The sequence below is a fragment of the Diadema antillarum genome, unplaced genomic scaffold, assembly GCF_040938485.1.
Source record: "Diadema antillarum isolate AM-2024a unplaced genomic scaffold, OU_Dant_1.0 scf00000169, whole genome shotgun sequence".
Classification (NCBI taxonomy): Eukaryota; Metazoa; Echinodermata; class Echinoidea; order Diadematoida; family Diadematidae; genus Diadema; species Diadema antillarum.
Genome location: NW_027271058.1, coordinates 961364 through 1105542, shown reverse-complemented (window position 1 = coordinate 1105542; position 144179 = coordinate 961364). Strand labels below are relative to the sequence as shown.

The 144179-nt window shown below is 39.0% G+C and overlaps 2 protein-coding genes across 4 annotated transcripts; one reads left to right on the top strand and one right to left on the bottom strand.

The window, feature by feature from the left end:
* The first annotated feature begins 3284 nt into the window (after positions 1–3284).
* LOC139722657 (uncharacterized) lies at positions 3285–13805 on the top strand. Its single transcript, XM_071633949.1, has 7 exons — positions 3285–3810; positions 5306–5457; positions 7891–8039; positions 9723–9962; positions 11010–11117; positions 12588–12680; positions 13226–13805. Exons 1-7 carry the CDS (start codon positions 3285–3287, stop codon positions 13638–13640), a joined length of 1683 nt encoding a protein of 560 aa, XP_071490050.1. The 3' UTR covers positions 13641–13805.
* A 13452-nt stretch (positions 13806–27257) lies between these two features.
* Positions 27258–131311, bottom strand: LOC139722673 (1-phosphatidylinositol 4,5-bisphosphate phosphodiesterase gamma-1-like). Of its 3 annotated transcripts, none has more exons than XM_071633967.1 (33): positions 130914–131311; positions 126395–126680; positions 90727–90876; positions 77214–77307; positions 76392–76439; positions 75733–75814; positions 72606–72686; positions 69932–69966; positions 69255–69306; positions 68357–68470; positions 67114–67229; positions 65417–65502; positions 64388–64508; positions 63636–63721; positions 61212–61349; positions 60237–60301; positions 59438–59551; positions 57110–57291; positions 51073–51273; positions 45423–45545; positions 43647–43824; positions 42952–43026; positions 42456–42559; positions 41667–41818; positions 39927–40081; positions 37459–37555; positions 36550–36765; positions 35129–35277; positions 32903–33020; positions 31645–31803; positions 30530–30618; positions 29556–29758; positions 27258–28214 (listed from the first exon to the last, which is right to left on the bottom strand). In XM_071633967.1, exons 2-33 carry the CDS (start codon positions 126591–126593, stop codon positions 28145–28147), a joined length of 3852 nt encoding a protein of 1283 aa, XP_071490068.1. In that variant the 5' UTR covers positions 126594–126680; positions 130914–131311; the 3' UTR covers positions 27258–28144. The 3 variants fall into 3 exon arrangements, with proteins under 3 accessions (XP_071490068.1, XP_071490067.1, XP_071490066.1); XM_071633966.1 differs by lacking the exon at positions 57110–57291 and adding an exon at positions 56222–56403; XM_071633965.1 differs by lacking the exons at positions 51073–51273; positions 57110–57291 and adding exons at positions 50019–50222; positions 56222–56403.
* Between the last annotated feature and the right edge of the window lie 12868 nt (positions 131312–144179).

The following is a 144179-nucleotide window of genomic DNA, read 5'->3' as shown; positions in this document are numbered from 1 at the left end:
TATCAAAGTGATCAGTCGACCTTGACGTCACTATGACGTCATTATATGAAAACACATTCTCAATCATATCTCATTAATGGAATGAAGTTTTTCAATGAAATTTACGTCACATTTATTTCAAGTTATGCGCATTCTACTCATATTCTCAAAATTCACATTTTCTCTTGATATGTGCGCATACGCGCGCGTTGAAATATTTGTATGCTCAAATCGAGCTCAATTTTTTTTTGCACACGTTTCAGACCATTTGGAGCATTTTTTTAAAAATTGAAAAAATCGGACGGACGCGTACGCGCGCGCGCATATACGCACGCACAGCTCATGTGCAATTGAAATTTCCAGTTTTTTCACTTTGATCGGATGTCTGAAATGTTAAGGAATATTTATACCAAGTTTCAAATCAATGCGACTCAATATGACGTCATACGGGCCCGTCAAAGTTGAAATTCCGCGCGCGCGTCAATGGCGATATACAGTGCAACTATGCCAAAAAACTGCTAATTTTAAATTCGATTTTACACGTCAGGATGGACGGTGACCCCCCATTTTCTTTACATATTTTAAAACCTGATGAGTTGTACATGTCATTTCATGGGGTGGCAATGCTGACAAAATGATTAAAAGATAGCAAATTTCTTAATAAAGTAAAAAAAGTAAATTTTCAAAATGACGTCATCAAATTTCAAGTTCATTCGAGCGTATCTCACTAGTCCTTTGTCAATTTTCACCCAGATTTCAGTATGTTGTAGCTTATTCAATGTTCTTTCAAACATAAAATTACAAAATTTTGATTGGATAACGGTATCACCTCGTAAAAATGGATTGAAAGTAACCTAGTCAAATTTGACCAGTTTACGTGTTATCTCTATGGGAGTGCAGTTTTTCTGGAAATGAAAATTGACATGACTATCTTTATCGAGCACTAGCTCACTTACCCTTCGGTAAATTTCTCCCAGATTTTGATATAATGTAGCTGAGACTTTACGCTACCGTAAGTGTGCCCTTCATTTTTTCATACGATGTCGGGATCACGTCAAAAATTTTGGTTGAATTTCAGGCTTATCTTCGATGTATTGAGATATTTCTTTCTTTCTGCAACTTTCTTTGCAATAACTCAAGAAAAACACGCCCTATCACCCCCATATTCTGCACATGTTTAGTTCATGTCACATACATTAGTACTTCATAAAATAACAACTACTTGATCGGACACCATCTTGGGTATGTAAATTAGGGTCAAAGGTCATAAGTGTTTCATCCTGTATCTTAGTGAATACATGTCCTATCTTTCCCATATTTTGCAAACACAAAGACCATGTTATAAGGATCATTTCACAAAATAACCACTTTTTACTCAGATGCCATCTTGTCTGTGCAAATTGAGGTCAAAGGTCATATGTACTTCTTCGTTATGACGTGTTATCTCTATGGGAGGGAATTTTTTTAAATGTGAAAATTGACATGATTGTCTTTATCGAGCACTAGCTCACTTACCCTTCGGTGAATTTCTCCCAGATTTTGATATGTTGTAGCTGAGACTTTACGCTACCGTTAATATGCCCTTCGTTTTTTCATACGATGTCGGGATCCCGTCAAAAATTTTGGTTGAAATTCAGGCTTATCTTCGATGTATTGAGATATTTCTTTCTTTCTGCAACTTTCTTTGCAATAACTCAAGAAAAACATGCCCTATCACTTCTATATTTCGCACATGTTTAGTTCATGTCACGTACATTATTTCATAAAATAACAACTACTTGATCGGACACCATCTTGGGTATGCAAATTAGGGTCAAAGGTCATAAGTGTTTCATCCTGTATCTTAGTGAATACATGTCCTATCTTTCCCATATTTTGCAAACACAAAGACCATGTTACAAGGATCATTTCACAAAATAACCACTTTTTACTCAGATGCCATCTTGTCTGTCCAAATTGAGGTCAAAGGTCATATGTACTTCTTCGTTATGACGTGTTATCTCTATGGGAGGGAATTTTTTTAAATGTGAATATTGACAGGATTGTCTTTATCGAGCACTAGCTCACTTACCCTTCGGTGAATTTCTCCCAGATTTTAATATGTTGTAGCTGACACTTTGCGCTATCGTTAAATTTGATTTTGTTTTTTCATACGATGTCGGGATCACGATAAAAAACTTGGTTGAAATTAAAGCTTATCTTCTATGTATTGAGATATTTCTTTCTTTCTGCAACTTTCTTTGCAATAACTCAAGAAAAACACGCCCTATCACCCCCATATTCTGCACATGTTTAGTTCATGTCACGTACATTACTTCATAAAATAACAACTACTTGATCGGACACCATCTTGGGTATGTAAATTAGGGTCAAAGGTCATAAATGTTTCATCTTGTATCTTGGCGAATACCTGTCCTATCTTTCCCATATTTTGCACACGTATAGACGATGTCGCAAGAATCATTTCACAAAATAACCACTTTTTCCTCAGATGCCATCTTGCGAGTGTAAAGGTGGGTCAAAGGTCATATGTATTTGTTGTATCTTCGTTATCTAGTGTATACGGAATTTGGTACCAAAGATGGCAGATATGACTCCCTTTTCTAAACGAGAATTCAAACATCACACGGCCAACGTTTTTAACAACAGACGAAACCTGTATGGTCATGCCTATTGCGATCAGGACTGGAATCATTGATGAAAAAAAAAAATCGGATCACCTTAATTTGTCAGTAATGACAAATTACAATCTCTAGTTCTACCAAGTTTTGTACTTTCTATCATTGGGTGTGTAATAATAAGTCCTCACAGCAGAGTGAATGGAAGATATATCTGTCTGTTGTGAGGGTAGGACCATATACTTTGTATGACAGACCATGCAGTTAGCAAGAGGCCACCAAACAAGAGGCAGATTTATTGACAGTCTAAACCAGACCTAGTTCTGTATTCAGACCTGTTAAATTTGACTTGAATCAAGGTATTTTATAGTTCAGTGTGACATATTGTGTCCACTATACAACAATTACATGTGCTCTTCCTCAGATCAGAAGAATTGACCACTGTAGAAATCTCTATAATGTTCTAACACAACAATCTCTTTCAGTCTGGTTTGAGATCGAAACAGACTGTGAACACTAAAGTCAACAAATATTTTTTCCTTCTTCATGTCCTGGTGCACTGCATGGCATGTTGATAAAAAGTGGAGTTCTACTAAGGGAGTATCTTTTTTTTTTTTTCTTTTCAAAACCAAATGTTGCCTACAAGCGTGTTTAAACAATTCTATCTCTTGTTGTTTAATAGTAGTGATGGATGGGTCATACATTGTGATAGACTCAACCACCAGTGGCAGTGACCTGTCGTCCTCCTTGGTTTGTCTGGACAAGGATTCGGACCATCCCAACCCACCTCCTCACCCGAGCAAGAACCAGCCCAAGAAAGAGGTAACAGGAGATACCACTGTCCCTACCGAGTTGCCAACTTGTGTGAACTCTCCCATCGTTATCCTAGATTCATCATCAGAAGAAAGCTGCACCGCTCCGAGAAGTGATATTAATGAACAGAAGAGCGAAGATGCCACTTGTCAAGGGGAGGCTTCTGAAGCCAGAAACACAAAAACCTCTGAGTCAGAGTCTAGGAACACTACCAAAATGACACTGAGGAGTAGAGCACATGTTAAGGAGAGCACAGAGAAATGTAAGGATGGGAAAAATGATGTCAGCGCCCCTTCCCCAGAAAAGAAGACAGGGAACCAGCTGAAATTGTCCCTGAAGAGACCAGCCTGTGCCACCATGACACCCATCCAAGCATGCAGAAAGCGACAGAAAGTGAATGGTGATAACACATGTACTGTAGCTCATACAGCAGATGAGTTTTTACAGAAGTACATTATTAGATTTTCAGAAAAGTGTGGTTAAATCAATATGGTAGTTGGTACTCAGGACTAGGACTAGGACTAGGACTGTCATTTCAGAAAGGATATATAAGTCCAATGAATTAATCAGGATCAACATGTTTTAGATTGCTATGGCTGTGTTGTTGGATTGTTTTTGAAAGAAAGAAAATGTACAGTCCTCTGTGCCTGTATCTGTGTAATAATTTGTATGGAAAATGAAAAATTTAGTACAGTCAGTCTTTGAAGTACTTGCTGGTCTTTATTAATACAAAAAAGAGAGAAAGAATAAGTCGTTGTTCTGCCAATCACTTGGAAAAAGCCCTTGTTCTTCGCTCTTTTATTTTTCAAAGAAATTGTGTCTAATCAGGGAGGCTCACACCTCCCTGGTCTAATGAACACTTCTGTGCTTCCTCTACCTTCTCTTTAATCAGCACTTTTGATGATAATATAAAAAGTGAATGAAAAAAAAAAGCACACACAGACACACCTAAGAACAAATGGGAGCTACTTGAGTTGAGGCAAATCAAGGCAAATACATGAATAATTAAAGCCAGACAATAATATTATTACAGTAGATATTATTGTAGTTTCTCTGCCAGCAAACTGATAGGATAACATGCAAGTAGAAAACAACACCATGACAGATATTTGCAGAATGGTTTTATTATCTGTAATTGTCTCTCCCTTTGTCCTATTTGATTATATTGCTATGCATAGTTGAGTATATTCATATAGAAACAGCAGAATATAACTTTACAATTGAGTATATATGAATATAAGAACGACCCAAGTCCATGGAAGACCATTTCGAGTAAACTTTAAAAAACTTCATATCTTTTGTATTTGTCCAATAATATTCTATTTAACTGTGATGGGAAGTCAACATTGTTTATACAAATTAGAACATACATTATTATGACAATTAACATTTACATTAATTGTGGAGAGGCCATTTTGTGTGATGGACTTGGGTCGTTCTTTGATTCATATACATGATATTCTGCTATAGAGATGAGAGAAGGACGAGAGAGGGCGCTATAATATGAATGTAAGAATGACCCAAGTCCTTCATTCTTACATTAATATAAGATTTAACTCATTTATTTCAGGCACTTCCGGGGGTAATTAGTATTTAACATTTATACACAAGATGAGTCCATGCATAAGCTACAATTTCCCATGTCAAACTGAATTTGGCCAAAAATTGGACTTGGGTCGTTCTTATATTCAGGTCTTCAATTATTATTATCCTTCTCGTGAGTATTTCACAGAAACAGGAAAATACTGTCGGTAGTCACGCTTCATAATTTGCTGTGCTTGTATAAATCCCCAGTCTCCATTTGACCGATGTGTAGCATGTGTTACAGTGTATATTCCCTTTGCAAAACTTGACACCAAAACACCTCCATTTATCTTCATCTCTCGATCTTCCAGAGCCTCCCTCCATGTGTAGCACACCCATTTCAGGCAGTGCCAACGCTCCCGACATGCCTACTGTCACTCCCATCGCTGTGCGCTACGACCGCATTCGCTGCGAACTTAGCGCAACGAAGAAGCAGCAGCAGAAATTACTCTCGGTGCAAGAGGTAAGCCTAGATGTCTTTCACTTTGGATTTGTTTTGTGTTAGATGCTCATCCTTCTGCTACTTACCGATATTTGGGTCTGAATCTCAAGACTAAAAGTTTTCACTTCTCGTCCTGTCCTTGCTCTCAAAGCCCTCATCTCTCCCTGCTCCACTGGCTCCAGAAAAAAAAAAAAAAGAGAGGGTTCTTATTTGTCCCTGCTTGTGTTACAACATTCCAATCCCAGCCTGAATTGATTATCCCGTCAAGGACGGACTGATTTTTGCCATAATTCGCATTCGCCCCCCCCCCCCCCCCCCCCCTCCCCCACCCTTGGAGGGGGGAACCTATCTTCAATGGGTTAAGGTAACCTTGCCGAATTTCTTTGCATACTGTAGTCAGGGAGGTGGAAGGGAGACTCCATCTCCCTGGTGTAACAGTGCAAGCTGAATACAGTGCACTATAACAGATAAGTCTATTTCTGTTTCGCTAATCGGGACCTCTTGATGATTTTCGCATGTCTTTTAAATTTGCAAATAGCACCTGACTGACAAAATTCGCAAAAATATAAACCTCGCGAAATATTCGGCGTATACAGTATTAGTGTGTTTTCTACATAAAAACATCCAAATGTCCATGTCTCAAAGAAATGCGTGTGTGTGCATGCACATATTATTGAAATGTCATTTTCCAAATTGCAGAAGTTGTCTTATTAGGCCTATATAACAGAAATGAACAAACTGCTTTTTTATCATTATGCCATGAACATAGATATTCCACATGAAAATTGTCTATAGACCTGCTACTTTTATCATGTAGGAGCGGGGAGGTGGGAACTGGGAAGTATGTCGAATTGTGATGTAGAAGCGCCTAGTTTGTACTGTTCAGTGCTAACATTAACATGACTTGTGATGTTGCGCAAAATTGTGTTGCATTATGTTGTGTTGCTAGCGAGATGCAAAAACAATTCACAATGATATAAACTTAATTTGAATAGAAAGAGAGTCAGTTAAGTGAAAGTCGAGGAAGATGACAACTGACAAGACCACACTAACTTGTCTGCAAAGACATATTATCTGGTTGAAAGTTGATTAGTTGCCATTAAATGACCGTATAGGCCTACATATACGAAACAGTTGTGAGCTTCCGTTGAACTGTCTGTGTGTGTGTCGCAAATGCCTCATCGCTGCTATGATGAGGCGAATTAATTGTCTCATAAGCATATCTGTCTGTACTTTTTTTTCATGATAGAATGAATCTGAGGCCAAAGTATCCTTCCATATAGGATTATTAAAAGTAATACAGAATTATTACCTTGACTGCAATTCCTCTACTTCCTCCTGTGTAAAGGCATAATTTACCATTTGCAGATGAAACAAATACCCAGCATTAGTGCTTTAAAAATAGTTCTAAAATGTGTTTAGGGTAGAAACAACCACTGTAAAAATTTGAAAAGGTAAATTTGGTGTTAATTATTGTTTAATACAAAATGTAAACAATAGTTATAATAAAAATGTTTCCAGACTAAACCATCTACAGTTACGGTTTATTAAGGAAAATACAGATACCTCGTTATATTTTAGGCTGTATCGCGAACATTTTATGTGATAGGATGTTTTGTGGTACAACAGACCTACACATATGCATTAAATATCAAATCTTGAAATTTTTAAAAATCACTGTTCCCAAAGGTTAACAGGACCTCTGCTGAATAGTTCTGATCAAAATAATTTTCATTTTATTTTGACATTATGACCAAGAAGCATACATACTTCAGTCACCAGCATGATTTGCAATGAGTTTGTGTCTGTTTAGGATCTTTCCTTATTCTTTGCTCGTAAGGATTATTTTTGAAGATGGTGGTGATGCTTACTTCTTTAAATATCAAACTGTGAAATACTCAAAACTAGAGAAGCACTCTGAGAGCACAGACCTCCGCCAAGCAGCTAATTTCCACCAATGATCTTGTTCTTCCACATAGATCAGTGATTTCCACTCATATGTATGCATGTTGAAAGGTCGCCCGATTTCCCAATATAGAAGCCTTTTGTTACGCCATCAACCCTCAGCTGTGTGGCGCGCATCGCCCTAGCAGAAACTAGAGCACGCACTTTATTGCGTGTATGAAAACCTAAAAAATGTGCAGCTTGTGCTCTTAAGTTCATTGACCCTACCTGCCAAAATATTGAAAATCCTTCATAAAATCCATAAAAATTTCTGGATGACTACCAATATTCAGTCATCTGTTACTTTGGTCATTCTCAAACCTTCCTGCAAGTTTCATACAAATCTGTTCACAACTTTTTGAGTTATTTTGCACAAAACAAACAAACAAACAGTATATGAAAACATAACCTCCTCCCTTGGCGGAGGTAATAACCACACATGGTCTGCAAGTTGGTGATACAGCACTTATGTGAAGTGATGCTGTTTGTTATTTTGTTTACTTTAAACAGGAGTTACAGGAGGAACTTGCCAAGTTTAGGCAGGAGTTCAGTAAGAAGAAGGAAGAAGAGACTACCTCCTCCGTCCTAGTCGATGTCAAGACCAAGGAGGACGGCATCCTCCGGCCTGTGGTCATCGATGGCAGTAATGTCGCCATGAGGTGAGACCGCAATCCTCGCTCAAAAGATCAGCTCCTTTATGATGTCCTTCATGCAGCTTCGTGCTAAAAACTGATATTAAGGGGGTCAGTAACTATGCTGCGTACAACCACTGAAATTTCCTTGGTATATCTGGCATCTCATTATGTCAGGGATGAAAGCAAGAGAATACAAAAGGGATAGGACATGCAAAATAACCTAGCAGTATATTAAGTATCTCGCTATATATCTGACCTCATTATAATGTGGTTCCATGTTAGATGAGAGTGGACCCGGTGAACTATCCAAAGCTGAAAGGTTCCTGACTTCAGACCAGCATACATTGTAGTAACGTGTCCTCAATTTGAATGCCCAGCATGCTGGTTATTTACCTCCTTAGCTTTTCCTATCCAGCATCAATTGCTGTATATACTATGCATATGAAAAATCAATTCGAATAGCAAGAAAAGAGTGTAAAGAAGCACTTATAACAAATGGCCAAACACTGTGTCCAGGAAATAGGCGTCCAAGACTTTATGAAGAACACATTTGCAAACTGGTGTACATTGTAGTTTCAGAAGGCCAAGATATATCCCGTGTTTAAAGTCCATGGGGCAAAATTCACAGTTTGAATGCGTTGCTAGACTGGACTGTCGTCTCATGCAGTAACTTGACATGGATTGATTGTGTTTCGTGTCATGTGGCAAATGTTGAATTTAAATATGTGATCGTGCACCTCAAAACGAACATTAAGTCGCACACACTGATTTTGCATGAGGACTGAAAATAAGTGAAATGGGTCAACCTAGCCGAACTTGACTTTTTCATATTTTCTGAAAGAGCGGGTCTTCTTTTACATTATGCTAAAATTTGGTATCATAAAACGGGCAGGAAAGTGTGTTTTTTTAGCAGTTTATCTCGAACATTTTTGGTAGAATAGTGTGATTAGGTGTGTCTTTAGAATCCCTTTTTCATTTCTGAAAAACCTTGTCCACACTCTTCACTTTCAACTCTAATAACTTTTGAAAGGATAGTGCTACTGCTCTGAAAGTTGGCATTGATTATGGACAGAATGTGTTAATGAGGCATGCTTAATTTCAGTTTAATCTGATAATCCCTTCATTGTTGTTACTCTGGTGGTTTACTTCCTGTTTTTTGTCCCATTCATCGCACAGCCAGCACGGTTTGGTAAAGATTAAGCGCTTGAATAGACACTGTACTTCAGAGCCTCTTTTCTCAGTTCACTTTTTTCCTGAGTTTGTACTTTCTTTCCAATATTTAGATAGGTTATGAGAGTCCATTTGATTGAGTTATACATCATTTTAAAGCTTCAAGTCTGCTCTTTCAGAATATGGTCTTAACTAAAAATTTATGGCTGGCGACTTTTTGTTTGTTTTGAGGTGCAGGGTCACATATGACTGCAATATTTGTTGTGGCTGCTTCCCAAACTGCTCAACCCATATTCAAAACCATGGTGTCATTAATCTTTCCATTTTATTCCATGTATTTACTATCATCATCTTTTAGATATATTCTATTTTCAAAGGGAGAATGGGTTTTAGAATTTGTTTATCCCTTCGGATTTTGGATAAGGAATGGAACTGATGCCTTTCTCCACTTTGATCTTTAGATTTCATAATTAGAAGAATAAAAATGCAAGAGAAATATGTGATTTCATGTCATCATTTGTGACATATCCCTTGCAGTCACGGCAACCACAAGGTATTTTCCTGCAAGGGCATCGCCCTGTGCGTGCAGTTCTTCCAGAAGCGAGGCCACAAGAACATCACGGTGCTGGTGCCCCTGCACAGGAAGACCAGCGAGGCGGCCAGGAGCTGCCCCATCAAGGACCGACACATCCTGGACGACCTGGAGTCCAAGGGGCTCCTCTCATTCACCCCGTCCAGGGAACTGAGGGGGCGGAGGGTCACGCCCTACGATGACAGGTTCGTATAGCCCCTGTGAAGCATCCTTCTGGAAAGCACTGTGCACTGGGCGGATACCAGTGTACTGGTTGCTGACTGTTGCTAGCCACCTGCGACGAATCATTGGTGGGGCGGGGGGCATCTCTCGCTAGTTTGCTGGTGCGTGTCCGTCCGATGTGTCTAGTGTGTGTCTATGTGATGGTCCGCTTCATTGGGTTAGCACCCTACGTCATTTTAAGAAGTTTGAATCTCTTATGTAGCATGAGTTGGGACTTTCTTACACTCTGGAACTCTGGGTTGTTGTTGTTGTTTTTTTTTTGTATGTCATGTCTTTTACGAATTCCAAGGGGCAGAGTGTTTTCCGGTTGGTTTAGTGGGATGGTGTGAGTACAAACAACATCACACTGGCCGACTAACTGGTTCTTGGATGAAGCTACCAGGTTATTTCTCTGTATGTCAATAATGAAAAAGACAAAAATGATGATCGTCCTTAAAGGGCTAGGGAACAATCTGTTTTAGCTCAGAACCACAAGGCCTTTTATATTGTACAAAGTCTGTGGACATAGTGCCCTTGTTGTTCCAAAGCAATATATATTCTTCTTCCTAGATTCTCTTCAGTAGAGACCTCCATTGGTGAACTTTGTATGGAAATATCTCAGAAGATCTTGGACAAGATGAGTTGTGTCATGATGTAACGTGAAAACCCAAATATGGGACATTTCAGGCATTCTTTCATCTCCTTATAAGTGTAACATCTAGATGGCCAGTAGCCTGTTCTTGTTCTTTTTTTTCCAGAACAGTTGGAAGCTGTCTCAAGGAAAAAAAAAAGATGTGAAGGGATATTGAAAGAATACTTTGACACTGAGACCATAGTCCATACCCATATACAATGAAATTATATATAGTGAATGCCTGATACAATTTCCAAATATTTCAGCAAGTTTCTCATACAGAAGTTGCACTGTGTTAACTAGCTGTATCTGTATTTCAATATCTCAAGAGTTCACAGCTTTTCTATAGTCTTATAATCACCTCTATGTTGCATTTTGTCCTACGGACACCATGCAGGTTCATCATCCAGCTTGCGTGTGACAACGGTGGTGTTATTGTCTCCAATGACAACTACCGAGACCTCATGGGGGAATCCCCACAATTCAAGCGAGTCATAGAGAACAGGTATGTACACATAGCATTGAGATAGCCAGTATGCTAACAGGGTGCTGCTAACTTTTCTTTTTTACCACTTGCAAGCTCAGGCAAGCAGATTTTCATATTGTTGCTGAACACTTACCTGAATATGAATTTTCTTGACCCCCCCCCCCCCCCCCCCCCCAAAAAAAAAGTAAAAAGATATAGGAAAATTGTATGAAAAATCACCTTTTAGTGATGCAAGGCCATAATTAAATGCAACCATTTGAATATACAGCACACATTGATTCACAGTACATTTGTACATTGGAATAACAAACTTGGTTTGATCAAGTGTTGGTGCTTCATTGCATTGAGGTTTCTTCACAGAATTAGTTATCGCGTAAACACATACAGTTTTAGATCTGACCTTGAACTTTGGCCTTTGACCTCTGGCCGATTTCACCCAAAATCTAATCAAGTAATTGCCCTATCATACTTTATACTTGGACCAAGTTTGGTAAAATTCCACTCAATGATATGTAAGTCATCGTGTAAACAAATGGGGACGGACGTACGGACGGACGGAGGAACAACCCAAAACATAATGCCTCCAGCACCCTCCGGGCAGAGGCATAAAAAAAGACGGCTTCTAAACTCTTTGCTTGCCCAATTTAGACAAGCATTTCTTCTCATTGTTCCAAAACACTTGCCTGACTTTGATTTGCACTTGCCCCGGGCAATAGGGCGAGTGCTTATGTGGCACCGTGATGCTAGTCTCTTTTCTACCCACATGATAATTTTTAATGCTGTCCACATGATTTATCTTTGATGTGTTAGATTTGAGATGTGGGGTAGTTTTCAAAGTTTTTCAGGTTACAGTCAGAAAAGTAGAATTATTATATATCACATCTGGGGGGCATTTCATGAATTGTCATGTCTGATATTTTTTCTGACAAACTGCTTTAAAGGGACTGTACAGTACTGGTTGAGGTGGGGATTCATGTTTTGAACATTCCTAGGTGAGATAATGAGAAACCTCTTATGAAATATGAAAGAGCATGTAATTTTAAGAAGGATCCATTGTTTATTTGATGAAAATTGGTTTTCAAATGGCTGAGATATCCAAAAAAGTGATAATAATAAAAGGCGACAGGCCACATCTGTTATTAGGATCTCTTTGTTTAACCTTGTTTTTGGTTATCTCAGCCATTTCAAAACGGATTTTCATCAAATACCGTAAACTTTTGATAGCCCTTAGAATCGCATGCTCTTTGACATCTCATTGAGTGGTTTCTGAATATCTCGCAAAACGTTAAAAGCTAATTCCTCACCTTGACCAGAACTGTACACACCCTTTAAGCTACTGAAATCCTTACATCTGATTGGTTGAGAGCACATTTGTCAATAAATTTGCTGGACAAAATACTTCATGAAATGTCCCCTCCCCCCACCATTGCTTTGTCCCACATGTATAAATGATTAATAAATACATGTATTTTGTTCATTCTGTGTCAGGTTGCTAATGTACGTGTTCGCTCGGGACAATTTTATGGTTCCCGAGGATCCTCACGGTCGCTATGGTCCCCGGCTGGACGATGTCTTGAGACGGTAAGAGAGTGACTGTGGCTGTGTGCGACATCAAAACTCATTCACAAAGACTGAAATTTGTCGAGCATCCCCTTGCTGTTTATGTTGTGTGTTTCTTTCTTTTTTCTTTTCTTTTTTTTGCATTCCTGCGAGCAATATGGTGCTACCATACAATCAGAGTTTCCATAAAGGTGCAGTAATTCATCGCACACAGACCGTGCAAGTATCGTCGGTTGAGAATGAGAAGGTTGTTAAGTCATCTCGGACTCTATGGGTTTAATGGCAACTTTAAAACACCCTTCTTATTCTCACCCAACAATATTATGTGATATAATGCCAGTGCTTATATGTAAGCATGCTGAGATTTTCTATACAAGGTTTCCCGACGTAAATAATTACATGGCTCGTAAATGTCAATAGTCGGCAACATGAAAATAGAATAAATGTTTCATTCGGGATGTGTATTCTGTAATCAAGAAATTAGAACAGAATGTTTGTTGTAATGCAGTGACGGGATGACTGTAGGCATATAATAATGACCGTTTTCCTCATCCTCCATATATCAGGAACAGTGCCTGGTCTCAAATGACCAGTCCAAAGGGTCCGACGGAACCCCTTCCAGCCCATCGGTCAAGATGTCTCCAATCCTGGCCCCTTACCCATCTGAGACGGTCACCCAGACTGGCCAGGCTGTTCGGAAACAGCCGTGTCTGGCAAGGGGGTGAGCCTAGAAACCGGCCTGTGTCTAGTAATGACCGTTTTCCTCATCCTCCACATTTTCGAGACAGTGCTTGGTCTGAGATGACCAGTCCAAAGGGTCCGACAGAACCCTTTCCAGGACAACGGTCAAGCTGTCTACAGCCCTGGCCCCTAACCCATCTGAGACGGTCACCCAGACTGGCCTCACTGTTTGGAAATAGCCGTGTCTGGCAAGGGGATAGGCCTGCCTACAACCCCAACCCACCAGCACTCAGGTACTAGATGTGGTACAGCTTCAAATGTCTACCTGTCAGAGAAGAACATGCAGAGATGTACAGGGGAATCCCGTTCTAACGAGATCGTATACGAAGAGAATCCACTTATAACGAGATAAATTGTCCGGTCCCAACTAAATTTGTGTGTTAACCTATGGGAATTCGAAGTTTCGTTCATTGCGGGATAGTTTTCGGGCCTAAAAACAAAGAAAAACGAAGGTGAATTCGTGCGGATATGGCGGGCAAAATCATGCAATGTTTTAAAACCAGAAAAGGTTAGTTCTCCATGTAATTGTCTGAAATTATTGTTGCATGCAGGCAGGTACAAACCACTGCCAGAGCCAAACAACGCAATTAAGGAGCACGCGCTGGAAGTTCCTTACGTCTCTTTCTGAGGGCCGACAGCATCAATTTTTTTGCAAATGTAGCAAATTGTCAGAAATTTTTAACATGTTCAATATTTTTTTGAAATAAGAAAAACTAGTTGAAACAATGAAAACTGTTTTCAAGTTTGATTGCCACTGTAATTACCGAACCCTGACGACACCTAATATTTGCTAAAATTTCGTAAACTTACATAAACATTAGCCGCTCAGGTAAATGGTTTTTTTTTTTTTTTCTGGACTTCTTGCCTACTACTGCCTAGATGCGTACCTGACTTGTATCCTGACGTAGCACGTCATCTGACAGGAAAGTGTATACTTGTGGAAAACAAAAATATGTTAAGTACAGTACTTGTGCGTTGCTTTGTATCCGTAATATGAAAAAAAAAAAGCCTGTTCCTGTGAGCACTAGGTCCAACAGGTTTTTTGTTTGTTTGTTTGTTTGTTTTTTGTTTTTGGATGACTCTGCTACGCAAGGAAAGCTCTTCATAAGAATATCAGGAATGATATATTCTCACACATCCTCTTACGACACACATTTGTGCTGTAAGTCAGTTGCAACCATAATTGTAGTATTCTTGCATTCAGACCCTGAGATGATATACCTGCAAGCAATGTTATGATTCTGAGACCAAGACCAGGTAGATAAATTTTAGCAACTGTAATTGTGTTATTCTTGCATTCAAACCCCGAGACATTTACCTGCAAGCAATGTTATGAATATAAGACCAAGTAGGTGAATTTAGCAACCACAATAATTGTAGTATTCTTGCATTCAAACCCAAGACTATATTCCTGCAAACAATGCAATGATTATGAGACCACGACAGTATTAAAGTGTGTTTGTTTGTTTGTTTTTAAAACTTACTACTGGCTGTCCAATCAAATGACTTTCTGACTTTCAATCTGCTGCAACTTTCCCCCTCTCGTGCAAGCTGTCACTGACTTGTTCCTGTGACCCATTTATCATCAACTCTGTCATTAGAGCCAAGTCAACTCAGAGTACTCAAGACGTTATAGCTGACAACTCATGGCTCAAATACAATCGTCTTGCCAACTTTCACAATCTCCAGAGGCCTTGTAGTAATACTGTCCTCATTCAGTGAATCTGTTAACAGTGGCAATAATATGATGAATACCCTGCCACTATGAAGATAGTATGACCCTTGGGTAGCCCTCTTATGATATGTATCTATTTTATCCCCAACCACACTGAATACAAATGCAGTGTAGTTGTTTCAATATAAACTTTTCACAGGGATCGTTGAGGTACACCTCGGCATTCCTTGTGCCAAAAGAGTACGTAAGTTATGAAGACAGATTGTGGAGAGGATTGAGTTTATCATGTGTTAAAAAGAATCTATTCAAATCAAAGAAGAAAAATCATTCATTGTTTCTGTAGTGAGACAGTTGTCTTTCAATGGCCTCCAGAACACCATATGTGACCGCCCAGCTCAGAACCTACAAAAAGTAGGCTGAAATGAATTTCTGTTTTTCTAGATACATGTAGTTTAAAAACAAGTAAGCTCTACACTTTACAATCATACAAAACCCGTTAAAATTGTACCATTATAACCCATTCACAAACAGATTGATAAAGTTCAGTTTCATAGAAAAGGGAGAAAAGAGGATTTAAAGTTTGGGGTCACTCTGGCATGGTGCGCAAAAATATCAATGAAAAAGAAAGTGGTCCAGAAAAAAAAAAATATGCTGTTTTCTCTATTTCAGCTTTGTTTTAAGCTGCCAAAGTTTGATAGCTGGTAGAAAAAAAGATTAATCTATCAGGTAAGACTATACATTTCAGCTGGTCAACCCAAAGGACATGTTTTGGTCCATTCTAGAGAATCTTAACCTGCTTCTTTTTTTGTAGGTTTTGAGCTGGGCAGTCACATATTTAACCTTGTTCTGAAGAGAGAACAATACCTTGTACTCAGGGGGGAGATGTACTGCTACCATCTCCTTTCCCTCGGGTAGTATCTGATACTGTAAATCTTTCTGTGCCTTGCAAATTATCTTGCCAAGATATTAGTAAAGGTGCGTGCATTTGTTCTTGACTTTACGTTACTGGTATTTTTCTGTGTTTGTTGGATAATGATGGAAAAGTTGTTCACACTTGATCATAGCTGCAAGTTTTTGTATCAGCAGACGTTTTGGAAATTATTGATATTGTTCCGTAAGAAAATAAATTTGTTCTATACACTACATGCAGATAGTGTCCTTTGGTCTGTGCATTGAATCAGTCTGACTGTAGATGGTATAATTCCCATGGTAAAAAAACCCAAAACATTTACAGAGTCAGTTCAGTCTGTACTCAATCTCACTGGAAAACAAGCAGAAAATGAAGCGGAACACTGAAAGACATCTAACATTTTCCATAATGAAGATAAAGACCCCTATGTTTCTCTATATGGTGTACATCTTTTTTTCTTTTTCAATTTACTGAGAGGACATAAAAACTGACGACCAGAGACCATCACAGTAGACAAAATCTTATAAGTATACAATTCTCCCTGTCGCATTTAGCTGATATCAAGCGATAATCACCTTGCGATACCGATATCTGATCGATCGCTCTTGGGACGTACACTTCCGGTTTTGCGGTTTACCCACCTCACGTCTTTCATCTATGGATATTTTCCATAAATTCATTGTTTTGCATCATCGGCCCAGCATTGGGCTGCTTCACAGAAGAATCCCATTCATCAAATGTAAAGTTACAGATTAGAAAAAAACTCTATTATTTGACAGATTATATGACAGAATTTGATTATGATCTGTGAATACTAGTACAAGTGTACTTTGGTGTTCAATGTACATGAAAGCGTACATTTACACATCATGCGTTCATAACGGGAAGTTTATATCCCAAGAATTAAAGGTAAAAAAATTAAGAGCGCCACACACGTTCAGATTCAGAGAGCTATATGCGATAGGAAGAATTGAACAATGAAGGACTGGTACTGAACAGTACTGGAAGAAAATCTTTATTTTCAAGGAAATGATAGAAAAGAGGTACAGTCAACCTTGCCTAAGTCAACCTTTGCCCAAGTCAAAAACTCGGCCAAGTCGCAGCTCCAGAAAAGTCCCAATTTGCTCTGTACATGTACTTATATTCTTCAAATAATCTTAAGCTATTGTAAAAGTGGATATTTTTGTGAGAGTAATTTTTCATGCATGGCTGGGCAAGATGAATTTCACATGTTTTTAATTCCACAGAATCAAGCCGTCAACTACAGAAACATTTGGCATGCAAAAATATTCACATGCTTTGATTTTTTGTGCCAAGTTTCTGGTTGGAGCAAAACGTGCAAAAATGTCAACACTGCGAAAGTTTACACTTTTACATTAAGTCAAAATTTACAATTTGAATATCGGCTATGTCGAAGATAATTTCAAATGCAGATTTTTTGAATACATGTTATTTTCCCTGTACTCCCTTCAAATATGGAAGTAAAGCATTCTTACATTCTTTCATAAATAGATGAAGAAAAAAATACTAATTTCTCCTCTATGCTTGATGTCCAGCAGAGCAGAACATAAATTACATGTACCACCAGGGTAGAGGCGAGCTACGTGTGGGCGGCACAGCGGGGTTTGGAAAAAAGAAAAGACATTGCATAATAAAAATTCGTCAGGAACAATTTAAGTTAAAAATCAACATCTGCAGATGTCGAATTTTGCACACGTCAAAAGTGTTTTTGTCAGTCCCAATAGATTTGACTATGGTGAGGTTGACTGTAGTTTAAATGATGTGCACAAAAACTACATACTTGTACCTTGGATTTGTTTGTGATGTTTCAAGTGACACACTGAAGAAAAAAAATCACTACACACAACGTTTTGACTGCTGTAGCGCAAGATCATTTTTATTTCTCATACGTTTCATTTCCCACAATCACGTTTACATGGTATCACTTGTCATATGTTGAGTAAATACAGCAACATAACTCTTTACAAGAATGTTTACTGTCACACAGAATAAGATGAGAAAACTATGAGAATGAATAAAGCTACTAGTCATTCTTCATCGTTCCATAATTTTGTTTATGTCCATTCAACGCACTTCATTTGGCAAATGCCAACAAGAAAAAATGATGAAAAGAAATTTAAGTATCTTTGGATTATACACGTGTATGATATGTTTTTTTTTTTTTCTTCCCTAAATACAAAGCAACACTTGATATGACACCATCCATGTGACTAAAAAAAGGAAGTCATTAGAAGACAAGATACAGAGGAAAGATTTATAAAGGAAGGTAATTCCACTGTACGACAGTCGAGTCACCCTCTAGACTGCGAAAATGCACAGCTCGAGTCCGATTATCCAAGTTGAATCGCCTCTCGCATGGCTTTTTTGAAGCCGATTCCGAAGCCTCGCCCTACACACATTCTACCCGCCAGGGCTTATAGTGTCATCTCTGTCTGCCACACTAATCACTTTTCTCCAGTAAAAATTATGATTATTTCAAGAAAATCAGATGAAACGATAATACACAAACTTTGATCCAAGCACTGAGTAAATAATGCCACCACTATCACAAATACGACGCGTATGAAAATCGAATATATTTCTCTAGTCTTTGCACTACAAATTCTTGTTTGTTTGTTGTTGTTTTTTTAACCCTTTTTCTCCTCTAGTAAGTTTTTGTTATTAAAAAATAAAGAATAAAGAACATGACTTTGGTTGAGTTGTACAATTTCAAGCACAGAAGACAGAAACATTGTAACAAGAACAGAAAAAAGAGGAGCACACAACTTCAAAAGTCTTTGAATTTCTCCATCTTCAAAATCTTACACAAGATTGATAACAAAGGATGGTCACTTGCATTTACTACACATTTCTGACTGATAATGACAGCCTATTGGAAATGCGTCAGGTGGTACACAGATACATATAAACGGGATACACAATACCAATAAAAACTAAAGTAAGGCACCCACACAAATCCCGACTACCGTAGTCTACATAAACTGAGAAATAAATCCGGATCTGTCTCACTGATTGAAATCAACAGGTTTCTCACTCTAACAGGGTACAAAAATAAAGCAATATAAAGAGTTTGGACCTGCGAAAGCCACCTTGTTACAAGAGGGCTTTGTTACATCCAACCTCTGTATCACAAGGTTCCACTGTATCTCATTCCGCAAACAAGATAATTCACAAAAATATCTTGTTTACTTGAGTTCACAAGCTTCAGCACAAACTTGGAGGCCATCATCTTCTTGTGATATCATAAAACTGAGGACATCTTAAACCTGATTCGAAATTTTACAGATTCGTCTGTTTTCTTTTGCTGAACATGTGCTGAAGTGAAATTGTTGGCACATATTTGTGGATCCCTTAGCAAATTTCGTCCATGATGAGAGCTAGAGGCATTGTCATGCCGTCCAGAAATATACTGCATATCATATGTGCTATCATGAACTGGCTAGAGTTTTGAATCAAGGTATACATTTACACAATTTCTTTAAGTATACAAAATAAAAGAAATTCAAAGCAGAGCTCTATATGGTAATAATCACATGTACAACAACAAAAAAAAAAAACAAGCAAAGTAATTCATATCAAATTAAAGTATCGCTGTATTTGCAAAAAAAATGTAGAAAAAGATAGAGGCAGATTCTAGAGCTGATATAAAATATCAAGGCTTTGTACTAAAGCACTTTCATAACAAAAATACAAAATCTACTAGTAATTCAAGTGATCACTAAATAAAAAAATAGCTTTGAACAAATTTGTTATACAGTACAGCGCATTGCACTGTCACAATGGTCCATCTTCACTCCTGGAGGCACGGCAATATTTTTCAAATCTAATCAGACCCTTGCACAACCATGGGTTGAAAATACATTTTGTCCAGGGAAACCCAGTTTTATCGAGCTCACTTACAATTCTGCTCCGCTTTTATCGAGGTGAATTTGGCGGTCCTGATTTTCAATTACCGTATTCAGCTGGTTGCTGTTTAAGTACGTTTACAACAAGGTACCATTTATAAAGAAGGTAAAAATCAGCTGTACCAGCGATCTCATTTTAACAGGGTTTCCCTCTACAGAACCGGTATTATTATACTTTTTTTGTACATGCACCTGAATTCATGCTCACTCTTGTTCTTGGAAAAGAAAATCAAACGTAGTAGCAAATCCACTGTTGTGACAATTTCTCTGCCAACTTAACCAGGTCAGTAAAGAAATCACTGATAATAATAATAATATGAAGTACCATATCCATGGCTAGCCTGCCGCTATGCTAACTAATGCCCAACTTTCATCTTCTGCTTTTGCATTACATGTGTCCTAAAACAGTCACTTTTCAAAACACATCCGATAAACAGGGTTCGACATTAGCAGTGGCCTGGTGGCCCAGGGTCACTTAAAAATGGATGTCAGGCCACCACATTCTGAAAACAGTTATCTGTTGGTGGCCCGATTGGGCAACTAAGATTCAAAATGGACCGTCACACTTGTTACATTTTTTTCGCTTGCTTTCATTCTAGGCCACCAAGATTTCAGATATACAGAGTCTAGTGACCCAAACGTGCCATCGGAGAAAAAAGTGAGTGTCAAGCCCTGCGATAAATTCAAGAAAGGGCCACCTGATATAGATACTAGTATGTTCTATGACCACCACCAAAAAAAAAAAAGAAAAAAATTAAAAAAAAAAAATCAAGAATTGATGTGAGAGTTGATATACAATTTCTGCTCACAGACAACGAAGAAAAGATTTGTGTAACTCAAGATAATCCACTCATTTCAATCAAATAAAAAGACAGCCCAACAACATGAAGATAACTCCCCTTTAAAAGTCACCTAGTCAATTATGTGTGCTGGTGGAGGTCAAAATACCAACAAAACCACTAAAATTCTGTTATCACTTTTAGTATAAAAGGTTTGTTTTCAAGGATGTAGCACTCTGTCAAATGCCTCTGTATTAGAAATTTAGCCTTTCTTTATTTCAAGAGGAAGTTTCACAACGTGTGGTGTTTTAAACACAGGTTTATAGTGCACACCTCACACAGAATATATTTGCACTGGATATACATCATTTGAAAACTAGGGTAAATGTGGCTCCTCTGTTGATGCATGCCGAATCTGTTCCGACTTCATGGAGTTTTGACTATATTGGCAAGATTGTGACATTCTATAATATACTTTGTGAGTTCTAGAACTTCTTGCACGCATCTCCATCATTCTGTACGCATGCATTTTTAATGCAATCAAACACGAGTTATAGACCATATACCTTGAAGTGAACATAAGGATAAGGAGCAACAGAGCAACAACAACAACAACAAAAAGCTGAACTGTTAAATGGAAAAGTATTCTGTGCTGCGTATGCCAACTAGAAAAGAGAGAGAGAAATATAGCATCCACTGAAACGTATGCCAAGGGAATTAATGCAACAGTGCCAGCAGAACTTGAACAAAAACACACCTTGGTCACTTCATGAATTCACGCCCTGATGACTTGTCGCCATGAATTGTAAAATTTTACATAGTCAAAATATTAATTGACCGGTGGCATGCAGGGAATTGTGTTGCACGATGCACAGTAGGAAAATCTGCGACATGATTCGGTGAAGTTCTTTGATTTTCATCAATCTTTACAAGATGACTTCTTGAAGCTCAAAGCTACAGGTCACTTTTCCATAAAGGTCCTCCTATGCACCACAGTACAGTAAACAGTGTGCCAACACTGTGCAGAAGTGATACATAAGGCCGAGTGTGTAGTTGGGAATATATCATAGTTTGTGTAATTCTGAGTGTGTTAGTGTTTTTTCTTAAATATAGATTCCATGTTTTGCACGCCCTTCTAATTTTCAGGTTTTTCAGACCAAACAGTTCTAGTCTTTGAGAAGCACTATGAATTTTCTTTTTTTCAATCCTTGTAATATCTTTTGATGGTCACCTGGATATGCAATAGCTACTTTCATCAGGAAAATTTCACAGTAAGTAGAACTGTGTCAACAGCAAATATTGTAATTATTTTCACATTCTGAGAATTTTCCTGACATTATATCAATGAGGGCTGGGACTCTGTGATCTATCCCCTACTAAAGTGTGATCATTATTAAGACACTCAATGTGCTTAAACATTGTCTTTTCTTAAATGCTTCATATTGAGGAATATGAGTTTTTCCCCAAGTTATATAGCATTTCTGTCAGTTATTACTAAAGAACTGACTTCGCTCAACACTCTTTAATACGATGTGTTTTTTTCAACACTGTGGTACATGAACTGCGTATGGTGTATGTACATACTACATCACATTCTTGTATGACTTGTGTTCCTTTGGTCCGAAAGCTCTTGCTGCGAATGTAAATCACTCTAGCATAAGGACAACTAAATACCCCTCCTCGCCGAATTAACGCTTCCACATAAAGCAGACACTTGGGTCGTCCACTATTGCGAGCCTGCCATAGTGCAGAGTTTTATCAATTCATTCGGCTCTTAAACTTTACCACTTTGTACTGCCCATCTGTACACAATACTTGTCATACTGACACCTTCTTGTATTAAAAAATGCATGATTTCCACCAATTTGGGATACTCGCAAATCTTTAACAAAATGAAAGTAACCCAAATGGTACCGTGTCTGACTGAACTACTCATCCAGCTTGAACTCATTAAAGTTAAGTAAGGCACTGACATCAAACCAAATAATCCACAAAACGGCTGGTCACTTTAAACTACACTGAAGAAATCCAGGTTAAGTGGTGAGCTAGCTGGACCCAAACAGTGAGTCTCAACTCAGCCCCAGTCCAGGCGCGGCATTTCTCAAAAAAGATGTCACAGAGGTCAAAGGTTAAAGTTTAAAAGGCAAATCCCCCCATCCGTAGTAATCCCTGACGGTCCTCACAAAACGTTAAAAATTAATATAAAAAGAAAAAGAAAAAGAAAGAGCGAACAGTGCATTAGACGGTTTCCTTTCTACGGTGGAATATTTCACAACAATACCTACGTCAGAAATCTACTTCTGGAAAATAATTCTACCTTACTGGCGAGGACGCTACAAGTACAGTTGATATGTCAGTGTTTAATTACAGTTTAACAACCACCATGGCTCTACTCAAATGCAAACAAAGTCTTTATGAATGTCTTTCACAGGTAGGTATTGTAATTTCTTTGCTTTGGTATTTTGCCAACACAAAAAGTTTTTAAGTACATATTGCCGGCGCTAGGAAAACTTCCAAACAATTACACCATTTTATGAAGCATGATCCTTCATCCTATCAAAGCGAATCATATCTCAATCCTCATTCTCTCTGCAATAGAAAAGTCTTCCTCAATATTTTGTGAGTATAAGAGAGAGAGAGAGAGAATGAGAGAAGTAGCTATGTTTGATTGATGTATAGTGATTATAAAAAGACTTCAAGGAGCAGCAAAGAAAAAAAGAAATCACCACGAGGCATGATATATTCAATCTTCCCGTGTATTAAGGACAGTCATAATCGGAAGCAGCTTTATTTATGCTCTTATCTTGCGACAGTTTTTTCTTCAGACAAAAAAAAAAGAAAAAAGAAACCTCGCTAAAACATACTGAGTAAAAAAGAAAACAGTGTGCTGTAATTTTACAGGAATGTCAATGAATAAGGAAATAAGATAATAAATTCACGAGAGTTATTCTCCAATCTGCCAACGGACAATCAATCATGACTGCGTGAGCTGTCAAACGTCACTAATGTATGCCTGCTGATTGGCTGTTTTCCCCCCATACATGTAAACAGCCTTGGCGGAGAGCCTGCAAGAATCGTCGCTAATACTGCCCTTCGTGTCGCAAACTCACAACTCTTCCTCGCGTCGATTCGACGGCGGGAAACCCGCGCGACAAATCTTCATCTCGACATGAATGCTCGTAGTTAATACACATCACACATCTGCACAGGTTTACACATATAAATATGATATCATGATCTTGCATACAAAACTATCAGGCTTTACATACGGTACACATCCTTGGTCCCCCACTGTCTTGGAGTACACATTGCATTTAATTACGCGAAGATAGGGCTTGCAAATGTACTAGTGGTATACATAGGTAATGTACATGAATGAAGGAAAATATATATTTTGAGCAGGAATTCTGAAAGGAATGGGAGTAACCCTTTATGTCGCAAAACTTGATACAGATACATTCACTCTAGGTCACGATTTGCATCGGTTATACATGTAGCACTAATGTCATTACAAAACACTACACATGGGTATGTTCTTATTAACATGTTTCATCCCTGCTGTTATTATCGTGAAGCTGGGTCCTAAATATTACCTCATGTCAGTGTAAACGTGAAACAATTTGCCGCATCCTGGACCTTTTTTTTTTTGGGGGGGGGGATTTTGCACTTCTCCGACTCATTGCAAAAATAACACACAAATATCTTCGGAGATGATAAATTACGTACAAAAATACTCTCATCCTTATAACTATCAACAAGCTACGTTTACCGCAACTGGTCCAGTGTGAACAGTATTACTCATGCAAGAGTGTCAATGTTTACAGTGACATGATATTGTTGACCTTTGTCAAGTGAGAGTGGAGACCCCATAACACCTGTTTCCACTTGACAACTGCAGCGAAAACATGCCGAGCCATTGGAAGAAAGTACTTCCCCCGATCGATGAAACAGGAACAGCCTGCAAACACCGGCACAAGACTGCCCACGACAAAGCACCTGGTCTACGTTTGCCAGCGTGTGCTTGTGTCGTCAACATTTTGGACGAAGAAAGAAATGCACGCTCGCCACAATTTGGTCCAGAAATGTGCAAAGAGATCTGACTCTCTTATTACCGGACTGCTTTCACTACTTTGCACATATCACTGGCAGTCACCTTGACAACGGGATCAAGCATCTGGTCGTTATACATCAACAAAACAGCTTAACAAATATCCGCATGAAGTCCCAAAGTGTGATGAAGAGCCAGTGTAAAATGTCTCTCATATTGCATCTTGGCAATGAAGGTGACCATTGAACAGTTGGACGAGGAAGAAAATTTTCTTGTCATCGAGGAAGTTTAGTAGTTACAAAGACTCACTCGCTTTATGCCTTGGACGTGAACAAAACGTCATCATGCACGCAAAGGACTAGTGTAATTAGCGAAATAAGATTCTGCCTGTGGCCTGATTGCGATTACTACGCCACTCACACTAATTACCAAGATCGATGATAAACTTTTGTGATAATGATGACCATTTCTCAGAGCAGAGTGATGGATGACAACGCATGGTAGATTAACGCTCAAAATAAAGTCTTTTGGTAACGTGCAGAGGTTGCTTCCACTCTTCCTCCGATTTCTGCACATCACGTTGCTGTACAGTCTCCTTCGTTTATTCCTCCATTCGTTCCACACTGGACAGACGAGTGGTATACGATTCAACTTGCATCCAACTTCTCACCTACAGGCCAAGGTTGCTATGTCAGTGGGACTAAAGTTTTCATTGCAAACATTTCCAGCTGCTTGTAATGGGCTTCGTGTTCCATCGATGTTTAGACACAGCCTTCATTTTGAAGCTATTTGAAGGAAATGGGTAACTGTAGCCCCATCTCCAATTCGAGATGTGTCGCCAATAATGCGAGTTGTATGAATTCTACAAACTCTCTCCGTGATCACACCTGAGTGTATAACTAGCTGTCCCACATAATTTTCTGAATAGCACATATAAAGAATATGGGGCGACATGATTGAAGGTTGTGTGAGCGTGTTGCTACTACCGGTAAACCTTGAGCTCCTTACTGCTGAGGAAAGCTGAGAGTGTATCCACCTCCACCAAAGTGGCCAAAGTGCTTCTTCCTTATCGAGACGTACACTATTATTGCGACTTGGCTGCCATGATGACGATGCAATCCCTCAAAACATTTTCGCGAGACCTACCTCATCTCGCTGTGCTGGTGAATTCCCCCAAATGGTCCCTCTTTGCTATATGGGGGCCCTGTAAACAGAGTTCGTCAAGTTTGCGAAAACGAAAATCATGAAAGACAGATTATTCGGTGATCATTCGAGTGAGATCACTTACATGGTAGACTCAAGATTGGAAAAGCGGAAGAAAAAAAACAAAAACATGAGATTTACCATACAATGATATCACATTTTGGACGTTCAGAAGAGTGTTATAAAATTTCATTTGTTCTGCTGAGACAAGTACAATACAAATATTCACTTAATTGGACTAAGAATAGCAACAGAAACCAGATATCAGTGTTGCTACAAAGTCTAACTTAAGAAGTCAAATATTTGATAACTCATACCTATACGTTCATGCTAGGAAGAGTTCATGCATTTCATTTGCGTGCAGATACCTGTGTATGTGATTGGACTTATTGCAATGGTTAGGCATCAATGCACATTCTCGTATCATCATAAAAATATGGGTGGACATCTGGCGAATAAACTTTCAACTCGTGCCATGTGGAGTGAGCGTTAATCACAATTTTACATGATTTGACAATATTTAGTGGGCCAAGCAATACTGAGAGAGTCAACTGATCTGTGGCATCACATGATTTATGCACACTTCTCTCGATAGCAGCTGAGGGCAGTGCTTGTAATACAAGAGTTATTTTGTCGGATTATGGTTATACAATGGAGTTGCAGAGAGTCCTGTGTCTGCTTCTACATTGCACTGACATGTTGGAGTGAGTCAAAACTGTGAAGCTAATCGTAAAGTACTTTTGAAGAACCTGAACTATGAAGCCAGGAAGGACTACCAGACGACCGTACTGCTGGTGTCTGGCAGACATGTGAAAGTGTTCTCCCCGTCTAGCGATTGAAGAAGTTTTCACACTGGTGCCTGAAACGTGCATGACGTATTCACACACTAACAGTCACAAAAAAAATTATTGGTCCATTTAGACGAATCCAGGTCCGCACTTTGCCTAATATCACTCGCGTTACAAAGTGACATTCGTCTTGCGATTTTCCATGTTCCCGGCACAAGAGGTGGACGAGTTCCGGTCGCATTCCCTCCACTTCGTTTCATTCCTTGGCATGTATTCCTGGTTCTGCACTTCCCACAAGATGTGTCACTTATTTTGCAAGTAGCACTCGGCTCGAGATTTAATACACCAAATAACTTTCCAAGTACTTCAAAAACATCTCCACACCAGAAATCCAACCCTTCTCAGGCCACACTTCTCAGCAATTTGACTTCTGCAAGTTGACCAGGGCAATCACGTCACCATTAATCTCTTAATTCAAATCTCATACCCGGAAAACTGTTCTTACTGTGTGAAGATCTATTAAACTTATTGCACCGACTGCTTTTATTGATAGTCCAATACATGAATTTAAAAAAAAAAAATGCAGGGAGAAAAAAATTGAACATTCATTGTGGTAAGTTATCGTTAATCACATGGGTGTCATAAATAAGCTGTGTAAAAATGCAATGATGAAATCATATTTCAAACCAGATCTGTCCAAGGATATTTTGCTTAATACGTGAATGTCAAAATTCAAGGAGACTAAATACTGCTAGCATCTTCAATATCGCACCCAAGGCGAGAAAATTCCTCCTAAACCCATCGTTGAACAGTCAAGCCAGCACTACAGTGTTCCTGGCAAACTCAAAAAATAATCTGGCAATAAAAGATGTGACATATAAAGGATGTGACATATCTTCAGTAGCCTATTCAAGGCCTCAAATGAGGGTCGATTGTGGTTTCTCATCAACGGTCAACAGATGTCTTTGGTCACTGTCTGTCCAACTCGAAGTCGTGTCGTAGAATCAGTTTCTCTTCCCTCAAGAAATGGAGTCGCCAGATTACCACGGGGAAAAGTGTGAACGTTCATACCACAACAGATTCTTGGAATGCGGCTTCTTTGTCAGTTTAGCTTCTCAGTGAAATCTCAAACTTTTTTCTGACTTGAAGTCAGCTATCTTTCCTTGTCCTGCGTTCAGACGCAAATAGATGCACAACACAGACTGAAGCTTCAATCTTGACCACACAAAAAATAAACGACATAAAAAAATATCGGTGTCACTGATACTATTGATGCCTAATATCTAAACTTTTCTACAGAGACTCCACGGATAAATTATTCCATGTCCTATAAAGTTCTTGAGGTGAAAACAGAAGTTCTGTGAGGAGGACTGTGCCTGTGACATGACGAGTGTCGCTCCGGCAGCACAGCGGAGTTACGACCTGGGTAGACGGCTCTGGCTGTTGCTTGCCGTTTTCCTCAGCTTCTTCTTCTCCACGCGTTGCCTGAAGAACAAGGAAAAGAAGGTGGAAAGCGCAAGAGAAGTGAGTGCGTGAGCACAGGATAATTTCATCTGGACGTACTGAACATAACCTAGACGATACACCTGTCAGCTCCTATAACTTCCTACTACATTGACATGGACACACTCTACGGCAGTGATGTTCTTAACAAGGCAATCGGCAAATTGTGTCTCGCCCATTCTCGTACAAGGAATTAATATTTTTTATAACTCCCAGAAGTTAATTGACCTGCTTATGACCTTTGACCTTGTGGTGACCTTGAACACCCTAAGGGACATTTACCATCCAAGTTTGGTCAAAAAAGGACAAAGGGATCAAAAGTAATGAGCCATACTCGAAACGCGCCATAAAAACTTAACATTGGGCCCTAAAAATTTGTTGACCCCTTTCTGTGACCTTTGACCTTGTGATGACCTTTAACTCCCCAAGGGTGATCTACCGTCCAAGTTTGGTCACAAACGGACATAGGGATCAAAAGTTATGAGCCACAATCAAAACGCGCCCTAAAAACATAACATTGGGCCCTAAAAGTTTGTTGACCCCTGTCTGTGACCTTTGAACTTGTGACGACCTTCCCCTCCCCAAGGGACATCTTCCAAACAAGTTTGGTCACAAACGGACAAAGGGATCAAAATTTAGGAGCCATAAACGAAATGCGCCCTAAAAACTTAACGTTAGGCCCTAAAAGTTCGTTGACCCCCGTCTGCAACCGTTGACCTTGTGGTTACCTTCAACTTCCCAAGAGACATCTACCATCACCCAAGTTTGATTGCCATTGTAGCAACATGTGCTGAGTTACGTGTGATAAAATGACCTTTGACATCATCACATGACCTCCGACAACACCATAACATGAAGATACCCCTAGTGCTTCTATCACCCAAGTGTGGCTGCCATTGCTGTAACAGTTGCCAAGTTATGCATCATAAGAGAGTCTTGCAGGTAAACTTTAACATTTGTGACGGACGACGGACGATGGACGGACGACGGACGGATGACAGACGGACGACGGACGGACGACCGACGGACGCCATTTGGATCCCTTAGTCTCGCCTTCACCTCCGGTGGGCGAGACAAAAATGACTGAAATGAGGTAATGATGTGACCCAACATCTTGAATCTTGAAAAAAATATCAAATGATGATTACTGTTTTGCTTAGTTATCAAGCAACTACAAACTCTTGTCCTCAAAAGCAATTATGGCATATTAGCCCGTCCTCAATGGGTTGAAGATGGACGAAGTTTAGGCAAAAGTTAGGCCATGGGTGGCTACAGAGGGGGGTGCATGTGGGGGGGGGGAGTAGGGAGGGGAGAGGTGCTCACTGGCGTTTCTCCTGGAGGTTAAAGAGGGCCTCCTGGCAGTTGTTGAGCTCGGCGGTCTTCATGCGGTACGCGTCCGACTCCGGCGAGGACGCCAGGGCCGTGGAGTCCCCGGCCTTGTCCATGGAGTTGACCACGGCGGTCAGCTCCCGCGTCCGCTCCCTCAGGATCTGGATGGAGGCGTAGAGGTCGCTGTCGTCGCATTCCTGGAGGGGATAGGTCAGTGGCCAGAGTTGGGGGGTCAGTAATCTATGTGTGCTCCTGAACCACATACATTTGTATATACCGTAGACTATCAGTAATTCACCTTTCACACAAATCTCACAAGCAAACACATTCACACACACACACACAAAAATAATGTAAAAAAAAATTCTACACATTCAAACTAACAACAAATACACCGAGAGGTACACTCACATTATACTACATCATAACATATCAATTTGAATATTTGACTTCCTTAGAAATAAGAGGAAATGCCTTTGACTGTCTCTACTGAGTAAGACCAAATCCACTAATCCAACCACCTGCTGCTTTAGACTGTATTGGCAACTGGCTACAAATCTAGCTGCCAATGCTGATACGTTCATTGAAGTTAAGCACAGAGAATTTCATTCATCTCCCACATCGAATAAAAACACAAATGCACACATGGACATGCCCACTAAGTGATGCAAGCTGAACTAATCTGTCTTTTCAAAGGACCATGTATAAATTCTGGCAAAATTGTTATCATATCTGCACAGTTCTTTGTTGTTTACTCTACTCACCCATTTATTTCAGCTGTTTTAAAACTCACAGATCTTCTCTTTCTTGACCCTCCCCCTCACATCACTCTGGTCTTCTTCTATCCCCCCCCCCCCCTCTCTCTCTCTCTCTCTCTCTGAGCACAGCATCATGTGCTCTTAATGTTGGTGAGGTTTTTACACCCCTTTCTCGAGATGGGGGTGGTGGTGGTTTGGGTCTGGACTTACCCCGATGACTCTCCTGTCCACGTGGACGAGGAGAGTGGCGAGTTCCAGCTCCTCTGAGAAGCCGTTCTTCAGCTGCACAGACCGGTACCCTGAGTAGGAGGCCAGAGAAAGAGAACATAATTAAAGGTCCTGTTTACCTTTGGGAGCGGCGATTTAAAAATTTTTTCAAGATATCACATTTGATGCATATACGTAGGTTTGTTATACCACAAAACATCCTACCATATAAAATTTTCGCAATAAAGCCTGAAATATAAGGAGATATCAGTACTTTCCTCAATAAACCGTAACTGCAGACGGTTTAGTCTGGAAACATTTTTATTATAACTACAGTTCACATTTTGTATATTTAACAATACTTAACATCGATTTTACTGATTCAAATTTTTACAGTGGTTGTTTCTATCCCTAACTCATACTTTAGAACTGTTTTAAAGCATGAATGCTGGGTTTTTATTTCATCTGCAAATGGTAAAATTATGTCTTTAAAAAGTGCCACAGATCATGATTCGCATCCTTTTGGTATTATCGATTTTGGTGTCTGCTTCGACAAAAATGACTGCAACACAACTATGGATGATTTTGTCAGCCCTGCTCTAGATCACATGAAACTTGTATTCTCACTAAAAGTCACCATCATATTGGTTACTGTATTCTCGATGACGCTTCATCCTTAAGGGATATCTTGGTACAATAGCTATGTTTTTTAATGAAAATGTTTACATACGTACTCGGAAATCTAAAGTCCTCAATGAACTGATGACTGCAATTTGTCCTCTTACAGTATGTCTATGTTTAGAAATATTCGAATTGGTCTGACACAACTACAATTTTCCTGGGCAAATGAAAGAGACCTTATCATATTCCATCATGAAGTCATGATTAACTGCTTTCATGAAAATATTGTATCATATAAGTGGAAATTTTTGCTGGTCAGGTATGTATCAATCAGTAAATATGACTGGTTTCATGAATTTTATTCTCATTTTGCTAATCTACAAACACATCTCCATCAAAAATAAGGATTTCTCTCGGAACGAGTATCTGCTACTTCACAGCAATCATTGTGTCGGTAGTGCATGGGACAAGTGGGAGTGTCCATCCCCAGCGGTCACCTGTTCGAATGGCCTTGAGCGGGTAGGTCGCTTGTCCCAAGAAGTTGGGCTCCCCAAACACGTCCTCGTCCTGGATGACGAACCTGAGGAAAGCCAGGTCGGGGTTGGTCACGTCAAACTCGCACACCTCGTTGAAGACCGGGTTGAAGCCGTTGTCGGCTGCATGGAGGGTCAAATTGGAGATGATTAAAACTAACAAGATGACAATCATCCCTTTGTGATCACAATGTTAATACAAGTACAAGCAATTGCACACATTACATTCATAATGGTGAGACAATTATGGATATCATTGTGCTCTTTAGAATAGCACAGGACTGTTAATGATAATGAGTAATGAATAACACTTATATAGCACTTAAAACTGATGTTTCTAAGCGCATTAATCTGGGGGAAAAATACTGAAGTAAGATACAGCATTATGTACATATGATATAACAACAACAACAAAATTTAGGATTGAGTAAATAGATAAGTTTTCAGCAATGATTTGAACTTAGCAACACTTTCAGCATTACGAATATAGAGAGGGAGTTTGTTCCAAAGAGATGGGGGAAATAACAGAAAAAGCCCTATCACCAATACAGGTACAGGTGCGGGGACCATGAGATAATTGGAGAATGGAGGAAGGACTGTTCTTTAATCAGCCACTACGAACACATTAAGACCATAAGCAACAACATAAAACTCCTGTACCAACTCTAACTGAACTATTAAAGGCCATTCTCGGATTAGCCATACAGAGGTGGCTGCACACAGATCTGTGTTTTTTAGTCGCTAACAGAAGACTACTGAAGTATCAAAGCATCTACTGTAAAACGAGGAATTTTTGCGTGCACTTTTATTTCGCGAATTTCGCGTGCGCCAAGATTCGCGAAATTAAAATGCACGCGGAAGTTCTTGTTTACACTATATGCATTGAACGCCAGTAGCACTTCGCGAAAATTTCATGCCACGAAAAAGGCTGTCAGCTCCAATTTGCGAAAATTTCATGCCGCGAATATATCATGTTTTACAGTATTTGAAGGTGATTGGCTAGTCCTGGTTCTATTCAAAAGTGCCTTGGGCTAAATGAGAAATGAAATGCATACTTTGCAGCCTTCTAAAAAGTACATACTTGTGGTCACAAAATATTTCATTTGGATTTCTACGTGAAGGTGGGTACGGTCATGGCATGAGGGGGAGAGGGGATAGTCTTCGGCAGTATTAGTGAGGATAAATAGTCTTGCATCAAGTGTGAGAGCAGGACCCGACATACCTTTGGTGCTGGTCTTGTACTTGTTGCCGCTGTCGTACTCTGCGCCTACCACCTCCACCTCCACAAAGGGACTGGCGATACCACGGCCGGTCTTCTGCAGGTGCCTCGCCGAGATGATCTAGGGTTGGAGGGGTTAATAAAGTACAAAAGAATTATTTCATAGCTATTCATCACCACAGAAACTGGTTTTAAACAACCTCACCTGGCCCAAATATTGTATTCGATCAATGCTATTGTTGCTGTACACCATGCTCGCACCTGGTTCCAAGCCAAGGTATAAGAAAAGACTGTGACATCATCACTTAATAGGTACTATATGCACATAATGGTTTGAGTGGAGGATTATCCATATCTTGCAATCATACATAGCACAAGAGCTTTGGCAGACAATTTATATCAATACAAACGAACCTGAGTGATGCAGGGAGAAGTAGTAAATGCATTAATTTGAATAGGCAGCATTCATGCAACAAGCCTATAATAACCTTCTTGTTAAACAAGGCAAGTGCCAAAATGTGTCTCGCCCATTCGCGTAGAAGAAATTAATGTTTCTCTAACTCCCGGAAGTTCATTGACACCGCCTATGACCTTTGACCTTGTGGTGACCTTCAACTCCCCAAGGGACACTTACCAGCCAAGTTTGGTTACAAATGGACATATGGATAAAAAGTTACGAGCCATAATCGAAATGCGCCGTAAAAACTTAACATTGGGCCCTAAAGTTCATTGACCCCTGCCTGTGACCTTTGACCTTGAGGTGATATTCATGTTCAGTAAAATGTGTAACTTTGTATATCCACTCTTCCCTCCAAGTTTGATCGAAATTGAAGTCCTCAGTAGAGAGTTATTCAAGTTTTTGTAGCGTTACGGACGGACGATGGACGGATGGAAGACGGATGGACAGACGCCGCAGGCGATCCCTTAGTCTCCCCGCACCTCCGGTGGGCTCGACAAAAACTGCTACCAATGATTTAATATCTACAGTAGACAGCATATGCAAGTATGCCCCAGCAATGCGTGGTACAGCACACAAAAGAAATCTTGTGCTGAAGACTGCTAACATACACGGGGGCGATTACTAGTGCACAATGTGATGATCCTTATGAGGTTGTCAGCATAAGTCCTAAGTATTGAAGACTGGAACACTGCAGGCTATTCACATGGATATACACGCGATGTGCAATTCTCGCTATCGCCAATGACGTAAAAAGTACCCGGATGTTGATTTAAGCGTCATTTACGGTGCATTATGGGATAGTTCGGGAGCCAAGTCACTTCCGTTCTTACGCGCATGATACGCGACTAATGCTCTTTACATACAACCGACTCCATTTTTATGTGTACTTACTGTTTCCTTGACTTGAATTTTAGCTTTTATATGATTTGAAATTTCTCCATTCTAGAGAAATTGCTGTAAATACGACTATATGGGTCGTTACTGCGAAGCTGCCATGTGTTGGTTGTACGACAATAAACGAACAAATCTACAGAAATGTCCCTGGCATGCGAGATGTGACGTGGGTGAAGTTTCCAGGTGACTCCACAGCGCGTGCGACTTGCTTAGAAGAAATTGCTTCGGAGACAGGATAAGTTCGAGATCACGGTTCGTTCCCGTTTGTGTTCGCGGCACTTCGACAGAGAACAAATAAAAAAAGATGGGCATTCCATGACGATATCCATGTGGGTGAATATTTTCCAGTATTATTTTCAGCGTATGCAGAGATGACTGATGTGCAAGTCGATCGCAATGATTAAGCAGTACCGGTATGTTTAGCTTGTATGCGTACGCTGCATGCTATATGCAAGGCCTAGGGCAATGCGGGGGCTATAGCTACAGCATGTATCACAGGCCTGGCTGGCTCGGGTACAGCGGCCTATCCGTGGCCGGCGCAGCGCTAGGTAAGGTACATGTACGCGCATGCTAGCGCTGTGCAAAATATGCCCTGCACTGGAAGTGCCCGAGTCCCTGAAGTGCACTAAATCTTGACGAAAAAGCCACATCTGGGTACTTTTTACGTCATTGGCCATAGCGAGAATTACTAAATTCCTAGCCTCTGGTCATGTCCAAGGAGTGGATTCAGGATGAAAATTATAGAGCGATGGGAAAGGCTCATTTCATATAGGCATCTACGTGTGTTTGATCTACAGTGGTTGCAATTGCAATACCAGTAACTGACATGCTCTTTGTTGATTGGCTGTGACATTGCTGTTGCCATGGTAACTCACTGTTATTGTTAGATGGATGGGGTCCACGCCCAGCAACGTCCTCTTGTCGAAGGAATCAAAGTTTTTGTCGAGCATACACTCTGGTTTAAGTACGTAGCCGCAGCGACCGTTCAGAGCAAACAATCCCTCGTTGACCTGCATGTGTCGATCTGGAAGGGAGGCAAATGAAGGTGAAATGACCAATTACTCTATACGCCGACTATTTCGTGAGGTTTTTATTTTCGCGAATTTCGCGAGGCAGGTGCTATTTGCGAAATTACAGACACACGAAACTATTGACTCTGATTCCAATGTGAATGTGACGTACGCGTATACACTTCTCCATTCAGTACAGGACTACACGATCGCGAATTTAACCACTCATGAAATCGTCGCGAATTCCCAATTCGCGAAAATGTAGACTCACGAAATATATGGCGTATACAGTAGACTTGCTCACAACATGCAACAAACTCCCAGCTACATGCGATTTATGGTGCCGGAGTCGGAACAGGGCTACTTGTAGCAATGAGCTGACATTAAACCAAATATGAATGACTTTTCATGCATTAAGTCAACTTTGATAACCGATAAAATTTTGTGTTCTCTCTCAAAATATTTTGTGAAAGTTTTATTCTTTTTCTGTAATCTTCATTTCTGATTCCTCGTAAACGCATTTATGGAATCTACACAATCACTCTCAATGTGTACACAAAATGAAAAGAACAATTACGCAAAAATAACTTCCTCTTTTTTACACAAATTTGACATGATTTTTAAGACTGACACTGTTGACCACATCTGTTCACATCTAAAGCATCTGGAATATATGTTCAGTACTTAAAAGACCAGGGTTATCAAAATATGCCCTCCAGCTTCAGCTTGAGTGGAAAGCTTGATTACAGATATAGATGGGTTATTACTGCATCAAAAGCTACCCTGACATGAAACATGGTGGAAATGGAAAGTGGACATTTTGGTCCAAAAGCTCTGCCTGCTCATAACCAACATTAAAAAAAAAAAAAGATGCTCCTCGAATATATAAACTGAACAAAGAAAAATCAGCAAATCCTGTAAAAGTGTAAATTTTCGCAGTGTGCAAATTTTGCACATTTCACACAACCAGAAGCTATCACGAAAATAAAAGCATGCAAATATTTTTGCATGCCATATGTCCCGGTAATCAATGTTCTGATTCTGTGGAATTAAGATCACGAAAAATTCATCTTATCCAGCCAAGTGCAAAAAAAAAAAATTAGAAATATAAACAATTAGAAATATCCCCTTTTACGCTATACTGAGTTTCTAGCTCAAAGTCAGCAAGTAGATACAATGAAAATGGCGCAGGTGACGGATAGGACACTCGTTCACACAAATCTCACACACTGCTTTCACATTGGACTCTCTGTCTCTCCCATGGGAGATCCCGCCTTACTCCTTACCTGGGGTCTGGTAGTTTAGGGAGACCATTTGGCAACCGCAGTGCCAGATGGGGATGGGGTCGTAGTTGGAGGAGTCGATCCTCTGCCCCTTGGGGTACGTCCGGCTCACCTGCATCCGGTTGTACTTGAGCAGAACCTTTGACTTGCCAGGGAGCATGTAGCGCTCCACCCTGGTCTCTGGGAACGACGACATCTCGTAGTACTTGCCAGGAATCCCTGCGAGGCAAAGAAGTTTAATTTGCAATGGAATTATCACACCCACACTGTATTGCACGGATGACCAGAGACACTGTCAAAGGGTGACATTCACACCATCAAAGGAAATAATCCACACTGTGAAAATTAACACATCTACACTTTGAAGGTGACTCAGACTACACAACCTGCTGTGACTGTGTCATCTGCACTTTGATTCGATCTCATTTATAGAATGTTTGAACAAAACAGTTTGTCTGAGAAGTCACACTTTCTTCCGAACATTTGGGTTGGTGTTGTTTTCTGCACATTTTCACAACAACGAGGAGACCATCAAGTGCGAAATCCTCAACTCGCAATAATATCCGATTAACTGGCATTCACGAAGATATCTTCCTGGAACTATTTCTCTTTATTTTAACTGTCATATCACAAGCGGTGCACCCATGAAATTTAAGCTGAATTATGTATTCATTTTGGAGCAAGCGCCATGAGCGCCTGACTTGGCGGATACCAGCGCTATACAAGACTTCATCATCATCATCATCATCTGTGCACAAAATTATCAGCGAGTACTGTGTAGACTATTGAACTGACACAGAGATTCAAGAGACCTCACACTCTATTCAACAGTGTTTTCACTTGCTCTGAATCTTGTATGAGCTATACTTTCATCGGTGAAGGGAAGGGAACAGGAATCTGACATGAACTTACTCTCTTCAGTGAAGGGAACGGAACGGCAATAGACAATGAGTCTGGAGAACTCCCTGGCAATTCGTAGCCTGCGCTCTGACTTCTGCACATCTTGTCTCTGTTAAAAACAGTCCATAGCAACATGGTAAGAAGATTAGCGGATGAGAGACATGTGTGTCCCATGACCATGTCACAGTGGGACAAAGATTTGAAAGCATTTCTTAGGTTGCTATTGTGATACTACATAAACCTAGCTTGGTTCCACTGACCCTCTTCAAAATTCCAGCAAGTTATTGTAAAGGTCACTTTGTGTTCCAATGGGGTCAAACTGCTCTGATTGCAATGACATTGAAAGTATATATGAAATTACTCATTTTGCAATTTTGATTTTTAAAAAATGAGAAGGTTGCTACATGTATGTCTCAGACCCTTTTGATAAATCACAATCACTGGAAAATGATAAATGGTCAATGCAGTTTTGATCAAAGGTCGAATTTATCCCCATTGCTATTAGAGTACCCAGTTTTCAACAAATTGTGGGTCGCCTTATTGTTTTCTAGCATGACGGCGACAATACAGCCAACATCAGAGGATTAAATGGCAATCTTATCATTGAGATTATTAGTTATTTACTATGAAGAAAATGCCTACTCGCATCTGCTGCAAAAAAAAAAAACAGCTCTTCTCATTTTATCAGATAATTTTGAGGTTCTACTTTGCATATGAGTAGAAAAAGGTCATTTGTACCAAAATGGCATGTTGGCTTGTAAATTCATTGAGATAAGCATCTGTGATGTGATGATTTTCAAGTAATCCTTATAAAAGGTGCTCACCAGCACATCTACCTGACAGCAAAAGTGGTATTTGGCAATATCAATAAGAAAAGATTTTATATACATTCAATGTAAAATAATGAAATGAATGCTTTAATACCAAAGTGTTAATTGAAGGATCATTCTGGTCACCAGGACTTCGCAAGTTCATCTTTTGTTTGAACATGATTGGTGAATGCCATAACTTGTTACATCAGGCAAGTTTATGCACTATGTCACTTTGAAAACACATGCAGTGCCTAACCAACTGAGAAAAAGAAGGGCCACTTGTACCCATGTGCACATCAGCTCACTCCGAACTGGCTTATTATATCTTCACACTTGGCTTACCCTTCAACTGTCGAAATCTGTCACCATAATTTCTCAAGATTCTTCAAATGGAAGACAAAGGAGAGCTTTTCTCCCTAAGAAATGGTTTTCATGGGCCAATAGGCCAGTGGCCTGAAAAAAAAAATGCCAAAATTATAGTTTTTTTGACTGCTGAGAAAAAGTTGCTTTCCCAGTGTATTTCATATGTATATGTATGTGCATGGCGAATTGACTGCATGTGTGAGTGGGATCTCATGTAGTAATGATTGGAGAAATATGACAAAAAAAAAAATACAATATTTAGACATGAAAATCACAACCTTGCAGAGTGTTGACACCTGAGACTTGATTTGAAAATCTCTCCCGAAAGGTTTGCAAGTTTAAGCCACTGATTTCTATAGGAGGTATCTGGATCCATCATAGACGCATTCATGCCTTACAAACAGGTGAAACTGCCACACCGCCATCTTACCAGGCACACTCTGTGAGACAATGCATGCATTTCCCAGCAGAGACTGTCATCAAAGATCATGTGATGTCATGAGCTCCATGCACACAAACATATGTGACCAGCTACAAGAGGATCCTAAAGTCGCTGACGGCTGAGCCGAAAAAAATCAAGTTTGAAGTCACATCATCAAAATTGGTCAAAACAATCGGATTTCTGCTTTCGCAATGATTTTGTAGTCTAATGTTTTGTCTATCATCTGCCGAAATTTTGAAGCTTGACGATCAAAGGAAAGGCAAGAAATCAGTGTTTTTCTAGGGCAATGATTTTGAGACTTTCAACGTGACAGAATTGCGTCCGAAGATTTGGATTTAGCGCCGCAGCTAGACTCCGCCCCGAGCAACGAGGGAATGATCTCATTGGTCAGTGCGTGGCATACTGATTACTGATTGGTCGTGCGTAGACCGCTGGCGCTAAGCTTGAATGAACATCGCGGAGGTCGCTAGGAGCATACCTTCTATTGTCAAGGTGGTGAAAACTGTCTTGCCTCCCCTTGATTATGATAGCGGCGGAAGGAAAATTTTGAAGGTGTTTTTCACGAAACTCTGATTTCCACAACCACTTGACATGCACTAATAAAGTCTATCGATATCTCCGCAACCAAGTACTTTTATGAGTTGTGCTATATATGTAATTAAAGTAGAAGAGTAAGGGAATAATGTCATGCCATTTTCAGAAAATTGTCCTCCCCCGACTTTCGGATCCTTTTGTTGTAGCGGGTCACAGATGGGCTATGTGCATGGTAAGATGGAGGCACGGTGGCTTCAAAGTAACAGACCAGTGAGGCATCTGTTTAACTCCTCTAGAGATCAGTGGTTTAGGTTCCAGATATGACTCACCCTCTCCTCTGCACTGACAGATGCCATCTGGATGCAGCCCATCCACGCCTCCAGCTCCGGCAGATCGGTGGCTGCCACGTCGATGGGGTTACGCTGGGTCGGGGAGATGATGCGGAACACGTACTGCTGCTTTGTCCTCACCCCTAGCATCATTTCTGGCCGGCAATGGAGACACAAAACACACAATTGTTTACACATCAGGCGTATTGTGATCAGAACAATACAACCGGATAAAGCAGAAAGAACACACACACACACACACTTTTTTTTGTTTTATAATATTCTTTATTTGAGTTTCATTCAATGTCAAATCCATATTAACAATAAAGTTAATACGTCCACCAAAAAAAAAAAAAATCAGCTGCATTCTTCTTTCTTGTGCTGCTAAATCATTTTTCAAACATACAGTACGATAAGAGAAATGACATGAAAATCTGCATAATTCTCAGAAAAAGCTATTTTGATCAGCCTAATCAAGCCAATCCGAATGTGCCTTATCACTCACACACACACACACACACACACACACACACACACACACATGCACCAAACACAAACAAACAAAAAACCTACAAACAAGTGCCCTGCATTGCCTAACACTAACCCAAGCTTTAATACGACTGAATATTGCAAGTTCATTACCTAAGTATCGCAAGTTCATCTTCAACACATTCTTGCAGACTTCTACCTCAGGACATTGCAAACTTGGGGGAGGGGCTGGAGCAGCTTAACCCTAACTAGGCCGGGCTATTTAGGTAGTTGATAGAGCCGGGGGGGGGGGGGCCTCCCAGGCCCCCCCTCCAGATCTCGGCCGTCGACTGCGCGATCGCGACGAAAATTGGCACACACATAGCCTATGATGTCATCTAAGATACCTTGAAGTTAATTTTTCAAAAAATTATCACTTATGCTAAATTATGCTAAATTATGCTAATTTATGCATAATGATGCATGAAATCAGACTATTTGGCATAAATCACAAAGTAAAGCTCAAAAAAGGCACATTTTTTGTGTAAATATTCTTTTTAGTGTCCTTAGCAAATGCAATGAAAAAAAATTGTGATATCAGAAAAAATGTTTAAGTATTTTGCTTTTTTGAATTTCTTATGTATTTCTTTGTTTTTTCGACCTTATGTTTTCCATTGTTTTTTTGATGAAATTTGTCCGCGACATCGCTCTGAACAAGAAAATTTGTTATTCATTGATTTTAATCAATAAAACACCAAAATAATCATGCTTTTATGAAATTTGCCTGTAAGCACAGTTTGCATTGAAATTGTACACGAATTCACGTTTTTGAGCAATATTTGGTATGACATGCATGTACATATTTATGCGTAACTTCGGAACCGCGCGCCCGGGCGTCGCAAATTTGGTGTCAAAAGATGCGGGAGACTCGAAAGAAAAGTCATGAAACGTCGCGGCGATAGCTTCTCGCGATTGCGATACATCGCGCGGAACGTCGAGGGGGGGCCTCGGAGGCCCCCCCGCGGCCTAGTTAGGGTTAAATGGCATCCAGGGGGGCATGGTGTCCATTGCATATTCTATCACAATGGTAAAAATTCCTGCAAAGTACACTGTTTTTAGAAAATTTTGACTATGCAGTTTTTAAAAAAAAACCAAAATACATGTAGAAATGTTGCTATGGTGACTGGTAAGCCTCTGTAATTTTTGTTAAGTGGTATTTCAGTATTATTATTTTTTTCTCCCGTGCTTTGTCTACTCGTCATGCTCACTTACCTACACTGCACCCCGTGATATCGATAGCTCCTTTCTGAAGGCTGCCTAGCAACGTGGCATCTTGACCTTGGTCGCTGGGAGGGTTGGTCACCTCTTCTACATAGTTCGACGGGAACCACATGTTTCTCTTGCCGCCGTAGTCTCCTTTCCACCTTGGGAAGAAGAGTGGAATCATTGCAATTTTACTAGCACATGTAAATTAATGCATTCATAAGAAAACTGCAGTCATGACAGCATCTTTAGAAACCTCTGAAAAAAAACAGCAAATTTCCACAAAAATGTCATCTGGCACGATTTCATTCATTATGGATGAACTACGAATCTAGAAGCTACATTTACATGTATGCGTGTATATGGAAGAGTAACAAGCGAAGATACAACCATGACAAGCATTCATATAGCATTAGAACTCTGTGGCGGATCCAGGGGGATTGGAGCGCATTGGGCGCGCCCCCCCCCTTTTAATTTTGTAAACGCTCCCCTTGTTCACTGATAACATGTAAACATTTGAAATTTAAAAACATTCTCATTTCAGGTCCAACTGTGGTGAAACTTTCAATATTCACTTTGTTTGGTTGCACTCTCTCTATGTGGAGTGGCAATGCACTTTAAGTTTATGCGTGTGAAAATAAATGAACATGTTTATTTTTTCATATCAGAGGTTCATCTTGAGGTAGCTTGCTTATAAGACTACAACATCATATGGAAGGTCTTATGCCACAATGATAACGATCCCATCTATGAGCCAACATTATGCCAACTGACAGCCCTGGAGTAGAGATCGCTTACCATCCGTGGTCTTGTTTGTCTACGTTCGTGATGATTGCATGCTTGCAGAAGGACAGCTCATCTTCCCTCTGGGCCTTGTAGTCGTACAGTGCCTTCACCGTCACCTGCAGCGACAATGAAAAAAAAAAAAAGAAATCCCTCGTAATTCGGCAGTCTTTGTTCTCTTCCTTTGCCTTTTGCAATTTCTAGCACTGGAATATATTGCTCTTTACTCTTACCCAACAATCTAAAGTAGACACAGACAAAGATAGGAGGAGAAGGAAAAGGAAGAGGAGGAGGAGGAGGACAAGAAGATGATGAGGAATGATAAATCAGAAGGAAAGACAAGTAGGAAGGAAAGAAGAAGAGGGAAAAGAAAAGGAAGACGAAGAAGAAAAAGAAGAGGAAAAAGAAGAAGAGGGAGATAAAGAGAAGGAAGAAGAGGAGAAGGATTTGGAAGGGAACAAAGAAACAAAAGAAGCAAAAAAGATGAGGAAGAATGGAGATAGAGTCTTACCTTGGGCACAAACTGGTTGGGGTCCATGTAGATGCCTCCTGGTCCGTAGATAGGGTCATCATCTGGATCAACATCCTGTGGAATTCAACACAATTTCATCCTAAAGTACATCAGCACTTAAAAGATGTGTACCTTCACACACTGCACTTACTGCAAAAATAACTGTTTAACTTATGCTACAGGTTTGTATGACAAACTTACAAAAGATTCCACAGTATGTAAGGACTAAGAATCTTTAATAATTATTAAAAAGTTATAGAACCTACGTTAAATTAAAATCAATTCAGTGAGACGAATTACAGGGTTGAAACCACAGACTGCAAGATCACCAACAAATTTATCACATGGCCTTCCTGAAGTCAAAGACTGATTTACTATCTTTAGTCTGTGAAACAATAAAACATATAAAAAGAAAATGGCTAAAATAAAGGTCTATAATGCAATCAATCCCCCCGCCAGTCTTTCACAATGCTCCAATAGGATCCACTGTTGATCTCTATGTTGATTCCTGTGTAAAAGGTCAACTACCAAGAGCTAACAAGAGCAGGTACCCCAACACCCATTCCTTTCAGGTACATCCCCAAATTTCAGACACACCCAGTGCCCCCAACCCTTGAGTCTATCATGCAGCTGTCATGAAATCAATCAATCAGGTATCATAGGTATCGCCACCACTGGGGTCCCTCCCTCCTTACCCCTCCGAGTCTGTCGACGAGTTCCTGGTTGACCGGACTCTTGAGCTTCATCTTCCTATAGAGGGGGTACTTCTCGTAGTAGCTGCACAGCTCCGCCAGGCTCTCGAACTGAGCGCTGCCGATGGTGAAGAGTCGCCCCTCCTGCTTGATTCTACAGTGTTTGATCTTACCCTCAGCTCTGGAAAGGAGACCACGGAAAATAATCAGGATAATCTCTGGTAATCTGATTCACATCTACCTCTCCACTGTTACATTCTTTGATGCATGCTAAAGGGGCATTTCATCAAGTGTTTTGTCAGTGATTTTCAGAGACTCCAACCCCAAGCACCTTCTGATCTGGAGATTCTCCCGCCTGAAACCCCTAGCAAACGGAAGACTGTGCAAAGCGCCAAGTTCCTAGGGTTCTAGATGCTCTCTCGTGCTATCTAAGGCTTATTTTTTCAACATACGATAGAAATAAGTAAGAAATCCTTTCCAACGGGAGACAAAGAGCCAGGGCGGGAGAAATCACATCTCAAGCGGGAGAACGGGAGATTTTGCAAAAATGGGTTTTCGGCGGGAGATCTCCCGTCGAAAATGGGAGAGTTGGAGTCTCTGGATTTTGCTCGGGGCCCATCAGATGCAAGGATTCAGCAACTGAAAACAGTTGGCGGTGACTGACAACTTTCATGAAATGCTGCCCAGATTGGAGGCAGAGCCAATCGTTGTGACTGATGCTAATTATCACACACAAAAAAAAAAACAGCGTAAAAATGGGATTGAAGAAATACACTTCCAGGGAAAAGTTACATACAGTATAAAGATTCCCTGTTGGCCCATGCAAGTTGACATCATTTTCAAGTATGCTTTCAAGCAACACATCATGCTGCTAGTGCGCTATGCAATCTGTCAGTAAATTCTGGAGAGAAACTAGATATATCGCTACGGCGACTGATATGCCTCCGCCATAATGCATGGTTCTCCTAATAGGTCTATAGTACAATGTCTTGACATGTAAGTTTCATGATGATACCTTGAGTTACTTTTGAGATATGGAGGAAAAAGTGCAATTCAGCACTTTCACTTGACCTTTGACCTTTTGATCTTTGACCTTTTGGCAAGAAATTCCCACAGAATATATATTGGGTAATACATGTATACATCAAATTTTTAAAAAAAACCTTTAGGCATTGCATAAATATAAGGAAAGTACTGAGATTTTGAGGAGTTGACCTTGACCTTTGACCCCCTGACCTTTGAACCATGACCCCCAACTTCCCTAGATAATCACTGCCCATTGGAACAAGCATATATACTAAATTCCATGAAGATACCTTGAACCATTTGCGAGATAAGGAGAAAAAAATGAATTTTCAACCTTTTTTTTCACAAAACCTGTGACCTTTGACCTTTGACCCCGTGATCCTAAAATCCAAACAAAGTATTATCCCCCCAGGATATACCCTCATACCAAGTTTGATGTAAAACCACCACACGGTTCTTGAGATATCGACAAAAACAAAACGGGACGGACGTACACGTGTATGTACCGACGGACGGACGACCCGAAAACATAATGCCTCCGGCCAATTCGTTGGCGGAGGCATAAAAAGGTTCATAACATTAGAATTATCATGATCATTTCAATTTGAAGCTCTTCCTTCCCCAATTCTTCTCTAAAACAATTATAACCATGTACATGTAAATGTACAACACCAGAGATCGGTTTTGGAGATGAGATACACTTCTGAATAGAAATTACTGATAGTCAATGGGCCTTGATGAGGCCGGTCATACCTGAATGAGATGGCAAAGGCGTCATTCTCCCTCTCGCTCTTCCGGACGAGGAAAGCTCCGTCCTGGGGAACTCTCTTCAGCATCTCCTCCGCCTGGTGCCTGCTGAGTCGGCTGTGGAACCATCTGTAACCACGGCAACGATACAGGGCAATCAGGCAATGGCTCTCATAGTGACATCACAATCACTGTTCAGCCTATAAACCTTTCTACTAACTGTTGCAAAATGACTATTTGTAAGTGTTTACACTCCCTGACATAACTTCTGGGTATACTGTGAACAGTGAAATGATTTCAGCATGGATGAAGATCATGCTCTCTCTTTATGATTACAACCTCATTAATACCTGATTAATATTATCATAATTCCTCTTAATATTTTCTATCTATACGTAAAATACTAAACAAAACTGCCACTCCCATAAATTAAGCTAGAAACATTAACATTTCTTTGGTCATACCTCTGCAAGACACATGAGTATATCACAACTCTAAAACACTGAACATACATAATATACGTCAGAGCAAATGACTACACAGCTGTATGACAAAGATTTCTGTATAATTTACTACAAGGCACTCATACTTGATGATTTACATACCTACAAAGAGCATTTTACAGCTTACCTCACGTGCGCAGCAAGTGATACAGTACTGACTGGTTACTTCCACTTACAGAAATTAAAAAAATCCTTCCCTTTGCACTGGTTTGACTTTTGCCAAAAGCTCATTCAGGTTAAGATTTAAATTTCTTGCTACTTTAAATAACTTCATTCACCACAGCAACAGCGATTTAGCTTAAAATCTTTCCTGCTCTTACCATGGCAATTACTGTGAGTTAGCATTACGTCAAGTTTGAGTCTTAAAATGCTACCGACTGGTTGCACACACTATCAGTCAAAATGTAAAGCAAGACCCTTGGAAAACAAAGCATCTGATGCAAGATTATCACTCCTTGTTTGTTAGTTCGACAGAAAACTGTCCACGCTGCCCCAACTTTTGTGAACTCCTTCTCTACCTGGGCCCCATTTCATTAAAAAAATTGATATTGACAGCAACTCCTGCTGAAATGGCAATTGTCATGGTTATGACAAGAATCCAGCTTCCTGATTGGCTGTTGCTATGGGAAATTGCCATTCAAGCAAGAGTTGCTATAATCCTAACATCTTTTTCTATGAAATGGGACCCAGGAGTCTCTGTCACCTCAGTAATGGCTGGTTGGCATAGACTAGCTGCAGATAATCCAGGGTGGTCCACAACTTGAAATTTTAGCATGTTGTATGGAGGGAAAAGATCTTGATGTGGTGCATGAATGTATTGCCACTGAGTGCATGCCTTGAGTGTAAGGTGTATTTGGGATCCTTGGCCTAATGGAGGGCCCTGGAAGCTCTGGGACTCTTCTCTTGTGCCATCTTAGCCCCCCCCCCCCTTTCTTTTTTATCATATGACCACAGCAATTGAAGTGTAATCCAAGGATACGACTCTTTACCCAGTTTTTAGATCTTCATTGGCAAATTTCTTATTTTCAGCACTGTCATCAATCTTTGGTGCTCAGAATATTGCCTTCTTTTTTTATAACCCATTGAGAAAAGTCCCATGTACATGTTTACTCGGGCAAGTGTCTATGGGAAATGTGTGCTATAGCAAAATCAGCCAGTCCTCAACGGGTTAAAGAACATTGGGTGATAAAAGTCAATGTATTACTGTGACATGCTTCACTCTCTCCTGGACCACCCTGTAGCAAATGCATAGTGCATGTTTTGAGGGCAAACTAGTACAGCATATAATCCCTCGAGTTATGGTTAGTCGAGTGTTCAGAAAGTTTCAACACCAATTTGTTAGTAGTGACGTCTAAACTACAGTATATGTGCTCGTTTGTGCATGCTGATATTAATTCTTTTAAAAAGTGCAGAAATGGCCAAGTTATTAACTATAACGCTTTTAATAGTAAACACTCTTATAGAGTTGGTTGAATGTGAACAATGACAAATTCTCCCTGTCGCATGTAATTATAAAATCTAAAATGGCGGAGGGGCTACCAGTATCTTATTTTCATAACAATGTGTGCTGGTGCATAGTGCGAGCTCTATCTGACTGTACAACAAGAAAAACATGGAGCATCTCCAAGCCATTATGGTTTTGTAGACGTATATGCATCCATTTTCTAGCATGACCAAATTTGCAGCATTTTCATGCACTTGCCAAGCGGACGAAAAGTAAATCCTATTGTGAATCAAAGAAGAGTTCATTCTATCAAGTTCCACTTCAGACATTTGTGGTAGTGAGTCCTTGAAAATTAGTGTTTTTAGTGGTATAAATCCTTGAAACACATGGAGTATATTATTGCATGTGCACACACAAAGGCAAGAGTTATTATAATACAGGTAGTCAGTCAAATTAGTCAAAAACTTCCTATAGTGTGAAATCAATGATATATCAGGTAGTGATTGGGGCATTATACTTGTGTATATACTATATACCTCAGGATTTGCCATCTAGCAAGGGATGTTTAGGAAATTGCCAACATGATTAGTATTCCAGAGTAGTATGCTGTCTCGAAAGTTGTGAAATCTATGATACTACAATAACATAGATCTGAGATCTACCAGAAATATACCGAAGAAGGTCTGTGATGAAACATGTAAAGCCCAGAGAAAGTAACGAACATATCTCAGTGAAAAAAGAAATAAATAAGATAAAGTGTACAGAAAGGAAAAGAAAGAATACCTCATTTTACAATAGTCCTCTATGTGAACAAAACATCATGTAAAATAGAGATTTAAAGGAAAGAATTTTTCCCCTTTGGTTATGACTTCCAACAGTGATGCAATGATTGGACTATTGCTCCAAAGGTTCAAAGGTGACAATTCAAATACACAACCACCAAGAAAACAAACAAACAAAAAACCCTTTTGTAGATGATAAAGATTACACAGTCAAGATGGACTACAGTATTGATCTTATGTGACTTGTCACCACAAAAGCCAGATAAAAATGCTGAATGCTGATAATCTCTTTTCTCTATTATGCAATGCAAAAGCAGGCTAACTTATCATGAAGCTCTCATTATCACTCATGTGGCAATAGGAATATATAAATATGTCCTACAAATTTCATAATTTTTCTGCCATTTTTCTTTGGATTAGATTGATATGATCACTTGGACTATAAATTGATCATATGAGTGACTTGTTCCCGCAACAGCCGCGTTAAAGTGATGACTGTTAATTTTCGCAGTCTTTTTTGTAGTATCAAAGGACCTTTGCAATGCAATTGCCTCTGTGTTGATTTGTGTTGATTAATGGTACCCTCAACATCATTTATGTGGCAAAATGGATTTATAAATACATCATTTATATTTCATAATAATATTTTTGCTCATTTTTAGTTACATTACTTTGACACGCCAACACAAAATCTTTGGAACCAAGATTCTGTTGATAGCATCATCTGTCCAAAAAACAAAAACATATATTTGAGTATTTAAGACAGGTTTTAGGGAAGCTGTTATCTTTTCAGTTTGTTTCACTTTATTCTTCTTGGAGTCGATAGTCTATTTTGTGCTGTCTGAAATACTCTGTTCAGTGTTCCTTATTAGTTTATTCACAAATTGTTACAGAGTAAAACCAGGACTATCAGCACTTTAAAAAGCACATGGAAATAAAATGTAAAGAATGATTTGCATTCACATCAACTGTTGACTTGAGATACCTGAGTCTACATATAAACATAAGTCACGGACGAGTGGACACACAAACATGAATAAACATAGCAACAGGAAGGGGAGGGGGTAATGGCTTTCACAACATTTTCCAGTGAGTAACAGCAATACGTGAATCTTTGGAACACTTCTACAGGGAATATCTATTGAAGGCACAATGGTTCACGATATTGATCGAGGGATAACATCATGTCTACAATATCCACAAAGTGACAAAGGCATTTAATCATTTTACAAGACTTGGATTCGTGGGTTGGTTTTGTTTTTCTCCACGCCCTGTTTTTTTTTCTTTCGGCACATTTACCACATAACAGCCTGTAGTATACGAGGGGGGATCTTTGGGTGAGGCACTACTGCGGCAATTGGCAAGCATTCCATGCGATTATGGCGTACAAACCAACCGATATGACTTCATGCTCTTGGGGGTGTAAGGTTGCGCATATCACTACGGAAAACTGCGTCACAGTTTCCAATATTAGCGCTAGTTCCAAAGTACTAAGCAGCATGGTACGAGAACGAAATTTCATCCAATCACTTCACGAGAACAAACAAGGGGAAGCCTTATAAAAAAAAAAAAAATTATTTCGGCCCCAAAATAAAATCTAATACGTCCATAGAACAGATTTCTTCCTACTTGCAAGCAGCCGGGTGTATATTGATATACAGTATATATATATATAAATGAATATCCATTGTTTTGCATGTGGATACAAACTATTCATTGCAGACATAGGATAAATAACTTACATGGTCACTCATTCAGAATGATCACTGCATGGGATTGGACTGCAATTGGATTACAATGAAATATATTGTATGAGGGTGACACGTGGCGAGCCATACAGTGCACGGGGGCTCGCTCGTGTGAGGCAACTTACTCAGCATTCTCATGTCCATAGAGCTGGGGCACCGTGTCCTTTAAGACCACCGAGATGCCATTGCCCCCCCTGATCGGCCGCTCCCGGTAGTAGTTTACCAGGGTATACAAATTCAGAAACGGGAGGTTTTCTACCAGGTAATAACAGGTGCGACCTTGAATGGACTTGGAGCGAATGCGGCAGTGATTGACGCGCCGGTGCGCCCTGTGTGTGTTAGGAGGATTAGACGGTGTTAGACCATTACATCAGTGCGACTATAAGTAACCACTACCCGACTCTCGGGGCTTGGCCAGTGGTTTGTGTGGTGACAAAGCCCCAAGAGTTTGGTACGGCATGACCATACCAAAGTCTTCAACCCTGTGTAGATTCCGTGCAAAAAAAAAAAAAAAAATATATATATATATATATATATATATCGAAACAAAGAGCGGTGGGTCCCTTTCTACAGCAACTGAAACACAAGAAAGCTTTACATAGGAGAGAGGAAAAAGAAGGTGAAGTGTTCCACTATTCCTTTGTGCTGCAGGTCAGAAACAGACGAAGTTAGCTTTGAGTGATGGAAGCGGTGAGTGAGTGGAAGCCAAAGTTAGCTGCTAATGGTGAGTGAAAGACAAAGTGCTGTGAGGTTCAGACATGCATGAGACACAACTCTACAGGTTACTGTAGCTGCTACTTGTATTTTTTTTTTTTTTTTGGGGGGGGGGGGTAGGCTTAGTGAGAGGCTAGAAGCAAACTAGTTGGCAGCCACTCGTGGGTGATGTTAAACAAAGCAGACAAATGGATAAATGAACTGCCGTCACTAAAAACACCATCTCCACATACATACACACCCACACACAATAATAGGAAGCTGGCACAACCACAACATGCTTGCCACCAAGTTCACAAAAGTTCTCCTAACTTTCCCCCTTTGGGCAGCTGCACACGCTTTTTGTGGTTTTAATTCTTATGAGGCTTGTAAGTCTATTCCTTTCGGTCCAGCTCGGATACTTTGGAGTGCCCCGCCCCTCCCCCAGGGGGGCGTGGTCACCGGCGGGCCAGACTCCAGACTTACTCTTTGTTCTCGTGGCTGGGGGGCTGCGGCACCGGCTCCATGAGGCGGACCATGAGGTCCTTGCTGCGCAGCGGCACCTGCCGGTAGTGGCTGATGAGACTGTAGAGGTTGTCAAAGGGCATGTTCTCCACCAGGAAGTACTTGGACTGGCCCCGGTCAAGCTTGGACTTAATGCGGCAGTGGTTCACCTTACCCATGGCCCTTTAGTGACAATCAGTCATTTTTATCCATTCATCAATCAATCAGGTTTTTTTTTTTTGAAATTATCATCATCATCATCATTAGAGTCACGTTACTAGGCAACCAGAGATTTGTTGGATGTGGTGGTCATTCAGCCCATTAGTTGGGGGTTTGAAGGATTCACAATAGTTTGACCATTCATTAATGGCATGTCAATCAATGACAGACCAAAGTACGGTCAATTGTACACGATTGAACTTAAATAGATTTAATTCAATGCCATGGCAATAGATATTGTGTTGTTTAAAAAAAAAGCAAAAACAAACACATTTTTGTAAGGATTTGGTGTTTTAGAGAAGGGGAATTAGGCAATGGGGGTTGGTTGGAAATGAAGTAAAATGGAAAGACATCAAAGACGAAGACTGGTAAGACGCAAAGAGAAAGAGACTGGTAATGTCTGCATCTTGTCAGCGATACAGAGTGTGCCATATATACTAGGAAATACATTTGTAGGAACGGCAGCCTGACACAACACATGAGGTACCTCAACACACAGACTTGGGCAATTGGGGATTCCAGCTGCTACCCACGTTGCATCCCAATAATTGACAATGTGTCCATTGCGGTCCACATTACAACTTTCTCAAACATGACTGACTACTCGGGGTATCAGTTTCACATGTGTCACCGACACTCATGTAGTACCATTCTGCAGTGTCGGGTGACTGGGTTTCGCAACCTGGTGGCCGCTGTGCGCATCACAGTTGCTCAAATCTGTGCACAGAAAGGCACCGATGACAACATTTCGAACGGTTCAATGGCTGCTCTCTTGTCCACGACTCTACACAGAGCCAGTATGCAAACAGATCTACAGAGCAATTATTTTCTGATTCGTAGCTCTTATAAGCCAGGAGAATTATATACGTGGTAAGAGCATTAAACAACATGGGAGGAACAAAGGTAAATTTTGACTGGAAATCATGCGTAACACAATATTCAATTCTTGAAAGCAGAATATCCTTGTGAATCACAGTTGTTTCGAAAAAAAAACCAATCTCCCAGATCATTTTTTCATTTAATCATCTGTTGAGTCTACAATGAAGAGAAGCCAGCCATCTTTACGGTAAAGAAGACAAGTTTGAGACAGAAAATGACATGCCGGAGGATTCCAAATGATTGCGAAGAATTGCCTGTAAAATCCCTTTCTACCCATACAATGACTTCCCTGCAGTGACTAGTAGGTGTATACTACTGAATGATATTTGTAAAATAAATGGAAATTGAATGAAAATTTAAATATGCATGAAAACTGAATGCAAACTTGAAATTTAACATGTGCACAAATGTGTTGCTAAAGTCACCTCATAAAAACATAAACCCTAATGTCACTATTTCTGATGGAATAATCATTCATTTTCAGAAAATATAATAAAAACCCAGCAGTTGACTAGAAGTTGAATACTACTGAATGAAATTTGTAAAATAAATGGAAATTGAATGAAAATTTGAATATGCATGAAAATTGAATGCAAACTTGAAATTTAAAATGTGCACAAATGCGTTGCTAAAGTCACCTCATAAAAACATAAACCCTAATGTCACTATTTCTGATGGAATAATCATTCATTTTCAGAAAATATAAACAAAACCCAGCAGTTGACTATTAGGTGAATACTACTGAATGAAATTTGTAAAATAAATGGAAATTGAATGAAAATTTGAATATGCATGAAAATTGAATGCAAATTTGAAATCTAAAATGTGCACAAATGCGTTGCTAAAGTCACCTCATAAAAACATAAACCCTAATGTCACTGGACTAATCATTCATTTTTAGAAAATATAAACAAAACCCCGCAGCATCAAGATATCCATAAAGTTTTGAATTAACACAAACCACAAAATATATATGTATTTTCCTGTTCAGCAATATCTGATTATATGCTAAAGCACAAGCCAGTAAGTATTAGATTGTTGCTTGGTGCAAAAACTACACACAAACAAAAACAAAAATCGAAACAATGATGTAATAAGTTTCTTCTTGAATCAAGAATAGTAAAAGAAAAAGTGAGAACAGAAGCCAGCCTTTTTTACGATAAAGAATACAAGTTTACGACAGAAAGTGACATGGCAATTGATTGTGGGCTGTATAAAATTGAAATTTCTATTCTAAAGTTCTATTCTAAGGCCTCTCAGGGTATAAGCCTTCTAATGCAAGCCTTAGGTTCCTTTTTTTTCTGCCCAAAATCCAGTTATAGGGGCATGTCATATTACATAATAAGAAGAACAGTTCACATAATGCTGGTGCTTGGATAATGTACATTATTGTAATGGGCAAATGGACAAAATCTCCTATTAGTTTATCAAGGGGTAGAAGCCCCATCGTGCAACCTTGCAGCAAAGAGCCTAAGATAGTCACTGAACGTTCATTTTTCTGCATTTCTGAATTTGGGAATCTTCGTTTTTGAAATTCTCTACATTTTCAGCCTCCTGATCTTATATAAGTCAGCTCATTGCCTTTGCAACGTACTATTTCATACATGGTTTCTTGGTATCTTACAAAAAGTTAAAAGCCCAATCCTCATCTCTACCAATACTACACCATCCCTTTAAATTACTGCTATGATGAATAGCAATTCTTGCTGCAATGACAAGTGTCATGGTAACGACAAGGGTCCTGCTTCCTGATTGGCTGTTGCTACGGAAGTTGACATTTCTGGAAGGGTTGCTATCCTTACATCTTTCATGAAACAGGGGCTCCAGATAAACATACTTTTGAGAAAAATGGCTCGGAAGGCTGAATGCGGCCAAAAGTGCAGGAGATTACGTATTTGCACAAAATACATGCAGGTCGACTCGAAACACTGCAGCTGTTATTTGCTTCTGAACCTGTTGAAGATTGGTCCTGAGCATACTTGGGCAGGTGTCCATAAGAAATGCGTGTTATGGCATAATCAGCTCGTCCCCAATGGGTTACGAACCAGTAGCTTTGAATTTTCAAACATTTGCAAACTTTGATTAACAATAATAAAATTTCATATGTATACATAATTATATATATATATCTACATTTTTTTTTTTGCAGATGGTATTTCTATATTTTTCTTCTCTCTTTTTTATTACAGTCTTCATCTTCAACTTTATCCGTGCAATTCCTATCCATTTACTACATAAACATTTAAGTACCAACATAAAACTCGCATTTTTAGTTTTAATTATCAAAAATTAAAATGAAATCAAACCACACCATGCAAAATATTACAAGCATACAAATTGTATGTTTATAGAAATGTACACAATTGTTGTTTAAAGGAAAAACTCAAGCAGAGGAGTTGCTTGCTATCTGGGTGTGGCAAAGATGATGCAGTTAAGTTTGCTCTATTCAAGGCTCAGTTTGAGAGGAAAGCGAAGAGAGAATAGACACAGAATATGACCCAAGAATATGAAAGAGTGTGCACCTTAAATATACAAGTCCACAATCAAAAAGGAAAGAAACCCAATATTAGCAAATACTAATAGAACACATCAGCAAAGTTTGAGGGAAATCGGAGCATCCGTTGAAAAGTTATGCATTTTCAAAGTTTTAGTGCAGGCATCGCTGAATGAGAAGACTACTGTACTACAGTTTGTGAAGTTATGTGTGTTTAACGATATAAAGAATATATAAACAGAATTCCGTGACATTTCATTCTTTATGAAAAGCACATATTCCGACAACTTGTCACTGACATAGTCAAGGGTAATACAATTCCCCTTGCTTTCTAAATTAGGTAAAGTCAGTACTCTGTTATTATGCAAGAAAAGTGGAAATACAACCTTGTATGTTGAATTTTCTTTATCTATTCTTTATATCTTTGTCGATACATGACATCACAAAGCATTGTAGTCTTTTCATCCAAACCAAAACTTAGAAAATTTGTAACTTTTTGACGGACTGTCCAATTTTCCTCTGACTTCACTAATGAGTTCTACTAAGTTTGCTCTCAATTCACATGCATGTTTGAGTTTCCTTCTCTTTTAAAGACGACTTTATATCTCTCCTAGTTGTATCGGTAGTTTTACACAGTGGACTCGCCAGAGAGATGTGGGGGGGGGGGGGGATAAAATTCAATGTGACTTCAATTAAGTACCAGGTGTCACTGCAGTCAATACTGATATGCTATTGACCTCGGCACAATGAGTTATGTCTAACTCCATGCATATATTTCTTGTGGCACCTGGGAATGTCCTTGAAAGAAGTTGCTTGGGATAAAGGTCAATGGTCATTCATACATTGTAAAAACAGAAAATGTTGCATGCACACCTGCGTGGAAAATATTGCATGCAGTTACATTTTAATACCATTTGAGCAGACTTAGGAATCAACACCACTGTATCAATGCCAATATATGTACTCTCTTTGGTTTTTGTTTTTCTTTTTGTAACCATTCATTCATCCTTAAACTTCCATTGATCATTTTTCTGTTTTTCTCAAATATTTAAAGGATTTTTCTTATTTGTAGGGTAATTCAATGCTTTGACCACGACTAAATTTTGACTAAATTTTGCTCAATGCTGGTAAGAATTTACTCATGAGACAGACCATCTCTTACAAACATAAGTTCACTTGCATGATGTTACAGTGTGGGGTACATCTGGCTTCTTTTGTGTTCATGAGAGGAATTCTCATCCGTGGGAACACTCAGAATATGAAATTTTTGATAGATCTTATCATGGAATTTGGTCAGAAAAATTGTTAGTTGCTGTACAAACTGCAAACTGTTGACTTTTGAACCAAATTGAAAGGAGTAAAATTTTGATACATTTACTTCCTACCAAGGCATCTCTGGCTGTCGGTCCTACAGTGTTTGTATGTGACTACGAGGTGAACATGTGCAATAGAGGGCTGTGAAATTGTAGGACGGTGTCAGAGCAATGATGGAGTGGGGGGGGGGGGGGGGGGGGGAAGAAACAGAAAAGCTGGCTGTACCAGAAGGACAGGGAGTAGTCCCCTTTGAAAGTCTCGCTCTCCCGGACGAGGAACGTGCCGTCGCCCTGCTGATAGCGCGTCAGCAGCTCCTCCGCCACCATCCGCGGCTGCTGGTCGGCGTTTGTGTTCAGCTTCCCGTGAAACCAGGGCTCTGAGTAATGCAGCTCCTCGTTGGGCGTGGCCTTTTTTTTTTCATCATCAGGGCATGAGGCAGAGACAGAAGATGAAACGAAAAGAAAAAAATAAAGCAAAGAAACATGCAAAACTAAATGTGTGTACAGCTGAGCAGAGAGATATATATATCTACAGCGTCTTAGCATAGCAAGCATTTTTTTTTTTTAACTGAGTATGTTTAGCACTGAACTATAAAGCAATACCATGCATCCTCATTTGCAGCATCCCCAATCCAGTTGCTTACAGAGCATGGACCTCAATCACAACCCAGTCTGCTTTGTGTGAGCCACAAGACTCCAGACCAACACTGGACATGATGGTCGTCGACCTTACCGGTAGCCAGCCACTCTCGTCGAGACGGTACTAGGGTTGGGCAGCTTTGAGGCGAGCTATCTTCAATACAGTGAGCCTTGCTGATGCTTCTTTACCGTGGGAGGATATGACGGGAACCATCTTCGATTCGAGGGCTCAAATTCGACACACTATATTTCCAGCATATAAAATCATGATTTTTACCGACAGCAAGCAGAGCAAGATATACTGCAGAAGCCCGTATTCACTTGCTTGATGGCTAGCATAATGTGCAAAAAGGCCGCAAGAGCCTGGGCTCAGTGTAAAAGCGCAAGAGAACTATTCTTGATCTTTCTTTCCAACAAAAAACAAAAAGAAAAGACTCCACATTCATTTTGGCGTGAACGAATTTGATATATATACCAAAAGGAAATGCTGTATTGATCTTGACTCTGGTCACTCTGGCGCACAATGAACGTGCCATCTTCTCGCTTGGACTGCTTAAGGAGGTCTTCGGCCACGGACGTCCCGCTGCGATCTGCCGTGCTGAGCCGGCCAAAGAACCAGGGCTCGTGGTAGTGCAGCTCCTGGTCTATCACCAGTGGCTGGGAATCATGTGATGGTACGATAACGCAAGTCTGAAGTCACACCATCATCTCACATCAAAGCATAGCGAGACTCACCACAATTAATCTGTAGGTCTTCCCAGACATAATCTTTTCAAGTTACAAATAGTTGATGCATCACCGTGTCCTCAAAAAGAGAAAAGTACTTTTCTACCAAATTGAAAATGACATGGAGACTCTTACCTCCTAAGATATCAGTAACTTTAAAAGTGGAAATTTCTGCCCAATGTGAAATCAAAGCAGAAATAAAAACACACAAATTTTATTGCTTGTTATCAACTAATGTAGATCTAATACTAGTTCATATTGGAAGAATTTCATCCCAAAATAGGTCAAGCACCATACTTTTGAAAGTCCATCATCAGACAGAGCAAAATAAAACCTTTCCCATGGCACCTTACTTGTTACATAATATGCTTGATGTTACAACTAAAACTAACCCATATTTTCTCATCATTTCCTTTGTTTTTTAGGAGCTTTAATAGCAATTACCTCAAATTCACACGAATGGAGTTAAATCCTTTTGCTATCAAACTCTTCATTTTGATCCCGCAAAATTAAAAAAGCATGAAATTTATCTTACCCAGCCAAGATTTAAAAAAATCCTCGTGGACAAATTTCCACTTCTCCAGTACCCTGACATCTCAAGATTTCATTTGAAAAACATCAACCCTGTCAGCACGCGTCCAAAGATCCTCAACAACATATTAAGATGAATTCAGAATAAAAAATTACATACAATGTATGTGCTATTTTTTTGTATGCCTTATCACCTCTTCTCTCCAGAGCATAAGTTAGCAACAGAGAGAGTATGTCATTCCAGTCAAATTCTTAAGGTTTTGCGTATGTGTGAGAATCACATTAACATCCAATTTAATTCAATTCAAATTTGATTTTCCAAGTAAGTCCAATTCCAATCAATCAATTCCATCCAATTCAATTCAATTCAAATTTGATTTGATTTTCCAAGTAAGTCTTCCTCGTAGGCGAAATGGCCCAAAGATTAAGGTTTCAAATCCATGTTGTATGCAAGTACGTATCAAGTATCACTGAACTGTTTTCAAACTGTGGGGGTCAATTCCCTTCCTTCTACCCTACTGAATTTGTAATCGTTCAAGTTTTATTTCAGCCTGATAACTCTTGGAGTAATCAGGAAACTGATAACCAACAACTCTATGTTGAATCACTGACAACTGGCTCATTTTCAGAAACAAACTAGCCAAATCATGCTTTATAATGGCCAGGGAAATCTCTTGCCTACAGTCAGTAATGGACATATTTATTCTAATCTAGCCTCATCACAACAATCACTTTATACATGTAAAAACATGAAATTTTCAAAATGCTGACAATTCAGGACCTCAATATTAACATGAGTCATCTCATGACCAGTCTCAGATTTTTTCATCGTTGCCAACCATCAATATCATCATTACTGTCATATCATTGTCATCGTCACCACCAGCACCAGCATCACCAAGATTACTATCATCCTCACCATTACATCATTATCATCACAATCATCATCACCATTATCACCGACATCATCATCATCCTTATCATAACATCATTATCATCACCATCATCACCATCATCACCATCATCACCATCATCATTATCATCACCATCATCATTATCATCACCATCATCATCACCATCATCATCACCATCATCATCACCATCATCATCATCATCATCACCATCAATCACCATCACCATCACAGACCTCCCAACCTTTCTGACTGAAAAATAGGGATGATTTGGCACCAAAGTACATATGTAGGAAAGGAAGAGGAGTTCCCATAGGAGTGTGCAGTAATATTATCAAGAAAAACAAGAAACTCCTCCTGAAACAAGAGCTGGGAATGGTCAAAATTCAGATTCTTTCCTCCAAATTCAGAATGGTTGGGAGGTCTGCCATCACCACCATCATCACCATCACCACCACCATTCTCACCAACAATTACCATCATCATCATCAACACCATCACCATCATCATCATCAACATCCTCACCATCATCACCATCATCAAAACCATCACCATCATCCTCACCATCATCCCAAGCAATTTCATGTTTGCTGTTACCATGCCTACCATCCACCATCTCACTACTGGTCCCTTACCATATCGAGCTGACTGGTGTCATCATCATCATCCTGATTGGTCTGAGTGTTTGTCTCCTCGGTGTAGTACAGCTTCGTGTCCGTCAAGACAAAGAAGTGGGGTGCCCATTCTTGCTGTGAAGTTAAAAATAAACGAACAAATGATGAAAGAAGGCTAATGCCTACAGACAAAATTTGCCCCTTTTGATTTATTTGCTGTTTTTAATATCTGAAATCAAAATAAAATTCACACTTGATCTGAATGGTTTTTAAAGGGTGTGTACAGTTCTGGTCGAGGTGAGGATTTAGCTTTTAATGTTTTGCTAGATATTTAGAAACCACTCTATGAGATGTCAAAGAGTATGCAATTCTAGAGGTATCAAAAGTTTATCTGATGAAAATCGGTTTTGAAATGGCTGAGATATTTAAAAACAAGGTGAAACAAAGAAATCCTAATAAAGTTGTGGCATGTCGCCTTTTATTATTATACTTTTTTGGATATCTCAGCCATTTGAAAACCAATTTTCATCAAATAAACGTTGAATACTTCTTAAAATTACATGCTCTTTCATATTTCGTAAGAGGTTTCTCATTATCTCACTTAAGAATGTTCAAAAACATGAATCCCCACCTCAACCAGTACTGTACAGTCCCTTTAACTGTCATGGTGGTCGTATTAGCTGGTTTAGTTTGAAATGAACAACAAGCTACTCAGATGAAAGGGTTCATGAGATGATTTGACAAAGACAAGGTACATACAATAGTCATACCGGATGAGTTCCCTGCAGTTATCATGGAAACCAGAGACCAATTTACTCACATCTTGAGGATCTTCCAGGAGAAGAATTCCATTCCTGACAGAGTTTCTCAAGTCAAGGTCAGAGACTGCACCAAATGATAAAAAATTCACACAACAAATTGTTACATTACGTAATCATCTATGAAAATCAATGAAAATGTTACTGAGCACATGAAAGCTGGTGACAATTGTATGATGCATTTCCTGCATATTTGCTTTCATTTAGGTATGAAATGAGAAAAAGTTATAAAAGCGCATCATGCATGCAGTGTGTTCAGAGGCTAAAAGAGCTTCTACTGTACGGTTGCTTGTGTCAAGTTCTGTGAGTAGATTATAATCAGGTAAAGTGCACCAAAGGTCTTATTCACTGTTTCAGGTATTGATGCAAGCATGTAATTTGACACGTAAAACTGTGTTTATGGTGAGCTCTTTACTGTTGCTGGTTGTTGTCAGATGTCTACCAGAAATACAATTAATAACGCTTCAAAAAATGGGACAGACCTCCTTTTTTAGTCCCCAGTCTGTTGATCCTACTACTGCAAAGCATTTTTTTTTTCACACAAAATTTTTTTCACACAAAATGACAGTCATTTTATACAACACTATATCAAAACCAAACAAACCAACCAGTTGATGCTGTAATTGTAATTTTAGAAGAAGACTGCATCAATCATAGGCTTGTTCTTTGGTGCCTGAGAGACAACACAGCATAGCAAACACAGCATAGCAAACACAGCATAGCAAACAGCCAGTTGCTTCCTAAGACTACAGTGCCCAAACATTAAGGGTCATACCCATGGAAATGCTTAGCAGCGGTTCCCAAGATTCATTTTTTTTTTCTCTCTTTACTCAATGCATCATGCCTTAACTGATTTTTAAAGGGTGAGGGATTTACGTAAGAATGTCTAGCATTATTTTGTTATTCAGTCATTTCTTGACTCCTACGGCTCTACTGATTGGATGACAGAAAAAAAGACAAAGGAAGCGGGCGATTACTGTCTTCCGCCGGCACGGTGAAGGTTTCGTTGCCGTTGTCGGGGAGCTTCTTGTGCTTCAGTATGATCTTCCGCTTGAGCTCGTTGATGGTTGGCAGAGTGTTGGCGTCTCGGTTGATGGGCTGAGTCAGGAGATCGTCTACAAGGAGAAATTATGAGAATTTAATCAGACGCAGGGCATAGGGAGGTGCAGGCAAGACAAGAAGTGTGGTATCACATGTCATGGGTGTTTGAGGAATCAGAGCCCCGCTCTGTGCAGAGCGGTGAATGACCATGCGCTTGCTCGATAAACGCAGATCTGTGGACAGTTATCAACACTATTCTTGCAGTAAATTTGACCTCTCACTGGGAAAACAGGGTTCCTAGGCCCCGATTGTGTGTGTGTGTGTGTGTGTGTGTGTGGTTTTTTATATATTTTTTTTTTTTGGGGGGGGGTTTGGTGTGTAATTTTTTTTTTTTAATGGATTATTGTAAAGTATCTGCAACACTTTTGAAATCGTGCCTCTCTCTGATACAGAGCCTTGTTTGGGATAACGGATAAGTGTTGATTGCCTTTTACTCTAGTCCCAGTATTTGTGCACCTTCTTTGATTGATTTTATTTGCAGAGGAAACAGCATATCAGAGTTTGTCTTTCTTCTATCATTCCATCAACTTGGCCACAGAGGGACACAGAAGCTCCAAGATGTTTCCCACTACTCTGAATCTTTAACTCTTTATGCAGCATGGTGGAAACGCTCTGTGTGCCACATCATTCTAAGACACCAATGCAGTCATGCTTTGAAAAAACCTTCCATTTTTCAAATCTATTTTACTTCCATAGATTTCTGTTTAAAGCTGGACATGTAGTGGGCAAAGTTGTAGAGAAAATGCCAAGCTTTGCTTTGATGAAAATTGTATGACAAATCGATGATTGTTTTTCTTTGAAATGACCAGTTGCTACATTACTATAAAGGCATGACTTTTGCACACGCAACAGTGCCAGAAACTTAGAATTCACACGCAAATCTATTAGGGAACACCGCTTGATAGTCAATCACCACATAAAATGCAAGCTCTATGTGAGACGAACGGAAGCGTGAGAAAAGCTTCCATTGTACTGCGGAATTTGGTGATTTATCGGTCGGTTTGGGCGGGTTTGTGGGTTTGAGCAGAATATGTGAAGTTGGCACGCCGTTGACTGAGTCGAACGCGCGAATATGGCACAGAAAGAGTTAATACACACGAGTGCTAACAAGAACTGTGTAAGAGATATTAACAGAGACTGTCTGGATGTGAAAGACTCATTGTTTGGCCAGCGGTAGCAGGATGGCCATCAATTCACTTCTTGGGGCACACTGACTCCTGAAGTCGCTGACAAAAGACAGGCTTTTCTTGTATTACGATGGTAATTTTGCACATTTACTGGTACTGTCAAATTTCATCAATTACAAATTTAGTACACTGTATAATTTTTCACACGCTCGAGGACTCATGTTTTTTAAGTGCTCTTGTTGGTGTGTTTTACATATTTTCTCTCAGGCTTTTTTTTTTTTTTTTTTTTTTTTTGGGGGGGGGGGGGGGGGGGGCACCGTGGGTGTAATAGGAGGAGATAACAAGGAACTTTCACACCGGGCCCGCATAGAGTTGTGTTGTGCACAGAAATAGAATAGACTGCGCACTCATGAAAAAAGGTTCACAAGAATGAGAAGACAAAATGCATGGGTAAATCTTTGGATCCAGCCTCAAAGGATTTTTTGACTGACTGGCGTAAGGAAGCATACTTTTGTGTAGGCATTGGTGCGTGAAAGCGTAGTGTTGTGTACTGTTGCAAAGGTACATGTAGTGTTGACTTGAGACTTGAGTATGAATTGCAAATTTTCTGCATCCTGCGCTCTGTTCAGGAAAGTATACCAAAAAAAAAAATATATAAACATATCATCGCTGGGGTGACAAGACCTTGTATCTGCAATTTTGGTGAAAATGACTTTTTCGGATTAATGGTCAAATAATGGGTTGAGTGATGTCCTGTCCAAATCCAAACTTTCTTCCTCCAAAAATGAAGTCACCACAGCATGTTAAAGGAAAGGCTATCCCATTCGCCACAGTGCTCTGGCCGCCATGTTTTTTGGCTCTCCTGAACATTTGACATTTTGTAGATACGAGGTCTTGTCGCCCCAGCGACGATATGTAATTTTATGTGTCCATCTCATGTACCCTTTTGTACTGCTCTGCATATTGGTATGTAGGCCAGCGTACGCACAGCGTAGAGAAGCGCAAGCTCAACGTAGGCGGTACGGAACACAAAGTAACTCTATACAGGCTTGCTCAGAGAAAGCCCCTATAATTAGTATCAGGAGGGCATTGCTACTTGTATTGTATGCAATGGTCTGGTTAATGCATGTGTGTCACATGGAAAGGACCTCCAAGATGTGAGCTTTTACTTGCCTTTAAAAACCTGCTGAAACAAGTAGGCCATGTTCCTCTGCTGCGATAGATTACAGTGATTCTCAATTGATAAGATGATGGGAAAGCTGTGGAAAAAAAAAAGGAGGGGAAAAAACAGAATAAAACCATCTTGCAGTGCAGAACAAACATATATTCCATCTCTCATTCATGCATGAGAAAGCAATATTTCCTCTAACTTGAAAAGGCACAATTAATAAGTGGTGTCATCAAATAGCACATATCAGCTAGAACTGTAGAATCCACAACTCTCATGATAAACAAATAATAGACCAGGGTGCAGAACAACTTGCGTCATTGAAGAAACAACCCGAAGAGTTTGTTACAGAACATCTCATCCTAGTTTATTTCGAGATATCTACAATTAAAGCTGAAAACAAAAAATAACGAGAAAATACAGGATGTCTTTAATCATAATTTCAAGGTTTTATTTTGCTGCATTTAATGACGGACTTACTTTGAAATCAGGATGTTTTAGAATGGTGCTTATCCATTTCGCACTCAAACTCTTTATATAAAAAAAATGTACATCAGCAGATTCCAAGAGTACAGAATTTGAATATATCACTTAGAATAACACAATATTAAGTAGAACAGGGCCCTGTTTTATGAAGAGTTATAATTGATATACAGTTGATTTCTACAGTAAGTCTATGGCAGTCTGTGTGGAAAGGAAATTTATAATCGATTATATCTTTTGATAAAACGGGACCCTGATGTCACAGTTGACTCACTCTGTGGTGACCCAGGCATGTTCCTTGATGGTCTTTAGGACATCGTAAAACTTGATCTTGGTTGTTAGGGTGTGGCCATGATAGATAATGGGCAGGCTGTCTGGACCATCCCAACAATCCACTGCAAAACAGACAAGTATACAAACAAACATCAAGTTCAGCATTCTCACACACAGGGATTCATTGTACATACATGTAAATGAAGAAGAGACATTGATCATCACAATTGCGTGTGTATTTCAATATCTCTATGGAAGACAAGCACCTCCTATTGATGCTTTCAGAAAGAACCTAAAAACCTACCTTTTTCATTTAAATTGTCAATTGTTTATACATGCATGTATACAAATACCTATATTGTTCGCTTGCTTACTGGTCTGATGTTAAATCTTCTATGAAACTCTCTTGTAAATAACATGCTGTTTCCACTGTGCCATGAGTATCTTTTAAGGTAGAATAAGTGCTCTATAAGAGTCTATTATCATTGTTATTTTTTATTACTATTACTATTATTATTTGGATTTTCTCTATGTGGCTACTAAAGGGAAATGCTTAAAAATGCTGATGAGCAAGCTACCGCAGGTCCAGCGGCTTTAAGTCCCTCCAGAGGATAAGGCAGTTAAGAGTCTTGTGTCATTTTTCACAAAGCTAATGATGGCTCCTCAATAGTCATTAAATAACAATCAACACTAGGGAACATTTTCTACTGTTTAATCTATTGGGGAAAAAAAATTGCCACCAGAGGAACCCAAGAACCCGAGACCTTGGTAGTATTTTTATCGGCAATAAATATGCCATTCTCATCTTACACCATGATTTGTTTGTGTAATCAGAGGGAAAGTGACACCAAACCTAACTGTGTTTAAAGATGCCTTTTATATATTTTCACCATTTGTCCAACATGGTAGAGAAAAGTAAAATGAATACTAGGTTCTTGAAATGAAATGTACTTCAGTCATTGGTCAAACATTGCCTTCCTGGCCACTGCCAGGTCATCGCACAGCCACAGTTGTTGCCACGGTTACTCACACTCTAGACATCTGCATCCCATTCGTAGACACCTGGCGTATGCCTCCACTGAAGATTCACTGGACACCTGATCCCCTGTCAGATACCTGATAATAATAATAATATATCAATTTATAAAGCGCAAAACCTATAGACATATATTCTTTTGCGCTGCAAAAGCTTCTGATGTGCTCGATAATAACGAACAGTTAGATAAAAAGATGTGTTTTTAGTCGTGATTTAAAGACTGCTACTGTTGGGGATTTCCGGACTTCTAATGGTAGATCATTCCAGAGTTTGGGAGTTTGATACACACACCAAAGCGTTGAAAAAAAATAATAACTTGGCAACACAGGTTTTGAAATCAATTTGTTGGATCGATCCACAGCTCACATGAACATGGTTGGCCTTGTATTCAGTCTAGGATGCTTTCAGAACCTTGTGAGGGGAAGACTGGTCCAGTGAATCATGATGTCTCACAGTTAAAGGGATCGTATAGTTTTGGTTGAGACCTAATTTCAGGTTTCTAACATTTTTTGGTGAGATAATGAGAAACCTCTTATGAAATATGAAAGAGCACGTAATTCTATGAGGAATTCAACGTTTATTTGATGAAAATTGGTTTTGAAATGGCTGAGATATCCAAAAAAGACAATTCTAATAAAGTGTGGGACCCACACTTTATTACGATCGCTTTGTTTTACCTTCTTTTTGGATGTTTCAGTCATTCCAAACCTGATTTTCTTCAAATAAACTTTGTATTCCTCTTAAAATGGTATGTTCTGTACTATATCATAAGTGTTTTCTTGGTATCTCGCAAAAAGTTAAAAGTCAAATTCTTATCTCCACCAATACTGTACCATCCCTTTAACCCTTTTTGTACCAGTGACTTTGGACAGTGTGTACAATGCTAAGGAGTTTTCTTTGCCAGTCTGCACATGTGGCACACCAAGGGTTAATCCCCAATTTCTGGTGAGTGCAAAAGGCAGGGATGCCAACCTTGTCAACAGCACTGCAGTATTCCTCAGGGCTAAAAAAGTTGTACTTTTGGTGGGAAACAAAACTTTTGCCTTACTGCAATAGATGTGTGTATTTATACAATTTAGGAAAAACAGTACTTTCCATGAATGTGCGCTATTTTTAGCAAAAAAAAACCAACTACAACAAATATCCACACACCCTCAAAAAAAAGTATAAAATACTGCAAATAAAAAATAACAGTTCGCATCTCTGAATATGGGCAACAAAATCTTGTAATCTGGCCGCTACTCATGAAGGTAATCTGCGCAACTTCCAGCACAAATACTGAGAATGCATAAAATGCTGTGAATGCAGAAAATGCCCTTAGCTTTGGACATAACAAATTCAGTCTGTCTCCTATTCAACATACTGGACAACAAATTAATAGAAATGAACACGATTAGTATATAGCTACAGAGAACTACTCCAATTTTAGTTTTAACTTCTGCAATTTGTTTTTCCAATCTAAGAATTATGATCTCTTGTGTGTTTTCCATAAATACAACTAAGAAAAATAATTCATGGAAACTGTGGCTCTGTATTCACACACTGACCTTGCACAAAATAGCCTGCTGACAAATTTTATATTGCATTGTTCAGAAGACTGCTATTTACGACATTTGACGGCAGTGTTGACGTTTGAGTGAGCTCTGTTTGCCCTCAATATAGTCACACTTCCCTATGGATTCAATTCTTACGTGTTGTGCGATGATGCTACCCAGTAATCACACAGCGGCCTGTCCATGTCATCTGTCACGTTGTCATAGAAACGATTCCAGATTTCGTTGTCCTTGGAGTACAAATAATCTACGAACTGAGAGGGAAAAAAAAACGAAACCAATCGATTCCACATTTATGAGCTAGTTGGGAGGTTTTCTTCATCACAACTATTAACAGCAATCATCTAAAACACAATATGTTGACCTATAAAAATGAAAGCAAACAACTTCCTCTATTGGTTATATACTTTCATTACGAGAACTAGAAGAAATCACAGAGAATGTTCTATTTACCTTGTACAGTTCTGAAACGAGACTAAAATGTTTCTAGAATTTTGCTCTCAATAGCTATTTTGGCAGTGTGGGTAAATTCCCTTACTCCAAGAATTCTATGAGGTTATCTCAACCAGTGAACCAATTGAAATATGACCACTGCAGAGCAAAAAATATTCAAAGACCTCATACACAACAACCATAAGCACAGACACAGGTATCGTGGCAGAAGGAAATATTTGTCTTCTGTTTCACTTTCATTGTATTAACCACGGTGAGAATTTCGCTTTTGAGTATGCTGATAGAATTGCAAAGAGCTTACTTTGTGTGGACGTGTTCAGAAGTGCTGGAAAAATGTCACATTTCCCATCAAACAATGCATGTATGATTAAGGTGGTTCCTCAATTATACTGTCATGCCCTCTGATTACACATGTGTACGTCTGTCAAATTACTCATCACAACGCCTAACTTGTATCTCATAGAGGCCCTAACTACAATGTAGCACCTATTACAGGACATGAAAACCCTCATCTAGTCACTTTGACATATGTACATGTAAATGAATCTGTGAGAGTATTTGTACACACCAGAGAAAGAAATAGAGGAGTAATATGCATTGAAACATACAGAAATCAGTAGAATATGAAAATCAAAAGTTTTGTACAAGTTGGCGACAACTCCATATGTGTCTCATACCGAAAAGTTCTTGGGGTATTTCCCCAAATTTTCCTTGGGGTTAAAATACTCTCTTTTCTGGGATCAAAATATAGTATGGCTTCAGGCCAGATTCCCCTCCTGACATGCAAAGAAGGTGAACCATGAAAACAAACAAACAAACAAAAAGATATATGTATATATATTTTTCTGTGCATCAAGTCTTCCAGAACTAGAGTAAGTAAGGTCTCAGCCCCCCCCCCCCCCCCCCCTCCCCAAGGGAGTTCACTGACCTCTGGCACGGTGTATGAGAGTTCGGCATCCGACTCTGGAGAGGGCCTACCGGAGTCCACAAAGTACCTCCGGATGTACTCCTTCACCTCCTTGGGGTTGTTTGCCATGGGGTCCTGGGAGGATGGCAGTGACACGGGAAAACAAAAGTTATGGTATCGCCGATGATCGTGATGAGAATGGTGATGATGATGATGAAGATATTGACAATATTGACTAGGATGATCGTGATAATGATGAAAACAAAGATGATATGATGATAATGCTGACAAATATTATGACAATTTCAATAATTACAATTTATTGTAATCATAATATGTTCAATATTGACCTTTGACCCCATAAGGTTGAAGCACAGCAAGCAGCATCATCAAAAATGCTCATCCACACCATGGATAAAAAACTTGCACTGAGTAACAACCAAGACATTGCGCTCATTTTGCACAATTTTGCAAATGTTTATCCAGTCAGAGTGACTTACATATGACCCTGTAAAAGATGAGGCAATGATGGTAACACTACCAAAACCTGTACATGTCTTCTACTCCCCGTAGTCCATCTATGCAAAACTTCCAGAAAGTCCATTCAACAATTTAGCTTGTAGAGCACACATATGCAGCACTTGAAAAATGCACTCGTTTATGTTTTTACATGCTGCTATATCCATACCATCTTCCAGAAACTTTAGCAAAACCTTGCATGTTGATACCACAAAAAGTAAGATAAAAACAGAAGTCTGCTCTTTTTGTAAGTTTCTGAAAAATTCTTCATCTATTTCTAACTACTGCTAGCTGAAGAGGGTTGCTTTTGATTAACAATGCAATCAATACCAGCTTTGTATGCCCCAAAAAAGTGTTCGAATGGACACTCAAGTGAACCATGGAGAGTAAATTCTCGTACCTTCTGCTCCTGAGCGAGGAACCTGATGAAGTCGTTCAGCGTTACCCGATTCCTGTCAAAGAGATTGGAAGAGGTCATTGATAAGTGGTTATCTTAACCTCTTTCTCTTTCATAAGTATTTCCTCTTTCATTTTTTCCTCTTTCATTCTTTCCTCTTTCATTCTTTTCTCTTCTCCTTCTTTCTCCACTCTCATATATCTCATACTAATCTCCATCTCTCTATCTACCTCTCCATATATCTATGCACTGAATATATTCATTTATTTTTCTCTCTATATATATCTAATTATCTATATTTTTGAATATCCTTACATTCACAATATATCGACATAAAATTTGAAGACAGACATAATCATGCATATGCATGGTTGGCAATATCAGAAAAAGACTCACTAACACAAACAATTTTGGAGTTGAATAAGCCTTTGAAGTTTCACAAAACTTGTATCACATTACGACGTCATATTGTATGAACAACTCCAGTCTTAGCGCACTTTTACCACATGAATCATCCCACATTGAATGCAAGCTTTTCCATGTTCAAATGTGTTACAGACAGTAACTACCAAAAGCCTATGAAATCACATTTGTTTTATGTTTTGTATTGTTTTGTTTTCACATAAAAGGCCATGCTGTGCCATCTTAAGTCAAGAAGCTACATCACATTTCATACTTACATGTCATTGTAGTATTCTTTTAGTCTGTCTGCCACCTGAGGATGAATACAATTCAAAAGTGAAGTGTGTTATGACAGTTTTGCAAACTCAATGGTACAATTTTGGTTGAGATGGGGGATTCAGCTTTTACCCTTTTGTGAGATAATTAGAAATCATGTATACAAAATATCAAAGAGCATGCGATTCTAAGAGGAATTAAAAACTTATTTAATGAAAATGGGTTCTGAAATGGCTGAGATATCCAAAAACATAGTAAAGCAATGTGGTCCTGACAAAAGGTGGGACAAATGAACTTTTAATTCCTCTTAGAATTGTATGCCCTTTAATATTTCATATAAGTGGTTTCCAATTATCTCGTAAAAGTTAAGAACTTAACACCCATCTCAACCAAAACTATACCACCCCTTTAAGCATCAGACAGCCTAACTAAAATAGCCACTTCCCTCCCCCCCCCCCATGAAGAAAAAAAAAAAAATCAACAAGTTAGTGAACATACAAAATGACAGTTTTCCTGCAAATATTGGTTGAGTTGGCGACAAATATCATGATTGCAGCACACAGATCCTTATCGTTTGGCTAGTTGGCGAGAGTGTGCACCATAGCGGTAATATTTATCAGCATCATAACTGCATCGATGTGTAAAGTTGTAATAATGGAGGAGCAGACGGGGAATCACACCGTGCCAAGATATCATATTGTTATGAATTGTCTCAGGGGTCACAAAGGAAGATTAGACTCATCAGCTCTTGAATACCCAAATGGAACATGAAGTTGCTATAGCAACAGTTATAAGTCAAAATGGAGGAATGTACTTGGAAAAGCACCCTTCAGCTAGACTAGGTCCCTTCTTGGTTGTTATGGCAATGCTTAGATTAACGATGGAATAAAAACCTTGTCGGCACACATCTCTTGCCATCAAAAAACAAGACAAAAAGAAAAGCTGTCTTTCTAGCCACGTGTACGGTCATAATGGAAAAATAAACTTGTCAGCTTTTCATTGCATGAACTCCATGTCGCTACAGCAGTCTTTAACCTTTAATGTGCTAAGGCACTTAGCCTAATCAACTTGCCAAGCATTTTTTTTTTAAATTTCTGGATTTTATTGATCAGAACAAAAAGCAATCTCTTTTTCACAATTCCATGGCATATTTCAACATTAAAAAAGATATATATATATATCTCGACAATAGTCAATGACAGAAGATAAACAAAAAGATGTCTGTTCCATTATCATTATTATTTTTTTGGGGGGGGAGGGGGGGGGATATACTTTTGCCAAGTTTTTTTATCAGCACTCATCAATCCATCCAAACTTGAGCTATGGTACTTGCAAAGCTAACAAGCCCACTCATCAGGTGTAGCAATGTGCTTCAGTCCACAGGAAGATCATGGTAACACAACATGAAAAAATTTTACTATTAGGTAATCTCTATTCATTGATAATTTGATATTTGCGCCAATTCAGCATTAAAAAAAAAGAGCTAGAAAACCCACTCAGGAGTAGCAATGTGTCTCAGTCCAACAGGAAGGCCATGGTCACACAACACAAATAAAGATTACCATAGGTTATTATCTCTATTCACTGACAATTGATTTCTAGACATTTGTGCCAATCCATGAAAACCAAACAAACACAAAACAACACTCCAAGCAGCTCGCAGGCCACATCGGCAAACAAAGTCCAGCAAAGATTAAAGGCATAATTTCCCATTTGCAGATGAAACAAAAACCCATCATTAGTGCTTTAAAATAGTTCTAAAATGTGAGCTAGGGATAGAAACAACCACTACAAAAATTTGAATCCGTATTATCGATGTTAAGTGTTGTTAAATACACAAAATGTGAACAATAGTAATAATAAAAATGTTTCCAGACTAAACCATCTACAGTTACGGTTTACTGAGAAAAATACGGATATCGCCTTACATTTTAGGCTAATTGCAAAAATTGAATAGGATAGGATGTTTTGTCGTACAACACACCTACACATATGTATTAAATGTCATATCTTGAATTTTTTTTTTTTTTTAATCACTGTTCCCAAGGTAAACAGGACCTGTAATGTGAACATGAGGAAACAGACTTAAAGGACAAGTTCACCTTCATAAAGATAAGGATTGAGAGAATGTAACAATATTAGTAGAACACATCATTGAAAGTTTGAGGAAAATCAGACAATCCGTTCAAAAGTTATGAATTTTTGAAGTTTTTGTGCAGTACCCGCTGGATGAGAAGACTACTGCAGTGTATGAATAACTTAGATGTCACATGCGTACAACAATATAAGGAAAATATAAAGAGAATTTCACAAAATTCCATCTTTTGAAAAAAGTACACATTCCCCTGACTTGTTACCGACAAATGTTATGGGTAATATTATTCCCCCTGCCTTTAGAAAGAGGCAAGTCAAGTGCTCTTTTATTATGCGAAAAAAGTGAAAATATGTTGAATTTTCTTTTACATTTTCTTTATACTGTTGTACGCATATGACTCACAAGCTGTAGTAGTCTCCTCATCCAGCGGTTCCAACACAAAAATTTTAAAAATTCATAACTTTTGCATCGATTGTCCAATTTTCCTCAAACTTTCACTGATGTGTTCTACTAATATTGTTGCATTTTCTCAATCCTTATGTTTATGAAGGTGAACTTGTCCTTTAAGACAGTGAGCATACCTCTTGCTGGAACACTAGGTTGTTGTAGAGCAACAGGAGTGCATCGAACGGTATTTCTTGGCGCCCCCATTGGTCCGCCTCCTGTCAGGGAACCACAAGCAAAAATACCGCAGCTCAACACATCAATACAATACCCACATCACGATCTTTTCAAAGCACGCTTTCACTTCATTGATATTACATGGGTCTGGGTTACCTGGCAGTTATCCCTACTAGGAAGTCTTTCTAATCGATAAAACATCAATGAATTATTTCTATCAAGCGGAACAAACAATCGTTGAATAAAAAAATAAAAAAATGTTCCTAAAAAATAGGCATATTTTGTTGATAATGAAAGAGATCACTGATTAAATCCCTTTCATTACCATTAAAATATACCTTCTTTTTTGTTCTGGGAAAACTATAGATACAACCATTTTGAGTTTTTTAATGCCATTAAATTACGTTTAATGTCATGAAATCTGCATCTTTTCCCCACGAAATATATCTTGTAGGACTCTTGTTTCTTACATTCCTTTTCTGACAATCAGTAAAATTTAATGGCAGTGCTAAATGACATCATGGTCAAATTCACTGAGCTCTCTTTCTTATGTGGCAAAGATTCCTTTGTAAGGTGATACATCACCATGACAACAGACCATGGCAACCAAATAAAGATGGACACCTACTGGACACCACGTACATTGTAAGTTGCTCCATCACTATTCAAATGGGGATGTTCTGACCATTCGCTCGAATTCAATCTCACTTTTGGGGCAAATTGCTTTCAGGGAAAGTACCTTTCCTTAAAGGGGGAAATCGCCCTTCAAAGGAAAAAAAATCCACACTACAGTAAGTTTAACTTTTGTTGGAAACAAAGTTATGGAGTTTAACAATGGCACATTTTCTACAAGCACACATCCAATGTGCATAAAAATAAAAACTCACAAATTTTATGCTTAATGTTTTATACTTTTTTGTAACTTGTAAATTTCATCACACTTGCTAGTACTGTTGCATTCATTGTGGACTTAGCTATCTTTTATGATCATAGCATTTGCTGCCGAGAAGTTTTAATGCTGTGGTAGCTATTAGCTGTTGGAAGAGCTCACTAATTTATCGTTACCGTCCGCAAAAATTAAAATTGCACGATATTCGTCTTAAGTTTCTATCTGGCTGAGCGTGAAGAATGAACTGTGCGAAAATTTCCGCTTCTGCACGATCAAAATTCAACAATAATTCGATATGAAGGACACAAAATACTCTTTCTGATTTCATTGTTCAGAAGGAAATCAAGTATGTAAGCTTTTTTTCTGTGCAGATAAATGGGGGACTTTTGAGGCACTGAAATCAATTACGACATTCTTTTGCATGCATGTGATCGTGAACATTATCACTGTCCTGTCGACAGCCATGAAACTTGCCTTTTACATGCAAGTGTGATTTCAGTGAAGTATTCCCATTGGTTTGTTTAAACCTACTGTACTAAACTAAGCTTGCATATGGAGTGTGGTTTCACTTTCATGCTCAAATAATATGTTTTGTCTGGCATCATCTAGGATTTACTTGTTCATTGTCATTGGAGATAAGGTGAAATCAATGCAAGTCCATGAAGCCATAAATCGCAGAAAGCTTTTTTTCTTTTCTTTTTTAATGGGGGTGGATGACTGAACATAAATCATTTACCTTTATTATGCTTTTTTTAAAATTCGATCTTTCATTTGCCATTTAAATCTTGACCATTTATTCCATTTAGAGCCGACTCATTTTGCTTAATTGGACAGGCATAGCTTTTTGTGGATCGCTAATGATGAGATAAAATGTAGAGTCCATTCATATAGATGGTTATTACCAAACTGAACATCATGAAGTGCACAAGTTTTATATCGGATGTGAAAAAGGACGCCTTTAAAAATACGACCACTTTCAGTTCTGGCTCAGCAAACTCTTTCATACAATACAAACATAATGGCCCAAATTCACAAAGGTGGTTTAAATTTAAACCATGGTCTAAAATAAGCATGAAATTGTAGCTTTCACATGCATGTATCGACACGCGTTTGTTACTGGACGTCTGTTGGTATACGCAATCTGTCAATTGGAATTGACGTAATTAATGGCCTGAATTAAAAAAGGTGGTTTAAATTTAAACCATAGTCTAAAATAAGCAGGAAATTGTCGTAGCTTTCACATGCACGTATCGACACGCGTTTGATACTGGACGTCTGTTGGCATATGCAATCTGTCAACTGTAACTACGCAGAAGAAATTTGCATAAACCATGGTCTAAATCTAAACCATCTTCATGAACTTGGGCCATTATGCTGAGGAAGTTCAAGCTGATAATGAACTCCTTGCCATTTGTATTCACCATACTCGTTGTCATCCCAATTTGTGCTTTGGTAGACACTAGGGTTTACTGGCACAAAAAGGAGGCCATGACTATAGAACACCTGCAGGCTCTCTGTCAGCCATCTTTCATTTCTTTACTTTTATATATCATTTTTTAATCTCTTTACTGATGATGATCATGTTCTGAGGAAAGAGCTGGGGTGCTAGAGTTTAAAGGGATCGTATAGTTTTGGTTGAGACCTAGCTTCATGTTTCTAACATTTTTGGTGAGATAATGAGAAACCTTTAATGAAATCTGAAAGAACACGCAATTCCAAGAGGAAATAAACATTTATTTGATGAAAATTGGTCTTGAAATGGCTGAGATATCCAAAACAGAGCAATCATAATAAAAGCTGGGACCCACCTGTTATTAAAATCGCTTTGCTTTACTTTGTTTTTGCATGTCTCAGCCATTCCAAAACCAATTTTCCTCAAATGAAATTTGAATTCCTCTTAGAATGGTATGCTTTGTACTATTTCATAAGTGGTTTCTTGGTATCTCTCAAAAAGTTAAAAGCCCAATCCTCATCTCTACCGATATTATACCATCCCTTATAAAAGTAAATCAGCCATGAAAGTGAGAACAGGTGGAGGAAGAGCTCAGCAAAGTTTGCTTGAAGAAGGAAGATGCCCCAAATCGGGCGCGATGGCAAGAAGGTGTTGAAGGCGAGTTAGGTATGTAAATCCGGCCACCCCATTTTCAAGAACAGAACTGGCTCAAAACTCGACAATGGAATATATTCTCTTTACTCACGGTGAAAACTTCTCGGAGTTCTTTTGTGTTCATCTTCAGGTTGAGCCTGGGAAGGAATGACTTCATGTCCCTAAGAGAGACCCTAGAAGGAGGAGAAGAAAAAGTATATGTGTAGGACTCTGTTCTCTTTAAAGGAAACCAAAATCCAAAGAGCAATGTGGATTGAGAGAAAGCAGCAACACTAGTAAAACACATCAGTGAAAGTTTGCGGAAAATTTGACAATCGATGCAAAATTTATGAATTTTTAAAGTTTCGGTGTTGGAACCACTGGATTAGGAGACTACTAGAGGTTATGACGTCATGTGTGGACAACAGTATAAAGACAATATAAAGAGAATTCCACAACAGTTCATTTTTCATGAAAATTACACTTTCCATCAACTTTCCATCAACTTGATAATGACATACGTTAAGGGTAGTAATAATTCCCCCTGCTTTCTGAAAGCGGTTAGTCGAGTGCTCTTTCATTATGCCAGAAAAGTGCTTTCAGAAAGGCGATAAGACATGTCAAATATCATACTTCAGTTCAACAGATGTCAAATCTTTGCTAACTTATACTGGCGATGAAATACATCAAATATCATATCACATAATGAACAGATGTAAGATCTTTGTTAACTCTTGTATCTACGCCATGGAAAGTTATAAGGCCTCCTACGTGTCCATCCTGTTTTTCCCCATTGCAGAGAACTCCCTCCTCAGCCATCTGCAGCAAAGAAAAAAACCACACAAACAAAATTTGATATGGAGGTCAAAAGCACAGCTGATCAGGGAAGAGAGAGAGAAAAAAAGAGACAACTAAATGAAGAATACATATTTTGTCAGGACAGTTCATACACAGTCAAATTGTTTCTCTTTAAGGATGAGGATGAGGAGCGTCCAAAACAAGGCTATGTACATTGAGGTTCACACCTACGCGTCATTAGAGCCCCCTCAATACATAGAAAAGTCATTAAAAACATATGCAGAGCAAACACAAACACATGGCTTCCAGCGATACACCGCTGCACCACTGTCTTCGATTACAAAGTACGTTTCAGATGGATTCATAAATGATGCCTCGCAAATCTCGCACCGTGTTATAGCAAAAAGATTTGACTTTTTTAAAAGTCACTACACGGAAAGTTTACAGTTTAGACTCGAGTTCGGATCAATTTCTGTGGTCACTAGGGAAGATATCATGCATAGGTGCTTTTGAAAGATTATATAATGCAATGAATCACTTGAAGACACAATTATTATCATGTCAAATTAAATCAAGTCAAATTTATGGAATTTGCATTAATTTAGAAAGATGTTAATCAGGTCCTCTGGCATACATTACTGTTTAGTGTTACTAACAAGGCTGTGTATAAATTCAGTTGGTCATTTGAAATGACACAGTCATACTAAAATCTACATCGTCTATAAAATGATGAAAACATTAAACAAATTTGATGAATATTCATCTCTTAGTACCACAGCCTAAATTTGTACTGACCTTTTGACTCTGAGAGGATAGCTAGCCTTCTCTGTGCTACTGACCAGCCACTGCAATCCCACAATCCACTTGTGGTATTCGTCCGCATTGACCGCTGCATGGACAGAAGAGAGACACAAACATGTGACACATGCAGTCAATTACTAAATATGACATATACTTAGCAAGTCTAAATTTTTCGCAAATCGGAATTTCCTGACGATTTTGGGAATGGTTAAATTTGCTATCGTGGAGTCTTGTACCGAATGGAGAAATGTATACGCGTACGTCACATTCGTAGCTTGATCAGAGTCAATATTTTCGCGTATTTCTTATTTTCGCGAATAGCACCTGACTGAAAATAAAAACCTCGCAAATTATTTGGCATATACAGTACATGTAACACTTAATTTTGTATCATTGTTTTTGTTTCGTTTTTTCCTTCTCAAAAGAAGATATATCATTCAAGATAAAAACAAAATGCGATAATTCTCTTGGTCGGACATCTGGGTAGCAGCAGCTGGAATCCTTGCCTCTGTCTGCAAACAACTGTATTGAATACTTTCTATTGGTATCGCCTCACTAATATTGATACATCTACAGGTACATCAGTGTGTCTGCAAGTTTGAAAAGTGATACTGAACCTCAAAATTTGCACAGAAAGTTATCGAACTACACTATCGAATGCAATCAATGATGCAAGACGACTAGTTTTAGATCAAGGCGCCTGTAATTTTAGGCATTTGGGGACAGATACATGTATTTTTAATTCAATATCTCTGTACAAGAGTAACCTCACGCTCAGATTTCTCAGGGATATTACCAATGATACAAAAAACTACAACGTCAAAAAAAATATAAATTTTTTTTGTACAGATACATTTTAAATCATCAACCAACCAAAGACATGAGTTTTAAAGACATTTATTTAAATGAGCACACAAGATTGTGAGTAATGAGATAAGGACATCATCATCTTACATCATCTGGTGCTTTTCCATGAAGTCATACCATAAACCAGAAAATTTTCCAAACTGTCGTTTTTGGTGTGTCATTTCTCTGTTTGTTTATTGGTTTGTTTTGTTTTGGTTTTTTTTTCAGAGCTTAGCACAGGTTTTGCTGCTTTCTCCCAGTACAAGAATAACACACCTAACAGTGGTTTCTACCACAATTTTCAATCAACTGTGGTTTTCTTTTTCCCCTGGTTGAGTATTTCTGCCAATTCCTCTTTGTAAATTTGTACAGTGATGCTTTCATTTTCAACACAGTGTATCAACCAATATCACTCTTTTTTTTTCTGCAGTATTTCATATCTATATTTCCCTGAAAATGATAATTTCACCCGTGATACAGTGTTTCACTCAATGTCACTTTCTCGGTAGTGTTCCCTATTCCTCTGAACTAGCGCTTGCACACCAATACACAGACACACAGACACACACGCACAGACACAGACAAACACAGATCTACACGCAGGCACACCGACAAACTGACACACCAGCAAACACAAACCACCCACTCAATTAAAATCTGTTTCTCTCACACACCATGTTCTCCTGGGCCTTCAGCAAATATATTATACCAAGAAAGAGATGGAAAGAGATCAAGGGGGGGGGGGGGGGTGGGGTGGGGGGTAGGAGATGGATAGAGTTGATTGCTAGGCAGATCAAAATCTTGGTTAATTGGTCACCAATTTGATTTGAGCGTCTTCCCTGGCTGTCATCTCGCGGAAATGAAAATAGCACCGGGAGAGAAAGAGAAGAAATGATAAGCAAACATCCCTAAAACTGTGGAGGGAGTGTGCTCATCAGGGAGAGGTAAGAAGGCCCTTATCCGCTGCCATACTGGTTGATACACCAGACTTATGATTCCCCCAAGCTTGTCAGGCCATTTGTTTACCCACTACAAAATGAATCCGCCGTGCTGCAGTCGCTTCACTAGTATACGGCGGAAACCGACTTCCCGATCTTCCCAATATGTGTACCGACTTACAGTTTTGATTGCCTGCAACTTGATGATTTTCTGAGAAACAAGAGCTGCTTGATCAGCATCAGGATAAACTTGGGAGAAGAATTCTTGCCAAGCCACAGAATATTACAAAACTAGAAAAGCACTTGGAGAGTGCAGACCTCCGCCAAGCAGCTCATTTTTACCCATACACGCATGCCGAAAAAATTCAATTCGATTCATTTTAAATCATCCAAAAAAAAATTGCTCAATTTCCCAATATAGAAGACTTTCATTTACGTCATCTACTTCCAACTGCATGGTGCTTTGCATGCCCGATCACAGCATGTGCTTTAATTTTTTTTTTTTTAATGCACATATGCACAGCTTGAACTCCTGCGTTCATTGACCCTATCTGCCAAAATTGTTCAAATCCCTCAAAAATTTGTAAAAATTCCTGAATCACTACCAAAATCTAATCATGTTCCTTGTGTCATGGTAGATTTTTACAGTTAAAGTTTCATCCAAATCTGTCCACAACTTTTTGAGTTATTTTGCAAACAGACAAAGCAAAAACTGACAAAAGCATAATATCCTCCTTGCCCTTGGCGGAGGTACAATGTAATAACAACAAGATGTTGAGAATGGAAACAGTTCAGGCATCAAGAGTGATATAGGGCAATTCCACGATAACACCGTGACACTTTTGAGAATAATTTCACTGATCAAATGTAAATAATAATCAAAATGTAACACTTGAGAAAATTTTTTTATCGTGTATCTATGCATATCGTCATAAGCAATTTTGAAAACAAAAGAAAGGAAGAAAAACTGCTGTGGTAAATGAGTTATGCACGATTAATTACCACTGTAACACCGTGACGCAAAATGGACATGGGTTTTTGTGCACTTTGTTTACTGACAAAACTCTGTGAAGTTACGATGAACATTTTGATAAGTGGATGTGTTCATTGGATGTACTAGAGACTCAATGATAATAATGAAGTAAAATTTGATTAAAGAATCAATTGACAGGAAAACTATGACATAGATTTTAAATAAGTGCACCGTAACACCGTGACTGTAACACCGTGACCTCTGAAATGTGTGTAGAAAACCTATGGAGAATCCTGTTGTCTTACTTTCAGCTCATAGTGTTTCTCCATTAGGTAGAATGAAATGATGATTCATGATGAATGTTTGACATCACAGTACAACACTTCCAGATAAAACAGGAAATTATTGAAATCATAACAGATTAACAAAAACAACAAAGTAAAGAAAAACTTTGCACTGTAACACCGTGACATGTCATATACGTTTGTACACGTTACAGTTAGGAACACTGCTCTTTCAGTAAAATATACTTTATGTTTTGAGACATAATTCACTCTATCATCATTGAAAGCTTGTTGAATATTTCTGAGTGAACTTTTAGGGTTTACAACTACTCTTTAAAAGTCCAATTTGTATATTTAAAGATGACATACAAATTTGAAACTTTGATTTTAATACCTTTGGTCGCAAAGCCAGGTGAACCCACTTAGCAATTTCAGTAGCAATAAAAAGAATCATTCAAGCAATTTGTGTGGTACAAAATGTACCATGATTATTCTTCTTTTTCAAAGATGTACTGGAAAATGAACATGTACATAAAAATGATTACAATGCAAATTCTCATTCATACACATAAATCCTAGTGAGTGTGGCTCTTTTAATGGTGAAACTTGTAAGATTGTGCACAGCACCATGCACAGGAAAGTAGTATTCCAGTGAGATTAACTTTTGGTGGACTCATCGATCTAGCGTCAGTATGCCCTAAGTAATTCTTTAGGATACCAGAGAAGCTGCAGCAAGATTTCAGACTGTTTATCATGTAGGAACACATCTGAGTCTACACAAGAAGAGTCAAACCATGTGATAAAATAGTCAATTATGATAAAAATATTAAACAAAGGGTATCAACTCAACTGAAACTGTTGCCTTTACCATATAATTAAAAGTTCAAAACCTTCAGAAATGTTTGCTTTGGATAGTTGTGAATCTGGTAGGTGGCACACTGTGAGTGGACTGCTTCCATTTAAACCCACCATGTGCTCTGAGTGTTGATTGGCATATCAAACCCCACTGCATTGTAAACACAGTTCTCGATTTTTGGCACAGAAAGGGTTAGAGTTGCATGATGCTGGCAACAAGTACATGTACAAGGGATAATCTTTGTGGATATAGTTTGACCCATCAGTTATGAACAATCCTTGAAAAACCTCTATCTTTTGAGTAAATGTGACAGAGAAATCAGATGGTCACTTCAACAGTTAATTATCATGTGTAATCCGGTATGTGTCCTGTGTTATTGCAATGCAAGTCACGGTGTTATAGTCATGGTGTTACAGTTACTGTAACACCGTGACACATTTTAATCAGCTTTAATTAATTAACAAAATGAGTTACTATCATTTTAGCACTTGTAATATGGTAGCTACATGTGGTCATGATTTGGGCTATCAAAATAAACCCTTTTGTGTTTGTAATTTTCAAACAATACTAAAAACATCAGTTTTTACCGTAACACCGTGACATTATTGATGATCGTATTTGCGATGTTCGCTGAAGCTTAACACATAGGAAATCTTGCACTTTGATGATTTGGTAATGATGTTCAACCCTTAAACTCTGAAAACAAAGGCAAAGTTTTTACCTCCTTTTTCATTTTCTCATGCTACATTCATTTAACTTCATTACATTTTTCAGATAATTATGTCAAATTTAATTATGCTGGTTTTATGCACATATTTAGCAAAGTTAATGATGCAATTTTTTAACAAGATGGTCAAATATGAAAAATTCAGTCCTTAAGCTTTCATTTGATACCAAAATGAATGAGATTTGACTATTTTGAAAAGTTGATGGTCATGTCCACTTTATCGTGGAATTGCCCTATACTTCAGTACTAGTTAAGATCATGTAATGCTTGTAATCTTTGAAGTTTCAAACTTTGATGATTAGCTTGAAGTTTTAAAGGGATGGTACAGTATTGGTGGAGATGAGAATTGGGCTTTTAACTTTTTGCGAGATACCAAGAAAACACTTACGCTATAATATAGTACAGAGCACACCATTTTACGAGGAATTCAAAGTTTATTTGATGAAAATCAGGTTTGGAATTACTGAAACATCCAAAAACAAAGTAAAACAAAACGATATTAATAAAGTGTGGGTCCCACACTTTATTAGAATTGCTCTTGTTTGGATATCTCAGCCATTTCAAAACCAATTTTCATCAAATAAACATTGAATTCCTCATAGAATTACATGCTCTTTCATATTTCATAAAAGGTTTCTTATTATCTCACCCAAAAATGTTAGGAACCTGAAATTAGGTCTCAACCAAAACTGTACGATTCCTTTAAACTACATTCTCACATTGACATGCCACCTAATCTTTAAACTTTCAAGGAGATCATACCCACTCTATGATTAAACCAAAGAACCAGAAGAAAGAAATACTGGCCATGCTAGCAGTAAACCCAATAATGTGAGACGATGTATACACTACTAGTACTAGTGTACCACACTGCACTGGAAGTTGACCCGGAAGCTATAAAGGGGAATGGGGTTCATGGAGAGGTCATGCTAACTTTTGAGTCTCTAGATCATTGTGCCCACTTGATGCTTAACTGTGAGTGGAGATCCCCTGTGGCTCATACACTGTAGATAGAGCATAAACTCGAAGGTGCTTGTATATTGTGGTTCTTACCATTGACTAATTTTCAAGATTTCTACAGTTTCTACAGGCAGTGCATCTGTACAGTACTAAACTATGACCTAATCATCAAAGCTTAAAACGTTGAGCTAATCTTTAAGGTTAAAAACATTAGTTACGTTCAGACAATAAGCCTTAACCTCGAGGTTAAGCTCGATAGGAACCGTGTAGACGCACTCGTAGTTAAGAGCTTGCTCGTAGTTAAGAGCTTACTGTAAAAGTGGATATTTTTGCGTGACTAATTTTTCGCGCTGGACGAGCTGAGAAGAGTTTCGCGTGTTTTTAACTCTGCAGAATCAAGACATCGACTACTGGAACATTATGGCAAACAAAAATATTCGCGTGCTTTTATTTTCGCGCTAGTTTCAGGTTGCGCAAAATGCGTGAAAATTTCAACACCGCGAAAATTTCCACTTTTACAGTAACCTCGAGGTTAGAGCTTGTCGTCTGAACGGAACTATTGTGTGAACATAGCTATTGATTCAAGTATGGATTGAGGGCTGATGCCTCCCCTGGGCATCATAAAATTGTGGGACGGTAACTCTGATTGGGTCACATGCTATAATACCTTGCATGATTTCCCCTTCTTGTGCAAACGCACATACTCCCAACCTCAACAAAAAGTGGCTTTCTCAAATATGGAAGAAAAAACAGACTTATATAAACACTTCTCCTTGTTTTTTCACAGCTTTGATTTCAGACATTGATGATACGTTTTCCAGGTCATCAGAACGTATTGTCAACATTCTGTGTGTGTCTATATAACTCTAAATGTGATTGTATCTGCATGATTTTTGTAAATTTGTTCTGGCATGCATTAAGAGTTCTGCTCCAGTTCTGGCTGTATTGTTGTTATACGAGGAAATGTCACCCTCCACCAAGTTTCCTGATAGACATACTGACAGCAAAGCAAAGGGAAAAAAAGCTACAAAATAGCATGATCTGGCAAAATTATTAAAGTAATATGATGTTTGCTGCAAAAACAAAACATGTCATTCCTTGCACACAGTGTGCAAATCTTCAAGCCTAAAAATACATTGAAAGTAAATTTTCATAAAGCTTTTTGTCATGATGTGTTCTGAATTGGCCCATTCTGCTGAAAGGCATACTGTATACACCATACATTTTATGAGGTTTTATTCTCACAAATTTCACGAGTATAACTGGTCCTTTCCCCCGAATTTAAAAGCATGTGAAAATACTAACTGTATTCCTGATACGTTTACATAGGAGTGTAAGTATACATGCATAGCACTCAAACGTGATCGTGCACATGTCTTCTAAAATCATGTTTTAAGTGCATGTACAAGGACACTGTATCTTGCACAAGTACTGTGAATGTCTGCTTTATTCAAATGATCTTGGAATTATTCTAGGAACACTTGACTGAATCTAAACTGCATGACTGATTTTCTCTGATACCCCTTTTATACTGCCCACGACTTTTAGCTCGCTTCTGAAGCGAGCTAACTTTAGCTCGGGCTAAGTTGTTTTTATACTGCCATTCTCAACCACCCAAGGTTACGTGTGAGACCAGACCTATCGCCCTCCCCCCCCCCCTAGCCTGCTGTCCTTCCCGCAAGCGCGAAAATTCAGTGACATATCATGCTTACTTACGAGTACGAATTCAGTTCCGCTGTTATACGTTACTCGCGAAATTCAACCAGTCATCGGCATCCTATAGTGTGCGCACTGCGCCAGTCTATTTTATTTTACTCAAGATTTAATCATGCCGTTTGCTAGTTCAAAGAGTTCACTGAGAGTTTTAAATACCGAACAGCTAACAGTGACAGCAGTGTATAAAATACTATTACACTGTACTACCATGCGATGCGTAAGACACAGCGCGCCGGTGGCAACAGCACAGCAGTAGATGTACTACGTAATGGCAACCCGGAAGCACCATACACGATTTTCGGTCACAGGTCAGTGGATTTAGCCCGAGCTAAACTCGCGTACCTTTTATACTGAAGTTAGCTCGGACCTGAAACTGACCTGATCCACCCCCCTAGAGTGGACTTACTTTAGCTCAGACTAACTATTTTTCGACCTTTTATACTGAGAGCTAGCTCGCTCAATGTCCACACCTGAAGCGAGCTAACGCCAAGTATAAAAGGGGTATGAAACTCTGTGTTTATCTTGTCCTTGGCTTTATGACTATTTCTGTCAGGTGTTGTTGTTATTGTTTTTTTCTCTCAGTGAAATGCAGTGAAAAAACTATCAACTGGAAAACGTGGTCTTGAAAATCTAGAAATGCCCAGAGCAGGAAATCTGCATATGCAGCAAATCTGCAAGGCTTTCATAATGTGCCAAATATCTCTGCAGTTACTTTATTTTCATATCTTCTGACAGTTATATGGGAATATTTTTACGTAACCTTGCTGAAAATCAGCTTCTCGGAAGATACCAGACTCTTGTTATGACCATGAATTTGAATATATATATTTAAACTCAAAACTGGATGTAGAGTCATGCAGCTTGTTGGAAAATATGATTGCAAGGGCACGATCGATCATCACATATTAAACATTTTACAGTCACAAAATGCTGAACAGCGAGGGCCATTCTGGAATAAAAATTGTGTACTACGGCTCAAAATTATTCTACACTTTCGATCTCAAAATACTCCAAAACAACTCATCATTCTGGCTAATCACATCAGCCAGGTAAGTTTCTTGGTAGACCCTTTTGATGCACTGCAAGCAAATTCCAAATGGTGGAAGATGAATTTTTAAGTGCATCTGAGAACTATGTTTTAGCTTTAAATTAGGTGACAGTGAAAACTTGCAAAATTCCCTAACAGCTCACATAGTACACTTTCAAATTCAGTTGCCTTCAAATGTGAAAGACTGTGAATATGTCTATGAAATATCCACTCACGTAATTGACACAACTTGTCGAAATGTTTCATTTCCATTGCGAATGGCAGAATGTGATGATCGTATCTGTTACATCTACTGGAAATGTTGAAAAATGCATAATCAGCACTCATCAAGACGGTCACAACCCCTCTGAAGCTTTGCACATATATTGAGCGTTACTTGTTCGTACAGCCATCTGAGACTACATGTACTTCCACCCAGCGATATTAATGGGGAACATACCCTCTTAAGTGTCTCAAAACTACTCTTTATCAGAACTGATGAACTGGTTTCACACCATTGGATACTGTCAGATCAGATTTATGACTACTCCTTCCATGAGAAGGTAGATGCTGCTGCTATTGCTTCAAACAGCATGCATTAGCCTTATCATATATTTCAACTGGTCTGGGAGCTTTTATGGCCTTTCTACCACTGCAGAAACTTTCTGTGCTTTTACACATACCAAGAGTGCTTAATTTGAATGCTGAATAACAAACATGATTGCATTTACGATTCGATCATCATTCATTCACACGACTGAGGAACGCTTCACGGATTCTGCGGTTTTTAAAGGACAAGTTCACCTTCATAAACATAAGGATTGAGAGAATGCAACAATATTAGTAGAACACATCAGTGAAAGTTTGAGGAAAATTAGACAATCGATGCAAAAGTTATGAATTTTTTAAATTTTTGTGTTGGAACCACTGGATGAGGAGACTACTACAGCTTGTGAGTCATATGCGTACAACAGTATAAAGAAAATGTAAAGAAAATTCAACATATTTTCACTTTTTTTGCATAATAAAAGAGCACTTGACTTGACTCTTTGTAAAGGCAGGGGGAATAATATTACCCATAACATTTGTCGGTAACGAGTCGGGGGAATGTGTACTTTTTGCAAAAGATGAAATTTTGTGAAATTCTCTTTATATTTTCCTTATATTGTTGTACGCATGTGACATCTAAGTTATTCACACACTGCAGTAGTCTTCTCATCCAGCGGTTACTGCACAATAACTTCAAAAATTCATAACTTTTGAACGGATTGTCCAATTTTCCTCAAACTTTCAATGATGTGTTCTACTAATATTGCTACATTCTCTCAATCCTTATGTTTATGAAGGTGAACTTGTCCTTTAATTTCAGAGTGAGGAAGGGAAGTTTGACTTCTTTCCATGTTCCTATCAATCACTCTTAAACTGTCTTTCTGCAAGAGTGATTGGAAGGTCACTGTAATCTCCGCCCCCCCCCCCAAAAAAAAATGATCGGAGTTCAATTACGTTCACATGGTCGTTCTGAAGAAACGTGATCAAAAAACACCTCCAGATCGTCATTTCAAACACGACTGGAATTACGATTCATATCACCCTCCACGATTCCAGTTTGCATTCACACGGCAAGAATGCTTAATTTGAAACATGATTCTAGTGACGCATCATTACAATCGTGTTTCAAATTAAGCGCTTTCTGTGGGTGTGAAAGCTAGGTTTGACAACTTTATAAGATCACGGAAGGGGGAAGGGATGTTCTGTTTTGTTACCTCCGCCAAGGGAGGAGGTTATGTTTTCATTACCGTTGGTTTGTTAGTTAGTTAGTTAGTTTGTCCGTATGCAAAATAAGTCAAAAAGTAGTTAACGGATTTGGATGAAACTTGCAGGGAAGGTTTAATGTGATGCAAGTAACAGATGATTCAATGTTGGTAGTGATCCGAGAATTTTGGGGGAATTTATGAAGGATTTTTGATATTTTGGCAGGTAGGGTCAATGCACTTGGGAGTTCAGGCTGCGCATATTTGAGGTTTGCATGTGCGCACTAGAGTGTGCGCTCCACTTTCTGCTAGGGCGAGGTGCGCCGTGCAGCTGATGGTTTATGACGTAACAAAGGCTTCATTGGGAAATCGGGCGACTTCCAGCACACAATGCTATAAATACGTATGGGTGGAAATCACTAATATCTCTATGGAAGAACAAGATCAGTGGTGAAAATGAGCTGCATACTTGGCGGAGGTCTGCGCTCTCAGAGTGCTTTTCTAGTTTAGGTTTGTTTTGTGTTTTTTCCCATTTTTTTTTTTCTTTTTGACTGCACCACTGAATAACCGTGACAATTGATAATCATGTTTATTGGTCCCCTATTACAATGTTCTCTGTACCTTTATAACATTACATTACCTGTGCAAGATACTGCATATCAACTTTCATTACTCCCAGAATGCAATTGTTCATGGTAGCTATGCATGAATACATGAACACTCCCTTTCTCTGTTCACTTAATTAATGACAAATTCATACCAACGTGAATATACTGATGAATGTGTCAGCGTCATGCCACTGAAGCTACAGAAGCACGAATGTGAAAAATTCGGCAGTGTGCCAAACTTTTACAGTTATTCTAATGGCCTAGTGTTTTTTGAAGGCTCTCAAGGTGTATTTTACTACCTAAAGGCCCTATCACACTGGAGAAAATGTCCAACGAATGCCCCCAATGAATACAAAAATTTGAAGATAGTTCGCATCCATTGCTAATTCTAGAATAGTTCAGGACATGTTTAATGTTCTTTGCATTCATTAGCTATTCGCAGGGATTCACAGAGATATGCTGGAGATTTTGGACACGTTCAAAATTAAAAACAAATCTGCTCCAGTGTATCTTTGTAAATCCCTATGAATAGATAATGAATACAAAGAACATCAAACATGTTAAGAACTATTCTCGTATTAGCAATGGACGAACTCATCAAATTTTTGAATTCGTTGGGTATTTGTTGGGCATTCGCTGGGCATTCGCCCTAGTGTGACGGAGCCTCACAATAAACCAGTTCACATTAGCTCGTGTGCACATTTGCACAAATGACCTTTGTTTTATCCCAGATGGTTAGGCACTTCATTCGTTTTCAAAACGACAGACTGCATTAGCTTGCCCGACATAACAATATTTGGAATTCCTTGTTCAAACAAAGAACAAACTTGCATAGACCAGGTGACCAGAACGTTCCTCAATTAACACATGGGGGAAATATCCATTTCACCAGTGTTTTGCATTTTGTTGCAATAACAAACTTTTATAACTATAGCCAAATATTAGACTGTAATGAATACTCTGTTGCTGTCAGATGGATGTGACTCAATGGCAAGGATCATAACATTGCATATAATATCTTACGAGCTTACATGCCTGTTAGTATGAATGACTTTATTCTGCTCTAATGCGCAACGTGAAGCTACAAACTAGCTTTACACTGCAAGCAATGTGAGCCAAAGCTGAGCTTGACAGCATGGGGGACCTGCTGATGAGATCAGTGAATGTGATTATTTGATTATTATTATTCATGAGCCAGGCGAAGCTTGACCACTCTACTGAATACTTAATGAGTTCAGTCACTTTATCCACTGGATTTGCCAGCTTCATCCAGTGCTACCATAACAAAATGTATGCATTTAAATGCTTTGTCTTGTAGAGCTCTGCTGATTGATAGATTTTTGCCACCATATGCAAGGCAGCAGAATTTGGTAAGGTGTATTAAAGACGGGGAATTGGAACAGGTCTCTTAATGGTCCTCTTACGTAGGATTGCCACCAGTGTTTCCATCTTCTTATTGGTCTGTTAAAGACCAGGTGGCGTGGGAAGCTGGCCCGACTCGGATATATTCAGAAATCGGAGTCAAATATCAAATACATTCAGAAATCCCCACAACAAATTGTGTACAGCTTTATCTGTAACACACACACAGCCAAAGAATCTCAACTGGAGTTGAAAGTTACTGATGAGTGTACGTTTTGGTGTACATTTGCTGACAAGCAATTCTATTTTAGCAGGTCTGTGCTAGACTTTGTTTTCAGATGTACCCAGGTGGGCAGCGAATTGGGGGGGGGGGGGGGGGGCTCGGAACCCCCCCCCCCCCCTTTTTTGGTGCAATACATAGGAATACATAGGGTGTAACCATTTTGGGCCCCTCCCCACTTTTTTCATCCCAGAAGCGGCACCAGAAAAGAAAAATAGAATGTGGTTACACTTTTGACATTTGCGAGCCGATGAAGCATGGGTTAGGCCTTTTTTTTTTTTTTTTGCTCGTCAGCTGATGAAACCCGGAAGTGGCACCAGAGATATAAAGTGGGCTACCCCCCCCCCCCCCACTTTTCAAAATGTGGCGCCGGCCATGGTATGCATATAGTGAACACAAGCACACATAAAGAATATGAACATATTATTATGTATCCAAGCATAGTACACATATCTATTATTCCCAAATTTTGGGTTGCGGCCATTATGCCAACAATAAAATTCCAAAATCATCACAATGACAAAAGATGTACAGCTCCCTGGATTATTTGTGTAGACAGAGCATGAAACTCTGGACTTGAAGGGCTTTTAGAAGGAAGATCTTTCTTGCAGCTTATGGCACCCACCCCTGACGGACCAACAGGAAGGTGGCAACACTGTTGGCATGTCCTTTAACCCGTTGAGGACGAGTCCCGAGTATACTCGGGCAGGTGTCTATGGGAATTGCGTGTTGTAGCAAAATCAAACCGTCCTCAACGGGTTAATAGACCAAAAGTAAGATGGCAGCACAGCTGGGGCTAGCCAATAGTCTCATCATGGCCATTCAACTCCATCTTACATGACGACCCTCTGCTCACTCCGCTTGCAAATACTACGACGAACAGGCCTTTGGACCAAAGGCTTCTACATTGATGTGTGATCGTAACAATATGTAGTTGACTTTTAGTACATCGTGGCAGCGGTTTACGAGCTGTCTGATTACTACACTCAATCAATGGCCTCGGCTGTCAGTGAAATATATGATGTCCAAAATATTGTTGTTATTACACAGAGCATGAAGAAATCACGGAATACAAATTCCTGTGATAGCAGAATGCGTTCTTGCTAAGAGAAGCAAGCACCACATTAAACAAGTACTGCTGTGCATTGTCATCTACTCTCAATTAAATCATGAACTCACCTGCCACTGACAACGTTTTGAGTCTGAATTCCTGGCCATAGAAGACTACGAAGCAGATCGTGTTGGCAAATTTGCGCGTCTCCTCGGGCCACTTCTCAAAGTCCTTGGAGTTCTGGCCCGGTCTGATCTCCTTGATTTCCCTGATATTAACTGAAATTAAAATGAAGCACACACACACACACACACACAAAGAAAGACTGATTAGTTTCATACCAATACAGCAAAATACATGAAGAAAATTTTCAACAGAAATTCAGATCTACTTCTTTCCCTTCCTCCTGGGGCTATGGGAGGTGAACCCTTATCACACAGAGCATTATGGGATCTTGATTATAACAGCTGCAGGCAGTTTGGCAGGTTACTGTAAAACACGATACGTTCGCGGCATGAAATTTTCGCGAATTGGGGCTGACCGCCTTTTTTGCGAACTGGAGCTGACGGCCTTTTCGCTGCATGAAATTTTCGCGAATTGCCGCTGGCATTCAATGCGTATAGAAAAGGCAAGAACTTTCCTGTGCATTTTAATTTCGCGAATCTTGGCTCTCGCAAAATTCGCGAGATTGAAATGCATGTGAACGTTCCTCATTTTACAGTATTATCATATGCACGAAAGGATTCATTCACACACAAGAGATTCAACTCTCAATACACTATTATTCAAAGCCTCTGTGCTCACATAAAACATAATTGTTTTCTCCACCACAACTTGGGCAAAAAATCCTGATGTCCCAATTGATGCTGTGCTGGTTATGGAATGTGAAGCATTAAATTTCCACTTTATTTCTTTTTTCCCTTTACAATAACACCGTTTTGTGATACAATGCAGAAATGTATGCTTTCTTCCTAATCTTTCCATGAGATTCCTTTTCATTACACATCAGTCTCCCTACTCAGACGCATGCCATTTTATACCAAAACTTGATAGTGAAACGACGTATAAAGAATCATCGTATAGCCGATAGACCGTTCAGACACTAATTTCGAACGTTCTGGGAAACGTCGTATAAATGTATAGCCATGAGTGACAGCTGTGGGGTCACCTTTCATGCACGCTCCCATTAAGCCCCGCCCAGTTATACTGTTCTATGTTCGCCATACGTTCAGACGCACACGGAATGCTGATTCGTTATCGAGTTCTAGTTCGAGACGATGCTCTGACCGTCGTTTCGTTATACGTCTTTTCGTTATATGTCTTTTCGTTATATGTCATTTCGTTAGTCAGCGTTCAGACGTATAAATTCATTGTTTAGCTATACCTTTTTGGTATAGCTATACTGTTCTAGTATAAATTTTTTGCGTCTGAATGCCCTGAGTTTGTGTCTTTAAAAAAAAATCTTCGAGATGAAGTGATTTAATAGCCTGTTGATGAGCGAGGGTTTTCCCCGTTACACGATGGCATGATGATTAGATGTAAATAGTCTCCTTCCATGGGTTGCACATAATAATCTGATTGACATCAATCACTTCAAGAGTATCCCTTCTCTCTGACCAGAAAGGAACCAGTGAATTGGAATTGCAAGAGGCACTTGACTTATAATGTTATTTTCTAAGATGCAATCTAAACGATCACAGTAACGATGACACAAACACAGTCTCCACTATGAAGTTTGCAAGTGCAGCTAGTTTGCTGTTGACAGAACTACACACTATACAATTGTAAGCGCAGATGCTTATAGATGCAGTTTCAGATTCCATTTGAGAATTAGCAGTCTCACCAAAGCTTCTTACTATGTCTTTGGTATAATGTTCAATAATTACATTGAACCTTCCTGGAATTTTGTTCTGCATTGTTCTATGATAATGGACAGCTGAGGCCCATTCTCGATGGAAAATACTGAGACACATCAAAGAGCGTAATGCTTTACATTACAGTCTATATAGCTATCCTCTCAATGTGCCGACAACTGATCACAGAGCAAATTTTGGAAATTGTGTGGGCATACAGTCAAACCTGCCTTAGTGGCAACCTGTCGAATATGGTCACTGAAAAGCCTCCCCCCCCCCTCCCGAAAAGCCATGTTAAAGACCCTGTGCACAGCTGCCACCTGTCTAATGCAGCCAGTGGGGACTCAATACCCGTAATTCTGAGCATTTTTCTGCTTCGCAGCCGTGCCAGTTCTGCACAGTCGTGCCAGTTCTGCACAGTAAATGGTTCAAAGATCACCACTGCTGCATTCTCCCACCATTCAGGCATAGTACAATCAAGGAGGTGTGAGAGTATACCTCCTTGGTACAATGCATTAGTATGCACTCGTAAAAAGCTTACTCGCTGTATGCACGCTCGTGTGCAATGACGCTATCAGTCAAGGTATTGCTCAATGCACGAAACGTGCATATTAAGTACACATACTGTTACTGTATAAGCTGTTATCTTTGTGTACAGATATTTTTGCGAATGAGGAGGTCTCGGACATTTTCGCAATATGTCGTTTACGCAAATTGAAACCAAGGCTATAGTAAGTGTACTATTACCCTAGCGCATGGCAACATTTTCATGTGTTGTTAAATTTGCGGCCCAACAGTGATTCACGAAATTCGCGAAAATTAAACCCTCGCAAAATAACAGGGGCCGTATTCTGAGAGCTTATTAAGTGTCTGATTAGCACTTAATTACCGAATTGGTATTCTGAGAGCATGATTAAGTAGGGGGTACATTAACTACCATAGCAACAAGTGTTTTGGCGGGAAGGACCTACGCGTTTGCGCGTATCAATGCGCGTGCACCTCTGAGAGGACTTAATCACAGAGTTAATTACGAATCGGTATTCTGAGGGTGTAATTAAGTATGAAAGTTAATGGAAAACTTAATGATACCTAAGAGTGTCATTAACTACTCCGATATCACGCAATACATCGTGTTTTCTCTGCCACAACGATGCTTACCGTCTTCGGTAACAGAGGAGCGGTTGAATGTTGTTATCTTGGTATCCGTAGAATTCAGAGAAAAAAAAGAAACATAGCCGATCTTCGAGGAATTTTGTCATTTTATGTGAGCAAAGAGGTTGAGATCTTCGCGTGCGTAGGTGAGTGGTTGTAATCAAATACCGGAGTGTGCGCACGGAGCTCTTGGGTTGTAGTTACAGGGGGCGTGGAGGAGCGCGTATTGAGGGCATATTTGCACGTGTAATCATAATTTTGGCTTCTAACAAAGCGTCTGATTGGATGGAATAACAATTAGATGGGAGGGACCAAAGATAATTACAGGGGACTTAATCATACCTTAATTATGTCCTCAGAATACCGATTTTGCCCATGATTAAGGGCCTATTAACTTCACGACTTAATCACGAAGTTAATTACAGACTTAATTACGACCTCAGAATACCACCCCAGTTTATACAGTATATAAGTATGTATATGTATACTAGTGGTATAGGGTGATACACACAAAATGTTGGAGAACCTGTCTATTGTGGCCACCCCGTCTATAATAGCCACTCTTTGCATCTCCCTTTGGTAGCCACTGTAGACAGGTTTGACTGTTATTTGTTTTGTTTGATTGTTTAGAAAAGTGTTAACTGGCAAAGCAAGACTGAAGCTGATGCGAAGACTAATGTGTGTAGGCTATTGCTGGTACAAGTGATGTAATCATCCATTATCACATTTCACAACAAACATTATCCAGTCAAGAATGGACTCTCACAATTTGCCAGGAGGCGATATCTCTTCCTGAGGTGAAACGCACTGAAAGAAGGACTTGTTGAGTTTTGGTACAGAAGGAAGTTTTCCCAAAATGAATCTCATAATAGGCTACTGTGGCTCACATACAAGCTTTGTGCACATTTAAAGGACAAGTTCACCTTCATAAACATAAGGATTGAGAGAATGTAGCAATATTAGTAAAACACATCATTGAAAGTTTGAGGAAAATCAGACAATCCGTTCAAAAGTTATGAATTTTTGAAGTTTTTGTGCAGGACCCGCTGGATCAGAAGACTACTGCAGTGTATAAATAACTTAGATGTCACATGCGTACAACAATATAAGGAAAATATAAAGAGAATTTCACAAAATTCCATCTTTTGAAAAAGTACATATTCCCCTGACTCGTTACCGACAAATGTTATGGGTAATATTATTCCCCCTGCCTTTAGAAAGAGGCAAGTCAAGTGCTCTTTTATTATGCGAAAAAAGTGAAAATATGTTGAATTTTCTTTTACATTTTCTTTATACTGTTGTACGCATATGACTCACAAGATGTAGTAGTCTCCTCATCCAGCGGTTCCAACACAAAAATTTAAAAAATTCATAACTTTTGCATCGATTGTCCAATTTTCCTCAAACTTTCACTGATGTGTTCTACTAATATTGTTGCATTTTCTAAATCCTTATGTTTATGAAGGTGAACTTGTCCTTTAAAGGACAAATTCACAGTCTCATTCATTCCCTCTTTTGCAAGGTATATAATTGCGGTTACGTTTATCATCAAATATTCAAACAGAGACCTGTTGGCACTGTATAAAAAAAGTCTTTAGATTTTGTAATATACATACAGTGTACTTCTTAGCTGACTTGACTGCTACATAGATATTGCACAATGTCTGACGAACTATTCAACTGACATCTCCACTTGAGAAGGTTATGGCTGAAACTTCGTTTTCTGGCATGGGGTACCAAGCAAGTGAGCAATTGAATGGCCAGTCACATATCAACATTTCCAACCACCTGACAATTAATTGGCCCTTGGATTCCACGAGGATGACTTCAGGACCTAAGTTCCAGCAAATTTTGCTCAAATGCGACACTGAGGCACTAGATCTGATGGTCAGAAGCAAAAGGTCACAGGTCAACTGATGTTGGCAAAAATTATCATCATGCCAACATATTGCTTAGTGAACTTTTGAAACTTAAAAGCACTATAGATGCATAAACACGTGTACTGTATCCACAATGGGCTATCCGTATCTTCTGCTTCTTTTACATAAGAAAATATTTCATCCTCATTTTTTTCACTACGTGTGGTTTTTGACGGCGAATTTAAATTTGCGAAGCCGTCTTTAATACAAGTGTTGATTTGTGATAGATACAGGAAATGATATCTCACTTATTAAATGAAAGATAATGCACCACTGTGGGTCGATCTATGTGATTTATCATGTATAGCTACAAAAAGCAGTATATCATTTGACTGTCAAGGTACTGTTTTATAAATGAGGGCTTTTGGAAGTACCGACTTTCAAAAATGTTGATATGCACTCTATATTTCACGACTGTATACAGAACTGCCCACGTAAGATCACAAATCATGTTTGCAAGTTAACAAGGTAATCTCATGATAGACACAGTAGATAGCTGATGCACAAATAGCCATTTGCAGACATATAGAAATTCAAGCAGGCGTTGTATTATCAAGTTTTTTAACACTTTCTGTGCCAACAAGTGAAATGTGTACAAATTGTGTACAATTTCACACATGGAAGGAAATTAATGTGGCATTAACATGCAGAGGGTTAATGTGCAAAGGAACCAACAGGTGTAAAGTAGCACCAGAGTCATGTTTAAAGAATGCTGGTTATCACCTTTGCATAATATGCAATCATCATCATAAGTTTTAATGATACTCATCACCGATATTATATTAAAGCTCATTATCTCACCATATTATATACTTCACACAAGTCATTGCAGTAATCCCAAAGTGTAGCCACTATGTATTAACAGAAACTACCTTTTTTTCCTTGTCTTTTTTGAAATGTTTTGGTCTTTTTGTTGAACAAGCAATGCTATTAATCACTTCTTAGTACAGCCATCAAAATTTGGTCATCTTGCTGTCAGTATCGGCTATGATTTTGGCTGGAGAGCTATTTAATCACTTGTGAGCTCTGATTAAAGACTAGTGGTACAAATCCACAGGCTTGTTGTTGTTTTTATTGGCATATCATTGAACAAGGAATGTTGGTCAACTCTTTTTCCAGAAATTGGTTTGAATTCTTGACACATGTACATCAATTCCTATTAATACAATTCATTTAAATAATTTGTACGAATAAATCAATATAATTAATTACAATGGGCGTCCCCTTCACAAGATTCGATTGGAAGGGGGCACATCGCTTGAGCAGGTTTTTCAGCAAGGCTGAGGGCCACGATTGGCTATCTTCTTGCTTTAATAGGCCATTCCAATACACGACAGGGTTTGACTGATGCTCCTGGTAAAACAGATTGAACGAGGCATTTATTGTGTATTTCAGTATCAACGAAACTGCATTGAAAATAATGTAAAATTTCTGTCAATTGAGCAAACATCTGGGCTATCTGCAGACTAGTTGATACAATGCCAATGCTTATCTTATCAAATCATTACTCGAGTTGAATCTTCTTGTCCTCTGACCATATTGAACGAGGGCTTTAATTGGTAGTTCCCACTATAACGACAAAGTATGCTTGACATCTTTACTATCGGTTTCTGTCGATAGTAAAGGCACGCTTCTTTCGATTACAGATATTTTTGACATTTACACAAGAAATTAATTATCATTTCCAAATTCATACCTGGCCAGGGCAGGTATAACTCACACATCCTGTAGGTATTACATGAATGGGCAGTCACAGTATGTAGCTTTTACAGGAAATGGAGAGATACACATTGTATATTGTACACCATACATGTAGCTTTTGTACACTGTAATACTCTGAAAATGTCCATGCTAAAAGAATATTGGGTTTATGACAACTTGTTTGATATGACTTATTGGTTAAGTACACTGCTCAAGCTAAAAACGTGCATTGCTAGATACATTCTTTATGCAGTTACTAAAATGCTTATGGATTCCTGACTGAAGACTAGCGCAAATATTCAAATGTGAATGATGTGCCTCTTAAACTAACAACAACAACAACAACAACAGCTTTACTTGTAAGACAGAGTGTGCCAAGATACTAGGCTAGGAAGTCAGATGTGCTAATTACTAAATCCTTAGAAAACAATGGTGGACAACGTTGTGACAGAACTATCGACAGCTTTCCCAACATAGCCCTGGTTTGAATGCACGCAGGGCACCACGCCAGGGGCCTAGCTGTAGCGTGAACTATGCTTTACCCAAGAAAAACTCTGGTAAGAACTGAAAACTCAGGTTACATGATTCCACCCACCATTGGCTTTAACACATAAGAAAAACTTGATGAAAAAATCAACCCGAGTTTTCACAGGTAGAAAGTTTTACATAAATGCAACAAGCCCCTGGTGTACAATGCCAAAGACAACAGACACTCCTTGCTTTCCCTGCACTGCCTTTCATTAGACTCCATTCACACTGGCTTTCAAACTATCTAGACCACACCTGAATAGTTTTCCTACCAGTTACATACTTCCTTTCACACTTTAAAAGTATCTAGACTTCAATTACAACTAGAAAAGCACTCTGAGAGCTAATTTCCATCCATACACACAAGCTGAAAATCGTATAATTTCCCAATATAATTTAGAACCCTTTTGTTTATGTCATCAGCTTCCAGATGTGTGACGCCTTGCCTAAACAGTGCATGCACTTTATAGAGGACGTATGCAAACGTCAAATACAAGCAGCTTGCTCCAAAGTTCATTGACCCAATCTGCAAAAAAAAAAAAAAAAAAAAAAATATATTTTAAAATCCTTCAAAAATCCATAAATATTTGTGGATCACTACCAAAATTTAATCATCACTTCTTTTGTCATTATCAACTTTTCCTGCAAGTTTCATCCACATCCATCCACAACTTTTTGAGTTATTTTGCACACTGACAAACAAACAAACAAACAAACGCCAATGAAAACATAACCTCCTTCCTTGGCGGAGGTAATCAACCCGATAGGAAGACTGCTTCGTTTCTACATTTCAAAGTCAGGAAATACCTCTGTAGTATCAATTGCCATGTACAATCAGTTGCATTATAAGCTTAAGTTACACAGATACTGAAAGATGAAATTCTCAATTGAAGACGAGCCAAGGACTGAAACACTCCAACCCTATTTTTTCCTTTTAATACATATTTCTCCCATGAACGCTTGCAAAAGAGAATGTCAGTGATGAGCCATGTACCAGGAAATAGCATCTTGTGCGTCGTCGTATTTCACAGTTTCTAATGCCATTGTGCCAAAGTAACGAATGAGGCTACATTCACTTTGGCTCTTCGTTCAGGAAGCTGGTGATAGCCTATGTCAATAACATCACTTTAATGCTCTCCAGACCAGGTACAGGTTGTACCAATGACATCAAATCACGTACGGTTAGCATGAGTGACACAAGGGTTAAATTCACACTGAGTCAGGTCTGAACTGTAATACTACAATGCAGTCAGTACGGTTGGGCACAAGATGTTCATGCAGACTTACCATACATTCAGTCAGTCTGGTAGTGCTACTGGGATGCTGTACGGCCAACAAACGAAATTTCCAGCACCATGACTAATGGTATCTATTTGTACTTTCGTTGTGCAGAGACGTGAGAGAACTCTCTCTCTCAAGCAGTGAACAGTGACTATCTACCCATTTGATCTTGAATGTGAAACTGAACATGCCACACAATTCTTTTTAGTTTTTGTCTTCTTCTACCATAACAATGATTCAGTTTAAGCGATTTGGAAAGTTACAATGCATCATACAAATTGGTGGGAGGGTGGCAGACATGATACAGGTATCAACAAAATCTAATCAGTATTCATTTTGTTTTTATGTGTTTCTTGTGTTGTTATTATTGCTCTTTTTGGGGGTTCCACTCAAAGACCTATCCACAATGGCTTGCTAAGTAGTGTCAGCCTTTCCACCTGTCGCTCTCTACATGGACTGGCTCCATATTTCAGAGCAAATAAAGGGCTATACCCTACACCCTATCACTTTTTCTCTTTTCTAAATCTTCTATGACTTTCTCCGGAGGGAGAATGATCACCTGCTGACTCCATGGAGGATTGAATGGCATGGTAAAAGCTCGCCGGTCAAACAAGACGACTTTGGGTATGATTCGTCGACATGTGGCGAAATTCACAAGCATTAATTAGTTCACAAATAGTGAATGGTCACGAGTGCAATAGTACAAGATTTTGCACAAGGTGAAAGATAGATCAAGGCCCTCTATTCAACGAGGCAAAGCCGAGTCGAATAGAGGGCCTCATCTTTCATCGAGTGCGAAATCTTGTTCCACTGCACAAGCAAAGACCATACACTATTTGTTTCATACAACACCTCGGCCGTCAACAGATGTAGTCCACACAGATTCTTGAATTTAGCACAGAAATGGCAACCATTGTCATGATGATGGCGAATGAGTAGCTGCACAGTCACAGTCAACCATCATGTGTATGTACTGTACGTATATACTGATTATGTGAAACTGATCAGTTGAAGTTGTTAGCAAAAATGAGTAACAAAAGTATGCACTTGCAAGCACGCTTGTAATTGTTGAGTGCGCGCTGCAAATGTTTGTTTATTGTGACATCAGAGCCATGCAATGGAGAACATGCATTTATTATACTAGTATCCATTTTTGCTCAAACAAAATTGCACGGTTGATATCCATAGCGTGCAATGGTACTTTTAACTGAATGTCATGTGATGGGTAAGCGACCTATCAGACAGCTACATTCTTTTTAGGTGTTGTATTATAAGGTTATATAATTTATATGGAAATTCTAACTTTTGGTAGCAAACTACTAGTGAGACCTTGGAAAAAGTAGTTCAATGAAAATGAATTCTGATTTTACCCAGTTCATACCTATTGAAACAAAGGTTGTTCCTGAAAATCAGAAGAAACTTGCAGAGGAACAACAGTATGCGTTTGCTGTCATGGGATGTCAACGGTTGAAAACATCATAGAATGTTTCAGAGTATGTTTATCAACTCACTTCTGGCCCAGAATGGGGGTTTCTGAACAACTTATAGGGAGTTTTGGGCAGTTGATAGATGGAAAGCCATTTTGATTTTGGGGTACGAAATGTGCTTCTGAAATGCAGAAAAAAATGCAATCACAAACACATTTCTGAAGCATTGATCAACGCGAAGTCGTTTTGAAACTCATTTATAGCCAAGACCCGCCCACACCAACCCCTGCCAACTACACATCTCCGCTCCTTGGGTCAAACTGCGCAATGGAGCTGTGCAGTGACAAGGCCTCCCAATCAACTCACGACAGACTTGATAAATGCAACTCAAGAAATGCGATCAGAAAGGCGTTTGCAAACGCATTTTGACCGTGGGTACTGAAATGCATTTCAAACATGGGAAAGTTGACAGACACAGCTTTTGTGTGTTAAAGGTTAGGGTTGAGGATTTGAAGGCCAAGGATGAACCCTATTCTGAGTGGGGGAGAGGGGTGGGGGGGGGGGGGGGTTTCTCTGTTGTCTCGTATCTGCTTCAGATTGTAAGATATCTTTTAGTTTTTCCTTCATAGTTTATGAATCTTTTGTGACTAAAGATTGCATAACTGTACAAATGAGATGACAGACATAATATTACCTTTGGTTTTTCCTTTCAGCTCATCCTTAAACTCACACATGCAATTTTTCATGCAGATACCTTTGCATATTGTAAGAAATGAGACACAAGGAAATAGCTAGCAATTACATAAGTTGCTCTACCAACATTAATGAATACTGTGAAAGCAGATATTTTCAGGTGATGAATTTTTCACACTCTGCCAAACAAGATGAATTTTGCATGTTTTTAATTTCGCAAATGGTCCCGACAACTGAGTTGGCACTTCAGACCGCTCACCGATGCCACTGCCGTTTGGGGTTTTGACAGCACATACACCCGTACTACTACTAAGGCAAAGATAGGGCCAAGAGTACTGATCCATGGACTCTGTGATGCTTTATATTGCCAAGCAATGCAGAATGTTGAGGGCTGGTGGAATACATGATGGGGTGTCCAGGAAGGCTTCATAAACTACCATTGAATGTTCCTTCACACATGCACTTTCATGACTGGTGATGGGACAATATTTTGTCTTGTTTTGTTTTTGTAATACCCATGGCTAAATTTTTTCATACAATTTCTGAATTTCCTTCCCTCTTTAAGATGAAATTGATACAGACCTTCTACTGTAAACCGAGGAATGTTGTATTAATATAGCTTTCCACGAATTTGTCTAGGGAAATTCCCCCATCAGCAAATAAGAACAGGACAGAGAATATGTGAATTCCTGATTTTATAATACTTCTTGCCCATTGAAGAGGCCTGTAAAATTTTGACTGTATAACAATATTGTGAACAAGTCGGGAATTACCCTTTTACTGGAGGTCGGCATGTGTACGTTGGCAAAGCACAGTCATTTTATACCAGGTCTGTCATAAGACCTGGAGAGTAGATCACTGAACTTTGATCACATTTCCTGCATATTCTAATGGGGTCAAAATCAACAATACCCAGACTGAACTAAAGAAAAAGGAACTCAGCGGGCCCCGCTTAATCGTGAGGAGTCCATAGACAGTCTTTTCTCCCATTTGACCCTTCATGCTCTAAGGCACTTTTCAAAAAACTTGCAGAGCTGTTTCACAAGCATTCAGAAATAAATCAGAACTTGACCTAGTTGTAAAGTTTGCATGCCCACATTCAGGTGGGGCAATAAATGTGCCTCAGTGCAACAGGAAGGTCATGGGGGATAAAATGGGGATAAGAGGGATTAGGTAAGCTTTATTCATTGACAACTAGTTCCCAGACCGTCAGTGCCAATTGGCAGAGAAAGAGCTCCAGCCTGTGTGCCTTTCGGCCAATGAAGCACAGTAAGGGGTAAGTGGGGATCACGCTGAAGCCGTGGCAAGTGTCAGCACGTGCAAATTGCAGCACATGAAACCTAGTATGTGGGCACAACACAAAACCATGCACAGCTATCTTACGTTGTACCTATTGGCAACTATGGTAGAAAGTCCACACACAAAGACAAACAGACAAATTTGTATTGCATAGTAATCCTCTTCAGAGTTCGCAATGTATCAAGCCATACTGATGAACCTGCCACTGTCCCGAAACACCATAGGTAGCGCTGCTAAACTTGAACATGTTTTTGTTGCAATTTCTGAGTAAACATGTACGCAAAGAAACTTTTGATAGATGGACAATTTTTTTTTTGTTTCTCTGATCATCCCTCTTTCTCTCTTTGTGCATGTTTGAACCAGACACCTCGCATACTGATAACCGAGCATTTACGCAAATTTTTGTCACTTGCATCACCTTGTATGTTACAACTACCCAAACTGTTTCTAATGAGCAATAGAATTCAAAGTGATATGGGGTAAAACCAGACAGTGAACCAGGAAGTTGAGTACAATAAGGTTCACATCAGGTCTTGTGCATGCTGCCTTACGATAAAATGAATAGTGCACAGAACCTCCCATTAAAGGACAAGTTCACCTTCATAAACATAAGGATTGAGAGAATGTAGCAATATTAGTAGAACACATCATTGAAAGTTTGAGGAAAATCAGACAATCCGTTCAAAAGTTATGAATTTTTGAAGTTTTTCTGCAGTACCCGCTGGATGAGAAGACTACTGCAGTGTATGAATAACTTAGATGTCACATGCGTACAACAATACAAGGAAAATATAAAAAGAATTTCACAAAATTCCATCTTTTGAAAAAAGTACACATTCCCCTGACTCGTTACCGATAAATGTTATGGGTAATATTATTCCCCCTGCCTTTAGAAAGAGGCAAGTCAAATGCTCTTTTATTATGCGAAAAAAGTGAAAATATGTTGAATTTTCTTTTATATTTTCTTTATACTGTTGTACGCATATGACTCACAAGCTATAGTAGTCTCCTCATCCAGCGGTTCCAAAACAAAAAATTAAAAAATTCATAACTTTTGCATCGATTGTCCAATTTTCCTCAAACTTTCACTGATGTGTTCTACTAATATTGTTGCATTTTCTCAATCCTTATGTTTATGAAGGTGAACTTGTCCTTTAAGTACCTCCCATTAAGAATAAGAGACATCCGGCGAGCCGCGAATTTTGTTACCTGCTGTGTTTCAGCTGAAAATTGTCCTAGGTCTCATCACGTCACATTGACCACAAAAAAGGGTGCACCTCACACGGATCATTGCGCATTACCTCACATCACCGTCTACCAAATGCGTTTCTACATGCACGTTGCATGCATCACCTTGCTTCACCTCAAATTTTTAGTATTCAAGAGGAACGCACTCTTTGTCTCACACACACACACACACACATGTACACAACATGGTGTTACCACAAATCTCTCTTCCTCAATTATACCAAACACACCCCAAAACACACACGCTACACATTCATTGTACAAAAATTTCACGACTTGGGAGTTTACGGCCTTTTTCGCAGCATGAAACTTTCCCAAATTGGCGACTGGCATTCAGTGCATTGTGTAGACAAAACTTCGTTTGCATTTTACTATCGCGGATCTCAGCTCCTCACAAAATTCACAGAATTGACTAAAGTTTCATGCATGTGAAAATTTCTAGTTTTACAGTACATGAACATAGAGGGAGAATGCATTGGGCAGGTAACTCTCCATACTCACACTGAGGTGAAACTTAATAAGAGTTAAGAAGCTGATGGCTAGAGGCTGGTGTCAAGTCTATGAATGGTAAAATTGCGACTGGTTTGAGGAACATACCGAAATGCGTAAAACTTCGGTGTATATATTTATGTAGCCAATCAAACAAGGGCATGAGACTAACCAATCTACATGTACATAAAAATAATTCAAATGAACCTTCTGCAGCACCCCCCACCCCCCCCCCCCCCCCCCCCCCCCCCCCCCCCGGCCCCTTTGTCAAATACTGTATACGCCATACATTTAACGAGTCTAAATTTTCGCGAATCAGGAATTCCCGACGATTTCGCGAGTGGTTAAATTTGAGATCGTGGAGTCCTATACTGAACGGAGAAATATACAAGCGTGTGTCACATCCACATCAGGATCAGAGTCGATATTCTTGCGTGTCTTTGATTTTGCGAGTAGCACCTGACTCGCGAAATTCGCGAAAATAAAAACCTTGCGAAATATTTGGCGTATACAGTAACCTATCCCATTAAATTGCTCAGTACGATCCATGTGAAAAAGGGCTTCCACCTGTGTATAAGGGCCACCTGTTTGTAAAGGGACCATTCTCCATGGATTTTTGTTTCTTTTTTAACAGACAGGCTTAACCCTATAGATATCATATTTTATCAAAGCCTAGAATGGTTAACTTAAAATTTGTTCCCATGACGAATCTGTCACTGATGACATGAGTTTTTGAGTAAAATCTTTTAAGGATGTGACTTGCAGCAATCTCCTTTCCCCCCCCCCCCCCCTGAAAAACAGGTAACTGTTTCACAGTAGTTGCTGCATCTGACAATATATTTTATGTTACTAACGACATGGACCTCATCATTAGTTTGTATTATGACCAGTATAAAGACTTCCCTGTCATCTCCAGTACTACTGAATGTAGTACAGGATCTGAGCTCACTGCACTGCACTGCACTGCACTACAGCTAGACAGAAAGGTCAAGTCTCCACGGCAACATAATTGTTGTCACATGACTTCAAGAAGAACGGGTTGGGCTGCACACTGCAAACAGCCATGATCAGATTAGGGACCTGTAACTTGTTAATCGCGTAAACAGAAATGGCTCAATGCTGATTGGTAGCCTAGTAATCGCGGTATGCGATATCCGACCAGGGTACAGATCTGTGCCACCAGAATTCTTCCCCCTTTTCTTCTGGTTGTCTGCCATGTTGAGACAAAGGCTACCATAACTGCAACCAATTCAAATTGGCCACAGACAACATGAGCATAAAGACAGTGATACATCACATGTATGCCTACATTATAGACGGCCACAGCGAGGACATGAACTACACTGTATGCACATGTGACTAGCTCACTTACTGTTATTGGGGAAAATTTAGTAGAGCTCAAGACAAAATTTTGAGTGCAGTGAAGCTAAATGATATTGAAAGTTTGAGCATGACTACATAAACATCCAGCAATCAGCACACAATCAAACATTGCATTTGAAAGACACATCACAAATTGATACGGTCGTACAACTGTGCCATCACTTGTTGCCAGTTTTTATTTGTTTTTGGACTGAAATGTCACCAATTACAGTTTTCTTCCTGGAAGGACAGTTCCTTGTGACTATGAAGAAAATTCATGGAATGTTATTGTTTTCTTGTTCTTGTTATTTTTTCTGTTTAGATTTTTAATACAGTGACAAGCAATTCTTTGCACATGGACTGAAAAATACTGCGTTCTCTGATAGGATGCACAACAGCATCAGCTGGTTTAAGGTTTGGCGGACCTCTGGGGCAAAGCTCCCGAAAAGTTTAGAAGAAACTTTGAAACAATCACCATGTTTCCTTCCTTGTGGATTGTGAATATCTCCAGACCCCCCTTCAAAAAACAAACAACAACAACGACAACAAATCCCTTGTGTGTTTTAAAAATCCCACGGGAATCGAGCAAAGATTATCAATCATGGAAAACCCTGTTGTGAAAGATTTATGCCATCATACAGACCAGACAGTTTCAAGTGCAACTGCACACAAAAGGTCCTTTTGTTTTTCATACAGTCTAAAAGTGCTTGACTGATAACAAAGTATTATAAAAAGAACGGATGACTAGAGTCTCGAGCTCCCATACTTAGGCATTTCAAGGCTAGCTGTATTTACTGCAAGAAAAATCCATTCCTACGCTATAAGAGTTTTGAAATTCAACCAATTCAAGGGCTCCCTGCTGAAGTCTCCAGCTCTATAAAAGCATTATTCGATACCATTTTGTCACTCCACTTCCTGGAGTTCATTACCTAGACTGACAAATCATTTGGGCACTTCAATCTTGAATGACGCCAATGACTTTAATGGAACTTATGAGTTACGTTCCGTAATTGACCATTTTCCGGAAGGTTCATGAAGCACACGTGAATGACGCTCGAAAGAGTAGATCACTGTCACGATTTAGCATCAAAAGAGAGCCATCAGAACTCACTAAAAATACATGTACCACACGCCCGGAAATGTGTAGAGAGTTGGGTCATATTTCAGGCATTGAAGCCAAAGTAGAAACTCCGTGTTAAGTTTAAAATCTACAGATGACACAGTTTAATTTGATGGAAATTTCATATTGATTACTGTTGTACATATATTACTGGTACTTTACAAATCTACAATATATTCCCCAAAGATCATACATCAGCATTTAACTTTGACATGTTCTCACACAGACACAGGTCCAGACACAGACACACAGACAGACAGACAGACAGACAGACACACACACACACACACACACACACACAACACACAAAAGAAGATATGATGAAATGGCATCACTGGAGAGACAACTGAAACCTTACCAATGAATTCTAGAATTTTCGCCGAATCGTCCACAGTGCCTACATGTCCATGTAGTTTGAACTCTCCTACTACAACACATTGTTACACATAATATGCTGATTCAAATAGAAATCTGAAGACCTGCACACGCTACAAGGAAACATACATGTACATCAACAGAAAAACATTCATTCTGAACTCTCAAGCTTTAAAAAAACAACAACAAATGTAGGCTCATGAAAATAGCACTTTCTTATCAATGCCACCATACATGAATATGGTGGTGTGAGTATGCAATCTTGTTACGTATGGAGAAATATGACACAATACAATAAGAGTTCTTCAGCGGTGCAACAGTGGTCTTCTCATGTTACAGTCAGTGTCTATTGGGCCATTCATATTTCAAGTCACAGACCACAAGAATCTATTTAAAACCTTTTGCTGTGATTTATTTCAAAGGTTGGAATGAACAGACACACTGGAAAACAGGTACGGTTTGTATCGTGAGTGAGACCTCGCCAGATATTCGGCGATTTGTCATTCTTCACAACGAAGTGATTCTCGCCAATTTTTGAAGTGAGAATTCGGTAGCATGGCATCTCGCGGAGGATCCGTTCACACGACATCTGACACTCGATCTCATCAACTCTGCATAAAGCGCATCTCAGGGCACAAACAAGCCACTGTTTTGATTACACGTCATGCTCTGTGAGTTCACACGTGCTGCAAATTGGCACGAAAAGAGGGTCATGGGCAGAATCCGTCACTTGCATGAGCACAGTATGTGCATGACGTGCTGCAACATTACTGCCGCATATTGGTCTCTCGCGAACAGATGAACCAATTTTCGATGAGGTTTTCAATTCTAATTCCCGTGGTATACCAGTTAACAAATAAGAATGGCCATCACGTCTCCGCAAAACCACACTGAAGATTTGAACTCTGTACCTCATTTGAGATGAGGGACCTTATGAACAATACAAAGTTTTGCACCTGCCATCTTTCAACATTGGTAGGCCATAAATTCTACTTTTAAAGACAATACTTTTTGTTCACTGAGCTTTTACTAATAATTCTCTATTGTTTTTGTTTTCTGAGCTAAGAACAAACATTCTCACTTGGTGCAATCTGTTAGGAGGAATTTGGATTTCAAACTTACTTTGACAATTAACAGCAAAATTACATCTTCTATGTGTAATACTGTAATTAATCAATGAGTTCTGCACTAAGCCTTTCCATGAATTTAGAACTGTATTGTTAGATTTTCAGAGAGAATCTGTGATCTAATTTCATCATACTGTCGCTGAATTGTGCAGAGAATCTCGAACATGCTCCTGCTCTTTTCTGTTGCTTCAGTTGTCTTCTTGGAGAGATTCTTGAGGATTCCTAAATGATTTTTATAGTAAGCTCTCATGTACAATCATGAAGTTGTTAAAAAAAATCTTTAAAATAATCCTTGAATTTTGACCCTGGGTATCTGATCTCTAAATGTAAAAGCAAGTCATTCGACTGCTTTCTCAGAATATGAGGAAAATAGTTCCATGCTACGAGCAAACATAGTCTTTGACCTTGGATGAAACGCTGAGCTATGCTAAGATTCCTCAGTATATTGTCTAATAATTTCCATGAAACCTATTGTAGAAATCCCTCTGTAGGACCATTACCAGAGTTGTGCATCCAAAATTTTATGGCTTTCAAGAAGCACTAAATAAAACTAGAAATGTCGCTACAGCGACTGGTTATACCCCCGCCAAACAACATTTCATAAGCTTTGGTCAAAACAACATTTCATAAGCTTTGGTCAAAAAACTGAGGAAGTAGTTAAATCCGCAAGATCTTTCCTTGATCTTCTGCCATTAATATGCCGTTACCATGGCAACGTACTTTCGGGTACTGTCGAAAAATGCGTCTTGCACATCTACAACCAAAGGCACACATCTGTACCAAGTTTCATGGAAATTGGGCAAAAACTGAGGAAGTAGTTTGCAACACAAAATTTTCCATCATTTTGGCTCATAATATGTGAGCTGTTACCATGGCAACATACTTTTTGTCACTGTCAAGAAATGTGTCATGCTGACCTATATCCTAAGACAAACATTCAATATGAATTCCATGAGAATTGGAAGAACACTGATGAAGCAGTTTTGCCATGAAGCATTTTGCCCTATATTTTACCAATAACATGCCGTTACCATGGCAACGCACTTTTTGCCACTGCGGAAATATGTGTCTTGCACATTAACATATTCAGATGAACATCTGTACCTAATTTCATAAAAATTGATCAAAAACTGTGGGAGGAGTTCGCGACGCAAGATTTGTACCCATTTTTGCCCATAATATGCCGTTACCATGGCAACGTACTTTTGGGTACTGTCAAAAAATACGTCTTGCACATCTACAACCCAAGGCACACATCTGTGCCAAGTTTTATGGGAATCGGTTGAAAACTGAGGAAGTAGTTCGTGACGCAAGATTTGCAACGGACCGACCTCCCGACCGACCGCCCGACCGACCGCCCGACCGCCCGACCGCCCGACCGACCGTCCGCTGATTCCTATATACCCCCTTCAAACTTCGTTTGGCGGGGGTATAATAAAGATCACTTTTGAGTCACAAGGTAAAGCTTGGATCTGCCATAAACAAACTTTTAACTACACTTGCTGATATAATGTACATTTGTGTACTTAACCATAACATCTCAGTCACTTCAGTCATGTCTGGTTCTAGGGAAGAAGATTTCTAAAGATCACTTTTTTAGGGGGAGGGGGCTTGAGGCACCCTGAGTGTGAGTGTGTGTGTGTGTGTGTGTGTGTGTGTGTGTGTGTGTGTGTGTGAGTGGGGGGGGGGGCACAGTAGCTCTTTGAACAAATTCAGACTCTTAGATCACCCTACCGATGTTACCTGCTACACAAAAATTCATCATGAGGTTTTCAATGAGAAGTTGAAAATGTAAAAATGTTATGAATGATGCACAACGGACAACACATTCCGGATGATGGATGATCGCAACAGCTCATGCTAGTCCTTGGTTCAAATGAGCTAACAACCAAACTCACCCATGCCACATTGTACAACATACTCAAATAAATGCAGGAAAATGCTCATAAAATACAGTTTTGAAGAGAATTGATCATTATTCTTTATCTTTTTTTTTTCTTTTTGGTCATATTGAGTGCAGCTGGTCACATTCAGAAAATTATTGAAGTGGATTTTCTTTACTTCTTAAAGGCGATCATTCAGACAATAGTATAAACAGTACTCCCAGCAGCTACAAAAAAATTCACAGCAAGGTTTGAAGGTGATGCCCCCTTCGGCCCATCCTGACCTATCATTATCCCTGGTTCAAGCAAGGTGAAGTGGTTAATATCTACCAATACAGATTTATATCATTATTATTTTTACTAATTAGCATTATTATTCATTCGGCATAATTATGCAGTTGACAAAACAAGTGAATAATTCAAAACAAACAAACAAAATCAGAGTGATACAAAAGTCAGTCTGATCAGAAGTAACTTCTATAGCCCTACAGAATCATCATTCAGACATAGAAATTCATCGTTTAGCTATAGGCCTACTGTTTTGGTATGGCTATACCGTTTTAGTATACATTTTTTTTCATCCGAACACCCTGCTTTTCTCAGATTGCCAATTGCCCTGTATAATTTTTATTCATTCCATAAATTCATCCATGAGCAAGTTTGCTGCTCCAGAAATTACTAGCTACACGCAGCACAAGGATTGATTTATGTGCAGTTCTGTCCATGCCAGGCCCCTAGGGAATTTTAGATAAAAACACTGACCAAACTCCCTAGAGCCAAAATCCAAGGGACAGTAATGGTATACAGAGTGGCCCCTTGACCAAAGAACCGAACCTTTTCTGCAATTACTCCGCTTAAATGACATCAGGCTTGTCAGAATCCAGGATTTATGGGCATGGTCACATAAATAATCGTAATTAGGTTCTGATTGATTTCTGCTGTAGCACTCACCTTGGTGACTGGGTCATCGCAAGCAACCCAGACTATCCCCACTGTTTAATATTCCTGTATCACCAATCTATAGTGTAGTTTCTTGCAGTGGAACTCTATCTTACCATGGGCAAGCCACGCAAATCTAACTGGAGCTCGACACCGGGACTTATCCATTGGCATGTATCTCAGCAAGGATGGCTACCCGAGTTGGTGTACTGTAATACTGACACCTGTAGGTCTTGAACCTATACTATGCTCATAGAGCTGATGTTCATACAGAATACAACTTGACTAAAAAAATAATAATAATCTAAACGAACCAAAACAAAACAAAACAAAGCGAGTTCTTTTTCACAAAAATATACTCTAGGATCACCAAGAATATTTAGGGTAACCTCTCTAAAAGTTTAGTTCTCTATTCCTCACAGAAGTGACATACATGTATGTACACTTGTACGGTGGATAAATGTAACCCTGTACCTACTCTTCAAAGAACTGCTGTTCCACCTCTCTTTTGTGGCAGGAGATCTTCAACTTTGAGGCCACTTTTCTCAAAATCTCCCACTCTCTCACTTGAGTTTCAATTTTTTCTGCTTCAAGCTATGCATCTCCTGCTTTTCAAAGATGTATTTCCTCCAACTTAAAATCAATTTTTCTCCTGCCAAACTTTACTTTTGCCGTTATTATCAGTTGTGGCACGCCACAGTAGTTGAACTGGCCCTGTGACATATACATGAAGACTAGGACCCCATTTACAGTGCGGGGCTGGGCCGCCTGGGCTGCCTGGACATTTCACAAGAAATGCACTTTTGAAACACATCTATAATACTAAGCGCTCTTTATTCTTTTTAATTCCAATGGTCTTTCAGGGGTTCGGTTTGCCAGTACCGGTATTGTAGATGCTTGCTCTCTGCTAATCAGTGAAAACATGATTTTTCTTGTAGTGCTCCATACTTTAAGGAGTACTGGTACACAAGAATAAAGTGTATTTAAAGAATGGTACACATTTCATCTTGTCTACTGATGAAGGACGGTATGGGAGACATGCAGTGTGACACTCGTTTCTCCACATAAATTCATTATTTACCACAAACGACTCATACTGCCCTTCCCATATAACATTATTGCATATTGATCACTCACCCTTGTTGAAACTTTTTATGTTCAAGATAAATTTGGCTCAAGAGAAATGTGTACATTATTAGACCCAATGATATGCACATGCAGTCAGCATACACTACTCAGAAACCAATCAACTACACGAATTCAGATGCACAGCAGGAGGGCATGTCTGTGAGAAAGGCACAAGCTCACTGTGCATGTCCAGATTCATACAAAGAGCACTTGCTAATATCAATACAGTCCACAAATATGACTATGTGGGACTAAACAAACCCTCAGTTTCAGATAATGCACTGGTTTAGAGATTCAGCGCAGGATGAAAGGGAGCAGTGTCAAGTTGCGCAATTAAAATATTCACCGAATAATCCAGAAGTTCTGACAGTGCCTGGCCAAACTTGGAGGTCGTTTTATAGCCTGGGGTTTCAGCCAGTGTAAACAGTACATTCAGACATCATACTCTGGTGTTTGTATTGCAAGTTTATATTGTTGTTTTGCTTTGGGGTTTTGTTTGCTTTATTTTATTATTTTTTTGTTTTGCTTTGTTGTTGTTGTTGTTGTTGCTTGTTTGTTGTTGGGGTTTTTTTCCAATCTCAATGAGTCTCTAATATCCCTTTCAGTAACTCATGCATTTTTGGCCAGTTCTTAGCCCAAACTGAATTGGCCCGCACCAAGCAGTAAAAATTGCGTTCAATAACTATAGCAGAGCCACGCCGCTTTTACAATGACCCATTCATGAACTCGGCCACGTAAAGGATAACTACCATGGTAACTGGAAGTGTGCTTAGGCAGAGGCATGGCCAGGTAATTGTGACCTTTGACCATGCAAGGAATTTTGGCCAGAGCCTGGCACTGCTATCATTTATAAACTCTTTGATCGGCACCAGGCCCGAGCCCGGCCCACAAATGGTGCTAGCTTACAGCAGCACCAAAATAGTCCGAACCTGGCGTGGGCCACTTTGGCCCAACCCATTCATAAACTCAACATGTTATGACTTAGCTCGGGCCTGGCCGGAGCCAACAGAGTTACTGAAAGGGGTGTAAGTGACTGATTTCTTGGCACAGGGAGGATGAAGGATCGGGCAATTCATTTGGGTTGCCCGCATGGAGATTGTCCTCTTTAGTTTATGCAAATCTATGTTCCTGATTTATGGAAAGTAAGACGGTACAAGTACAGCTGACAGGTGTTATAATTGACGGCATAGCTAACAAATGACAGATTGCAATATTAAGCTGATTTAATAATTCATGCAAACTTTATGAATACCCTAATCACAAATTTTCCTGACCACCATAAAGCTTGCCAGTGGTGTAGCATGCTTGATGTTGTAGCCACAACTGATATTGCCTGCAAAAATGGATTTCACATTATGAATTTAAAAATACATGATATCTTGTTGCTATGACATTCATAATGTGCGAGTGCTGGGGGGATCCCATAAATTGCCACGTACATTAATAAACCAGGCTATTATACCTGAATAGGATCTCTAATGCTTTACGACCAGCAAGGGATTCACAACCAGAGATATTAAATAATTAAATTACATTAGGCATATTATTTTGTCAACTAATCAAATTGGTACATTCTGGCTAATTGAGGGATTTCTTTTTTTTCCATATATCTGGATGGGCAGAGGACTTAATGCAGGTAGCAGCTTATCTGCAAAGCATCTTACAATATCTGATGCAAAACTGGTATGCTTTGTCCACATAAAGATGACCTTTACCTGTTATTTACATGACTTATACTGCAGAAATCTTAGAAATATAAACAAACTAGAAGTGATATTTCCATTGTATCATAATATATACAGCTGTAGTATACTTTAATAAAAAAAGGGAGTGAAAAAGTGAACACCAAAATTTAAATCCCAGAGATACTGCAACTCTCAGTTTGGAGTCCACCCCCAAGGCCTTGTGTAACAATCATTACAGCAATATGACAGATCATATCACAGATTGTCATGAAGATGAAGCAAAAGTAAAATACCTAGAAAGAATATCAGTACATATGACTAAAATCCAACATAAAAAAAGGGAACACAACTTATCAAATTCAATATGATAGCATGTTTTGTGGTACAACAGACATTGTACACCTGCACACATCATGCATTAAACGTCATATCTTGAAAATATTAACATCACTGTTCCCAAAGGTAAACAGGAACTTTAATATTGAAAATGGTAGACTCTTGACACAAACTTTCTGATCTCTCCGTCATGATCAATTCATGATCATGATTATTATTTTTTTTCCATTGGAACATTTTTGCTTATCTTAATCAACAGTGATATCAGAAATGTGTATAGGTGCTGGGTTACACAGGTAAACTGCTTGCAAACCAAATTTTAGAAAGAAATCCATCACCTCCCAAATCATCTTTTTAATCTTCTGGGGGTTTTTTTTAGATACATATCTGGTAGTCTCTATGATTTCATTTTATTTCTTTTAGGTACACCCTGACTTTTCAACCATCTTTATGTAACACACTCAGTTGACGTTTAATTCAGTGCTACACCAGCAGTATAATGAACCTTTAAATTTTAATTCTATGAGCTTCCATGTGGTGATTATTTTGTAATCAGATATTGTTCCATTGTCATGAGCTCCAACGTGGAGACTTTCTTCATCTTCTTCTTCTTCTTCTTCTTCTTCTTTTTCTCCTTTTTCTATGAGATCCCCGGTAGAGACATTTATTACTATTATCTCCCTTATGGAAACATTAGCATAGTACCTGAAGGTTCATATAATAATATTGTTTGAACTGTTTAAAATATTGATTGATTTGATACTAGTATTGCCTGGGGCAAATTATTTTCAGTAGGGCCCCATTCATTTATTTTGTCCATAAACAACCACAAAAACTTTGAATCTTTGTCCCTTAGCTGGAGATATTTACCCTTCACATTGGACATAACTGCCATGGCGATTGACACATGATTTTCCATCACTATAGTATCATTCCTTATGGCAGGACACAGTGCATGACTGACTGGCCATATTTGCAACATTTGTATTCATTTATTCTGTTGGGCACATTAGTATAGTAGATTGATATGTTTTATGGATTTAATATTCATTTAATATTTATATGTTTCTACTTAAATCATTTAGAACAATGCAGCAAAAAAGCATTAAGGAGCTCTTGCTGTGCAGAAGTATATAGTCTATAACTAATTTCTCTGCTCAACAAATGATTTATCGTTATCATAAAAATCATTATCCCAACATCAGAATGCGCATTAAAGACAAATGGTCATGATAACACAATACCACATAAGCAATGTAACAGCAGCCGAAGTTGTTTTTGCCCTGTAAGATGCCCTGTAAGATACATGATGTCACCTTTACGGGGAAACACTTTGAGACATATGCACTTGTATTCATTGACTATTAAAAGTGCCTTCAAGTCTATATGGATAAAGGAAACATTAATCCACAGAGTGCAAAAAATGCTAAAAAAAAAACCAAAAAAGAACAACCTTTGTGCTTACTTTCTTGAGGTTAAGTAAATGTTTAAGCATATTTGCCTCTTGTGATGTGTTGGACATTATTCAACTTGCCCAACAAAACAGGTGTGGAAAAAAATATTATTCTTTCTGGCATCCTGGAGAAGCTACCGGAGTACTGTAAAAGTGGAAATTTTCGCGGTGTTCAAATTTTCGCGCATTTCGCGCAACCAGAAACTAGCACGAAAATAAAAGCACGCGAATATTTTTGCTTGCCATATGTGCCTGTGCGTGATGTCTTGATTCCGCGGAATTAAAAACACGCGAAACTCTTCCGACCCGGCCAAGCGCGAAAAATTAGTCGCGCGAAAATATCCACTTTTACAGTACTCAACTCTAATTACTGTCTGTAGGCAGAAAATCCAGGGATTTTGTTTCTATTACATAATTTGGTACCATCTACATACATACAAAGATGCCAAAATATTTAGATGAGCGTTCAGCAGGTCAAAAATTGCTTTTCATTTCAAAATCTCTTCATTTTGCTTACAAACCCTTGTAGCAAGATAAGGGCTTTTTACACTTGCAAATTTTTGCTTAGTCCCGTACCAACGGTGGGGCTAAGGGGGGGGGGGGGGGGGCCTTAGCCCCACCGTTGGTACCAGACTTTCCTTAGCCCACTTTCTGTTTACACTTGTTTTTGCCAAAGTGGGCTAGCCCCACCGATAGTCCCGTACTATCTGGCCCTGCAAAACAGCAGGGTTAGCACCGCAATTGCAGTGCCAAGCAAACGAGTGTAAACAGACTGAAAAAATAATCCGGGGCTAAGCGACGGAGACGAAGTCCGACCCCCACTGACCAATCAGAAACGAGATAATCAAGTGCTGCCGGTGCGTGCGTGTACGTGTTCAGTGCACAGCGTAATCATGAATATGCATGTGGTTTGGAAAGTACCGGACTAAGAAATACGAGTGTAAAAAGGTCAATTTTCTCCTTAGCCCTGGACAAGAGCTTAGTACGGGACTTATTGGCGAGTGTAAAAAGCTGAAAAAATTGGTACGGGACTAACGATAGTCCTGGGTCAGAGAAAGTACGGGGTTAAGAAACACAAGTGTAAAAAGGGCTTTAGAAAGAAAAGAAATTTCTATACCCTGCTTAGACATAGTCCTCACTGTATGATACGGACTCAAATGTCGCAAGGAAAGTGACTGCAATTTCTGTGTTTGTCTGTTGGTTGATTATTACGTTATAATCAATATCTAATCATGTAATATCGACATTGTATTACAGGAGGTAATCTAGAAGTGTTTACTCTGATGTAAGACCTGAAGCTATCTTTGGACCTTGCATCCCACACTGGACTCCAATACCCCTTCTGTGCTCATCCCTCTGAGGATCATCCGAGAGATTCAACGGGGAATTAAACAAGAAGCAAGCACAAACAATTTCTATGTACTAGCAAATGAGCTCCTGGCTGAATTTTTCCCAACCATTCTTCTGCAGTGCAAGTACAAGATTATGGCAATTATACACAAAAAGGACCACAAGACATTGTCGGTATGCTGACCCTCGCTTTTAATCTGGTACAGGTAGTTTACCCAGGATGCCTCTCATACTACAGCATCACCTCGAAGTTTGCGGGGACACTTAGGAGTCTACAAGGGACGCTTCGAGGGTAAGATTTTAAAGAAGGTCCTTTCAAGTTTCATGCTACAGCCTCACCCTTGAGTTAAAGGAATATCTCTAGTGAAGTTTGTAAGCATGAAAGGGGCATCAGTCTTGTAGCTTCAGCACCCAGGGAAGCCCAGAAGGGGAAGTGCATTCGTGACAATAGTGCACAGTCTGCTTGGGAAATTGACAAATTTGCACACAACCCACCTTGAGGCTTGTACACACTTGTATCACATTTAAAGGGACTGCCTCACAGAGAGAGTACAACTGACGGACTAGATACAGTGTAAAGGTTGGTCCAACTCAAAGCATACTCGGGAATCCCTGAAACACTTCAGAAAATACTCAAGCAGTCCAATCCAAAGAAGAGTATCAAGTGGTTATGGACTTCTTTTGGCCACCCTTCCGTGTCTACACGCAGGATTTGATACCATGATTTGCTTCTGTGCATTATACGCTAATGAAGAAAGGCAATTCTTTTTTTTTTTTAATAGGCCAATGCTAATCATAATTTTTAACTGGCATACTTTGCAGGGATGCTAAGTTCAACAATATTTCATGAGCGAGATTTTCATGACTCGGCATCTTGGCATGCGAATGTGCGCACGAGCGAGGGTGTTGGGAGGGGTTTTTCCCCCCTGTGGCCAAAGTCCCACAGTAGGGAGCTTTTTCAATTTTTACATAGCTCTTTATGGTGCAATCAGGTGCATACTTAAGTGACTATAAGACAAAAGGGAAATATACCTTCATTTGCAACTACTGTATCACTTTAATCTTTTGAGCTATGCTCATTATTATAGGCCCAAGTTGCAGACTTCTCCTGTTGTGTGACAAAAATGGGTGCCATGCATGAGATCGTGAGATGGCCCCTAAATGTTTGAGTCTCACGCAGAATGCGTGAGACTTGGTAGCTCTGACTTTGGTGGGCAGTGAATGAAGCGTGATTCAAATGAAGAACCATAGAATCTGCCAACTAGTTCCCTTTAAGATATTTAACCATTAGGTGGAACTTTGCGGCTACAGGATTACAATGCCTATGTACTGTGTGTTACAAAGTTCACTTTAGATAGAGAACTCAACAGCTGCATCAAAAACATCTCACCCCTGACAATCAGGATACAACTGGAAGTATCATGAGATGGGTCTGACAAACTTTATTCTGTTGAAGAGTTCCTCTTTTCCCCCCTTTCAGAATATCCCTTCTGTACTGCAAAATGTTAAAGCTCTGAGACTGGAATGAATGTACACTGTACATTATCACAGGATTTTATACACAGTGCACATTATGTTGTATGTACATTTGCTGATATCTCGAGTATCTAACTCTGCAACACAAATATAAGGTGATCTCGAAACTAGCGACTCACAACTGTAGAAATAGGAAACCGCGGCAGGATGCTTTGTTTCAATCAATAGTGAGGCCAGCAATTTTGTCAGCCATAGAAACTCCCCACAAGTTGTTGAATGTCTAGACCTGTGTACATTTTTTCTCATGGTGATGCAATAATAGTCGGCCCCATATAGCTAGTTTGGCTGTATTGCTTCAGATGTGCTTTTTTTTTTTTTAAATCCAGACACTTTGTAACGAAGAGTGCATAAATTACACATCCAAATGGTCATTCTCATTGGTGATAAATCACTTTTTAAACAAACTAATGGCATGACAGATGTGCATCACTATCCATGTATGAAGGGAACCTTTCATAACTAAAAGACTGAAAAATCAAACATCTGCCAAGGAGGTATTAGAACTTCAAATACAATGAATCGAGAAATTCTAACACATGGCCTATCAGACATTTTGCATGCAAGCTGTCATTCTGAATCAGGAACTGAATTCATGGAAAAACACTAGCATTTTATGGTCCTTCACAGACAAATTAGCTCCACAAACACACAAATTACATTTGTATTGAATTCAAGGAAATACTATGATGTACAAAGCATGGTTCAATTCAGACAGCTGATCACTGAGTAAACAACGAAGATCAATAGGTACTCCGTAAAGAACATGTTTGTTCCTCTCTCTCGTAATTTATGATCATATGATACCATTCTCACATTAGAGTCAAATGATATAGTAATGGCTGCTCATGTCACCATATCTATGGGTGCTGTTCGTTATTCCGAAGGTTCGCTATTCCGAAGGTTCGTTAATCCGAAGGGTCGTTAATCCAAAACACGCAAATTCCCTATACTTACAGGTTTGTTAATTCGAAAATGAAAAAGGGTTCGTTCATCCAAAAATTTGTGGCGTTATTCCGAAGGTTCGTTATTCCAAAGATTGGTTAATCCGAAAATGAAATTTGGAATGTCCAATGAACCTTCGGAATAACGAATCTTAGGAATAAAGAGCCTTCGGAATAACGAACCTTCGGAATAACGAGCTGTAACCATATTTATAACATAATAAAGTGTTTCTAGACATTCTTTGAAGAAATGACTGGACATTTTAATTTCAGTACCTAGACTACTTTCTTATTTGACATTAAAAACATTGCCATGTTGTTTGATTCTAAAACAACATGGCAACCTGAAAAGACTATATACTGTAAAACCACAAATGTTCGCAAGCATTTGAATTTCACAAATTTCGCAAGAGCCAAGATTTGCAAAATTTAAGTGCTCTCAAAAATTCTTGTCAATACCATATGCACTGCCTGTTACAATTCACAAAAATTTTGTTTAAAAGAAGTCTCTAGATTATCCATTGCATGTGTGGTATTTACAGAAAAAAAAAGAATGTTCATTTGTGGATGTTAAGAGTAAGTTTGCATTACACATTGATCACAGGGGGGATACCGATATTCAATCAAACTCTCCCATCCCCACTGCACACAGCGCCTCAGTTCTGAACTGGTGAATCATGCTTTTTCCTCCAAAATTGGAAACTTTACAGACTTCAGTTCTTCAAGCTGGTAATATATTTCTATTACACATTTGGAGGGGGAAAAATGCAACGTGGGCTTGTGCTTGACACTTGTGTTCACTGAAATACACAATGTCGTGATCTGACACTCAGCTGTCAGGCACTAATATTGTGTGCTGCGAGGAAATACTTTGGAGCATCGAAGCAAAACATACAGTGTATTATCTCTTAAGTTGAGACATTCTATCGCTTCTTTACGTTTGCTTTTCTATTTTGCAAAACTACTTATTTCTGATTTATTGCCTTGGATTCTATGCAAATTGGCTGATAATATTAAAGCTCCTACCCTAACACATCCAGCCTTTTAGATCTTTGTTTTTTTTTAGATAATATTGAACACAACCCCCCTCCCCCCCCCAAAAAAAAAAAAAAAAAAAAAAGTTTCATACAATTATGCACTCAGGATACCACAGAAATTGGAACAATTTGAGCAAGTGTACTGTGAGCCTTCACATTTTGTGCCAAGGAACTATACAACAGGAATACATTGGCTTCATCTATTGTGGCTGATAACACACATTTGGCACTGTTTGGCCATCTAAATGACATTGTCAATATTTGATGAAGGCATGCTATCCTGAGTTCTGTTTTAACCAATTACATCATTTGATGATCATGCGAATGTGAATCACCTATGGCACATTGAGTGAAGGTGCACTTGTAATTATAACTGAAGCATAAGAGGGCTTGAATGATATCACACATGTATTTTATAAATCTTACATATTCTGGTGACTTTATGGTACCGGTATCTTAAATGTGACCTGTCAAGGAACCCTAAAAATCATAATGCTTAAGGGTGATAATTAATAAGATACATTGTACCTCAATTTTGAGAATGCCGAGTATGTACAGAAATACTGTATAATTCATACTGTTTACTGTATACATCAAATATTTCCAGAGGTTTTTACTTTTGCTATTCACGAAATTAAAGACACGCAAAAATAATGACTCTCATCCCGACATGAATGTGACGCACACTTATACATTTCTCCGTTCAGTACAGCACTCCACGATCACGAATTCAATCACTTGCGAAACCATCGGGAAGTTCCGATTTACAAAAATTTAGACTCGCTAAATATATGGCATAATATACAGTATATCATTTCCTCTAAACATCAACAGTTTTAATGTTATCCATATTTATTCATTATCATTTCCTCTTAATTAACAGTGCTCGTAGTTTAAATATCTTATTCAAAACTGCTATCCTGGAACTCCTCAGATTTTTGTGCATGCTCACACTGTTTTCTTGGATTTGTCTATTCACAGAATTGTGCCAGCATTACTAAGTGTGTGTGTTTTAACAGATGTATGCCTCATGATACAGATATTGTTCTTGTGCCTGTAGGTACACTGTAATGTGGCTTTTCTGGTATGTGTATTCATCTGTACAGACATCAAACTGGGCTGCTGTGTTGTGCTATCATCATCATTACCTCTGCCAAGGGAGGAGGTTATGTTTTCGTTACCGTTGGTTTGTGTGTTTGTGTGTTTGTTAGTTTGTAGTTTGCCCGTTTGCAAAATAACTAAAAAAATAGTTAATGGATTTGAATGAAACTTGCAGGAAAGGTTGAGAATGACGCAAGTAACAAACGATTAACTTTTGGTGGTGATCCAAGAATTTTTGGGGCATATATGAAGGATTTTTGATATTTTGGCAGGTAGGGTCAATGAACTTGGGAGTTCAGGCTGCGCGTATTTGAGGTTTGCAGGCGCGCACTAGAGTGCGTGCTCTAGTTTCTACTTGGACGAGGCGTGCCGTGCAGCTGAGGGTTTATGACGTAACAAAGGCTTCTATATTGGGAAATCGGGCGACTTTCAGCACACAATGCCATTAGTTCGTATGGGTGGAAATCACTGATATCTCTATGGAAGAACAAGATCAGTGATGGAAATGAGCTGCATGCTTGGCGGAGGTCTGTGCTCTCGGAGTGCTTTTCTAGTTGTGATTGTTTCTTCACACATTCTCATTTATTGCTACACCATTACATCCTTCTTTGGAATTGCTCTTGGATGACTTGCAAATTTAGGGCAAGATCAGAAGTCTTCTCATTTTCGCAGTGTAAAAATGTTCGTGCATTTCTCGCAACACGGCAATGCCGTGAAAGTAATAGCGTGCTATGTTTTTGAATGGTTGTTACAAAGTAACATACGGGGAAGCAGTAAGTGAGCGAGCGCACAGTATTGGACGGGCAGACAGGAGAGGGTACGAGAGAAATGAGACTGGGTTTTCTGAATTGAGAGTGGGTCTCGTGGGAGCAGAAATTGATCATGAGAGGGCCCATGTGTCACTGGATGCCTTTTTCAACTCACTTCTGGCATAGCATTCAGGTTTCCAAACAACTTTTACAGAGCTTTGGGCAGCTAATAAATGCAAAGCTGTTTTGATTTTGGGGTCAGAAACACCTTTCTGAAACACAGAAAAAAAGTGCGATCTCAAACGCATTTGAGCCAGAAACACATTTTTGTGGAGATGGTTAAAATGCAAAGTCATCTGAATCATCTACACATCTCTACTCCTTAGGTCGAACTGCGTAATGGAGCTGCACATTTACAAGGCCCCTCCCTTGACTCATGACAGAGATGATATTTAGATGCAACAACTCCAGAAACGCAATCCGAAAGGTGTTTGCCAATGCTTTTTGATAGTGGGTATTGAAAAGTGATAATGGGTATTGAAACGTGTTTCAAACATGAGAAAGATGATAAATGCAGCCTAGTACGCATGTGTGCATGATAGCTCGTATTGTAAACAAAACATTACTACCTGAAACGTGAGCAGTACAACTGGCAGTGGCAGTGATACAATGTACGTGTTCTTTTCAAGGCTCAATGAAATTGGCAGTTTTACCTGAAATGTTTCAAGTACATTGTAATATCATTTGATATCTATGATCTCAAGGTAGGTTAATTAAAGGAAATTTAGAGCACAAAAAATTCTCTTACAGAAACACCAATCATGTATCTTGGATGAGCTTAAATACTCTTAAAAACTTCCCCTTCCACAAAAACTGAAGAAGGTATTGGTGAATTTATAATTTGATTGTCGGTTAGTTGTATCCTCCTTTGTTTTTCCTGCTGTCTTGTCTTAGTTCATTCAGACACGAAGCACAGTCACAATCATTTGCAAAATTTGGGCCTACAGAAGTCTATACCCTATAAATGACTGGGGCCATTCTTCTCTGCTCTGACTTTTAACAGTGCACTGGTGGTTTTCTTTTGTTATATCGAGATTTTGTTACACCAAACAGAAAGTATATTTTAAAGATGTATACACAGATGATAATTTTGAGACCTGAATTTCATCATAATCATGTTTGTTACAACGGCAGTGTACTGTACCATTATAGTGATGGGGAAGGTGATTTCAATGCACTCTATTCAGGGCACATATGTCACTATTTATTAGGACATTCATAATTCCAAGTTCTACACTACTGTATACACCAATATTTTCGCGTACAGATATTTTCGCGAATCATGGTATCAGTGGCATTTTCGCGTGTTGTTAGATTTGTGATTGATACTAGTAGTAGTAGGGTCTACTGTCAAGCCCGAGAAACACGTTCAAACACTTGCCAACGTACTCGTAATGTTTTTCCATTTGCATTGTGACTTCCCAAACATGAAAATAGAAAAGACACAGTAGAAGATTCATAAAATGAAACAATTACGGCATTCAAAAGTACTCAGTACCTACCAAATGTTGCAACAAATAGATAGACGACAAAGTTTCAGAGCTGCGCTAGCGCTAGCGAAAGTTTTACATGCATCCTATTACTGTAAGTATAAACGGCCCTGTCGCTGTACACAAATGTCGCGCTAGCTGCGCACGGCGTCTTGTCGGGCTAACATGCATCCTAACGCGGCGTCTGGTCGGGCTACATGCATCCCTACGCCTCACCCAACCACGTCGAACCGGTGTTCGTTCGTGTAGGGTAACGTAGCACGGAGATTGCACATTTTAATGCATGTTTAGCATCGCACTGCACTTCCAATCGGTAGCATACGTACTAGTAATAGTATGTGTACGTACTGGCCGGTGTAACAGCCGCGTTCTGGTCCAGCCAGCGTTGGATGCATTTTCTCATCAATTTGTACATAAGGTATGACGGGGTAATATTTTCGCGTGTCTTTGATTTCGCAATCAGCCCGAAGCTCGCGAAATTCGCGAAAATAACGGCGTATACAGTATTCATCTGAAAGCCTTCCAGTGACATAACATTGTTAAAAACCCTGCAAGCAACTCCTTGTGTTCTATCAATGACTATTTTGATAATATACAAGAACAATCCTTATATTGGCAATGCAGAGCTGGTGGAGCACATACATAAGTATCATGGGCAAACTACAGTCTGGACAGTTGTAATAGTAGACATCAATGCTGTGTTTTAGTATTTAGCTCCATTCTCGTTATCAATATGAAGGGCATTATGCCAAACACATTGACAATTCCTTTGTGCTATTTTAATCACTGAGCTCATATCAAGAGTTTTTATCACATTTAAGGCAAACTGTGTCCAATTGAGATAAATGGCATTCAAGGTACATGATGTATTCAGGGCTCTTCTTTGTCTACAGTGTACAAGCTCCAAATCCGAATAGCTGCGAATAGTCATATAAATCAAACTCTGACAGTTCGAAACTTTGTATCCAGCTATAAAAATCATGTGTGTGAAACCTATCATGCTCCATACGTTTTAGGTTGAAAGTTGAAAGTCGAGATAGGAGTATGTCAAGAAAGATGATTAGATCTACTTGAAAAGTTTAAACCACTCATCAATATTCCTTATGAATTTGGGATATTTCTACTAAAAGAGATAAAAGAAATCGTATCAGCCCAAATGTGCAATCGTGTTGAACAGTTTAACTCGCAGCATTCAACATCATCTCAGATTTTGTAAAATCTATGATGAATCACAAGAAGCAGTCTACTTCTGCATGGCTTTGTAACTCAGAGTGCCATATTCTGTTTGTTTGTGTTTTTTGTTCCCTTCTTAGTTTTTGATAACTCTCACAGCTTTATGATTGCAGCCATACAGCATTTGCAAAGAGTTGTTCCACCATGTAAAAGTCTCTGAAGACTTGAGGGTTTGTTCGCAGCTGCAGAAAGCTGCGCTCGAAATGAACAAAGTGCTGAACAGGTTGCCAGCGAGCTTATCTCAGGAGTCACCTGCTGTGGTGTTTAAAGATAGCCACAATCAATCATTTCGAGAATGACACTCCTAGCTGCAGAAAATCCCTCACCGACACACTCTGTAAGAATTCAAATACGAGGATTGGTGGATGATACGATGTAGGTAAAATTAATTCTATGATCTATTGTTTTTGTGGTTTCATTAAATCTTGTGTATTTGTCTTTTTCACAGGATATGTATTCTAATGCTAATCCTATGCAATAATTTAACCAAAGTGGGGGGAACAAAAAACAAGAAAAAAAAAATCAGGTAAAGAGGTATGACAAACATTCTTTTTTTTAATGTTCTCACTGCAAAGTCCCCCCCCCCCCCCCCCCCCCCCCAAAAAAAAAAGGAACAAACAAACAAAAACTCTTCTGGTAGAGGACTAGATTTCCAGCTTCATCTAAAGAGAACAAAATCAGGTACAATGTATAATATAATATGTGAGATGGCACATTGTAAAAACAACTAATACTCTACACAATATCTTGCACCCTGGTGGCTCCAGGGGACAAGTGATGGACTTGAAATCAAACTACCTCCTAGGTTGGCACTGACAAATGACACTGTTCTTTGAACACCCTCCGATATCCTGTAAGTCTTTGCAGCTGCTTTTTACATGTCCAAACAAAAAAAGAAGAAGTAACTAAAACACAGACTAAAGAACTTTGTTGTATAAAAGCCACCATGGAATCATGGCCTGGTTGCTGTCATGCTAACATGTATGCTTGGTATCAGATGATTTCATATACTGCTAAAGAGTGGACAATTTTATGGTGTGGAAATTTTTGCACATTTTGCGCAATATAAATCTAGCATGAAATTACAAGCATGCGAAAATGTTACTTATGTGTAGACTGTGTGATACTACATCATACTTTGATCCCGCAGAATTAAAAACATACACAATTCATCTTACATAGCAGAGCACGAAAAATTACTTCAGGAAAATTCCCACTTTAACAGAAAATGAAACACTCTAAAGCCTGTCTGTTGGACTGCCAACTGTGGAAATTCCTGTAACCATTCTTTCCACACTTACTTGCTCCTTCTGTGCGCCCCGCCTGCCGTCGCCACACAATCTGCCTGGTCTCCATGTTGACCTCGAAGGACTTGCGCTCGGGCCTCTTGCGGCTGTAGAAGCGGGTCAGGACAGTGCCCAGGGCCAGGTCGTGGTGGATCCTGTGGATCTCTTGCTCCGACAACTCAAAGGGGGTGCCATTTTGGTTTACTGTCGCCATCCTGCACTTGCCCTCTCAGCCGCCACGGAGGAACACCCTTCCTCCGCTACACTCACTCAGATTCCTGGACACCTGCCGTCGCCTGACCTGATTGGACAAACGTTCAAACAAAAACATTTCTTGAATTAAAAACTCTCGTAAACACTGTGGAGCAGCATATCTTCCATGGATGAATGCATTGCACTGAACCATACTCAGTAGGTTTGGACTCAAATCTCATGAGCTTGCAAGGAAAGGGTTCGTCTGCTCGCAGACCTGCTTTGAATGACCACTTCCATTAAATTGTTCAAGATACGCAAATCACAAATTGACTGACACAGAGATGACAAACTGTTTGATACACAAAGCTATCATACCAGAATGAAGCAATTGGACAATGCTGTATGTCCCATTTTACACAAAAATTACAATCAGACTTTCCGCAACGATAACTTTGAAAATAGTGAATCAATCCAAATGCAATTTTAAAGTATCAATCTATAACTTATTACCTACATCTTACAGAAAACCCCCTGTGATTTGCTTCATTGATCACAGAGAAATGAGGATCTTTGTAGAGCAAATCAGGAATTCCTTCCCTCCAAGTTTTGTCCATTGTGTTCACAGTTCCAAGAGTATCCAAGTGCTGAACTTGGAAGAAATGGACCAATAACATGCTTTACAACGATCCACATAATTTCTCTGTGATCACATAACCATGTTGAATGGGGTTTTCTGCAAAATGCAGGTAAGAAGTAATAGTTGCATTCCCTGAAATAGTATTCAGATTGTTTACCATGGTAATCATTTTGAAAATTCTTGACTCAGAAATCTGATATTTTTTTTGTTTGTTTGTTTGTTTGTTTTTTTGTTTTTTTGTTTTTTTTTTTTTTGGGGGGGGGGGGGACATACTGTAGTAATATTACATTTTATTGATCTATGTCAGCAGCAGATGGGTCTTACTTCCTAGCTGCCATAAATTTTAAACTGTTCTGGTTCTAGATGTTCGTGTTCCGTATCATTCGAGAGGTGTCAGAATTACCACAATCATAAGGAATCATTCATATCCCTAGGGGCTGCACACTAATCCATCTACTGGTCCGACCAACAGGTCGGACCAGTAGGTACCCAGTTTTTCCATTTTTTACTGGTCCATTCCTGAAAAAGTTACTGGTCCGACTGCGACAGTGATTTTTACGGGTCCTGGACTGTTGGATCAGTGCCAGTGTGCAGCACTGATATCCCTTTTAATTTTTCCAACGCAGACAGTGGAATGACGTCAACTTTTCAGAACTCAGACTAAGAATTGCTCTGCCTGCAATCACTGCATTTGTGAATACATACGTATGTAAACATACAGGAAACATTGTTAATATTGACATCCTGTCTGTTTCCTTCTACTTCACTTCATACAATTGTATATAGTATACATGTCATCATATATTATAACATCCCCCCTGGCAATTTTAGGCATTCCATAAGTTACTATTTACAGGGACATCTCCACAGGGAAGTGATTCACTTTGAACTTACTCACCATTACCATGTTTTGTCAAAAGTCATTCAGAACTCCCATGGGACATACAATACATAGCCCTGTTAATAGTGAATCTTCATTTCAAAGTGAGTTCACACTACAGGTCTAAAATTCTTAAGTACATTTAACCCATCAAGTACCAAAACCACAATGCTGTGATTTGGTGCAATAATACCTGTACTTTTATCAAGATATTCACTATCATTTCTTGGTGTTTCATAAGGTGGCCAAAATATTTTCTTACCTGAGCCTTTAGTTGTTTGTACACAACACAATTATTTGTTTCGGTTACCACATTTTAAAGAGCCTCTTTACATTGCTAAATTCAGGGAATACTTTTTCTGGTAACGCATTGCTATTTGCTATGCATTTTTATATAACTGAACTATACAAAATTTCTTGTGTGCAGCAGGTTTTGGGTTTTGTTTTTGTTTTGTTTTTTTACATAGCACTGTATAGAACTTTGTTTATAAATAGTATCCCACTGATCAAAACTGCTATTCAAATTTGAGAAGTACATGTAAGACTATTCCCTGAAATTTAACAGCTTCTTACAAATTGGCAAAGTGTTACACTGTACAGATATTTTTCATATATCAGTTTTGTGCAGGCTGTAACATGAGCAGCTCAATGAAATACACATTGTATTTCTCAAAATACTATTTCTCAAATATAAGATACATGCAGTAAAATTCAGAGGTCCTACTTCAAAGAGGACAGGATGAATATTTCTGCAGCGAAAACCTCCCTGGAGAATAAAGCATGACATTATGAAAGAAAAATCAATACTATACTGGACACACACATGGGTACCACACAGAAACATGTAGGTCCATACAAATGGGAATCATATGACACTGAACAATATACAGATAATTTTCGAACAGGCATAGGTAAAATGTTCCACTACGTGTAGAGTGACTCTACGTGGGAATTGAAAATCCATATAATGTGCATACCATATGAGGTTAACATCATGCATATTATTGATAGACTTAAGCTTTATTCTGAAAAACATGTTCTTACAACTCAATACAAGCAAAGCTCTCAAGACAAGTAAACTTTTTTTCTTTTTTTTTTTTTAATAAGCCTGTATTTTCAATGAATGTCGATGCAGGGCAATTTGTCAATCAGTTGCAATGGGTAAACCTTTGCCTTTAAAGCATTGCAAAGATTTTTATGATACCGGTACTGTTATTGGTAGACTTAAAATTAGCATTCACAGTTAGACTTAAATGCCATTATCAACAGTAGTTTTGTATTGAATGAAATCGAGATATTACTAAAGCAGAGGAGTGATGATGTATGCAGTGAAAGATTTTAAACACTTGTCTCCCTCTGTGTATTTGAAAGCTTGCAGCTGCTGAGCTACAATGATATAATAAACATGTCAGAAAATGTCAAAAACATGTCGAATCCACTGGTTTTTTTCTGACATGTTTGTAAAATTAGAGATCAGCAGTTGCGATCTTATGATATGTTTGTACAGAGGGAGACAAGTGATAAAAATCTTTCATAGTTTTGTTTCGTTTTGGTTTTTTGTTCTCACTGGAAGAGGGCCCTGGAAGGCAGGGGGGTCACCACTCAAATACAAACTAACCCCAATTAACATTATTGCATACTACATGTACATGTCACAATACCTATGGATACCTTTGGTAACTACTGAATGCAGGAAATTACATTTGTATGACTCAATTCCAGATTTGTTTCCCCTCCAAATGGCTCGGTTGCGTCTTATTGTCGGGTAGTGGGCTCATTTTTTTTTTTCCGCATCCGTCCAAGCCTACCTGAAAACAATGTAAACTTAGGAAACCAACTACGTACTTCACCCATCCCTTGTTTTGTTTTGTTTGTTTGTTTGGTGGTGGTTTTTTTTTTTTGTGGCAATTTTTACAGAAAAAAAATAGATGGCATAATACCATTTGACATCAACTGTCGACAATGATTATAAAGCATTTAATACTACTGTAAGTGTGATGTATTGCACATCTAGTACTATTAGTAGTCCTAATAGTACTACATGTCGACAAACTGGAAACAATAATAAATGCATTAAAAATGATAAGGGCGTGCACAGTTCCTGAAGTAACTAATACTGACATTACTTCCATGGTTATTTATTCCACACCTAGACGAGACAAGTCTCCAGACAGTACAGTGTGGAACTTCAGAATTGATTACAGCGAACACACACACACACACACACACATATTTTAGAAATTCTATGTAAACCTTCACGTTACATTAAAGTCAAGGTACATTGCAACATTGTAAAGCTATTCCTCCATTCAGACATGATTAACTTTCAAGATTATACCGTAGAGTAGATATGTTCTAGTCTGAGTAGTCACCAAACCAGTGAAAAGATCTATTAACAGTGTTCTTAGTCTGTTAAAGTTATGGTGTTAACACCAACGCTTCAGTTACATTGTATGTCAGGTTCTTTCAATTTCATCATGTAGCAGTGAGGATTCGTAGCAGTAGGGCCTAGATTCTACATCAAGTAAAACTACAGATCTAGTACCGTAGTCAAGGTAGTAGGCCTACATGATAGTGATCAAGAATCATGCTCCACACCACCACTGCACTGTGCATTTTTCCTGTTTCGCTTTTCATCTTTTATAAATGCAGGTGGCATGATCCATGATCTGTGCTGTGGTGTGATACAACGGAACGTTACAACTAGAAATCCGAAGTCGTGATACACTGATAGCGATTGCAAACTGTTCATAAAGAAATTCTATATCTGCTAAACCTAACACCTCTGCTCATCGCTCTGCTGATCATTTTTATTCTTGTACCTGTTCCAATCGTTACACCTCTTCCTGCTGCTCCTGATCCTGCCTGCAAAGCAAAGCAAAGGTGGGCCTTTGACTCGGCTCCCCCAATGATTGTTACTTCTGCGAGCGAGAGTGCAGTGGTGTTCGTCGACGACCAACCTCTCTCCGACTCCGACCTTCTGACCGACAGAATTTACAAATCGCTGCATATAGACCACTAAAACGGAGATTCCGGATTTAGATCCAGTCAGTTCTTCTGATCGGGGTACAAGCGGTCATAATTTTGGTGTGAATGTCTCTAGCTTTCTTGAAATACACCAGAACAGGTTATATGATCAGTACCTGCTCACACAGGACATGGGGTCTAAATTCACAAGGCGATTTAGCTGAGACACTTCCACTTCATAGTCGTAGTCCAATGTGCGACATCTCATGTAGTGTTATTCGCACGGTCTCGTTAACTCGACCCTCGCGAAGAAATTTCTACACTTCCGTCTTTCACGGGTGCGTCCATTTTATCATAGGGTTGAGTAATGCTATTGCTCGACGACTCCAAAGGCGCAACAACTGAAACTAAACTGGACCATTCTATTCCGAGCCACAACTTCGTGATACAAGCAATACTCTTTTGGGATATACATGTAAGGACATGGTACAATGTAGTGTACTACTAGTGTTATTTACAATACATGTACTCCGTATCAATAATGGGGGAAAATTCATTTACAATACATAATTAGGAATGCCATCTTGACAAGAACATTTTAAATTTTCGTCAGATAGGGTAAGGCCTATTCTATACTTCTATACTGTTATCATTCTTCTTTATTGTATGTTTAAATGCGTTATGAATATGAATGATCCAATTGAGCATATATGCCCTAAATATTAAAAAAAAATCAAATGTACTAGTGAGCTTTTATAGGGATTCTTTCGATAAACCGACACAAAATTCCTTCATAATGGCAGCTGGATTTTCGTATGGATTCACGAAGCACTTGCATTAGGCACTATACTGCAACATTGGTGATACAATGTACAGTGGCTCTGAATTGCTCTCTCACAACCTCCGAACAGAGATTGATCAAGCAGACAATTCATCATTTCCTTTTGAAATTTCAGAATCGGAGTAAAACGAAACTTCGTTTAAAAACAAACAAACAAACCATTACACTTGTTTTTATTACACAGGCTTTGATCATCACTGTCACACGTGCAAGGAGGTTTTATACATTTAGTTCCAAATGGCTGTAATTTTTCAAACAGTTGTGAGATAATTGATGTACAAAAGAATTCCACAGGTGCACTTGTGCCTTTGATGATCGATGTTCGACGCCGCCGCAGTGATGAGCAATCTGTACTTTTATAATAGATTCATTATGAACGTTATCATAATGTTGGCCATATTTTGCTTATTTATTTGTTAAATGAAATGAAATTTCACTTAATGATAAAGCATGTAAAACAAAAGTCAATTCTGCCCAGAAATTTGGGCAAAAGTGTAAATCAGAGCTGTATCATGTGAAAATGCTTACAACTGTACCATCCTGGAAAGCTGGTTTTATCACTTTTCCACTTCATTTCCACAAATGAAACTAATGTGGATTAATCTTCAAGTATACATCTTTATTGATAGATATATCAGTTTAGTGTCCGGGAATGCCCAGTCGAGTAATTTTCATCTTTATTTCAGCAGTTTTAGCTCAATTTCTATTCGCGCATCCTCGTGTCTGTACCACCAACCTTTTCATAAGAAGGGATAGCGAAAAGTAATTATATACCATCACAAAAACATATCTTCCTTTGAAAGTTCCTGGTGAGTATGCAATGAGACACGAGTCAATTGTCTTCGTGTCTTCGCGGCAGATCCTGTTTGGCACATGCTTCAAATATTTTTGAGCGGCGGCTTCGAGCATGGGATCAAAGGGAATAACACTGTTACGCCATCGCTTGAACCTCCTTGGTCACTGTCTATAGGTAGGGTATGCGGAGCTATTTAGGCCCCTAAGTATAACAGGTGCGAGACCCGGCACGTTGGGTAGAATTAGGATTAGGCTATTTATGCAGGGGTCGCAGAACGGGGGGGGGGGGGGGGGGTTCCTAAAGAATTTTTGGTTTTGGGGAAAAACACTTGAAAACAATCTGATAACCCCCCCCCCCCCCCCCAAAAAAAAAAAAAAAAAACAACAACAACAACAACAAAACAAAACAAAAAAAAACCACCAACAACAACAACAACCAAACAAACACAAAACACAAAACACAAAACACAAAACACAATTTCAACAAAATTCATGACTCTCCAAAAGTTCCGCCCGGAGATTTCTCCCGTCAAAGCGGAGCGGGGGGGGGGGGGGGGGGTCCGGGGCCCTAAACCATTGACCCTTGAACGACCCAGCAACCCCCCCCCCCCTCTACACACACACACACACACACACACGTTCCACGACCCTGTTGCTTGCTCTGTCCTGTAAGTAGTCGGTCCTCTAGCTATTCCTGAGAACTTTTTGTATAGGCCCTATATACGTGAGTTGTGATGAAAATGATTCTTGTGACCGTAAATGATTCATTCAAGATTACTGAGGGATATATATTACCATCTCATTCTTTTCTATCAAGAAGAGAGTATACTGCATGGCTAAAAAGTTCCGCCTATTTGTAGGTTCTTTATTAAATCAAACTTCCATCCCAATAGTGTTCAGCAACCACTCCAAATAAGCATGATTTCCTTTTCTTTTATATAAATTCACTCTTTGCCCCTGTCGACAAAGTATATTGTTTAATGTGACAAAGGTGAGAATCTACAGTCTCTAATCAGACTGTTTGGGGGGGGGGGGGGTAATTACAACAATATTCTCTATAACTCACTTCCGGGCCGTGCATTTTACCTCCCATGGCATGCAAAGGCCTACTGAATACAATTATGAACTAAAAGTCGTATGTAATAATATTTGTAGGGCCTATATTGTTTGCATCAAGCGCAGTTTATTAACTTGTAAATTGTATTATTTTGTGGTGATCAACAAAGGATCACCTTAACATTAATTCATAGATATCTCCACATTCATATTTGCAGATTTCAGGATTTAACGGTGTATAGTTTGTAATGCGTTTTCAATATACTTGTTCCGACTATTCTATTGTGAAATATGTATGTATACATGTATTTTCTTTTCATCATCTATTGAGCTCTTTTGCGCCCATCCAATGAGAGATTCTCAGTAGGAATACAAAAGTCACTATAATGGGTAAGGATCACATTAAATGGATAAGGATCACATTAAAGGGATGATATAGTTTTGGTTGAAATGGGGTACACAGATTTATCATTATTACTTTTTGCAAGATAATTAGAAACCACTTATGAAATATGAAAGAGCCCCTGAAATAAGAATGAAAGAGCTACAGTTCTAAGTGGTATTCAGAGTTTATTTGATGAAAATGGATTTCGAAATGGCTGAGACAATCACAATCGATGGGCAAAGTAAAACAACCGGTCCTAGTGGGTCCGATCTTTTATTAAGACCTCTTTTGTTTCTTGATATTTCATCTAATTCAAAACCAATTTTCATCAAATAAACTTTGAATTCCTCTTATGCTCTTTCATAATATTTCATTAGAGGTTTCTCATTATCACACAAACGTGTTGGAAACCTGAAGCCCCATCTCCAACCAAAACTATACCATCCCTTTAAAATAATGTATAGCTACGCGACTGCTTTCCCGAGTTATCATGATAGAATGGGGGACAGCACTGCAGGACCAAAATCATTGTCTCGCGTCATCAAAGTACAATTCCACATGATATTCAAGTTGGCTTTAATAAAATACTGTAAAACACAATGTATAGTTAAGAACACATGTCAAATAAACATTGCTACAAGTTTCATAAAAATTGGACATTGTAAGGAAATGTATTCGTTTTTAATAACGTGTTGTTGTTGGTTGTTTTTTCTACACTAATCAATTCCTCTCTTTTTTTTTAACATGAAATGAAAGACAAAAAAAAACACACACACCCAAAAACAAACAAACAAACAAACACAAACACATCTTTGTCAGACAATTCCTCAGCGTCAAACCCGGGCGTCTTTATTTGTTTACCCTTTGCAACGTCGAATGTATATAGTTACGTTTATGAAATAACTCCTGATTTACTCCGTGTTATGTTTTGTTGGAAAAAGAAGAATTGAATTGAATTGAATTGCATTGAATTGAATTGAATTGAATTGAATTGAATTGAATTGAATTGAATTGAATTGAATTGTCAAACGGGTAACGTCGTAGTTTTGTGGTCCCCTTTACAATGACTCTCATGTGAAAGGGACTGTATTATAGCTGCCAATTTTATCGATCAGAAATGGGACACTTTCGATATTTTTATCGACGAGAAACATGATGCCTTCGCTATTTTTGTATACAAACCAATGGGAGACTTGTTTGGGGATTACATCAATGCGTCTTCGAAATAACATGCGCGGTTGCGACTAATTACCATGGGGGGGGGGGTGAAAAAAAAAACCTCATTTTTTTAACTAGCGTGGATGTTCCATTTTAATGAAACTTCTGTCCTTTCGTTCGTCCGATTTATTTCATTCTTTTATTTGAAGTAAGTAAAACCAAGAGAAGATAGCTGCTGCATGCATTTCTATCTTTTTTTTTTACCGTGATGATACGTGCTCGTAATAGCCATGTGTGAAGCCTCAGCAGTCAGAAGAAACTCTGTTTTTCTCGATGGACTTCAGGAGTTTTCTGTTGTTTGGTGTATATACAGAGTATGAAGTTAGTCAGAACGATAATTGCAGCTCACTTTTCGAAGCTTCCCCAATATCTGCCACGCAGTGTATCCATTCCCGATGTATAATCATAATGGCATTTATTTCCAGAATACAAACTGTGCCAAAATCAGCTCTCACTCCCTATACATGATAAATTAATAAATTCAGCACTATCAGCAGTGAAAATGAAAGCATATTTCTGCTTCTAGGAGTGTCCGTAACTTTCATCTATTCACACTTAGGACATAATGGCCCTCTACCTAGCTGGTATTACAGGATTCCCCCTCGTATATCATTATTGCAGATTACAACCGTCACGTCACGTGAAAAATGGCCAGTTGTTATTGATCTGATTCAGGCTTCACGAGTGCGTTTTCAATTTTGCGGACTGGTGTCAATAACTGACATATTACGTGTCCTGGAGCCCAATAAATAGGCCTACCTACAACTTGTATCTCAAATGTAGAAAGAATTTATGTCGCCGCGTTGATTTCATCCTTTTCGAGTAATGTTAAGAATAACACGGGTAGGCCTTACACGGGAACGCACGTTTTGTTATTGTTTTTTGTTTTGTTTTGTTTGTTTTGTTTCGTTTTTAAATGTGTGAGGATCAACGGGCATCCTTCCCCTCTCATTCTTTGGGCGGACCCCTGCAAAACGCGGAGTGACAGGAGTTTGTTAATAAGTTTACCTTATTGACTTCAGCAAAAATCGGGAACGCGCACATGCCCGTGTGGAGGGAGAAGGAGGGTGAGAATGAGCTGCAGCCTCCTTCCCATTCATTGGGCCCATGCATTATTATTGAGAGATGCCACACATCTATGCAACGAATCTGACACTGCCCTCTACTGGTGACTTGATTTCATCAGGACCCTTTCCTTGTGGATCTTTTTTTTTCTGTTTTTTTTAAACCAGTTCCACATTAAGAGAAACTTGACATAATTATTTATGGATTTAATTTACTATTTCTTCTTTACCTGGATAGCACTTAAAACTGCATCACACAGTTTCACTGAAACATAACTCACCTATTCATACACTCAAGTGGTGCACTTTCTCTGCACTTCTTTCACACAATTAAACAGTTAAAACCCAGAGACATTATCACGAGCACACAAATGCCACATGTACATCAAACCTGAAGTTTGATAGCCAATCTTTCATTATATCATAACTTCCACTAGTATCATTCCTAATACATTACACAGTATTATATCCCTCATGTAAAGTCTCTTGCCATAGGATTACACAAAGCACGAACATGGTGTAGTTTTACTAGCTAGCTATGAGCAGCTGGATGCGGTGCAATTGGTTACTAGCCAGCGTGATATAGTACTTATGGAAATCCACGATCTGCACCCAATCGCGATCGTGTGATCGATATCTACATTTCTCACTTAGGAATGTACGCAGTGCGCGTAGTAGCGATACTTTTGAGCGATAGTCCTGTGGCTTGTAGCTAGCTAGCGCTAGCAGCGCGGTGCACGACAGCATTACAGAAATCTGTGGTGCAATGGCGTGTGTGTGTAACGTTAGTGTGATCAATGCATTCAGCTCAATTGACAAAGTGACTGCTTCAAGTAACGGAGGAATGATCGCAGGAGGACACCATATCAGGTACGAATTTATATAGGAATAAACTAAAACTGATTTTGAAGATGATCTGGGTAACGAAGCCACTTTAGGCCTACTTCTAACGTAGTCCTGGACCTCCTCGATCTTTCGGAGTTTTGCACGCTGTAGTGTAGCTCGTGTGTAGGAATCAACAACAGCGCAGCGGTGTCGTTCGCTACGCGCTGCACGCACTGCTGCTGCACTGCTATGGCCTAACGTTAGATTTATCGTTCAGGAAACCTGCACACTTTTCCAAAAGGGAACCGTCATTACTCTAGTAAAATGCTCGAGAGGGATATAAAACAAATATCGACTGCTTTCTTTCGCGCCATGGTAAAACTATTTGACCTCGGTGATTTCTCAACAGTGCCATGTCCCTCGACTTCGTCTCGGGACATAGCACTGTTGAGAAATCACCTCGGTGCAAATAGTTTTACCATCTCCCTCTGCAGCAGTCGATATTTGCATACTACCACCAATACAAATGTACCACCACCAGCACTGCTACAATCTCTACCACAATCATCATCACCACTCGCACTTTCTCTTGTAACAGCAACTGCATTTTCTTCTCGCAAGTTTGCTTCAGGCACCATAACCATCCATACATCAACACTACAATCAGACAGCGCAGTACATGGACAAAATGAAAGTGCAAGTACCCTAGACCATTCATATTCTATCATAAATTATATCAGGTCTTGAAACTAAGCAATAAACTGCCCAAGACAGAATGCAGAGCTCTCCCTTTAGAAGCTATGGCTTTGTCAGAGTGCTCTTTCAATTTGAAAGAAGTATAATGTATGATTTTCTACGTCATGGACAGTCTATCGGTAACTTGACATTATGATCCAAAGTGTATTACTACATGTAGTTTCGTCAAGTTTTCAGACAAGTGTAGTCTCCTTTACAGACCTAAAATGCTCCACGTTAAGTTAGAAAATGGATTATACACATGTATACAACAGATGGATGAGCAGTGTGAAAAAAAAATGATTGATAAAGATTACTAATGGTGACTTGACACATAAGAATGAAACATAACACTTTCTTTACAAGTGGCAATTACTTAATTATATCATTTTCTTTATCAAAACTTAACAACAGAAAGTTTGGCAACAAACTTGCATATAGAGATCTACACAAAAAAGGCATAACACATGAGTTAAACATAATGTAGTTACATGAAATCAAGTACAATTTCTGATTTCTTCTGCTATAAGCTCTACTAAGGATAACAAAGGTCAAAGAAGAGGAAAGGAACTCATCCTTCATCAATATAAGAAAAGTCAACAATGATTTCAAAAAGAGTTTTAACTTTGGCACATTTTCAGTACTACTGTCTGATTAACACAACTGCAAGAATGAGACATTACTTTTTAGCAGGTGGGACTGTGTGGATTCAAGGCACATTATAACACATGTCAATACGATTACAATTTTGATTATATCAAATTCCAAATAAATCTTGATGGGCTCTCAAATTTCGAACTTGAGAATTTACCTTGAAGTATTTAAGTATATGTCTGTCCTATATTATTATTTTTGCACTGACGGTATTTAATATCTTTTTGCTATTCCCATCCAAAATTATTCAACTTTGCGGTAAATTCTACCTCAGTTTAAAAAAAAAGCGGCATTGTTGTTAACTAGGAGATACATCACCTATCATAGCAAAATTTGTGATATAACAGACAGACAATGGAGAGAAGGGGAAACCTATCTCTGTTTAGTCACTGTTTAATTCTATAACTCTCACACTTTCAGTTTTTGTACAGTGGAAACTCAGTATATCGAGATCCTTGGCTCGACAATTTGTTCTTTATATCAGATATTCTGTTTAATATCAGTAGTCAATAAACAATACAAAACAAAGGAAAGACATGTAAATTTATTGGGACTGGAGAATTCAGTTTGTTATCTCAGGTATTTTGTTATAATAGATCTCTTTATATTGAGGTTCCAGTGTAGCGTATTCTAGACACAGCCATACATATACACAGAATATCGTTACAAAGAGCTGCTTGGGACCACTGAAGGACCACTGAAAGTTCCTTGTTAAATATCTGGTATCTCGTTACATTAGGGATAAAAACAAAAGGATATAAAATTAATGGGACCTGCGAAATAACTTCATGATATCAGGTATCTCACTATATCTGATAATTGTCTTACTGAGGTTCCATTGTACAATGTAATTATTTCACTGGAAGAAATTTTGCACTAAAAGTTTTTGTGCACTTAATGAGAGTAAAATCATCTGTTGATCCCCAACCCTTACATGGTAAATAATCTACATGTATGTCCGATGGTACTGGAAACAACTCGGCAGCCATATTTCGATTGTTCGTATAACTCTTTGAAGGTTCTCAGTTCAAGCTATAGCAAAGCTGACATGCAGTCAACACTACAGAAGCTCTGGAGGAATCTAATGGGACTGAAGAATAGGCATTAATTGAAGCAAATCTTTTTGCTTTCAATGATGTAATTCACCACTCACAACAGTGCACTCGCATTTTAACAAACATGGTTATAATGAAACGTTGCTACACTGGAGCAAATGTTTTGGAATAAAACATAGTTGCAATAAAAGTAAAACTCATGTCCCCAAATTATCATCAATCTATCTTTACAAACTTTATTTCTTCAGCAATGACCAAATTTTGATTTAAAAAAACAAAACAAAAACAAAACTGAAAACTGTCCGTCCATGAGGATTTCAATATAACAGGAGTCACCTGTATTGTCCCATTTTTGGTCTGAGAATCTACTCCCACTTGAAATTTACTGCAAATAGTTGAATGTATGAATATTTATCGCTGTGAGAAAGAGTGCCAATCTAAGTCCTTGCCATGGCTGCCAAGGTCTTGCGCATGGCTAAACGGAAAAAGAGCTGCTGAAATATATTTATACTGGTACACTGACAATCTACACATACAGTATATAACAACACAAACCACTTTCTTTTTTTTTATATAGGCAAGGCAAAGTGGTACACAATAAGGAAGTACAAAGGAAATAGAACAGAAGAAAAAAAAAATATTTACAGTTGTATACAAGGTAATATATAAGGCACTGAATATATATTTGAATACTGGTAATACTGATCTTTGGCAAAAGAATCACACACCCCTATCTCCTCCTTCATGTATGAAGGCCTTCAACAGCCAGCCACTGTCATACTGTTTGAAAGAAAAAAAAAAAGTCACACACTGTAAATAAATGGTTTGGAGCTTTTCAGCTAGCTTTCTCAAAATGGCAAGAAAAAACAAATTTATGGCATGCTGTAAAAGTGGATATTTTCATGTGAGTAATTTTTCACACTCGGTCATGTACGAAAAGTTTCGCATGTTTTTTAATTCTGCAGAATCAAGACATCCAACTACTGGAACATATGGCAAGCAAAAATATTTGCATGCTTTCATTTTTGCGCTAGTTTCTGGTTGCTAAAAATGCGCGAAAATTTCAACACCACTAAAATTTCCACTTTTACAGTACTGGTAATCAGCCCTCACTGTCTAGAGAATTATTACCAATACTCAAAATACAAATGAATATGAAATAGGCACAGTGTAGTTATACATATCAGCAATCTCTGTATTAAACCAAACAACAACGTTAATATGAACCAAAGACCTTTTGCGGAGATTCAGTGTCAGATGAATCATAAGGACTACTATAAACCAAGAATTTTTGAATGCATGAAACGTTGCAAATTTTGTGAGGAGCCAAGATTCGCGAAAAATGCATGCAAAAATTTTTGTCTTCACAATGCACTGAATGCTAGGAGACATTCACAAAAGTTTCATGCCCCCCAAAAAGGCAGTCATATCCAATTCGCAGAAGTTTCATGCGGCGAATGTTTCAACTTTTACAGTACATGAAAGTTGCCACTACCACACAAAGAAACACAAATCCTGTAAGGATGTTCCAGCTATCTCCTGGACAGTTTGATGGCAGTGTGTTCAATTCATCCTTCCAGTGCACCCAGACAGCAAATTTGCTGTGACACTTTCAGTTTCTTTTTTTCCGTTCCCCCTTCTTCTTTCCTCTTCCACTTGTTAGTATAATTTCCCTACAATACAGCTTGTTTAGAATTTCAGGCACATTTTACTCTGAGTAAGTTTGCCTTCCTCTGACACACTTGTTTTGGCCTTCTGCTAAAAGGATGGTACAGTTTTGGTTGAGATGGGGCTTCAGGTCCATCATTTTTTGATGAATGATTTTTTTGAGATAATAAGAAACCTTCTATGAAATATGAAAGAGGGCATATAATGCTAATTAGAATTCAAAGTTTATTTGATGAATGGCAAAGACATCCAAAACACCATCCCTTTACTAGCAAAGTATTGAAAGTGTAAAAGTTGAAATACACACAGTCACAAGATATGCAGTCATTACAAGAATGCAGACAAATATTGCCATTGATGCAATTTCCCTAGACATGACTTTACTATTGAAACAAAAAAAAAAGATCATTCATTTGCTGGGCTGATATTATCGTCTTGGCTTTTATGCTGCCAAATTGGTTAGCCTTTTGGTGTACCCAAACCAACTCCCCATTTTTTTGCATAGATCAACAGTATGATATCTGTCAGTTTCACATCTGACTTGCCATGAAAGCTAAATGCAGAAACTCCAGACTATCAGGCCAGCCCACTTTTTAGGCCATTTTCACAAAAATTTCCTGCTCTCCCACCTGAGTTTGAATTCCCCCTGGCCTACATGTGTGTCTCCCGCTGAAGATAGCTTTCTCCTGCCAAACTTTAGTCTTGTCATGATATGTTCAGAGATAAGGCTAAAATAGCACCAGAGACCTTACGTGACAGTATACTGCAGCTCCAATGGACCCCTGCTGCAAAGGATGTCATACTCCGACATGCTATGCACACATAATTACCCTGCGCATGTTCGCGCCATCAGTCTCCAGTTTGCTAGGGGGTTCAGAGAGAGAATCTCCCATGGAGACATGCTCTGGCTTGGAGTCTCTGTATACAATGGGGACCATACTGAGGATCAAGGAAGCAAGCACGCAACACAGTCTATCAAGAGGTAGTAATTCCATATCGAGGGAAGTTACCGAGTAAGCCTTTAGTCTCCCATCCACACATTCTGATACATCTTTCCGCCAATTCCTCCTCCTCCTCCTCCTCCTCTCCTTTTTCTCATCCTCATTCTCCCCATCCTCCTCCACAGATGGTTGTACCTATAGATGATTTTGGAGAAAGGGACTCTTACTGAAAGATATCTAATGGTAAATCCCTCTTGAACATAATGTGATTTACAGCTCGTTTACTGCAATCACCTTATCCTACTCTCCCATTCAATCCAATCTACTCCAAGTCTAATGCAATCAAGGACATGACAGCAATTACTCTTGCAACCATGTGAACTCCACTGTCACATGAAATTCAGAGCCACATTAACTGGTCAGGAACTTCAATGAAGTTCTGTCATTCTGGAGGGCAATGAAAAATTTTCTTTATGTACTCATGTATGCAGCACTGTCCAAAACGTTCAAAAGATCTAATTTGGCAAATGAACTTAGTATATTAGGTTTTATACTTGAGAGGCACTCTGAAATTATTCGTTGTTGCTCACAAAATACTTGCACATACCACCACTGGCAAGGAAACAGAAATCTTTGATCAGAATACATACACAACAGTTTCTTCTTTCAGAGCTTTCACTTTCCCATCTCTTTTATTTTCATTCATACAATGCTGGGTCCAGTTATGCCGGGACATAATGCACGGAGTTCAATGTTCTCTGCCACTCTCTCAGGCTGAAACCTATGCAATCTCCTACATGCTCAGCCTGACAGTGTGGTACGTAACCAGAGGGAGCCCTTCATACCACCTCCAAATGCGACATTGACTTCAAATGAAACTCTACACCCCTCTAGTTGCTGCCGCCCCACCCAGGGAAGTCCCCTCCCTGGCTGGCTTGCCGTCAGTAGTCTTGGATCCCAGATTAGCAAGAGGTAACTGGTAGGCTGGCCTGAGGTCGTAGGAATCTCCGAAGGCTGACGGGGGTTTTAGCAGGGGACTCTTTTGTGGGTGCTTGGAAGCATGGGTGAAGCCCTTTTCAATAACCTCCCTGAAGGCTTCGCTGAAAGTCGGTACCGACGCTGCAGCAGCTTTGGATGAAGATTTCTCATTTTCAGCGGGAGGATGCCCCCCTTTCTGGCCATTGTTGTTGGTATCTTGAGGTGAAGAGCGCCGATTAATGTCAACCTTGGGACCCTGTGATGAACAAAAACATCACTCTGGCTGTAACATTTCTGTCCCTTTCACAAATGCAGACATTTATTGTGCTCTTCTCTTTTGATGCATCTCCCCTTCTTTTCCTTACTTTCGTTTTTACTGCAATGGGTAACATGACTCTGCTGATGCACGAAGGCAATTGACCGATTCCACATATTGGCCATACGTACAGCAGGGCTCCACACTAACTTTATTATTTGGTGACCCGATGGGGCCACCAAAATCATCAATTTCAAATTTTTGGTAGCCCGAGAGAAAAATTTGGTGGCCCCCAAAAAAGAATAAAAAACATTAAAATTCCTGCTTTTTTTTTTGATGAGTCAAATATTTAAGTTTTATCATAGTAAGAATTGGAAGTTGAACATATCTACTCATAAATAAACCTCAACAAACTTGCAACACTCACTCTCAGGCACTCACTCAGTCCTTTTCATCCATCCTTTGAACAAATTTAACTGCTGAATGGTAAGACTAAGTATAAATATTCATTAACAGGCGCATGGGTTGCAACATCTTAACATAAATAAATGACACTTTTCAAAAAAATTTGGTGGCCCGAGGCGGGCCACCAGATTTGCCCTTTTTTGAAATTTGGTGGCCCGACTATCATTTTTGGTGGCCCTGGGCCA

What these genes read in the sequence shown, in the direction of transcription:
- LOC139722657 (XM_071633949.1), top strand. Translation starts at nt 3,285, where the DNA reads ATGGATGGGTCATACATTGTGATAGACTCAACCACCAGTGGCAGTGAC. An exon ending in AATTACTCTCGGTGCAAGAG is followed by an intron (nt 5,458 to 7,890) that starts GTAAGCCTAGAT and finishes TACTTTAAACAG; the next exon opens with GAGTTACAGGAGGAACTTGC. An exon ending in GGCAGTAATGTCGCCATGAG is followed by an intron (nt 8,040 to 9,722) that starts GTGAGACCGCAA and finishes TATCCCTTGCAG; the next exon opens with TCACGGCAACCACAAGGTAT.
- LOC139722673 (XM_071633965.1), bottom strand. Translation starts at nt 126,593, where the DNA reads ATGGCGACAGTAAACCAAAATGGCACCCCCTTTGAGTTGTCGGAGCAA. An exon ending in GGGATGCAGATGTCTAGAGT is followed by an intron (nt 64,509 to 65,416) that starts GTGAGTAACCGT and finishes TCTGTTTTGCAG; the next exon opens with TGGATTGTTGGGATGGTCCA. An exon ending in TCCTGGAAGATCCTCAAGAT is followed by an intron (nt 59,552 to 60,236) that starts GTGAGTAAATTG and finishes TTAACTTCACAG; the next exon opens with CAAGAATGGGCACCCCACTT.